Below are 121,896 nucleotides of genomic sequence, written 5' to 3' on the forward strand. Positions count from 1 at the left end.
TCTGCCGTCCCAGCCGCCGCTCTGAGGGCCCTGCTGCAGCTCCTTTTCCTCTCCCCCGCCGGCCGTGCCCGCCATCACCGCCTGAGGGAGGCGGCCACAGCGCCCCCTGCAGGCGCGGGGGAACCGGCGCAGCCCTGCCCGGCCGGGAGCCCCCAGCGCCCCCTGCCGGCCGTGCCCGGAACTGCGCCAGCGGGGAAAGGGCCGCAGCCAGAGAGGCTGGCACTGGGGTTGGGGTCTGTTCACTGCAGCTGGCAGTGCTGTTGTTTGTTTGCCTTGTTATACAGAGGTATATACTAGTAAAGAGCTGTTCTTCCCTTTCCCATATCTTTGTCTGAAAGCCCCTTAATTTCAAAATTATAATAATTCAGAGAGAAAGGGGTCATATTTTCCATTCCAAGGGAGGTTCCCACTTGCCTTGGCAAACACCTGTGTTTCCAAACAAGACAGTTGGTCATATCGACGCCATGTAAAATATTATGATCAGTAACTTAAATGACACCGCAAAAGGAGGCAACAGCAGAAGAACCAGTTCATTCACCAGAGGTGGTTGCTACTTCTAAGTGCAAGGGATCAGGAAAAAACAAAGGTCCAGAGAGCAAAAGATGAGGAGGGAAGGTCAAGGGAGAAGTGAAAGGAAAATGGAAATGGAGACAAAAGTAACCCTAGCTAAGAGGCAATTCTAATCAGCTTCAGGGGGAGAGAGTTCAACACAGCCCCAGCTGTAGAGCAGTGTGCTGTGGGGACAGGAGGAAAATTGCCACAGCAGCAGAGGCTGGATGCTGCAGCCAGTCAGGGCTTTACAGGGCATGAACCAGGTATTTATGAAATACCATGAGGCACAGGGTTTTTTACTTCTGAGAGGTTACAACATAGAAAGATACAAAAAGGAATTAATTACATGGGATTTTTTACTCAGTAATGTAAAGTCGCAGCTCAGGAAGATTAAATACGCAACCAGAAGTCACCTACATTGATGTAATGTCACTAATAACAGTAGCATTTATAGAGGGCTAAATCACACTTTCCTTGCTTAAGGCCTTTCTCTCTGACCTTTGAAGGTTTGATCTCAAGACGTGATGTAAATCATCTGGAGAGTTTTCTTCACCTCTGCCGAGTGAAGGATATTCCTACTCTGTGAAAACAGAGTTAGTCTTGCAAATAAAAGAAAGAAATACACTGGAGGTATTTATCATACAGGGCACCTGAGTTGTCTGCTTCCCAAAGTCATTCTGCAATTGCAGAGCTCTTTCCATGAGTTGAGAAGGATCCTCTAGCACTGCACAGAGACAGACTCTCAATTCCAGATGGTTTGAATTTTCTGCTCACTTATTAAAACCAACATAAAACCCTCTAAAGTCAAAATCCAGCTATTTTCACCAAAACTGAAATTTCTCAGGCTAGCAACTTGCCCATTAGTAAAAGCAAAACATTTAGGGAGATCAGTGCCTGGGCACAAGGGCACAGCATTGTGTCTACCCTAAAATTGCACTCTCTCTGGGATTCAAAGGGCACTCAGGAGAAGGAAACAAGAGCACCTCCCTCAGTTAAACTGGTGTTCAAGCCAATGAGCATTTCACAGGTGCTCTCCAGGTACTCCAACAGTCTGCAGAAACAGACAGAGCTAAATTCCCACATATTTTAGAGAAATGCCTTTTCCTGTGAATTTACCAGGATATTCAGACTGTGGTCACTTCAACACTGGGTTTATTTCAGAAGACAACACAATATTAAATCATCACACTATTGTTTGTGTCAAACACCCTTTGCCTTAATTAATAAATGTGTGCCTGGTTTGCTGTGAGATCTCAATAGAAGTTACACAGCACTTCTCAGCCAAGTGCTTTTCCTTGCATGTTGTGAAAATCACTTGTGTTATAAGGAGTGAAAAAAAAAACCCAAACAAAAAACCCCAGGCTGTGTGTTTTAAAAGAAGCTGTGGAAAACACATCAATATTTGCAATTACAGTGGCAGCTGCTGCTATGTGAGCAGTCAGGGATGAAGGTTGCTTTTCCATGGATCCCATACCCCTTCTCCCCACTCTGCCCCATCCCCACTACAGTGATACTCCCAGCTCTTCCCTTCTCTGCTCCTCACTCCTATGTTATTTCCCATCCTTTCATGCACCCTGCAATGGCCACACAGCATTCTTCACTGCTGGCCACATTCCCTAAACACCAGCTGAGCAAAAAGCACAGGAATCCACTCACTACAGGCAGGATGGTGTGGGTTAGCAGAATGCTAATCCTCCCAGTTTGGATCTGCCCTCCCTGATTTCATGTAACTTCGAGGAATTGGACATTACTAAGAGCTCATGACATCTATCAGATTTGGTTCAAGCTGACCAAGGGGTTCAAAGGCGTTAGAGCACAGAAACACAGGCTGATGGCAGAGGATGTAATTGAATGAGACTATTGCTTGAGAAAAAGAGGCTTAAAAAAATCATCAAAGGACAAAAGTCACTCTGGAACTGCAGGGAAGGCTGACAGGGCTGAGCTAAGGAGGAAGAAAATGGAGTAGCTTCCCAAGGGACTGAAAGATTTCAAATTCCTTGCTCTTCATTTCAATTATCTCAGTAAACTGATAACTATCACATCAACCCGCCAACAACCTGAGTTTAAATAAGGTTTTTGCCACCAGCACATATAAACCCCAATGTATTCCAAACAGATGGTTTATTTAAAGATCACATTATATGTACTACAATCAATATCCAGATTATGCCAGGGCTGCTGCAAGGAAAAAGATATGATTTTAGGCATGTAAAATCCCTCCGGTTTGGACAGAGGCTGGGCAAGAGTAATCAGCACTTCTTAAAGTCTTAGAAATGTAGTGAAAGAGCTGAAGTGTGTGTAATTACCAGTGAGAGGCATTGTAGCAAAGCAGATAAAGTTAATTATACAGTACAGGAGCGTTTTCAGTTGATGTGGTAGTAATCATAGTCAACAGAGAAGTGCCCAACAGAAGGATCCATATACAATAAAAGCAATCATAGGGTAAAATGTACAGCACAAATTACCTGAAAAACAAAGGCAGACACTGACACATAGCTGAAGCCACAAAATTAATGCAGATTTGTGGATTTCTACATGCAATAGGATACCTTAAACAGCAGCACACCTTACCTTGTGCATGGTACCCCCCCTAAAACTGTCACATCAGTCTGGAGGAGGTATCAATATTTGTGCTCCATGTGGGCCAGATCCAGCACCAGCCTCTGCTAATATTGATACCATTTATCATGGGAAACACTGGGTGCTATTGCTGTGTATGAAACAAATATATCAGTGGGTTGGTCTAGAGTATCTGTTTTCTGAAACTGAATCTACACTTAGGAGACAAGACACAACAAACAGACCTCACTTTCAGACTCACAGGCTACCATCTCCCATGGACCCTCCTTTCTGCATTGTAACAGGCGAGCTGGAACACAGGATCTGAAACAAAAGGCTCACACATAACACATTTGTGTGTGTGTATATTTACACACACATATATTTATGGAGATATTTACACATCTCCATAAATGTCATTTCAGTGTCTCTTGGTTTGATGATGGGACAGATACTGAGCAGGATTTCACTTCCCTGTGCCAGCAGCACTCTCCCATGCCCCATTACAGCCATTTCACCCAGGAGCTGTCACTTGCTGCATGTCTTCATGGCACCAAATCCACTGGGTTCTCACCTCTTCAGAAAGAGCTCCTCCCCCGAGATTTCCTGAGGCAATCGTGTGAAATATATCCAGCCTCAGGCAGCAGTATGCCATCACCCTTCCCTGCATCCAGGGCTGCCAGAGGTGTGGAGCAAAGGAAGAGGCTCCTCCACTGCCCCTACCTGTCAGTTTGATTTCTCATGGCCATTACACATTAATAGCTTTTCAGATCTCTAAGTAATGATGCAGGAGCCCTCTCTTCCCAGGGTAATAAACTCCCTCAACATGTCTGTTTGTTGGAACACTCTGACTCTAATGCTGCAAAAGACTTAATTTGGGCACTATGTAAAATGCTGTCCTTCAAAACAAGGATTTACTGATTTGAAAATATACAAGGGAAGAAAAGACACTAATTGCTGTGAAACAAATACTGGCTGATCAGATGCAATTAGTAACATGGAAAGAATGACAAAAGAGTACTACGGAGGTCAAGAGATGCAGAAATCCCACTCCAAGGGCATTTTCTAGCTGTTCTTACACTGGTGCCAGGGCTTGTTTAACACCAGCCAGCCCATGGAGCTGCACTAGCAGAGGGCTCAACCCTGTGCTTTTCACACCTTGCTGACACAGACTGTAGTTCCTGAGAGCCAGACTTCCTGAGACAACAGCCATACCTATGCCAACAATAATTACCTAGGAAAACAGGCAATTTCTAGGACCTTGTTCAGAAGAAATCAATGCCTAACACTTGTATGCTTATACAGTGCCACTGAGTATTGCTGTCAACACTTCCACTACTGAAGGGTGAAGAATGAAGCCAGATGTGATTCAAGTGCCATCTTTTCCCCAGTTCAGTTAAACCAGCCCTGCAAATGAAAAAAACACACCAGCCTTGAAGATGCCTGAGGATGACAGCAAGGTATGAAAGCGTAATTGGTATTGCTGAGGTGAGCCTGCAGCTCACAGTGTGGTGGCTGCACACAAAGAGCTTTTTGTTACAGTGTGGACAGGTCAAACAGCTCCCAGGGTCCTTCATGTCTTCTGCAATGGGAATTAAAGTCACTCAGCAGCACTTGGGTCCAGTCCCTGGTCCTGCGGCAGATCCCGATCTGTTGGCAGAGGATGCCCACAGTGCCAGGGAGGTCCTTGTCCCTGAAGCCCAGGAGAACCAGGTAAGGCTGCAGGACATCCTTGGAGAAGAAAGGGGAGCACTCTGTGACCTGCTGCTGGAAAGTGTCACATCCCCTGCATGATGGGAGCTTTTCCCTTTGTGGGCTGGGAGAGAGGAGCCCTTGCACTCAGCAGGGCTGGACAAGCAGAGGGATCAGTGACAGACACTGTCCCTGGCTCCCTTGATGGCACTGGCAAACAAAATACTCGGCTCCTGATGCTGCTACAATGGGTATGTTACACATCCCTGCCAGCAGCAAAGTGGTGTCTGGCTGGACACAGGGGTCTGCAAACCAGGCTGGGGAAGGGACACAGCAGGTTTCGGGTTGTCTGTGCCCCTGCAGGAGGCTGGCAGTCCCCAAAGATTTCAGTCAACATTCAGCAATAGCACGGCTTCACTTGGCACCCTGAGGAGGGAAAACAGCCCAGCAAAGCACTCAGAAGGCAGAGACACCGTGCAGTTACTGCTCTGAAACACTGGCACCTTGTGGCAGCTCAGCCGCAGCTGGACACGCTGTTCCTGGCCGCCCTGCTGGACATCGGGGTGGCCTGGGCACGGCTCCAAGAGCCAGGACACAAGCAGCAGCAACATCACACAGATGCATGGAAAGCCACCCTGCTGTGGGTAGCATTTAATAACTAACAGCTGCTACTGGGGAAGGGGGAGATTGGGAAATCTGTAGTTGCACTTCCAGCCCTGTTTGTGGCCTCCCACAGCAACAAAAATGATAATGAGGAGGGTGGCATTACTTGGGATGCCCAAGATCACTGTCTGGGGCACTGACCACAAAAGATGTGTCCAACCCAGGAAACTGCAAGGAGTAAACAAACCCCTTGTGAGCATCACCAGGGCAACACAGGGTCTGGACCCCACCTGCAGCACATCCATACTGTCACTCTTCAAGAAAGAGATACTAGGGGCCATCACAGGGCTCCTCACTGCCCTGATGCATCTTGTAAGGAAGGAAACATTCATTTGAGGCCCTTTCTGAAAAAAAAAAAATGGATCCATTTGAATGCTGTAAGAGCACATTAAATTATGGCCACCACAAGGCCTTACTTCATCATACAAATATTTAAGATATAAGTATTCTCCCTGAATCTTTTTTCACATTTAATAGTGAATGTCACAGGTGTGTACCCAGCTCCTTTTTTCCCTGTTACTGCTGAAATACACATAAATATGAAAATATGGACAAATATTTACAGGCAATAAATGCTGCGTGGGGTAATTAACTAGTATTTCATATGATTACAAACCAAAACACAACATTTCAATAATAACTAAACCCAGGAAAATTAAAACTCAGTTCCCTTACTATTCTCACACCTAGCAGCTTATTTGTTAGCCAATTAAAAAGTGGGAAATCCAGAAATGGGAGAATGAAGAAATTTTTCTCCCACAGTACATAACGAATCTGTGGCTTTTTTTGCCACAATGAGCTGAGGATACCAAACCCAGCGAGGCTGACAGGGTGTGGGTGTTTCTATGGACAGTGAGAATGGCCAGAACTATAGGGTGACAAACGATGTGAATTTTGGAAGAGGGCAGACCTCCAGATGTGGCTGCAAACCAATCTTTATTAGGGATTAGGAAAAGAGCTAAGGTGACAGCCAGGTTATCTGCTTACAAGGGAGCTGCACATACTTTCCACCTTCCACCCGTTGCTGGAGGGACTGTCTGCAATAACTGTATGTTGGAGCTGGCTCAATTTTTTTGTCTTCAATTTTTGTGAGCTAATCCCAGCTCAGCCACTTAAACAAGCAACATTCGCCCATGTGTGCAATGCCTGAGCACTTGGAACATCAGCCTTACTTAGCAGAAAAAACCCCAACCATCATTTTCTTCCCAAACAAGGCATGCAAAGAATAAACAGCATTCCTTAGCTCCAGAGCAAGCTGCCTTGGAATAGAGCTGGGGACAAGATGCAAAAAAAACCCCAAAAAAACCCCAACATGCAAGACGCCTAGAAGTGCGTGTCATAAATAAAACTAATTAATAGGCCTGTGAGCAAATGCAAAGGCCAACAGGCAAATAACATAAACACTGCTGCAAAAGATCTGCGTGCTGTTCCCCACAAAGCATCAAAGCATTCCTCCTTGCGCAATCGATACAAAAGTGATTGCAGCTCAAAAAGAGAAACAGGAGACAAAGGAAAAAATGACTGCTCCTAAAGAAACAAAGGAACAGCCCAACTTAAAACACAGTTTCTCCCTTATTTTTTTTTAAATACTATAACTACAAGCCAATAAATGAAGGGGGGGGAAAGTCAGAATCAGTGTAAAAAATACTAGCACTTATCAAAAACACAGCAGGAAACAGTTTATTCCAGTGATCTCCTAAATAATTCATGCCCAATATACAGAAGCCAATCTTGGGAATACACAGTGCCAAAACAGTCAAGGGAACTGTTTCTCCCATTGCCCAGATGCAAAACACAACTCCAAAATAGAGGCATAGGCCAAAAGTGTTGTACTTAAACCCCAGTTCCAACAAATAACACCAAAATGTGTCTGGAGGAGCTCAGCTGTACAGCAAGCATAATCCAGGAGGTTGGGTGGGATCCTGCATCCCACAGGATAGCCCAAAAGTGCCCTCTGCAGAAGCCAAGCACCCTGTGCCTGCCGAACCACCCTGCTGTGTTCCACTTCAGAAACACCAACTATGTTTTTAGGGAATACAATGGCTGATACAGATAGAGTTGTAAGGATAAAAAAAGGGGTTGATTTCAGGTATTAACTGGGGATGAACCTCTAGGACTCCACAGGGCTGTGGAGGCACAGGCGATGGCCCATCTGTAACATGTGGCACGGACAATTTGTTGGCAGCCCTGGTGAGGAGGAAGAGCGGGGCAGGACCAGGGTCAGTGGGGTGAGGTGACATGGGGACCACCCAGCCCTTCTGCCATCATCTCTACTTGACATTTCCAAGGGAGGGAACATACTCCAGCACTGGCAGTGTTTGCTGTGTGAGGTAAGCAAAGCTGAAATCAAAGACATTTCATAAATAGATGGAGAAACGTCAAGAAAAGCAAAATGAGAAGTGGATGAACACAGGCCAGAGTCACGTATGACTTCCCCACCATCCTGGATGAAATAAAACAGAAACCAGGGCCATTTAGAAATCCCTTTATTTCTTTCTACTCGTTTTGAGCCACAAACTCTGGTATAGCACATTTGAGCTCATTTCTGAAACTACAAAGGCTACAAATCCACTTTTTCCAGTGACCCCTTCTAGGTCTGTGTCCTTCCCCTGTGCTCAAACACCAGCCAGGCCCTTCCTCGGGCTGTTCAGCCTTGAGAAGAGACAGCTGAGAGGGGCCCTCATCAATGTCTGTCAATCTCTGCAGGGAGGGTGCCAAGAAGATGAACCAGGCTCTGCTCAGTGGTGCCAAGGAATAGGATGAGTGACAGCGGGCACAAAGTGATGCACAGCAAGTTCCACTTGAGGATGAGGAAAAACTTCCCTGTGCAGTGACCGTGCACAGGAACGGATTGTCCAAGAGGCTGCGGAGTATCCCTCACTAGAAATATTCCAGAACTGTCTGAACACAACCCTGTACCATGTGCGCTGGGATCACAGAATCAGAATGGTTTTGGCTGGAAGGGGATTTTGAAGATCACCCACTTCCAACCCTCCTGCCATGGGAACGAACAACTTCCACTAGATCAGGAGTGGCTTTGGACATTTCCCGGGATAAGGCAGCCACTTTCCTCGGTAACCCGTGGCTGTGCCTGCGGGATTTTCCGGCTGTTCCCGTGTCCGTTCCCCCACTTTGCCGTGTCTGAGGGCGGGCCCGCCCCGCGCCCTGCAGCGCCCCCTCGCTCCGCGCGTGCGCCGCCGCCGCTCCCCGCGCGCTCCCGCCGCCAGGGGCCGCCCCGCGCCCGCGCCGCCCGCCGGGGGCCTCCGCGCCGCCAGGGGGCGCCGCGCGGCGGAAGCGCGCGGCCGCTTCCGCCCGTCGCGGCTGAGTCACTGCGCCGCGCCGCCTCCCGCTGCCCCGAGCCGCCCGTCCTGCCCAGCCCCGGCCCCGCGGCCCCCGTCCCGCCGCCGCCATGCCGCTGGAGAACCTGGAGGAGGAGGGGCTGCCCAAGAACCCCGACCTCCGCATCGCCCAGCTCCGCTTCCTGCTCAGCCTGCGGCCCCGCGCGCCCGACCCCGCCGCGCGCGACGAGCTGATGGCGGCGGTGCGGCTGCACAGTGAGTGGGGCCTGGGGGAGGCTCTGTGTGTGTGTGGGGTCTGTCTGTCTGTTCGCCGGCCCCGGCTCCCACCGTGTGCCTGTGGAGCAGCCGTGTGACTGTCCGTGGTCGTCGATCCCCGGGCAGGGGGTTGTGTACTCGTCTCCCCGCAGTTCGGCATCGCTCTGCCGCTGGGACGCTGGGACACGGAGAGCCCGAGGGCAGCGGGGCAGGGCCAGGGTTGGACGTACCCGTGCCCTGTCCCCAACTCCGACCACCCTTACATCGTGCTGGGGCTCTAAGAGCTGTGAGTTGAGCACCACGGGCTGCTGTGCTCACGATGGGATAAAGACAATCACAGAACATCCTGAGCTGGAAAGGACCCACACGGATCATCAAAGTCCAACTTTTGGTCCTGCACAGGACACTCCTAACAATACCACTCTACCTGAGAGCACTGTCCAAGTGCTCCATGAGCTCTGCCTTGGGGAGCCTGTTCAGTGCCCCACCACCCTCTGGGGAAAGAACCTTCTTTGATATCCAGCTGAAACCTCCCCTGGCATAGCTCCATGCTGTTTACTCTGTCCTGTCACTGGTTTCCAGAGAGCGGAGATCAGCACCTGACTCTCCAGTTTGTCTTATGAGGAAGTTTTAGACAGCTTTGAGGTCTCCCCTCAGTCTCCTCATCTCTAGGCTGAACGCACCAAGTGATCTCAGCTGCTCCTTATACCTCTCCTCCCGACCCTTCATTATCTTCATGTCCCTCCTTTGGATGCCCTCTAACAGCTTAATGTTCTTCTGGTGTTGTGGCGCCCAAAACTGCCCCCAAACTCGAGGTGAGGCCACCCCAGTGCAAGGCAGGGAAAGTGCAAATGGGAGCAGTGTAAAGAGCAGTGATGAAAAAGGATCAGTGAAAGGAGGCATGAGGGGCAAGGCGTGCAGAAACAGTGGCTGTGCTGTGTCTGGATTCAGCAGGTACCTGGTCACAGAAGGGACATCTCTGGGTTGGCAATCATGTTGTCCTTTTGGGAACAAACCCACTCTCCTTGCAGCAATGAACAGCAGAACCCTTCTTGCTTCTCTTTCAGACATGGCTCCTTACTATGAGGCCCTGTGCAAATCTCTTGAGTGGCAGATGGACACAGATCTGCTGAACAAAATGAAGAAGGCCAATGAGGAGGAACTGAAACGTCTTGACAACGAATTAGAGGATGCAGAAAAGATCTTGGGAGAGAGCGAAATCCGGGATGCAATGATGGCCAAGGCTGAGTATCTGTGCAGGATTGGGGACAAGGTTGGTGACAGCAGAGGCTTTATGGACTTGTAGAAAACACTGCATGAGAACTCTGTTAGCTGGGCAGGTCCCAGTGAGCGATGGGGGACTTACAGAGCATTTTCTCCATGGCACAGCTCACACATGGCTGGCAGATAGGGGAGGGTCTTACTGAAATAGAAATTACCTAGGAAAAAAAACAGTCCTTGAAAGAAAACAACTTTTTTCTTGACAAGGGGAAAAGTTTGCAGATACCATTATTCACTTTCTTTGCACCTTTCGACTTTTCCAAGGTATTTAGAGCATGCAGCTGAATTTCAGGAGTAGATTTTCGTCATCTTTAGCTTTAAAGATACATGAGGAACAGCTTTTCTAACTTGATTTAAACTTGGATATGTTAAGATTATTTAGAATGCACAATGTGGAAGTCACAACTACCAGTGGGAGACAACACATGTTCTTACAGCAGGTATTTTGTGAATGTTCTGGGTGCTTTTAACATTCTTACAGCAGCAAATACTGTTTTGCCAGGAGGGAGCTCTGACTGCATTCCGCAAGACTTACGACAAAACCGTGGCCCTGGGACATCGCCTGGATATCGTGTTCTATCTGCTGAGGATTGGGTTGTTTTATATGGACAATGACCTCATCACACGGAACATTGAAAAGGCAAAAAGGTACTGCTTGGCTTGTCTGAGTGCACTAAAGCACTTTGGAAACAAGCTGTAACAAAAGAAATGGAAGAGAAATACTTTCTGTCCAGAAATGACTGGGAGTGGTTGTGAGAGAGAATCAGAGTGATGGGTGGGTGTTACTTTGTTTTAGAGCACTTCCTACTCCTGGATTTTTTTATGGGGGGGAAGAGAAAGGTTAAGATTTTGTGGTAGCTGTTTTCTAGCAGCTGGCTCAATTTGTATTTGTAGTCAAGCTCCCACTCCCACTTTGGGTGTGACTGGACTGTGCCTCTGCCAGCTAAGTCCAGCTGCTCCCAGTGACACCCAGCTGGCTCTGTAAAGAGCAAGAGCAGCTTGCAATGGTGTGTTTTGGTGCCACTGTCCTTCCCATGTTCCCACTGGTAGCTTCAGTGTCTCTGTGCTCCCTATTTTGAACCTTAGCAGTTCCTGTAGAAAGCTATGGTTCCAGTCTCTCTGCTGCTGCCAGAGACACCAAGGCAGAGGAGGTTCCCTTGTTCCTTGGGCAGGGATATTTTGTGTTGCCTTCTCAGCAGTTTTGTCTCATCCCTGCCGTTCTTACAGACACACCAGTTTTATGGTGACCCTTAAAAATTTGCAATTTGTGTCTGTTTTTCTGTGCTGCTGGTTGGACAGCTTTGATTTTAGCACCAAAGGCAGTGGAAATCTGTTGCCACAGTCGAGGCTGACAGTAATATTTACCTGCGGATCCACAGAGACTGTTGTCACAACTGAAGAGGCTGTAAGCTTTTCCTTTCAGCTGAAACTTGCACTGTGTAAAAACCTCTGGCCTCACCTGTCCCAAGGAAGCCATTTTCCTATGCCAACAGGTGTACAAATCCTGGGCTTTAACATAAACCAAGTTATTCTTTCTCTAATCTCATGGTATCAGTTGATTTGTGCTTATTTCATATAACTTACTACATGACACATTTACAAAAGTAAATATTTTTTGTTCTGATTTAAGTCTAATAGAAGAAGGAGGAGACTGGGACAGAAGAAACCGTCTCAAAGTGTACCAGGGCCTTTACTGTGTAGCCATTCGAGACTTTAAACAAGCAGCAGAGCTCTTCCTTGATACAGTTTCCACGTTTACATCCTATGAACTGATGGATTACAAAACCTTTGTAACATACACTGTCTATGTCAGCATGATCGCCCTGGACAGGCCTGACCTGCGGGAGAAGGTAAGGACAGCATGTGGAAACACTGGTGCAAACTGACAGAGCCTTTCCTTAGCTTGTTCATTGGAGGCTGAAAGGGGTGGTGGTTAAAGGTGTGTGTTTGCTTTCAGGTGATTAAAGGAGCAGAGATCCTGGAAGCCTTGCACAGTTTGCCAGCTGTACGGCAGTATCTCTTCTCTCTTTACGAATGTCGTTACGCAGCCTTTTTCCAGTCACTAGGTAAGGCTGTTTCAGCTGTTCCAGTTATTTGTTTCACATCATACACAACTTTCGTGGAGTAGCTGCAGTCTGGAACTAGAGCTATGTGCAGAAAAAACAAACTGTAGAGATGTTTTTAACAGTGACCTAAAATTTTCTGCTTTGATTTTGCAAATAAAGACAGACAAATTTCTCATCCAATGAGCTTTGTGAAAGGTCACATCTGAGTAGGTGAAAAAGCACTTTGAAAATAGCTGTGAAACATTATCTTACCTGAAGAGCCAGATCAGGAAAGAGTTGAAAGCTTTCTGTGTAAAAGGGTGACACCAAAGAAAAGTATTTCAGAAAACACTCATTCTTGCCAGTTTTCAGACTGCTTGTTTTTCTTCTGTGAGATTTGGAATACAAGAAAATGAGATATTTAGAAAAAGCAAGGAAGAATCCCTGATTTTGTGGAAGGATCGGCGTGATGAGGCTGAGTTAAAGGGCAGCATCTTCCTATTGCCGGCCTCATCCCAAGCTGGGAACCGATGCTGTCAGGGGGAAAAAAAAATCACTTCAGTGCCTGGAAACACTTGAAACTAATTTAAGAGCTAGTAGCAGAAAATTAGTGTTACATCCTTATACAGGTGAGGGTAACAATGTTTCTTCAACAAGTTACATACAGGTTCTGCTTGTTACCCTGCGGCGGCAGATGCAGCTCTTGACTTCAGCAAGGTGATTGCTCTAGCCCCTGAAAGAAGGATGCTGTGCTGATTACAGGCTCCATTAGCTCTGCCACAGTATTGTTTGCATGTTCTTTCTGCTTCTGGTTCCAGGACTGATACAGATTACATGAATTTACTTCTTTTTAGTGCAGAATCCCTTTCATATGCTGAGGAGTACAAGAATACAACGTAGTTATGGTCATGCCTATTACTTATTAACTGGTGCCATATGTTTTATTTACCTGATATTTGACATTTCTTAGAAATTACTGACTTTTTTTTTTATTATTTTGCTTCTTTTTTTTTTCTTTTCAGCTGTTGTAGAGCAGGAGATGAAGAAAGACTGGCTGTTTGCACCTCACTACCGGTACTACGTGCGGGAGATGCGAATCCACGCCTACAGCCAGCTGCTCGAGTCCTACCGCTCCCTGACGTTAGGCTACATGGCAGAAGCCTTTGGAGTCAGTGTAGAATTCATAGATCAGTAAGTTCTTTGGCTTTTTCACTTCCCAGAAATCTCCCTTTTGTACCTTTTAAATATTTATGATGATCCCCTTATGAGTAAAAGTCTTTGTTCTTGTATTCTAAACATGCCAAGTTATATTGGTATGGAAGAGTGTGAGAAGCTGGTATTTTAATAATTACTTTGTTCTTTATATTGCTGTATTTATTGACCTCCATGTGCTGTGAAACTTTAGATTTTAGATAACTTAGTTCACAGCTATGCAAAAACTGAGCTGTTCCAACTTTGAGGATCTGCACATTTTTTTGTACTCTGCCACTCTCCCCCTCTCATTTTGCTTGGTTTCTGTTATGTGGACAGGATCTTAACTTAAATCAAACATACCCTGCAGTCCCAATTTGAAATTCTTTTCTAGAATAAAACTAACAGATTTTGATCATGATAAGAACTAAGTGGTGAGTGAAGTGAGAAACTGACTTTTACTCCTTGTACATGAAACACATTATTTCAAATGCCTTCACAGGAGTTTTTCCTGTTTCAGAGGTTTCAGATTTTCTAACATAGGAAACTTACAGAAATATGAAACTGCTTGAAATATTAAAAAATTAATAAGTGTTTCAAGAGAAACCAAATACTATTCAATTTAAAACTTTTTTTTAAGGTCATACTAATTCTTATGGTTTCCAGTAATTTATTATGAGTTGTAACTTACCTTACTGTTGAGCATGGGAATATTTTCTTCTACTGTAGACCACCAATTGATTAAATGAAACAATAATAAAATTTTAAAAAGCATTTGAAAAATTAAATATTATTGAGATACTTTTCTAATTAATTGACTAGCATGAAGATATTTATCTCAGAATAAATTCCAAATAGCCAAATAGCTTGATTACTGCAGCCTTTGGATTTGAAGAGTAGTTGATACAAAGCTCAGTGATAAGTTTCCCTAACTCAAGTACAACACTTTGGTCTGAGAAGAAAGAATTAGGAGGTTTTGTGTTCAGGTCACTAAAATGATTATTTTTGGGTCCAAGCCTTAATAAGATGAGGATACATAAGATACCATATGAAGATCCCTAGGCTGTTGCTGCAGCGTGGTGTAACAGCAGTTTCAGTGCTCTTAGGTCTACAAGTCCCTGGTGGAAGAGGAGTTAACCAACTTTTTTTCTTTATTTAGGGAGCTTTCAAGATTTATTGCAGCTGGGCGATTGCACTGCAAAATAGACAAAGTAAATGAGATTGTAGAAACTAACAGGTATGTAACAATTCTTAAAGTTGTTTTTATCAGATCAGTTGAATTCTATATATTTTGATGACATTTGCTGCAGAAATGTTTAATGCTTTGGTATAAATTGTATTATTAGTTCTAACCCCCTGTTTTTTCCCCTGTGATTCCTAGGCCTGATAGCAAGAATTGGCAGTACCAAGAAACCATCAAGAAAGGAGATTTGCTGCTAAACAGAATTCAGAAACTTTCCCGAGTAATTAATATGTAATTTTTTTAACGCAAGGGAATGCAAAATTTAGATGTTTAAAACATTTTGGAATTAACCTATAAATATATTGCATAACTTGGTATACTGTAGGGAAAAAAATAACTAGCAAGAAAGGTAGTGTTTTTACTTTCCACTTCATTATGTACACACTGTTCTGTTCTGGTGTATGGAACCCAGTTCATTTATTAAATGTATGATACCGTTGGTGCTCTCTTGTAACAGATTTTGTTCCTTTCCTTGCCTGTGTTCCATATTGAACAGCAAAGCAGGCTCACAACCTGTGAACACAGAGAACTCATGGCTATCTTATGCTTGCTGTTTTAAGACTTTCATATTGGAATCAGATGTGAAAACAACCAGTTGCATAATAGTAAAGTGGCCAAACATTTGAGTGAAGAGTGCACACTGTCCAGACAGGACAGAGTCTTGCAATGAAGGGAGTACAGCTTAAGGGAGAAGGAGTTGGGATACAAGGGATTGAGGTGAAGCAATAAAATAACCACAGAAACTGCGGGACTAAAACTTCGGGAACAACTGTAACAGAAGCAGCCTCTCTCTTTAAACTATTTTTTTGCAAACTGTTGAAAAGGAAGTCAGCATGTGAGCAAAGCATTACATTTGTAATTATTACCTGGGTTAGATCTGCAGATGTCAGTGACGGTGGGAGCTGTGGAAGGGAGCACTGCAGTCTGACAGAGCTGATCAGGTACTGCAGGGGTTACGGCTCCTTTCTCCACAGCTGCTGAGGAGTGAGTGTCTCACTAGGCTGCTGCCATGCTGATGACACATGGCACAGCCTCCAGCAGCAGCTGCTTACCCTGCTGGCCTGCCTTGAGGGGGTTTTTCCCTCCTCCCAAAGGAGGCCTGTGAGTGAGTTCTGTGAGCTTTTGATGCCACTGCATTTGGAACATTTACAGCCTGGGTGCATTGCAGCTTCAGTGCTGGAAGGAACCCCAGCAGGGAGGTGTACCCCAAAAAAGCAATCCTAGCCTTTGGAAGCTACCTGTGCCACAGACAGGACAGCTTGGAATTCCCCTGCCCACTCCTCCCATTACAAGATCATAGAGGGTCTCCAGTCCTGGAATTGCTGCTGCCTGCCCAAGGTTGGACCCCTTGGTGCTGAGGGGCCATTACTATCCTCTGATGAACTTTTCTGAAACCCATAATACAACCTCATGATTTGGGGGTTTTTTTGCTACTTACTGGAAGCTGTTTTGGTTGTTTCCCACTCCAAGGAGCACCTATTTAGCCAGAGTTTCAAGATACACATTTCAGACAGTACTAATGAGAAAATTCTGATTTTTCTTCAGACTAGGCAGAGTAATAAACAAGAACTCTAGTTTACCATGTGGTCAGCTATGAGTCTCTGTTTTGTGTGTTCACACACATACCCTTTCCTGTAAAGTTTTAATAGATAAAACCCAATATTCAGACTTCTCAGACCTGCAATAACCTCTTGTTTTTCTACATCTGTTCCATGCCAGATAAGCAGAGCTAGCTAGGAAGGCTTTAATCAGACTGACTTTTGGGAACATTTCCACCTCCCATAGGTGCAGGTGTGAAGACTATCAGAAAACCATACTGTTTTCATGTCTTCACTGACTTGAGGAAATTCTATTTCATGCACAAATAATTTTTCCTTTCCAGCATATTTATATGTGAACTTGCCTCAATTAACTACATCAAAGCTTCCATTCAGCATATGAACTACCATGGGGTTTTTTTAATTGTAAAGAGAATAGAAACCTACTCAAGAAAAATTAGGCTAACAGGGGCTTCGTGCATTCCAGAGAAATGTGCAGCTAAGAGCAGCAGAAAAAAAAAATGGAAATTCCTACTCTGTGCAGAAAGTAAAAGCATTGCTAAAGAGTTTTAGTGCTCTAAGGTGCTTGCAGAACTATCAACCACTTTATCCTAAACATGGCTACCATCCTGTGGGAGCCAAGCATTTCAGAATCTGGTGTTCTCTGCTCATGTGGGTGAAAAATAATGTTCCAAACAGAAGTGCACAATCCTACTACAGCAAAGACCCCCCTTCCTTCCCTTCACATTTCCTGATCTCAGCCTACATCCTGCAAAAGAGGATCCAGGGAGAGCCTGGAGATCTTCTGGACAAAGATTTTTGTGCCAAGGCTTGGTAGGAAAGAGTCACAGCAATTTTAGCTGAACCTTTTAAGGCTTTGTGCAGCAGTGCAGCCTCTCAGCCATGCCAAATAGTGATGGGATAAAATTCTGGGAAAGGTGAAAGGCAGCACCTCCTGAAGCCCACAGCTGGAGGCACACAGTTCAGCCAGCACAGCTGTTCACATTGTTCTCCTGAGCAAAAAAAAGCAATCTGATACACAGGTTTTCCAAAGAGCAGGAATGCTGAGGGGTCCAGGGTGGAGGGCATAATTTTGTCTATTCTATTGTTTTTAAGTGCCTTCTTCCATCTCCATGTCAAATCAGAGGCATTAGAATTTCTACTTCCTGAAGTAATCTCAAGTTGATTTTTACTGTCCCGTGATCATGTTAGTTTTATATTCTTTTTATCTGATCTCATGATTTCCCTTTATTTAACTCTGATTGTGAGCAGCACTCCAGACCCAGGCCTTCCTGCCTGGCTTTTGACACCTTTCCATGGATTTATAGTTCACATGCCAAAGTTGTACATTCTCTCTTGTAATTTAAGCTTGGGCAGTTCCTTGAGCTAATGCCACTCTCCAATTTCGCTTTGCAAGGCTGACTTCACCCTCGCTACAAGGTAGCCAGAACCAGACAGAGCTTTCAAGCCCCAGCTTGAACTCCTCTCTGCAATTCATTCCCTGCATTAATGGTGAGAAAGGAGGTGGGAAGGACAGGAGATTGAGTGGTTTAGGATTTGTTAGTAGAGCTCTGCTACAAAGCAGATGAAATGTTCCTGTGCAAGCCTCTGTGCAGTTTCTGGCTCAACTGCAAACCCCTCTGGTGCTTCTCTTGCTGAACACTGGGCTCCAGAGCTCGAGTCCAGCCTTGCAGGCAAGGGACAAGGCAGTGGCTTTAGGAAAACGTCACCTTTCGTGGACAGGAAGGGACTCAGGTGAAGGGACCTAAACTGCAAAATGGAGGACAAAAAACTTCCAGCACTGTCAGAGACCACCAAACCCAAGCAGCAACAAAGTCCCTGCTGATGCTGAAGAAAACTTTTGTATCAATTTGGGCACAAATATCAACACCAGCTATTTCTCATAGGCTTGGACAAAGCTTTTCTACTGCATTTCTCAGGATGTTTTTCCTACTTGGCAATAAAGTTTCAATCCACATCAGTTTGAACAAGTTCTCTAAAGGTTTTCAAAGTTTGTTGGGTCAGAAAAAACCCAAGCATATGCCACTTTTCCATGACAAAGCTCTCATGCTGCTTGTTAGGAACAAATCCAGCAGCTAACACAGCTCTGAGCCAAAGCACTGAAAAAAGCATGCAGTCAAAATAAAAAGTCCCACGGTGGATCCTGCAAGCCACATGTGTTTGATTATTTGTTGCAGCAGAACGTGCTAATAATGAACCAACAGGAATTTGCATTTAAATAAAGAGGGCAAGCCCTCCTTTGGGTTGTTTTGGTAGTCGGAGTAAAGGCGCCCACGGAGCGGCGCTCCGGCCGTCAGAGAGCCCGGGGACACCCGGCCAACCCTCATCCCTCAGAGAGCCCGAGGGGGACACCCGGCCGGCCCTCATCCCTCAGAGAGCCCGAGGGGGACACCCGGCCGGCCCTCATCCCTCAGAGAGCCCGAGGGGGACACCCGGCCAGCCCTCATCCCTCAGAGAGCCCGGAGACACCCGGCCGGCTCCCACCCCTTAGCCCGGGGGCACCCGGCCGGCCCTCATCCCTCAGAGAGCCCGGGTGGGACACCCGGCCAGCCCTCATCCCTCAGAGAGCCCGGGGACACCCGGCCAGCCCTCATCCCTCAGAGAGCCCGGGGGGGACACCCGGCCAGCCCTCATCCCTCAGAGAGCCCGGGGGGGACACCCGGCCGGCTCCCACCCTCAGAGAGCCCGGGGACACGCGGCCAGCCCTCATCCCTCAGAGAGCCCGGGGGGGACACCCGGCCGGCCCCCACCCCTCAGAGAGCCCGGGGACACGCGGCCAGCCCTCATCCCTCAGAGAGCCCGGGGGGGACACCCGGCCGGCCCCCACCCCTCAGCCGGCGCTGCACAGGCACAACCAGCGGTAGATTTGCTGCCAAAGTCAGGTTTGTAGCCCTTGAGCCCAACACTGCTCCACCAGGGCAAAGCCAAACAACCTCGAGCTCCCAGGGCACATCTCCCCAGCTTTGATACTAAATGCAAAGGGCACTGACAGGATGCACAAATACACAAAGCTTGCACACGGGGAGCCTCGGAGCCTGGGGTTTCATTGCATGCATTGGCAGTCTCCTACATCACCAAGTCACTGTCCTGAATATAAACTGGAGTATTTTCCTATGAGACAGTCACTGATGGGAGGGAAACTCTTCCACACAGCCCAGGGACATCTGTGCTTACTGGGTTCCTCTTCAGCACCTGGTCAGAATAATTTTTACTCACTAACTCCTTTAGTGAACAGTCTCCAGAAGAGAAGCCAAGGAGCAGCTCTGCTGTGCCCCAGGGCCAGGGCTCCCTGGCACTGCACTGCACCAAACGCAGCAAAGGAAGGAGAGAGGGATGCTCCAATTCCACAGAGCTCCGAGAGCCCAGGGTTACACAGGGTGACTGCACCTTGTTGTCCTCTCTTAACCTTGGCAGTTTTAGAGGCCACTGAACCCTGTATTGAATGCAGTAAAATGCAGAGTTCCTCCTTCAGCGTTGAAGCCCTCAGAGTCACAAACCTGCCTGAAGACGATGCCAGGCACAGAGCTGTGCTGGGCTGCAAACAGTGACTCCCACTGCTGCGGGCTGCGGTCACTGGCACAGTCCTGCAGAACCAGCTGCAGTGCCAGCAGCTCCTGCAGGGTGGCACAGCTGCTGGAAATCGCTACTAGGAAGGAAAAGGATTTGCAATAATGCAAGGAAAAAAGTTACTCAGGCAAAAAGTAAACTTACAACTACTAGAGGTGCTTATTATAAAAAGACAAAGCAGAACTTGCCTGTTGTCTGAAGCCCGTTTGTATCTTGTAGCATTTATTCCAAATATTAGGAAAAATTTGTTATAAATGGGGAAAAAACCTAAAACAAAACAAGAGACAGAATAAAGATGTCACTCTGAGGTCCTGTCCCACTAACAGGAGTTTTACTGGTTTTACAAACTGCTCCGAAATCACCCATGACACACAAGTCCCATGCAGAGAAAAGCTCTGCAGGAGAGTTTAACCTGCTGAATTCACACCTGGATCTTCAAACTGTGAAAACAGAAGACACTTTTTCAGGAGAAAAAAAAATCCATGAAACACAATGTCTCAACCACATCTGAGGCTGTAAAGACTGCTGCTCATTATTCTGTCTAGAAAATAATACAAAGTTTGAACCTCAAGTAACAGAAGGTCCTTTGCGCAGGAAAATGTGACACAGGCACCGCTCACAACCAGGCACCAACCCCCTGTAGGATGGAAAGCTCCGAACCTACCGGGCTGACTCGCAATGCCAAGGGACAATGACAGAATTTGACCACATCCAATTCTCTGAAATTAGTTCACATAGGCACCGATACAGATAACGTTTTCCTTTAATAGCGAAGGATTTCATAATGAAGCAGAAACATATAATATATTCCATGCAACCAACCTCATTTATTGAAAAGTCCTAATTTTATTGCCTTGTTTAGTAACATGTTTGTTCAACAAACTAATATTTTTCATGAAGCAAAGCACAACTTTTTCTTATAAATAGTATAAATTATTTTATTTACAGAAACTTGTTACAAAACAAATAGACTATATATTTATTTTTCTTTTAAATATCCAAAGTAATTTTTCTATCCCATGACATTTGTTCATGTACTATACAGCAGCCAACACAGAGTTCAGCTGATCAGATGCTCTTGATTATGTATACAAATTATCAAACTATTCACACATTTTACACAGGAGATTGCTTTTAGAACCAGGCTCAACACCGAGCAAGATGCTTCCAAGGCCTACATTCACATTGACATTATGTAGTGCTCATTTCAAAATTATCTTTAAAACATAAAATATCTCGCACAAAAGGTAAAAATGATTATTTTCTGCTGAACAGTGAAACATTTAAGAATCTTTCTAAGCCCAATTCCCTCCTCCAGGACAGAATGAGTAAAAGACGAGAGATTCCTTGGCAAGAGAACTCTTACAGGAAGACAACTGCCTTAGAAATGTCATTTGGAAATCACATCTTTATTTTTTTCATGGTTTTAAGAGGTACTTACTTGGGGTTTTTTCTTTGTTTTGGAATACCAACAATTTTGAACATTTTCTAAATTATTTAATTAATGAATATTGCTCTCCCCTCACCTTCCCAAAATGAGACAGTTAAATAAACTGCTGGTTAAAACCATATTCCAAACCCTTGGCATTATACTAAATATGAGTTATCAGTGGGATTGTTCCAACATAAGGTATTCAAATTAAAAGATTTTACAAAAGCTACCAGCATAATTTGCTTTCTTTTGTCAACCCATCTCATTAATTTCAGAAATATAGATATATGCATGTGTGTATATATATATATACACACACACACACATATATTATATCTAGGTGGAAAAAGCAAGCTCCAAAATTTCAACTGAACATTCAAGTCTTTTAAGGAGAAGCTGTCTAAACAGTCCAAGCTTAAAACTAGTTATATCAGGCACTTTCAGTTTTTCCGTTAGTTTGAAACCACATGAGACCCACGCGGATGCGCACGCACACACACGCACACGGACACTAAAAAAAGAGAAGCAGAGTGTCACAGAGCTGAAGGGACCTTCTGGGAGCCAGGCAACTGATGAGCAACGCCACAGCGACCACGAGGGCTCCGGGCCGGGATCCACCCGCTCCCAGGACGGGGAAAAGGGACACGGCTTTCACAAAACGGAGGCATCCCTTACATCGCAAAGTAGGCATGTTAACTATTGGCTTGGCAGTGAACCACTTCAAATTATAAAAAGGTATTTGCTTTTTTTTTCTTTTAATTAATTAATAAATAAATACTAGATGATCTCAATTGTACCAAAACTGGATATAAGAAAAAAAGACCTGTGCAAAAATACATATTTAAATATGTACAATCAATTAACAAAATATGTCTTCTGAAATAGGGATACTTCAATATTTATAATAGAACAAGAAATTCCAAAATAAAGATACAAAAGTATGTTTTTTTTCTTGTATAATTCTTTGTTCATCATTGCAGCAATTTTTTAGGTTAAGAAAACTGCAGGAGTCATAACGAGAAGTTGGAAAGACTATAAAAACTGTATCTCTTAAATTAATACCAAAATCTGTCTAGAAACAACCCAGCCACTGCAAATTCAATTTTGCAAGGAAAATTAATTTTAAGCTTCCTTAATTATTTACAGTAAGAACTATATGACAATAAAAGCTTCAGGAACAATGTTCTGCTTATAACCAAGATCTAAAACATAATATTTAGAGCAGGTCTAGGGCAGGCAGAATTTATGCTCAGACTTTGCTCCAGTGGCTCAAGCCCACATGGCGCAGGTGGCTCTGGAGGAGCAGCCATCAGGAATTCACTTTGTACACGTCTGCATGCTACTGAAGGAGCACAATTTTGCCATTTTGCTTTCAAATCAACAGAACCTTAAAAACCAGAGGACAGTTCAATCACAAACTCGTCAGCATCCAATCTTGCTGTATTTTTGTTTCCTTTACCTTTGTTTCTACCAAGAGTCAAATTGCACTTGTGACTGATGCTATCCTGAAGTGGAAGCTCTGCCCCAGGGACTTCATCAGAGCATGGATTTCTCTCCAAACGTGCAGGATTTAATACACTTGGATTTCTTTTTGTGGCATTTCGCTTTGGTTCCTTTTGTTAAACCAATCGCAGTTCTAACAATCCTTTCAACAGGGCATCCTATTAAATACGACTCCTTTTGTTCCTGAAAAGTTGTCTACTGGTTTTTTTTTTAAAGTTTGCATAATAAGAGTCTCTAGTACATTGCTTTCTCAGTGTGATCTTTTGTATCAATTCAAAGCTAAAGTGTCTGCATAGAGGCTTCTTGTTGTTTTGCTGTATAAGAATGATTTCGTAGGAAGTTCAGGAGAAACTGAAAGCATTGTTAGGTAAACAACTAAGCAACTGCTACTCAGAGTGGCTTTGGATTCCCTGATGTACTTACTACTTGCCACCAGAATGGGGAGAAGGCTGGGCTACGTGAACAGCTGGACAGGCTCAGATTGTCTCTTCTCAGCAATAGCTGATGCCCCTTTAAGGCAGAAAATAAAAATCTTCTTCGTTAGGATTTCATCTTCCTTTGCTTTGCCCCCTAAATAAAAGTTTAGTCAGTTTTGAGCCTTTACCTGATGTTTAAAAACTTAACAAAAACATCCAGATGAGTCAAACCATAATACAATGAGCCCTTTGGCGGAATGAATTTTTGAGGTGATTTGAAGCAAGACAAAATAGTTCATAAAAATTGGCTGGATTATACAAAACTGTAAAGCCCCCCATGCTCATAAAGCCTGGGTGGGCCTGGGATTACTGTGATGCACAGACCAGTGCTTCACAGTGAACTCTGCTGTCAAATTGGCATTTATTCCAGAATTTTGACTCAAAAAAATCTTACTGAGTGGTAGAAGGCATCACACATCAACAATTTTGTTACACAAACAAGGCAGAAAGAAACTGACTTTTATGGTTGTTAGAAAATATTTAAGTATTTTAAAAACTCAGTTTTAAAAGGGCTAACTTTATCAGCTGGAAGAGGAAGACAAATCCAGCCTAATTTCATCAATACAGTTATTTTTTTTAAAAAAACAAAGGCCGGTGGTATACAGTATAGGTCAATAAATACGTTCTTTGGGCATAGAGTTTTAGAGGTTATTTGCCTTTGTCTGTTTGATATTTTTGGAATTTTTAAAGAACAAAATTAACTTTTCTTCCACAATAAAATCTCATTGAAAAGAATAGAAAATATGTTTAGTATCACACAAAAACGGCATTTTTATACTTGTTTTCTGAGCAGTGGCCTCAAACAAGTTTTTCTGGTTTTGTTGGGTTTGTTTTGTTTTAAACTCCTGATAGCTTCTTATCCCAAATTACCTGCAAAAGGCTGGGCAAAACAGACTATTTTTTTGAATTGTGCTATTTTTTATATTCCATTAAAGGAACATTGCTATAAAAACACTAAAGCCATATTCCCTTCTTGAGGGCTTCTTTCCATTGTGCCTCACACATTTTTCCCCTTGTCACGGGGTCCTCTCCATTGAGGGTGTCTGTCTGGTTAGCTATCACCTACAAAAGACACCATCAGTATAAAAATAAGTCCACAGTAATGTTTATTTCCCCCCAGAAAACATTCGTTTGCCCAGCCAAACTATGTCAAATAGTGGCAAGATGATGTACTCCTGTAAGGAAAATCTCACAGATTTGTAGCAAACAGTCCAGACCACTGTTAACACTGATAAGAGCAATTATGTGGCTGAACTTCATCCAGTGTCCATTTCTAGTATATTCACTGCTACAGACATGGCTTCAGGGAAATTCCTTGTTTAAGTGACAGTCCAGTAGATTTCCACACCTGAGGACCATGGGAAGTTGGGAAAACTCAAGGCATCTTGGAGTCCAGAAATCCAGATGGAGGTTTTGCTTGTAGTGAAAATTGTCCAGTTTGTTTCTCACCGTGGTGCCCTCAGCGATCAGGGACGCGCCTTCGGCTTGGGGCAAGAAAAGAGAGAATCACCAGTGAGCCAGGCCCTCAGAGGCTCTGAAAACAAACACATTTTGTGGCTAACAAGGGCATATCTGGGGGAAAATCTCAGGCACAAAGCAACCTTGATAACCCAAGGTTGGCCTCTCTGAGACCTGAAAATCCTCAGCTAAACCTCTTCACATTATAATGGTTTCAAGCATGCTTTCTTTCTTTCTTAGTTCTCTTCTACTTATATTGCATAGTTGAAATAGTAATTACTAGGTAAGTCCAAAAATAAATTCAGCCATCTGAAGGCTTTTTTTTGGTTAAGTAAACATACATAAAGGTGAAAATCTTCCTCTGTGGCTGAAACTGAAAATTAAGAAACCACTCTCAAAGTTCTTACTGATCTTCTGGCTCTCTAGCTACAGAGATTTCAGTTTTTAGCAGCAGAGAAAAGACAGTTTCTTGGAGTTTTAATCCTGAATGCACTACTTTTCCAGTGAGATTTATTAAAAAAAAAACCAACTAATTTTTAAAATGGGATCCTACATACTCATGAGATCTGCTTCCTTTATAGCATATCTGTTTGCCTTACCAACTAAAAACATTTTTTATCTGATTTATTGTATTTAATCTCATTATTACTAAGAAGTTAGTCAATGACACCTTGGGATAATAGGCTTATTTTATCATAGTATCACAGTTCTGTTATCAGCATCATTATGTTCCACTTTGTAGAATTTTTATTCCTGACACAGAAACAAGGAGTCAGACTGAGGAACGGCTGGTAAGATTCACTTTTAAAATTAAGGTTTAAAAATAAGAGGAATGAACTTTATCGGAAAGCAATTCACAGGCAACAGCATCTATGGAATTTGAAATATCCCATTTAAGATTTCTTTCCTAAAATGTAGCTTTTTTATTTAGAATGTTTATAAAAGTCTTGTGTAAATGTACCATAAGAACACTCAAAATGAGGAGTGGACAAAGAAAAGAACTACCATTTACTCGAGCAGGATCTGGAACTGGCTATCTATTTACTGCTTAACACATGTATTTATAAGCACGTGAGGAGGCACTTCATGCTGGCTTAGCTTAAGACAAGATTTCCTACCTGATGAAACAGAGAATTGTTCATCAGTCCTTGCGTCCCTGGGATTGCACCAGTGTGTTTTGCATGAACATTGTTCACCGATGTCAATTTGGCAACTTTGTTTGATTTGCTGCTGCTGCTGTTGATGCTGCTTGAACCAGGTGAGCACTTTCTTTTCTTTCCTATTAATTTGTCAAGGGAAGTATGTGAATGTGAAAAACTGCTGTGTGAATTTACAGTCAGCTCACTGGACTGATGAACAAACGGCCCTAAGGAGAGCGTGGAGTCGCTGCTGTTCATCATCACACTCATTCTCTTTATGGATTCTGCAGGGCTCCCGGTTGGAGGACCCCTCCCTGATTGGTCATGTTTGAGGCTAACAGAGTTAGCTTTGCTAGTCATACAGTTGAGGCCAACGCTGTGGGACGAAGCTGTCACTGAGGGATGGTAGGAGGCCCCAGAGTTTCCAGAGTTCACCACACAGTTTTTTCTAAAGGACTCTGTGGAATGAGAAGGTGCGAGCAGTGCGGAACTGTTTTTACGCTTCTTTCCTGAGCCGCCGCTGCTACTGACGCTGCCGGTGCTGTTACAGGTGCCACTGCCAGCAGAAGATTCCTTAGGTTTAAAAGATTTGCTGGATTTCATTTTCTGAGGTTTGCTGGGCATAGGTGAAGGTACAGAGGAAAGCACTGTAGGTGTTGAAGGGGAAGAAGACACTTGTCTTGATTGCATACTGCAGACAGGATCCACTGCCCCCAGAGCAGCGGGATTGGCGTTGAGTGTCGTCCCATGGGATGGTACCGATTTGCTGTTCAGAGACACGCAGGAAGGAGAGACCAGCGCTGGCGAGGACATAACCGTGGTGGGTAGGAGGAACCCTGCTGCACTGACACCGTGCTGAGAGGCAGGCATCAGGCTTGTCCGATGTGGGGCACGCACTGATGCTGTGTTACTGGATGCTGGAGGAATTTTCCTGCAGGTGAACAGAAAAACAAAGATAAAACCACACAGAGGCACCATTCTTCAGACTAATACCCAGTCTAATAATACTACCTTAAAATGATTGTATCTTGGGGTTGATTAATGCCTCTGAAAGATTTTATTTAACCGATAGTTAATTGTTGTAAAAAATGCAAAGCACAGACCACCAACCTTTAGTCTGAACACAAAATTACTGTTCTTTAACTAGAATCACAAGGTTCCACATACTTCTACAAACACCAAGAAGAAAAAGAACTTTCCCTTCTACTCACTTCCACATCTGTGAATTAAGATGCTTCTCCAACATGAAGTCAAGTGCACATCGAATATGGTTCCACCGCTTGTCAAACACGTAATAACCTCTTCCAATTTGCTGACTACCAAATGTGCAAAACTGAAAAGACATGATTTTTATTGGTGTTTTCTACTTTCAATGACCACTCCCTGAATAACAATTTGTTTAAGATAAATATGCTTTCCGATGTTTAAGTAGAGGATAAAAATATGTAAGTAACAGTTCTTATGTCTATGGCCCAACAACTATTTTAATTTTTTGCCTTGGTATATTGAGATAATTTTGTCTTCTGATACTCCCGTACTTAATAGAAGTCAAATTTGAACTCCTCTGATTAAACAGAAAAGGTTAGCAGTATGTCTGTTTATGTATAAATGTTATACACACACACACACACACACATTTAAGTAACATCTACTTCTGAGGACCAACCAGCTATCAGCTAGCAGTCTGTTAAAAAAAAAAAAAGATATAATTTGACATCCAGGCCAGGCAATAAATTTGCTTTTAGTTATACTAACTAACTTTTTGTCAAAATCTAAATATTAAAATACCTTACTGCTACCTTTAATGTGATGTTGGTAACTTAAGTAAAAAATGTGTGTGGGTGTGGAGGAGGGAGTCCAATAAGAAAACTGCACCAAAAAGACACTGTTTACATGTCCTTATTCCAAAACCACAGCCCTTTGGAGCAGTGACCAATTTCATGTTTAGTATTCTGGCATTTTGGTTTCTTTTGGATTGGGGAAGTGAGCTATGAACACATTTTTTTTAGCATGTTTATTTTGCAACTAGTTAAACCTTCACCGCCTACTAGGCCATAAAATAATTTTCTCAAAATATAGGGAGGGGGGGAAAAAAAGGGAAAAATAAAAAGAAAATTTTAAAAAATCACATACCCCACAGAAAACCACTTGTAAAACCCCAAAGTAACTTGTTTACACAATTAGAGTCAGAGAGAGACTGAGGTTAACTTTGAAAACGTACAGCGGCTGGTTGAGGATGATGACCTGAATAATGACAATCCAGTTTTTCAACAGGCTCTTCTTTTTCATCACATTCTCCCTCATCACTGGATAACCGAGATGCTGGCTCAGCTGCAGGCAAGGGAGGGTGTGGGGACTCGTGGACAGAAGGAGACTCGCTGGGGGCATTTCCACTGTGCTGGGCTGGACAGCCTGGAGGCCTGGGCAAGGCAAGCAGTAACCAGGTGTTATTGAACCAAGCCCAGTCCAAAATTCCACCCTTTAAGTGCTTACTATTACTGAGAGAACAAAAATCTACATTAACAGATCCCTGGTGTTGTGCACAGTCTTGTAAGCTGCCAAGGGGAAGGACAGAGAATGGCAGTACCCCTGGAAAAGCAGTGTTGCTCAATTGTTGCTCAACCACTTCCATCGATTGCAAGTCAGCTTTTACTGCTTCAAACACCAACCCCTCCTCGCCAGGAGTCACCCTCAGCAGGTAATTGCTAATTGCAGACAGGCACCAGGCCTGGAGCAAACACACTGACCCATCCAAACAATAAGATCCATATCACTCCCTCAAAATCCACCTCATCAAGCTGCCAGTATTCAATCATACCACTGCATCTGCAGATTTTCCTTACCTTGGAAGACTGGGGGGGTGAGGTTTGGGTTTATTAGGTAATAAAGGCTTTGATTCTGTAAGAGTAACTCCATGAGAATTTTGGTGCAGCTCCTGGGAAGTTTTAGTAGGTGAGGGATGTGGTTCCCTGAGAGGGGGCATCTGCTGATGATGATCCGAATGTCGAAGAAGTTCCTTTTCCCTGGTTTTGCTTTTGTGCTCAGCTAATAACACATCAAATCGTTTTCTTCGACCCTGTACAGCCCTCCGCTGGGTTAAGGAATGTGTCTGCAGAACCAGAAATAAATCATTAATCCCAGACTATGACATTTGTGGAAGTCAAACACTCAAAACATGTGTCTGGAGCTCCAAAACAGAGAAAATCATCACAGTCCTAGTTTAGTAAACAAATGGGAATATGACTTGGAAAACAAACTCTAAAATTGCTTGCTGGATGATTATATCCTTGTCTGATACAGAGTAACAAACCCAGCAATTCAGTAAAGGCTTCTTTCAAACTCCTTTTCAAAAACTAAATTGCTATATTTTTAAAAAGGTTAAGGCTAGAATCAAAAACCTTGTTTTACGTTGATATTTCAATTGTCAACTCCTGCAAAACTGAAAAGAGAAATATTTACTTCCACTTAAAAAAATATTCAACAAAATAATGTTTAAAATCAGACTGCCAATAGGAGACCTGAAAAATATTTATAAAAGTACTGTGCCGCCTTCTATAAACAACATATTCCTTGAAAATTAATGTAATCAATTAGATATTGAGGAATTCAAAACATCCAGCAGAATCCAGAGTTAGTCAGGACTTGAAGTTCTTTGAGTGTCCTGAACACTACAGACAATAAGATGTGTATGTGTATAAATGGCACCAATTCTAAGTAAGGTGAAGTAAATGGAAACTATTTTTCTGAATTGTTAAAGTCACACACAATAATACCTTTATAATATGGAACAAAGGGTTTGATTTGGTTCCTTTTAGCAGGCAAAAATTTTTATCACATAATTCAGACACAAATAGCAATTCCAAAAATTATTTTATGAGTAGTATATTCTAAAGAATTGCTGAGAATTGTTTTTACTCTTTCTTTTTCACTATTGATTTGCCTGTTTCTCTTGTAAAATCTTGCAGCTTTTCCCTCCTCTATTAGCAAAACAATTTCCTCCCCTCTGTAATTCCAAAAGGGCAGTGTGTTCAAGTTCAGTTCCTTTGGGTCATTAGTGCCAGCTTCATTTACCTTTGTTCTGTAGGTGGTTTATTTACCAGACCTTTCCCAAACTGAGGGTAGAGCTGCTTTTAGGAAAGCAGCAAAATATTACACAAGTCAGGGGATCTGGATTCTTGGTTCCCTGGGAGCAAGTGACAGCCCTCTGTCCCCCAGGATTTTGGAGCCAGAGGACACATTTTGTCCGACTGAAAGTTTTTATGATTGTTTAATTTAGAGTTTGACCTCTAGGCGTGCTCCATGGCTCTTTCAGGAGCTGGCTGAAGCAGTACATCCAGCAACACTGACATTTACACAAATTCCTACCAAGAACCTGCTGCAGACTCTGCTGGGGGGAGAGGAAAGGGTGTGAGAGGGGAAGAGCCTCAATTCTTTAAATCCTGCATAAGCGATATTTTCAATGCTTATGAGGAATTTTAAAATTCATGATCTGCAACTGGAAGGTTACCCCCAAAAAGAGGAACACACTGGCCCCCTGCTACCTGTGGAGTAACACAGTTTATTCCATGTCAACATCCATGTTTAAAGAGTTTATACAAAAAATACAAATCCCCAGGTTACTTTGAGAAATACTTTCTGAATAAATAATTAACTGAATTTCAAAAACTTTCTTCATGGTTCTGAGCAACACATTTTGAGAGGTACCACTTACAGTGGTAATTACCAACAGCAAAAATTTGCAGTTCTCAGTTTTCTATCATGTTCCTCAAAATTTTGAATAAAAACTTCAGATAATCTTATCCTGATTCAGATATCCTACCTTGCATGTTAAAGACCTAGTACAAGGTTTCCTGGTTTCCACATCAATGACACCACAGTATATATCAGGATCAAATTCTCTCTCTGTCAAAGACACACAGTATTGAAGAGTTAACAAAAGGCATTTTGAAATACTAACATTTAGTTTCATCATAAAAATTAATCATATTGGAAACTTTTCAAATACAATGCAGGCAAATGTACAAATAAAAACACACCATAAAATTGTACAGATTATTTTTTCTACACTCTCAACAAGCTTATGGCATGCTGAAATATAGATCTCAAGTCTACAAACACCTGTAAGTGACCTCAAAGGAGGATTTGATGCTGCCTGTTAGGAGTAGAGATCACCATTATGGATTGTGACAAACAAATGGTGGATTTTTGCCTGTTGGCTTTGGTGTCAAGAACCTTTCTACCATTCCCAACTCAAAATAATTGTGTTAAAAAGTGTACAGAGCAGATTGGGTTTCCATTTTTGAGTTTATGATGTGTTGGTTGTTGTTTTCTGTGTACATTTGGACGTTCCACACAGAAAGAAACTCTTTAGAGATAAAAGAAGAGTAAAAATTTAAAACTGTCAGAACTGACAGGCATTTGAGATCTGTACAGGTTTCTGAAAGGAAAAGCCAATTCCAAGGTGTTTGCATCCTTAAAGTGTATACCAAATTATAGATTTAAATTATAATATTTAAAAACTCTTACTACAAGTTACAGTATTATTGGAGTTCTTATTTACTTCTGGAACTTATTTCCATATATATATTTCTACTAAAAGGAATATAGTTAATAATAATTTTTAAAAAAATTACCTGACAATCTTTTATGCAAAAATTTCCTATTATTCGTATTTTCTTCAGGTTTCTTTTCCAAAAATGGAGGCACAGAGAGAAGACCTTTACCATTCAGTATCTGTCCAGGGGAAGGCAAGGGTGGCTTTGGTATTGAGGGACAATTAAGGCCAGTCTTTATTGAGGAACTCACAGTAGTAGAACAAGTTGGACCAACAGCAGCTTTCAGTTGGGCACCATCTATCTTTGGATGAATCTTTTCCACTTTGACAGATGGAGTCATACTGTTATTTATGAAAAACAAAGGGAGACAAATTGAAAAAAATGAGTAATAACATATTTTAGCTAAACAATTCTCTGATCTATTCCCAATATAAATGCAGGCCTTTCTCCTATTATTTTTTTAATTTTCACATTTTTTATGATATCCCCAATCTCTTCTGTCCTCTTTTCCCTGACACTTCAGAGTGTCCAGGGACTTCAGAAACCACTATTTGAATTCATGGACAAGAAAGTATCACTGTAAACTGTCCAAAGCAACTGCAATGGACCCATTACATCCAGTGAGAAATGCACTACTGTGTAGCTGTAAATTTTTTCAGCAGTGCTGTTATCTCACATGTGCAGGTCAAAAATCACCTGAATTAGAGCTAAAACTCCCTTATGATCAAAGTATGCAGATTACATCAAAGAATTAGGAACCTCTAGTAAAATGACCTTTACTCATGGTGATTTAAGATGCAGCTTTGCAAGAGTTCTTCAACACAGATATGAGTATTAACTATAATCTTTGACTAGGCTGTGGGAAAAGATCTGGAGGAGTTTAAAATTATTATCTCTTAAACCAAAACCACTCTGAAACAAAAGGAAACTCTCTTGACGTAGCAGTGTCTATGCAAGGAATGACATTTCATTCTCTTTCAAAGGCATACTCACATTTTGTCATGGGGAACTTTGCTGTGCTGTACCGAATGCATTAACCTGTTGTTTCCGCTGATCTGCAGCTTGTCTTTGGGTGATTTCAACAACTTGGAATTTGATGATGATGCACTAGTACCTCCACTGGATGAACGATTGCTCCCACTTCCACTGCTACCTTTGTTTTTTGAAGGGAAAGATGAAATGAGGGAAAATACTGAAGAGGAAGGAGGAGTCAAAGGCGGCTTGCTGGAGGAGCTGTGTCTTCTTTCTGAAAGAGTGAAAAGGGGTTTTAAGCTCCCATATAGAAAGAACTTGTAAATACTTCATGTCATTTATCCATTAACATTTTTTCTTTATTGGCTTGGGAGGTTCCCTGCCACATACAGAGTATAGAAGATTCGAGCCTCTCTGTAATCCATGAGGTTCGACTCAATGCTGGTCTCCAGAGGGTTTCTGGAATCTCTTTGAGTTTTGAGAGTGTGATAAATGCCATTTATCACAGAGAGCTACATATCTCAGCCACTAAAGCTTGGCTCTCCCTCTACCTCAGATAATCAGCTCTGGACCTCAGACACACAAAGCCAAGAGACCCCAGTCCTCAGGCCAGGCAAGCTTAAATATCATATTTCCTTAAAGGATAAGAATTATCTGTAAGTATGTCTCCTAATCATCAACATTATACTGAATTCAACATTTTCACTTTTACTTCATGACAAACTTCTGGTATGATCTATGAGACTTCCAGTATGGAACACCTCTGAGAACATCAGCTCAAATATTGACCTACGTTGAGTTTTTTGAGCATTGTTGGGTTTTGTTTGGTCGGGGTTTTTTCCCTCTTGTTTTTATTTAGAAGCAGCATCAAAAGCAGCAATAGATATTCTTCTACAAAAACCTGAGTATCTGAATTAAGAGGTCAGATTCTGTCACTGGATGTGTTTTTTAATTAACACCAAACCATGAAAACTTCGAGGTTGCTAGCACCATTTCAGGTAAAATACTGTCTATTGTAAAGGTAGTTCTTTAGAACCATGAATTCTCAAAACACCTGGCAGCTTCCAGCTCTGCCTACATGTTAATGGACCATGTGCTCACTGACACATGGACACCTGTGATTCCTCGAAGATCTGCGTAATCAACACCTAATTAAGAGGCACTCCTGGCAATCAATTAAATGAAAACCACAGATCTAAGAGACACAAGAAAGAGGTCTGTCATGGGAGTGCAAACACCTCTTTTGTGGCCAAGTATTGGTAGAGGTGCCCAAATCCACCACCGATCAATCTCAGGATCACGTTACAGATTTTGACTCAAGTGAACTGTGGGAGCAGCAGGCTACTCATGAAGCTACAGCCAAGAGTGACAGCCAAGTCCAGTGCAACCTGTGCAGAAACCTGTAATGCCCTGGGAATTGTAAATTAGTACATCTGTGTTCTGCTTATATGACCTATTTGGAAGAAGCACTTGAAATGTGTTCATTAGCTGAGAAAAATAAAAATCATGAATGAATATAGACCTTGGACCAAGAAAGAGTGGAACCAACTCCTCTGTGTTTCTCTGTTTAACTGCAAAAATGGGTGCAAACTACCTAACAAACCTTCTGCAAAATTTTGCAAAATACTCATCTCTTCTGAATGGGTAATTACCAAGAAGTGGAAAAGTCAAGTGTGCAATGCCCGACAAAAATACCAAACAAATTAAGTAACTTATCACCCATCTCAAGGAACAACTGCTTTAAAATTGTAGTATTTAAAACGATTAGTTATCAAAATCATCCACTTAGTTTTCTAGAGCCAGCTGCCACTGAAGAGTCTGTAAATGAAATATTTTAGCATATTTACGTTCTGGTAAATGCCTGTGCTTATAATATGACACAGTGCTTATTGCCAAATGGCTTTTTATAGCAATGGCAAGAATCCCTGAGCAGCTCTGTTAAGTTACTATTTGAGGGCCATTAGAGTTCAGTGATGCTACACTCTATGAGATAATGAGAAACATTACTCAACACTCTTCCACATTCTGTATATTTAGAAAATTCAAAATCCAAGAGCTTATCACAGTTACAAATAATATCCAATAAGCCAGTGGATGACTAATGCAATCCTTGGGAGTTTGTTATGATGACTTTTGCTTTTTGAAGGAAGTGAGAGTATTACTTTCTTGAAAAAGCCTAGCAGATGAGAAGAAGGGACAAGAATAAAACTGACAACCTCCTTGCATTCCATCATTAGGAAGAAACTAGACAAAATAGTAATCTCAGCTATTTATCTGGATGACAAGGATATTTCTCTTGTGGCAACTGTAACTGGCACTGTTCTGTACCAAACTGAGATGCTACTGCTATTTGCACAAATGTTCAACAGCACCAGGCTCAACCACGTGAGTTTAATAAAAAGCGTTTTAAATTGGCAGTAGCAAAGAAAATTACCTAAGAGAACTGAGGTTAATGCTGATCACACACACGTTTACAATCTACCTGTCAGAGAGGATTTCCATACACAGACACACACACCCAGGAAAAAACACACTAAATTAACTTTTTCTAGAATGCTGGGACAATTTCTGAAAGAGCTATTGTAACAATGCAGGGCTGTGAAACCTTCACATATCACTTCTGTGCATAACCACGACTAATGTTGTCTATCAACAAAACAAGAAGAATTTTCAGCTCATTTTTCATAACCTGCCTAGACCTATTTTTTCTGCTGACATACATAAAAATTGAGGTAGGGCTGCTACTACAATTTGCTTTTATTTAATGTTTTGATCTTTTATAGTATTCATGGTTTTAAGTGAAATCTTCTTAAGAACCGTTTTGCAAACTATGTGAAGAGTCATCTTAATAGCGAAAGCTAATATTATTTTTGAAACCAGATGTGTTAAGAATTGCATATTTGATCTAATAAATATAGTTACTGACAGGCTGACAGTTTTTACTGGAAAAAATACTAGACAAACTGTCACTGAATAATCAAGATCACCATGGTTTTTATGCTAAGCATATTACAATAATAAATTCTACTAATCTTCTGCCAATTGAACAGAGTTCCCATTTGTCATTAATTCTGTCTCAGCCCAAAAACTTTTAAAAAGATAAATATCTCCAGGTGTTCAGTTTTCAAATTGTAAAGGTTGGCACTCACATCCCTTTCCTTCACATAACTCTTGAGAGGAAAACAATATTTTGTCATGATTGCTTATACAGCATATCAAAATGATATTTCCATTTCTGCACCTGTGTATGATGATTCTAAACTACAAAATTTAGGGGAAGGAGGGGTTTTATTGTTGTTGCTTGGGGTTTTCTGTTGATTTTTTTCTGTTGGTTTGTTTTGCTTTTTAAATATCAGAAAAATGTAAGTTTTGGCTTTGGACAAAGAACCAGAAAGACTTCCTTGATGCCACAGCACTTCAAAGAATCTGATCTAAAATGAAAGTTGTGTTCAACACTGAACTTTAAGAGATAAACTCCTCCTTAAATACCTTTGCATTTGTACAACAGGTTTGTGACACTATCAAGAAGGACTGGACAGAGTTGGAAAGCTGTTAGAAAAGAAAAAGCATCCCAGAAAATGATGTCTCTGCTCCACCACCAGGAAAACTGTTAACTATCAAGTTGGAAAAACATAGCATCTCTGTGCTATAGCTGAGCAAGTATTATATGCATCAAGCCAAAGAACACAGGACTTCCTGATAAAATAGATATTGGTAATATCTCTTCCGGAGCTTAAAAAAAGCTTCACCTGGCCCTTAGCCTGGCTGCCCACTTTCTTGGGTTCAAAATCCTATTTTCCATTGTCTATTTCCTACTAAACATGCAGCAATCTCTGACAAAATGCAAAAAAGTAACCTGGAAGGGGTAGGGAAAAAAAAAAAAGAAGGAAAAGAAAAAGCTTCTCATCGTGTTTGGCTACTACTGCTTACTCTTCTATCAATGAATAAACAGTTGGACTTACTGTGATTCATAACTTACTGCTATATTAAAAGATGATACCCTTTTATAGAAAAAAAGCATTTGATTTTTCATAAAATGCTACTTTCTCTGCTGCATGCTTACAAAACAAAACAAAACAAACAAAACAAAACAAAAAAAAAAAAAAAGGAAAAAAATAATTTACAAGCCACTATACTCTTAAAAACTTTCAAGACATTCTTCCCACATCTGTACTAATTTCCCAAAAGCTAGCAAGTACTTTGTGCTGTTCATTCTCTCTGGACATCAATTAATAGCTTTGGGCAGCAAATACAAGATGTACAGATCAAGTTTCATAAACCCATTTTTTTTATACCAACTCCTTACATAAGTACTGGGCAAAAAGTCAAAGTGCCCAGTGCTGGTGCAGCTGTGGTAAAAACAAAGCACACCCAGGAGAATACACACGAGTTTGTTTCAGTTAGACATATTGGAACTTCAGTGAACATTCAAGAAGGAGAGTTAACACAGGTTAAGAGTATTGTGGAGAATAAGTGTAACAGTACTCCTCAAACTACAGGATTAGATGTATATATTGAAACAATGCATAGAAACCCCTTTATGCTCAAGCAATTGTTATTTCATGTCTGTATGTCTATAGCACAGAGTATAAGCATGATAATCGTGACACTTAAAACAAACTTGTCCTTTTCTCCATCATACTGAGCTACTGTGTTTCTTGTCATTTAAGAAATTTAGACAGGCATATTAAAACAAATATCTTTTACCTGAGGATAAAAAATTTATTTCCTGTCAGTGACAGTATTTCATTCCTAGAATAATGGAGAGCTAATTGACTTGGCCTTCGTATTTCTTCAGGAAGCTCAGATCCATGACATGCCAGCAGAGCACAGACACTGCTATGGAAGGACACCTCAACATAGCTCCAGATTTTACTCAGCAAGCAACTAAAATCCCTTTTGCAGCTCTAGTCCACCAGTGCTCTGATCTCACTACCACAAAGAGAAAAAAAATTAGGTCCATGAGGATTTTGCAGGAGAAACTGGGAGCTAAAACAATCACAGGCATAGCAGGCAAATGACTCTTCCTTTGCTGCCACCCTGGCAGGGTGCAGCTGCTTGGTCTGTGCAGGAGCACGAACTGCTGCTCACTCACTTATTGCTGCTTCATTATCCTGCTCTAATCACGGGACCTAGATACCAAGGATTCTGCCTTAATCTTCCACTGATGTCCCTTTAATCATGCCATCAATTCTGTGCACACTGTAAGTCAGGACGAGGTCACTCCATCTTCATCTGTGTGGTGTTTGATCGTGCACATCTAGCTGAACACAGAGCAGCTGAACAAAGTCATCTTCACTTCAGCAAGAAGGTTACAAAATACAGTATTTATGGAGCCCAAGCAAACAGTATGACAGACCAACAAGGCCTGATGGGCACCAGTACTGTCATGCCCTGAGATGCTGTCTTACTGTTTCATAAAAAAACATTGCTTTGCATCTGGCAGCTGATATTATTGTTTATCACTCAGTGTTAGCAAAAACACAAGAAGCCAACTGATAGCCACATCTGCTTGTGGCACCAAGAAACAGCCATATACAATATCTTTTAAACAGATAATGGCCAAGCAATACTGATGCAATCTTATGTCTTGCACTTCCTCACTTGAGAAATAGCACAGTAAGTTCATAGTTTTTCTAGATAATTAAAATCCACTCACAAGTGATCACTGTGCAAAATATGTTAGATAAAGGTGTATTAAATTATACATAAGCAGGATCAGTTTTGTTGTGGCCATTGAAGAAACAAGAGGGAGAAATGGAAAGTGATCATCCTCACTAATAAGATTCTGAATGCCAACTTCAGTACTTTGAAATATTTCAAAGAGGACATAATTATGTAACTATAATTTAGGATAAATTATGCTTTTTATGGTATAACTATAGCATAGCCAGGATGGGTTTTAATTCTCTAGTAGCACACACTACCTGGGCAGGAATGCCATCTCCTCTATGGTACCTGCTGCAAAACAGTCCCAAACCCAGCACACCTCCCCTGACATCCAAGATTGCCACCACAGGAAAGAGAGTGAGGAGCAGATTGCAAACACAGTTATCAAGAATATAACAATAAATTAATGTATTAAAATAAATAACCTTCAAGTATCTCCCTTTCCCAACTGCTGCCCTCCACAACCAGTTTTTTTTCATTTTTCCTTATTTGTTACTAATCCTTTCAAAACCCCCTTGTATTCAGCACACAAGTAGGTCTGTAATCAATTTCCACAGGATTTAAAATTCCTCCCTAAAATACATGGGTTTTCCCCCAAGAGATGTAAAATAGCCTTTGAAACATCACAGTGCCATCCCAAGCTTGCAGAGACTGGGGTTTTCTGTGTTGTGTAGTGCCAAACAGGACACTTCCTATCAGATTTGCTTGAGCTATTCAGAGCTCTCTCAGACCAGTAAAACTCTTGAGAACAGTGTGGGAAAACTGATAGAAGCAGGACACTAAATGATTCATGGATCAGAACCACAAGCAAAAATAGTGCCAGAGAGACCACCTATTGGAATGTCTCCCCTCATCACTCAGAGAAGGATGTTTACCACATCCTCGTCCTTGCTCAGGTAAACCCAAATGCAAGGGCTCTGACATCTCAAAAAGATTGCAGTGTAACACCCAGGCTCAAACTTCTGGGACAGTTCCCAATGAACTTGCCAAGAGGTGAGGTCAGGAAGTGTCCTGTGAATCTGTTAGGCACTGAAATACAAATATAGCAAAGTTATTATGGAAGGACAGTAGAGTGTTTTAGATGGTAATCGGGCCATGGAGAGATTATAACATCCACACTATGAACACTAATCTCTGTGTTGCCTGATGATGACATGACAATACCTGCAATGGCTGACTAAAAGGCAGATATTGAGTAAGTCATTCTTTCACTATTAAAAGTAAATCTTATTTGAAATAAACTTCAGAAAAGCCACAGTGATGACAAATGAGCATCAAACAGGTAAGCAGTACAGATCAGCACTGCCTCAAGATGCAGCTTTCTCAAAAATACAAGACAGTTTTCTAGCTGTTTATGTTTACCCTGAATGACAAGAAAAGCTTCAGTTTTTCAAAAAAAGTATAAAGCAACTTCAAAATAAATACCACATCCCAACATTACTGCAAAGTTTAATAAAAACTTTAGTAAAGAAAAGATAATAAAGAACGGTGTGTTGAAAGATGCAAATAAAAAAGGGAAGAACCACCACCTAATTTCTGCTTTTTTTCTTTCTCTGCCCACTCTCTACCCAGAAATTAGATTTACATCTTTAACACCATGTTCTTCCTCTTCAGCATCAACAATGTTCCTTAGAAGGCCTTATCACAGTCTAATATTGTGTCATGGCTTCGTATGAGCTCACCTATCCAAATGCTTGCCTGGCTTTCATCTTCCTAATGCTTCTATTCACGCCAGATTAGGAATTAAATGTTTTCCCCTGTAGCTATTTCTTTATACCTGGCATACTTTAAATCTTGTATGTTGACTGTCAGACTCAGTTCTGCTAGGAAAGAAAAGATGTTGACAGTGAAAACTTGCTTAAAAGCTGTTAGGTGAACCAAAATACAATACAATATTTTATGAGTTAGCTACAGCTAACTCATAAAGTTCTGAAGAAGGGTGTAAAAAAAAAGGCCTTGAAATGGAAAGCTCTCCACACAAAAGAGATCAATAAGAGGGAATTGACTTTGTTTTGAGCATGGAAATAGGAGGAAATTCTGTACACAAGGTGTACACAAAAAATAGTGATGTCAGCTAAGGAAATCACATTCTTTGATTTTGTCATTAAGAAGCCAGAGGATAAAAAGACACTGAGCACAAATATTTTTCTTATGCACTGCATGACTAACCAGTGACATGACATCCACTGCCACAATACAAGAGCTTTGTAAGATTAAAAACTAAAATATAAACACATACACGGCTACTTGAACTAGCCAACTACAAAGCCTCTCTCTGCTCACGGCAGAGTGGAGGAAGCGCTGACTGATGGAAGTGAGGAGGGAGCTCTTGGGGCTCTCTCTGACGTCACCCCCGTGTCTCACCTGTCTCTGGCTCTCTCTGATGTCACCCCCGTGTCTCACCTGTCTCTGGCTCTCTCTGACGTCACCCCCGTGTCTCACCTGTCTCTGGCTCTCTCTGATGTCACCCCCGTGTCTCACCTGTCTCTGGCTCTCTCTGATGTCACCCCCGTGTCTCACCTGTCTCTGTACCTGCACACCTACAGATGTGACAACCCACGTGCTTCCCTTTGGCAAACAGGACACTCTACACTGAGGGTAGTGCCCACCTGCTCTCCTCAAGAAATGAGAACAGCACGGGGTTCTGCCTGCACAGCCAGCACCCCTCTTTCTGCTCTGAGGTTTTAAGCGCAAAATTTTTAAGTCTTTCACAATGGAAAAGGATGAAGAAAAGCAAATCAGTGCTGTTGCAATATTTTTCAAGTTTCCAAAATTTGAAATCTCTTGAAATGTAAACATGCAATTTGCAACATCAGTGGAAGACAAATAACTTGGTTTCCTCTTTTAAGTCAGACCCTTACATTACTTTACCCCGATTTAACATTTTTAGGCATTAGTAAGTTTTAAATAATAAAAAAGGATCATTGATGCTTATTTCATTATCAATCACAATTCGCATAAAACAACTATTTCCATGTTTAAAAACATAGAGCACGTTAATTTTACACTAATTAAAAATTTACTGCAGCAAAATCCGAGGGAAATCACTAATACAGTCAAATGAGGGCACAGACCTACTGTGCCTGCACAATAGTGTCTTTCAAATTAAATATTACCAGCCTTTCACACTTCCTTTTGAAAGAATGGAGCAATGCTGTAATTAGGATGTGCTAACTAAAATGTTTGTGCAGTTTAACCTTTTAAATGAAAAACATGACTGCACTTGACACATGTAGGCTGTGCCTGTGTTTCCATTTCCTCCAGAGCCGAGATGGAACAGCACAGACCCTCCTGCCCACAGCCAGCCATCCGCAGAGCTGTAACAGCAGCGCGTTTGCCCTCTGATTTATGAACTACACGGGCGAGCACGCTCAGAAAAGCCAGCTAAAATGAACACACACTTACTAGTTTCTTTAATTAACATTTTGATTAACAGCTGCCAATTTATCTAAGGGCCTGACAGGATTGCAATCGGCTAACGTTTGATTGCTATTTTTCTCTCTTGCCAGTCTCCCCATCTGAGCTGTGGCTTTTGGGGATTTTCAAGTTTCCACAGGGAATGAACTCAAAGCAGCGTCTGGCCCTGTACTGCCTCTGCCCGGCCTGCAGCTCTGGAGGATCAGCGCTCCTGGGTTTGTCCCTGCCCGTGGCCAGCTTTTGGAGCCGTGCCAGACGGCTCCGGTGACATTTCACAAGGGCTCACGGGGCCGCCTGCAGCGCTTAATCCCCGGCTGTGGGATTTTCCACGCCGTGCCCAGAGCTGGCCGAGGCCCACGGCCCCGCAGGCAGCGCCGCCGGCCGCATCCGCCCCGGGCACTGCAGCCCGGCCTCGGGCACTGCAGCCCGGCCTCGGGCACCCCGCACTGCCCCGGGCACTGCAGCCCGGCCTCGGGCACTGCAGCCCGGCCTCGGGCACCCCGCACTGCCCCGGGCACCCTGCAGCTGCCCCGGGCACTGCAGCCCGGCCTCGGGCGCCCCGCAGCTGCCCCGGGCACTGCCCGGGCTCGGCTTCACCCGCACCCTGCTGCCAGCCACGGGCCCTGCGGGTGGCACCGGCCACACGCGGCCACGGTGCCAGGCCCTGCGGATGCTCTTGTGATTCCCACGGAGCTGCCAGGCCTTGCCAGCGGCTCCAGGATGATTTCTCCAGCAAATGTGCCTGTCACCAGGCAGCCCAGCTTGGGCTGACATCGCCCAGCCTGGGGGCACCCACCACCCCCCAAGAGCTGCAGCTCCCTGCGTCATCGGTGGTCTGAGGGACACAATCCCTCAATCCCACAAAATTTCACTCCACTATTTACTGACCTGAACTTCCAGATGGGTCTCCACATCCTAAGTCTCCATGCTCTGTCTGTCAAGGTCTGATTTCCACCCAAAGCCAGCACATGGACAGTAAAATCTAATTTTTACCAAATGACTAATTTCTGGACCATTTCCTAAGTAATCACTTATATTTAAGTGATTTATTACACTTAATTACAGCATATCTGCTGACAAAAGGAATAGGAAAAACCAGTTTGTGGCTTGTGCTCTTATTTTAAGTTACCATAATCAAAGCTGAAATTTTTGGTCTTCCCTCACTTAAATTACATACAAGTTCATTTTTAAAACTAAGCAAATTACTTTTTCACTAAAATAAGTTTGCTGAGAAGAGAGGCAGCTGGTTTGTACAAACACCTTTGTGTATTAGCATCGGTGTGTTAGCATACTACTTTTCTTCATTAAGAAGGTTTAAACAGAAGAAGGGAGTACCATTTCAGCAGACTGGGCTTTGTTAGGGTTGGAGGTTTTTTATTTGTTTAAAGAAACTTGCAGAAACCTGGAGGTTACTGCTCCCATTACCACGCTTAGAAATTAACACTAAATCCTAAACCACAGATCCTAAATACTAACATCCCCATATCTGTAAACTCAGAATACAAGACAACAACCAGCTCCTCTGTGGCTCCAAATTTCAAGAAGTTGACAGCTCATGTCACCCACTCATTAATTGTTAAGGACAACTCAGGAATACAAAGACATTTCCTTGGATTATGCTGTTTTTAAAACACTACTCCTTCCACCACTAAAATTAGTATGAGGCATGCATGTTTTTGGAGGATTTGTTTCTACTCTATGCTCTTCTACTTCACACCCATAATTAAAACTGGGTAAGTCTCCAACAGATTTTAGTGGTTCACAAAATTCTTGACTTCAAAATACTATGTGGGGAACCAGCACTGATGTATTTGTTACAAACTAGAATTCTTAGTCTTTGATTTGGCCCATTCTTATTTTAGGGACAAGAGGGCAAATAAGTTTTATTTTGTTGCTTGTTCCACAAATAAACTGACCAAAATCAGGCAATGTAATTCCCACATGGAACAATGCAGAAAGCTGTTTTTCTTCTGGGTAAGAGGACAAAGAATTCAACTGCTAAGAAACCCCAGCAGCTGGGCATCAAGGCAGGAGCTGGAATGGAAGGGAGAGGCATGACGGGACACTCACACAGGGAGAGAACAGCCCTGGCCCATGGGAAGGCACACAATGGCACAGAGAATACAATAGGATTTTTTGCCTGCTTATGTTATAGCAGGCATATATGCCAACTGCCTCGATCCATGCATTTTTACCTACTATTTTCCAGTGTCTAAAAGCTTCTGAGTAACACTGTGCAGTAAATATTCACAAGGTTTCACCTTGAAATGGATTGTGCGTGTGGCATAGTGAAATCACATGCTGCCAGTGTACTGTGACAAATGCAAAAGTAATTTTATTTAACGTAGTAAAATCAACCCATTATGTAAGTCAATGAAATTAGTAAGTTCTTTTCCTGGTACTAAATATTGCAAGAGGTTTTCTTTCCTATCAACAGTAATTGAAGCCATTGAAAAAAAATCCCCAAAACATCAACAACATTAGATTCAATATAAACACTCATACCATCAGTTAATACCTGAGTTCAGAAGCCTAAAATTAGCCATGCAAGCTGTGATAATGCACTGCGCAGATCCATGCACAAAGAACACCCACCTGCACATGCTGCTGCCTCCCAGGGAATGAGGCTGCAGAGAGGAGACTCCTGCTCTGACATCAGGACAGTGCACAAGGGAGAGAAGCAGTATGATATGAATCACTGCAGAGAATCTAATTTCCAGGTCTTTGGTGTTACACAATCACCCAAGGAGGACAACTTGAACTGTGCTAAAATCAATGCAATGGAAGAAAGTTTGCTTCCTATCACTCCAGATAAAAAACAGCATCAACTCCCCTCTTTTTTTTTTTTATTTTCTCACTGAACACATGTAGCACAAAAAGGTATTTTTATAATTTGTGATGCTATCACTACACACACACAGAGTAGCTCCCTTGCATGAATGAGTACTGCAGAATGTCAAGAAACTGAAAACAAACAAGAATAAAATTGGGGGAGTGGAGAGAATCCAGAAGTTGATATATCCTGCACATTTTGCATTGCCAGGAAAATTGATTTTAAGAATAAAAATTCTCTAGCCAATCTTTAACTTGCAATTTTTTTGGTCTGGTTTTGTAAAGTGAGATAAATGCAGCTCTATCACATCTCCTTCCACTTGTCTACATTATAGTATTCTGTATTTCAAAATTAGGCTGATTTTAGTAGAACTGGAGAGCTGGATTTGAGATGGTGCCCTCCCACACCCTGCTGGGAGATGTCCTGAAGATAATGGTGTTTATCATTAACAATAAAAGCAGCATTCAGACAGCAAAGGTAGGACTTCTTGGTGCTCTTACAGAAGGAAGGCAGGAAGATCTTTGCTGGCTGGACACCATGAGCACATTCCAGCCCAGCTGTGCACATGTCCTGTTAAATTGACCAGCAAAAGAAAAAAAGAAAAGGAAAAAAAAATAAAAGCAAAACACAACAACATGACATGAAGCCCTGTGCACAGAGCAGGAGGTGCTGCAATGGGAGAGTGATGGCAAAACACACAGGACAAAGCCACAGACAAACAGGCTTCGCTGTCTTCACCGCATATTAAGACTCACTTATCCTTTCTCAAAATTCAACAAACTGAGGCACCAATTTCACAACCACTTTAAACTGGCTGGTGCAAGCTAATACTGCCACAGGCAGAAAGCATTCCTGCCCTCTCCCCCAATCCTGACCACTCAGTCTGAGCCTCTGCACCATCTGCTCTGTCCACAACAAAGAGCAGAACCATTCACTCAAAGGCCTCACAGTGTCACAAACCAAACGCCTGCTTGTGCCAAAGCTGGCAGAGAACTGAGCGAGGACTAGCAAGAATTAAATTGTGACTTGATCCCGAGGAGAGGGCTGCAGGCATAACAAATGGGCACAAAAATTAATGGGGTTGTGAGCTGCCATAATGATAAGTTTGCCAGTTCCTAGAAGCTTTGAGGGGTACATAGAAAAAAAATCAGACTTCCAAGGAATTTCATCTGATTGATATCAACAGTGCATAAGCTGGGCTTGCTTACACTGCAACCTGCTTATGTTTACATTTAGTACTGTCTAAGATGATTTTGTTGTAAATATTTTGCTTTAAAGAGATTGTTTGGTTACTGGCTACTATTATTATTCTTCCTGGAAGGAAGAGAATAATGGGCCTTGAGCCAACATCAAACATCTTAAATGATCAATTGAGGACTCCAGCATGGTTACTGAGAAAATCACTCTGCTGCTATGGGGGGTGCAAGGAAAGAACCCCCGATTTGCTACACGACAACACAAAGCCAGCCTTGGTAAAGGAGCAGAAAAAAAAAAAAAAAAAAAAAAAAGTAGTGCTACTGCCTTGTATTTGGAAATGAGTGCTCTGAAGTACCAGCATGAATCAAATTCCCAGAACCTCCAGAATCACAAGGCAATGGATTTTGAAATATGTAGGGTTTTTTTTCTCTAGCAGCTGCCACTTTGGAGAGTGTTTTACATGCTGCAGAACAAAACAAATATATTGGGCAAGATTACTGGTTTTGATGTTTTCTTTTCCAAGTGGGCAAGCTTAGAAGTTCCTCAGGTTTCAGAAAACTGGAGCGAGTCCAAAATAAAATAGATGACTGAGTACAGAGGAACAACTTGACAGGCTTGTTGGTGCACAATCAAGTGACAGCATTTTATGCCTTAGTATCAACTCCACTGAAAGAACATGCTTGTTTACACCAGAAATACAAAATATAACTGCTACTCATGCAGCACGTGTGTACACATAGAATGAAGGTTTCTGTACAGAATTATGTCATTTCCAGGGACTAAAACCAGGAAGGGACATTGAATCCATTAGATTTCAAGTGTACAGCCACAGCTATTGTGAATCTCTGCCACCTGGACAACTGGGACAGAGCAGAGGAAACAGCAAACAGCCCAGGAGCTCTGCAAGGCTTTCAGCACATCCTCTCTGCCAACTCCAGCCTCCCTAGATATGTCCTAGTAATCACAGAAAAAGGGGATAATTATGTCCCTAAAGGTCAGTGCCCATCTTCAATCTGAATCGAGACCAATTCTGCAGAGAGGCACTGAGCAGTTCCTAGGTGTCACTAAGTGTCATTCTCAGTCTGCAGCAGGCAAGATGTGAGCATCAAGCCTTGCAGTACCACACACATATATAAGTTTGTATAATTTCTGTAGCTATTAAAGCAGTCCAAGGTATTTTTAGAAGCTAGCTGGTGGACTACTTTGTGACCCACAAGATGACCTTTGGTCAAATAGTACATGTCACTGTGATGGGGAGGGGACTGAACTGTGGTAGTTTAAAAACCTCTCCTCTGACCTTAGAGGCCAAGAGAGGGTCAGTGTGGCATCTTTCCAGGCATATACATGGTTACATGTGGCTTGTCAGAGGCTGCAAGCCAAAATGAAACTGAAGAAAATGAGTGCTGTCTAGTCCCATGCCAATGATAAGCAGGGCCAGAGCTTTAACAGAGTACTATATGCTTCTCATTATGATCTCGAAAAGTGAAAGAAGTAAAAACAATTACTTCACAAAGCCCACCCTAATACAGCAGAAAACCAAAATACTGAAGAACTCAGGTGAGAACTTCAGCCATGCAGTAACAAAAGAAACAGCCAATTTTCCTCTTAGCAAGGAGAAGAGCCACAAATTCCATGGGAATACCACATGTACCATCACACAGTGATGAACAGCTCTTAAAACTCTCAGTGTACATCACATAAAACTGACAGCTCCAACCTAGCTCTACAGATAATCCACAAATATCAGAAAGTTTTAGGCTCAGAGGTGGAAGGGTGCCCTGGAAGGGGCACGCCTTCTACCTGATGCACAGAATTCACCACAATGCTCCACAGAAACCAGGGCTTTTCCAAGAGCCAGACATGACAAACAGGTTCTCTGCAACCAGCAGGGTCACACAGGACACAGCACAAAACCACCCCTGGGCTGGAAGAGGGAGAAAATAAAGTGGGGTAAAAACGTAAGAAAGTGACCTGGCTAAAAGAAAAGGCTTCCTTTCGGAAAGCTACTTTGTATAGAATTGTGAATGAAAGGTTTTCTGACAGTCTTGCCAAACAACAAGGAAAAACTCAGTTATGTACTAACTGCTTCAACCCTGCAGGAGCCTGGTCTAATTGCATCCTTTACAAAGCAGTGCACAGGGAGTGTGTCATACCAACCTGAGAAACTTGTTATCTGGGGAAGAGAGAACAGAAAATAGCACTAGAATCTCTTGACAGTGGTCCTTCTTTCTCTAATACAACTTGGTGAAACCAAACAGCATTGCTGTCTTTGTGGCCAGCAGCACTCTGACATGGCAGAACTTGCCTAAGCCACCAGAATAGGCAAAGTTTATCAGAATTTTACATATAAGACACACTGATGGTGTTTTTCTCTACATTTTTTTGATATTGTTGAGAAGATTAACCTGCTTCCCAGCTGCACAACAACTGCAGGAACATCTACACAAATTACAGAGTAAAAATAATTATTTTCTATACAAACACTATGTTATGTTTCATCAATAGGAGATAATAGGGTTTGGAAGTATTTTGGCTGTTACTGCCTGAGATAGCTAATGATGGCCTATTAGTCAATAATATCACAAATTTACATAAAATTACATATAATATTCATCTACTTCTGTTTATTTTCTACATTTTTAAAAGACAGTTGTAATTGTTCCACACTGTTATGGAGCTCTCACAAAGCTGGATAATGCAAGAGCTAATCAAAGACTGCTACTGAACAGCTTGATATCAAAGTTTGAATCTTTGGTACAGGTAGACACAACAAACCACTTAGAAATCTGAATTGTCTTCAAGGCCATTTACATTACTTGGATATCATTTAGTATTAAACTGAATTAAGCCTAATAAGAGCCTTAAAAAGTTGGCATTAACTGTATTATTTTGAAAGTGAATTTAACCCTACAGTTATTTTTTAACTTAAAAAAAGGTCACGTGGCTATTTATTGCTATTCATCAATAAACTTACAGGTTTCATTACACTCCCTCTTCTGGTTATATCTTAAAAACACAGTTTCTTAAAGTGTATCATAAGTTAGATTTTAAGTGTATCATATTGCTTGGAAGAAAACCCCTCAAGGCAGTATCACGTTTCTTTTTAAAAAGCCAGCAAACTGGTGATCAAAACCAAATAAATAACAGGTGAGAACTACTTGACATAATGTCCAACTAAAGTAAGCTACTTTTTAGCTGTGCCTAAAACAAAAATGTTATAGATTTCTTTTAATTTAGTATGAAAAATATTGTCCTAAGTTTTTCTGAAAGCATGACTCGTGCGTAATGCCTGGTTACCATCCTGTGCACCATTGGTGCAGGTGAGAATATAGATTTTTAAATGCTGCCTGCTTTTCCTGAGGTGGCAGATGAAGTTTCTACAAAATATTGTTTTTATGTTGGTCCAGCATGGATAACTTCTTTCAACCTAGTACACTACACCTCATCTTCTCTGGGAGGAATTCTCCTAATAGCAAAAGCTGCTGAAGGCTACACACACATCCTACTGTCTAAAAACTATTATTCACAGTATAGAAAATGAGAATTGTGCAATAATATTAAGAAGTCCAAACAGAAACAGTAAAGGCAATACATAAGAAACCAAAAGATGAAGTATTAATAAGTGCACTCACATGCATATATCCATTTCTTCCCCTGCTGCTCAGTGCCTGATAAAGCCAGGAGATGTGTCTCAAGTAGGACACATTCTTGTTGCCCTCACCTCCCAATAAAATGTGCAAAATCCAAGAACACCACAGCATTACACAAACCACATTAATAGTATTGCTGCCAAAACATTGAGAGAGGAAAAACTTGTGAAAAAGCTTTTATTTGTTTTGCCCTGTTTAGACTCTCCTCCTTTCTACCACTTTTACCCCTGGTTACAGAGTAACAAAACCAGCACTGTACCTACTTCATTCTCCCTCCTCCAAGGTAATTTTGTCCTACCTTCCTTATTTAGCTTCCTCCTTATTCTCTTAATCTATTTCTTTTTACATGTATTTTACAAGTTCTTTGTTTTACACTTCCCTTTTTAGCTATTCCCTGGTGTCCTCTCTTTCCCCTCCTCAGACACACACACACAGACTGCAAACCACTTAATTCCAGCTGTCTTGAGGCAGCCCTGCCAAAGCTGGGCACCACTGCCCCAGCCAGGTACTCCACAGCCAGCTGTACTGGGTGCACTGGTATCTTCACAAAAAGTCATGTAAATGATGGTTACTGATGGGATTTCCTGTCTGACATATGAATTTGTGCTTGAAGAGAAAAAGAGACCATCCCAAACACAGCAGTTGTTCAAGAGTCAGATGCTGGGATGAGAGGGTAGTCTGTGCAACTGGAAACTATGTACTTCCATGGGGGGAAAAGAAAAAGACAAAAAAATGACGAAAAATTATTTTCTTCATGACAGTTCAATACTCAAAACAATTTTACAAGCTTCCCAGAATACTCCTCCCTGGAATCACAAAGTGCTGTGGTATTCATCTGAGGTTTGCAGTTCTTGGAATAATCCACACAGTTCATGAGAACACACACTTCTCCCCAAAAAACAAATGAGAAAGTCCTTATAAATAATTCATCTGCATGTGGTTAGTTTTTGAAATTAAACTACTACTAACTCCACCCTCCAACACCAAGTTCATATCTCCATGGCTCTGACACATTCCCATCTCTCCAGAACAGCAGAAATTGGTCTCTTTTTCACTTCAACTCAGGCTTCTTCCACCTCCCCAGCTCTTAAACAGGTTGCAGCTTCGTTCTCCTGCACTCAGCTTAGGGCAGTGTGCCAGAGCCTGCGTGCCCATGGCCTGCCCTCAGTGTGTGCCACCTCCCCTGGCTGTGCTCCAGCCCAGAGGAGTGGCTTAGGCGGTAGAAAGAACCCTTTTAGCTGGGAAGGAAACCTTCCAAGGATGTGGATCACGTAAGCTGATGCAGACTGGCCTTCCCTGACCCTGCAGAAAATCAGGGATGATGGTTGGGAGAGCTGTGACCTGTTCCATGCGCCGTTTCCTCTCACAAAATGAGTTGTGAGTGATTAAACTCAACCTCAACTTCTAGATTGGTTAAGTCCTCTCATTGTCAGTCATTTTTAATTGCAGACCTGATTTAACTATCCCACCTCACTTCTTTCAAAGTCAGGTTGTAGTCAAATACACTCAATAGCAACTTTTTATAGGAATTACTTGTTCTCTTTAGATCTTACTCCAATCTACTGATCAACACACTTTCTCCCTCTTGCTGAACAACTGTTTCTGTGGTAGTGAACATGGCACTGCTTCTTCTTTTCCCACAAAGACAAATATTTGTTTTTCTTTCTTCCTTTCCACTTATTCTTCCCCATTAACATTTATTTCGAAAAGCAAGCAGTCAGTCCCAGTGTCCAAGAAAACACCCAGCAAGGAGATCACCATAAAGGAGCAGAGTTCTGCATAATTTTATATGTTAGACTTGTTTTAAATATTTTAACACTTCACTAAGAACAGAATTAAGAAAATATATTCTCTCTTTAGCCAGTATTAAACCAAAAGGATTTTTCCATCTTGGTCTTCTGCTATGGCAGAATGGCATAAAATTCATTTCACATTAACCAAAGGTCAGAGCAGCCTAAAGCACATCAAGCACTTGAAGTTTGTAGCATTTAGCACACACAGTGCTGTAGAGAGAATAACATGAGTTACACGGTAAGAACTAAACTGAATAATCAGTAGCTCTTAAATCTGAAGTTGAACATCACCTTTTTTCTTAGCTGATATTTAAAAATTGCTTTATGGCTTCAACCAGAGCTTGACAAACTCATGTACCTACAAAAAAAGAGGAAGTTTTACTAGAAAACTGCCATGAACTTCTCAAACAGACTCCCTGTGCTTTCATGTAATAAACAAAGACCACAGCTATTCTGTGTACAAAAATAATCTTCTGCATGTGAACAGTTTGTGATGATACAAGTAACCACAGCACCGAACTCCACTGCTCTGTAAAATCTGAATGGCACATTTGGTATTCAGCTAATAGCTTGGGGGTGCACATTTCAAAGCTCAAAATATGTTTACAGAGTTTCTTTCCACATTATAATAATTTCTTATATAATGATGCATTATTTAAAAATGACTAAATAGTCAGCCGAAACTTTTCCTTCTGAAACGAATCCTGTGCTGACCTCTGACTCTGCTATATGCCAAGATGATTCTTGCAAAGCTACAGAATTTCACAAATCCTACCAAGGAATTAAACTAGTTGTTGCTGGACCCACAGATTAAGATCCAGCTGCTGGAACTTGGGATTGTGTGAACTACTGTGAGAGGACTGTGCATTTAAACAGAAGCTCCTGAACAGAAGCTGCCAATGGTAATCTGTTAAAACATATACATTAACAGGAGCTATAATATGCCAAATGCCACCTGTGCATGTTTGGCAATAGGCTTGGCAGATTGCTCCAGCACATCTGTGACACACCACAGAATATTCACGTTTTATTTTGGTTGTTTGACTTCTACAGAAGATCACTGATACCCAAGAAAATGCTTACTATTTATAAAAAAGCTTTTCACACTGCTTTAAAAAGACTTTAGTGAACAGTGGACATTAATTACTGAAACAAATTGCTTGCTGCCAAAAGTATGCAGGCCATAATGAAGGCTTGTCCCTCCAAAATGAGGATGAGCTCAAGCCATCTCCCACGAGAAAAAAAAAACACAGAAAAGAAACCAACCCAAAACCCAAGCAACAAACAACCCAGGCCTCAGGTCCAATGGCTTTGGAACAAGATTCAGTACATTCCTTTCTTTTCTTATCAGTTTCAAAAGCTGCCTTGTACAGACACTTTATCTTTGACTTTGTAATCCATGAATCCATGCTAAACACACTCTCTTATTCTACTCTAAATAAGCAATACATACACAACAACTTTAAAACATTAAATATTGACAGATTTTTCAGAACAATTAGCTGCTGCCAAATTTAACAAAAATACAGTAGGACCAATTTATATTCAATTCACAGTGTGAGAAGAATTCAAACATGTAACACTGCAGGCACTGTAATACTTCAGTTAAGTATGATACACATCCAAACTACATCAGCACACGACAGAGATAGTTAACAGATCATTTTTCTCAATTAAAATCACGTGTTCTCTCTGAATCCAGGCACTTAACACCAACACAAAAAACCCCTTTAGGACTCTCAAAGGGCAGACCTGCAAATGAAAGGTGGGTGTGAGCCCTGGCTGAGGGAGGAAGGACCTCGGTTATACAATTAGATGAAGGAGAATCACAAAAGGCCTTGAACAGACTCGGAGGATGGACCCGAGTAACCAGCAAACATCCCTTTCCCTAGTGCCAGGATCTGCCCTCTGAGTATAAGGTTGTGTGATGCTCTATTCCAATGCCACAACCTCCTAGAAACCACAATAGATGATGGGCATATCTGCACAGTAGCCCCGCTTCTGATTCCTGTACTTCAGGTTTAAACCTGCACTGAGTGGAAACCAAAATGTTTGAGCAATTCTCCATCAGCTCTCAGGCCAGCAGCAGGCAAAGCTCACGGTTGTTGCTCACCTTTGCCACTGTGCCAAACCCATGGAAGTTAATCAAAACACTTGACATAGCTTTTTAATGACTCAACAGCCCAACATATTATCATCATGTCTTTCCTACACGTACTGTATTCATGGTTTTCACAATCACTACATGAGTCACAGGCACTCTCAGTGTAAGTTTTACAGGTAGCCTCCATTATTATTGCTGAGAATTTAACCCCACTTTGTATTCATGGAAACTAAGGCACAGAGGGAAAAAAAACCCCTCTGAAAAAAAAAAATACAAGGAAAGTTAGGAGGAAGAAACCCCACACATCTCTATGTTGATGCTACTTTCACACTGCTGAGCTCTCTGAGCCATGGAGCAGCCCAGGCAGGGCAGAGAAGCAGCTCTCATCAGCCAGGAGGCTGATAACCACAGGGAGATGAGATAAACCTGTGGAACAGCTGAAATGCCAACAAAAGGTCACACAGCCTGAAAACCACAGCACTTCAGGGCTTCCACGAACAACCTGAAATAACTGTCACGATGGCTCCCTCAAAGAGCAACCTTTGGGTGCAGCACAGGAACTGTATCTAACATGTCCCCAGGGAGGAAAGAATGAAAATCAAAGGGAGACAGGCACATCCCGCTGTCCTCACGAGCCTGACAGCTGGCACATGATCGTCCAGAGTGTAGAGAAATACTCCTGGAGAAAAACACTTTCTGGGAATAGGTCATCGTGATAAGTGATCCCAGGTGCTTCACCCACAAGGCTCAATGCCTGGACATTATATCTTTTTTCCATCTTTCACCTCTGAACTGATCTCGACTCATCCAAGGAAGATGCTGATACCACGAAAGCGTAGCCATTCACAAAGCAACAGCAGGAACAGGAGCAATAAAGGGCTGCAATCTCTTGTCTGGCCCCCCAAATGAAAACAGCCGTGATCTGACAGAACAGAGGATTTATCCTGAGACAGCTTTTCCTTGCTGGCTGGTGTGCTCCTGCCCCACCATGTCCCAGCCGAGCTTCACCCTAAGCCAAAGGGCTGGACTGCACTGCCAGGCAGCCACTACACACAGGCTGGAAGGAATGGCACAAGATATCTGACTTCAGATACCTCATTATATTAGATTACTCTTAAAAACAAACCTGAACGTGCTGTTATGCATGCCAACTTTACAAGTCAAGCATAGTACATATACCAACACCACTGAATAAATTATTAAAATGGAAATTCATAGCCTGAACACATGCTTGTATTGCCTAAAACAGTAGAATTTAATTTTAAATTCCTATCTTTTCTAGTCAAAATGCATGAAATAGAAAAGAACTGGTTACATATACATCTGTCATTTCTATCAATAAAGTATTTTACTAAAAAGGTGACATATTCTAATTAATAAGGTTACATTTAAATTATTTCTGACTACTTATGGTCCAGAGAAAAATGCCAGCATATGTCCTGCAAAGCACTTTCAGCCTACCTAGTTAAGTAGTTTATCACAAATATGCTTTGGAAGAAATTAATTAGCTCATTAGGTTTAATTAGTTTGTTTAGCTTTCCTTCAACAAAAGTGACATTTTAACAGAGCATATTCTACTACTTTAGAAAACAAAATTTCACTTGACAAATTTCAAAGAACACCAAGTACAGTAACACACAACACCAGGAGCTGTAGAATATTTTAGATTAATAGTTCTCTGGCAACAATTAAAAATAAAAGACCCTACAAATATAACGAAAAGATACATTGATGGACTGCAGATTTTCAGAATTTTTCAATCCCTGAAATACACCATCAATAAAAAACTTAATTCAGGGTAAACTGGCTGTGGTGGATCCAAAGGGTGCTTTACTTTCTTGTTATCATGATAACACACTTTTTGCTTTAAAATAATCATATGTTTTGAGGACTTCAGCAATTTCCTTCTCCTGAGCTATATAGTGTTTAAAAAATAGATCACTGTCTGGTAATCAATCACCTGCCATATTTATCAGCTTTCATATTTAATTTTCTAAATTAAGGGACAACTGTGTAAGGATTTCAAAAACAGGAAGGCTGATATAAGGCTTTAAGAACTAGTGCTACACAAAATCACCAAGTCAGCCTTCTTACCTTTCTGAGGCTATTACATTGGCAAACTTAGGTCCTTTAATGATGCTCACCCCACCCAAGCCTGTTTTTCTCATCAGAATGACCCCGCCTGTTTCCTCTGCACGCCACGGCCGGTGACGAGACTCCTCATTGTTCAGAACAAGCTTAAGAAATACTAAGAATAACCTCATCATTTCTATCTGCTCCTTCTACACTTCTTTTAAAGTATGAATCTGCCACTGATGTAAGGCTTGTATTACAGAAATTTTCACATTTAGAGATCACACTTGTATAAAGTGGTACTGAATGGAAACATTATGTTAGTATTTATTACGACTTTAAAAAATACTTTCCATGCTTTCATTCTGCAGCTCCCTGTTCACTCTGTGCCTTTTAAACTGCAAGCAGTGCTTACAGAAGAGCTGGAATTAACTTCACAGAACAAGTCTAACAGCAGTACAACATGCCATGTTTTCCTGGCCATGCTCAAGACACAATGCTGCACCTATTCAGCTCCTGAGCTGCTTCATCACGATGCTGCTTCCTACCAGACACCTGTTTGTCAGACAGTGTTTGGAGATCACCTGCTCTTTTCATAAAGACAACCTTAAGTGTCTGCAGCTCTCCATCACTGCAATATTCCTGACCTCAAGATGGAATATTCAATATGCCATCACTCAATATCATCCAGTCCTCCCCCGTAAATTTATTTTTAGCTGTCAGAATTAGTTTAATATGATATTTTAGAAGGAGTTATTGGACGTCTTAAGTTGATATTCAGTGACACGTGAGGAATGTCACTGGCAAAGGGGTAAATTTGCTCTTGGCTACTAAAGGCTTACAGCTACTAGAGCAAGAAAAGCAGGATGGGCTTCTCTTCTTCTGGTTCCCAATATCTCTGGAGACTTATATCCACAAAACTGTGGGTTAAAAAAATATTGATTTGTACGGCCACCCACAGAATAACAAGCAAACTATTAAGAATTATGACACAAAACCTATTCAGGTTCTTCTCTGAGTCACACTGTGTGACAAGTGCAGGATCCAGCAGCAAGGGTAGGGCAAGAATCCATAAGCAATATAACACAAAGCCAGGTGAGAGAGAGAAAGGATAAGAAGTTCACCCTCTGCACAGGCCAGAAAGGCCCTTCTCCAGTCTCGAAGAAGCAGCGAATTTATCTTTTCTTGCCAATGCTTTGATTTAAAATGCAGGATAGGTTATCCCTTTTTCTCAACACTAGAGGAGGTTCCCTGCCCATACCCAGCTCATATCCTTATAAACACCAACCCAAGCAGTAGGTGCACTGACCTAGAGAAAAGAGACCGTGTACAAATACATGTACACACAGGGAGGAAGGAGTAGTTCAGAAGATGCTTTGTCCATTACATTTATTAGGAATTGGTCAGAAAACATTTCATTAATTTCTCAAGAAACAAAAAGCTGAATTCCAAAAAACCTCCTTTCCAAATAGTGGCATTAAATTGTTTGAGGTTAATTTCTAGTCTTTAGAGGAGCATGGAAAAGCAGAACTGCCAACCACCACCAGTCAGGCTTGGAGGAAGTAACCAAGCACTTGAACTGGTGTGGCATTTCACATTTTCTCGGTCCTCTCTAAATACTGGCCAACCAACACAACAAGAACTCCTTATATAGTTTATATACAAAGCCACTGGACCAGTAAAACAAATACAAATTGATAATCCTGAAAATAAATAAATAAGCTTACTGGCTACTGGAAGCTTACTAGATTTTACAAATTTTACTGTCAGTTTAACTTTCAATTCAAGTTCACAGTTCACACCATACCAGAACCCATGTAAAAATAATCTGTATAAATACACAAAGAGAAATGACACACAGAGACACAAACACACTATATATATTGGCTGTGAAATACATTAGATATGTCATTTTGAAACTCAACTGTAGCTATGCAGCATTTCAAGAAGGCATTAAAAAACTAAAAAGAACAAGATCTTTATATAACTGTATTACAATGTATATAAAATGATTAAATACAGGTTATGTTCTTTGACATTTTTTATAATTTAATGATCTATTTACCGACAATTAAAAAAAAATTGCCAGGCTTAATCCTGATTTAACCTCACCCTTAATTATTAAAAATAGTTAAGCACTTACCATAATGTGATTGAAATGCCTGTGGTTTTACGACCTGATTACAGTGGTTACACATCACCAAATAGAAATCATCATGAGCCGGGCAAAGACCAAATATTGGCATATCTAAAAACAAAAAGACAAAATGGCATCTCTCAGCTGCTGACAATTATAGAAAAACAGTTTAATTACAGAGCGATGACACTAGTCTTGAATCAAAATTTTAGAGACATTTGTATCAAATTTGAAAATGAGGAAAAAAGAGCATATAATGCAATAGATAATTTTGTGCTGGAGAATTACAAAAGTAAAAATCTTACTACAAAGATAAATATAAAATGAGCAATTACTTGTGGAAAACATCTATTAGAAAACTGATTTAGGACTGATTATTTTATACCAGATGCAAGAATGCAATAAAAAAAGACTGACTTCAATTGAGACAAACATAACATAAGAGGGGATGTTTTATGTATTCTGAAAAGGGCTTTGGATTTTATTCCAATGTCATTAAATGAATTCAAAAGTGAGCTTCATTTGCTATTTAATTTTTTAAACCATTTTAAACACACAGTCATTCACTGGGCAGAATTACATGCCTAATGGTTTTATTTGTTTAACAGTGCATTATAGTCCAGCCATCTGCTGCCAGAGATCCATGGAACAGCTACACAGGGGAGAGAACCAGAGATAACAGTATGTCAGAGCATGTGTGGATTGCAGAGATAACACACATACTTGGAGACTTTTACAAATAAAATTAGTGTCTACAACTTTGTTTTTAAGAATACAGTTTGTTAAGAATATATATAACTGCATTCAGAGACTACTGGAGCAATAAATTCAGCATTCACTACACAATTTAAAGGTATATTACATTTATATAACTAAAATGTTATTCAATCATTAAGACAAAAAACCAGAAACTGTAAACATAGTATGTGGCTAAGGATCTGTAACACTATTTAAAGGTTAAAATTTTACATAAGCAAACTTATTTTCTGATACAAACCCTCAAGTAATAGATTTATCTAAACAGAAACTTAGAAAATAAGTGAAACTTATTTACTCTTGTGCTCGACTGACCCCAGAGTTTTGTTTTACAGGTGCTAATTTGCCTATGTGTACTTTTAGCAATATCCACTGCTTTGTTCATTAATACAACAGCAATTATGAAATAAATTGATTGTGTTGCACACTGAGTGTGCCATAATTCAAGGCCACTGCTCACAGAAAGACTCCATGAGCCCTGTCACTTTGTTTCTCACAGACAGAGAAAATATCCACACCAAAGCTACTTCCAGAACTAGTATGTATCTCATCATAAAAAAATAAATACTTTTATTTAGAAGACATAAGGTCAATCCCACATGTTCTACACATCTTACTAGTGCCACATCAAAATTAAGCATGACACCTGCAATAACAGCCCCAACCGGATTTTGCAGTTGAATGCAAATGCAATGACCAAAGACATCTAACTTGGCTGAGAGAGATCACAGCTACCCTCACCTAAGTCACAGACAGCGTTTCACAACTGAGCTTACATCAAATAAACAAATAATCTGGTTTGCACTGCTTCAAGTAGCACCTCTTGCTTATTTATTTATATGATATTTATTGAAAAAAGCATAAAAACCCATGGCACACGCAACTGCTACAAGCCAGGCAAAATTAGTAAACATATGCTGAGGGGGAAAAAATCAGCTAGGAATAATAAACTTCTGGTTTTCAAAACCTACTTTCTGTGATGTAACATTAAGCTACATAAGAAAACAAGTATTAGCTTAAACGTCATTGCTAGTATTTCATGCAGGAGCATTCCCTTTGGGTATGCCCATGTACCAAAGTTTATGCACAAGAACAAATATTCCAGGATCACTTTCACACTGGGGTGACTGGGGTGAATGGGACAGTAACAGTGTGCACCGCCTGATATTTACATTGTTAATAGCCCACAGAAAGGCTGCTCCTGAGTGATGCTGAGGCAGCTGCAAATCCACACCTGTAAATCCCAGAGCTGCACCTTTCAGGCTGTGCTGGATTCTCAGACTTTACACCAGCTTGTACTGAATGCAGGCAGGAATCGTTAACAGGAGAAAAGGATTGCAAGATAAAGCACTCCTTCACATCAGTCAGAGACATCACATCCAGGTGCCATCACTCTAAGAAACCTTCTTGGAATATTTGCTGGCAATACAGAACTGCAATTTTAAATGGCAACTGAGACAAATTGACAGAAGTTGATGTAAACGGAAGTGTTTTCCTATTTCAGCTTAAGGGTCCCAAGAAATCTGAATATTTACAAAGGTCCTTTTACACTGTGAAACACCTTCAGTTTTAAAATCTTAGCTCTAAGTGACAGAAAGCAATGACAGAATGCCAGTAAATACACAAACTCACAAAGGTCCATTCTAACAGCAAAACCACTTAAAGAGAAAAGGATTTACTGAATACACAGAATCACAGCATGATTTCAAAGGAAGTCATGCACAAGATTCCAGCCAGATCCCACAAATCAGTGTAAAAGATCTTTACCCCACAGTGGTCTCCTACAGCACTGATATCAGAGCAACACCTCAACATAACCAGTGGGGGAGTGGCAAAGGTTAGAGGTCTAAATGCAACTTAACAATGGCTTTGAAAACTGTAAGGACTGTGACCCAGCCAAGTCAGAGAAGAGACCCGAGTCCACACTTCCCAGTCCAGGAGCCTCATTCTTAGGCAGGTAAGCTCTCACATCTTTAATGTGCCTCACTGTCATTAGCTGAGCACGGCAAGAGCAGGCTTCAGGGAAATCTTACTTCTCTTTCTGTGTTCCAACAGGACAAACACCTATGTGGCACTGTTAGGGAGTGACAAATTAGACCATGAAAATTTTAGAGAACAACATTCAGAACAGTTTAACAACACTTACATAGTAAGTCTGCACCAAGAGTAGGTGATGGATGCCTAATTTTTCTGTCCCCCATCAGCCATTTATGAAAGTTTACATATATCATCCAGTTGGTATTCTAACATGTAATACTTTATACCTGATCCACTTCATAACATGCACATTCTCTATTCAAAAGTCTAATGAAGTTTCCAGTATTTCACCAGTGTCATCTCAATGCGCTGTTACTCTGGGTTTGAAGATTACTTTCCGAAATACTTCACTGTGTAAAGCCTGTGCCTCTCAAGGAAGAGCCTGACAATCATGATTCATACGTCCCTCTTTCAAAGCTGGGCTCATTTAACTCTCTCCATCTGGGAATATTTTTCAAGGCCAAACTAAAAATTTAAATCAATATCTCAAGCTTTCCATGTATTTTCCATAAATACAGAATTTATTGTATCAGCATACAGATACTATTATAAGAGCTATCAGTTACATTAATTCTATTAACACCAGAAAGAAAAACAACTTCATTTCCCTCCACAATAGGAAGCCTCTGGACACTGATCTCCAGAATTCACTTCTCCTTTCAAATGTAACTGAGGTTTTTTTTAAAAAAAACTTTAAATGATGCATTACAGCACTCTTTACTAAGACCAGAACAAGCCCATGCCATACACAATTCTGAATAACTGTATCAGTTGTTCTTACTTGGAAAAGGTCAATGTAGCATCATTTTCTAAAAAAACCCAAAAAAAACCAAACCAACCAAACAAAAAAACCAAACAAAGAAAAAAACAAACAAAAAACAAAACAACAAAAAAAAAGGCAATAATGGATAATTTTGCATATTGTACATCAAGTAAAATGAAGCTCATCATGCCTCATCTGCAAAGTTTTCTTACACTGATCTGCTGTCTCCTCTGAAATACATTGTGGAAACACACAAATGTTTGAATAATTTCTTAGTATTTCCAGCATTCTCTTTCAGGACAGCTACACTAAAGAAACTTGTGCTCATTAAAACTATCTGTGCCTGTGTATTCTCAATCCTATTACTTAATATCACACATAACAGAACACATAACACAGGCTAAAACTACCTCAGTTAGAGAACAGGCCAGCAGCTTGCATTTATTTAGCCACTAGATTTCAGTGACTACAACAGCTATGTATTTTAATTGGATTTTTCTTTTTTAACTACCCAAATTTATCAAATTTCCTACAGATCTTGTTGTCTCTTTTCAGACTGGGACCACTGCACAGTCCATCTATCCTAGTATCTAATAAGACAACATCCTTTCTAGAAATTAAATTAAGTATCAACAAAAAAGGTGAGGTTAAGATTTTCTCCAGGACAGCAAATGCTGGAGGAAAAGAGTAAAGGCAGGCTGTGTGCAGAGACCAGAACACCAGTTTCCTATTTGCCAGAAGTCTGGTAATTGCAATTCAAAGTAGGAGGAGACTGAAAACTGAATCAGAGGAAGAGAAAGCAAAACTACCAAGGGGTGAAAGGGCAAAGAACAAACTGTCAAGGTTATGACAAAAGAATAGAAACCTTGATCAACAAAAGCAAAAGGAGTATGTAAAAGCTCTGCAGAAATATTTTTAAGCCAGAACATTGCTAATGCTCGTTCTCCCCTCTCCATTCTCAGCATAAACATGTGCTTATTAAGATTAGTTTTTAAAGTCCAAGCCTTATTTATAACGAAGATGTACATACTACTCACCACTAAGTATAATTTGACAACGGACATTGTAAGGCTGATACTTGATGTGAACAGTAAAGGTTTTGGCTACAAAGACTCCAGACAACAGCATAACATGCCTTCAGCACTACACTAACCTGGTTAGACTTCCAGAATAATTTTAATCACTATAGTTAATATTGGAGGCATTAAAATCACAGTGCCCTACACTATTAAAGTTATACTGACTGTCCAGATATAAACCCCTATTATCTTTAAGACCTCCCAAACACAGAATTCTCTTTTTTCTTAGTGGAGTCTGATCCAAATCCACCTTAAGTAAATGTACCAACTTTTATCAATTTACTAGGTTTTCCATTAAGACATCAGGGAACTGTTTCAGAAGTACTATATAAGGGAATTGTAAATAGATCCCATTATTTTGAAATGTTGCCAAAAGCTGGATTGTTTGAACTATTTACTTCACGGACCAAGTAAGTTTAAATTATGTCAACCAACAGCTATCTTGAATACATTTGCTCTGTACTAGCTGGGTTTTGTCTTCTCATTAGAAGGTAATTAGTCTTGATCATACTAAGGTATAAAATATGAGAGTACATGTTGTTTTCACTTAACTGGGAGGTCTCTTTCTCTACATGCCCACTTTCAGTAGAACTTTTATTTAAGATAACACAATTCTCCACTAACGCCTGAAAAAATTTTGAAAAGGGGAAAAAATACCACAGTTGTAGTAACAAAGTACCTGACATCTTGCAGGAAAAGAAATTTTGTGATAACTCCCACAATTTGCTTGTAACATGTGTCTCAGGTACTGTCAGATCCTGATAAAGTAAAAAAATATTTCTATTGCTTTACCCTTCACGGCTGTGGTGAATGTCATTTTGTATCTGAAAGCAGAAAAAATCTCCCAAATTATTATTTTTGAGAGCTTGTGATCTGAGGGAGAGGCATGAGGAGGGAGAAGGAAGGCAACTAACCAGCACTGAGGACCACATGAAACAAACTGTACCAAAACCAGGCAAATTCCAGCTGTTAGCACCAGACTTGCAGTCAGCCCAGAAAACTTCTGCCAAGAAATCTGCACAGCAGGTAAGTCCTGCTGAATCTATTGCTGACATTAATTGTCAATACCAAGTAATCTCCAGGCAGAAGGAGAATCTTGGCTGCAAACTGAGGCAGCTACAAACAGCAAACAGCTGCAATGTATCTTAACTAACCTGGTTATCTTAAGTAAAGTTCCCATATATTTAAAGTAATATAGGCCCTTATTTTAACTGGTATGAATGTTTTATCTAAAAAATTGAGTGATCCAAGTTAAGTCCCCTTATAAGTCCCCTTTATCTGTGTATAAAATTTACCTTTTATACACAGATATTTCACTTTCTGCAACTAAACCATTATTTTCTAAACAATATCTTCCAAACTATTTTGGAGAAACACTCAAGTGCTTATCATTCACAAACAGATGTGGTTTTGTATACTTATCAATGCTGACGTAAAATTAAACTACTCCACTTTTTTTACTGTGTACCATACAAGATGATAACAAAAGAAGAATATTTCTAAACAGATATTGTGAACAAAATATCTAAACCCATACAGAAATTAGAGCACTCTGGTCTACACAAGTTTTGAAGCAAAGTAAGAGATTCTAGTAAAACATACATACTTGAGGGTTTTCTGCAAAATTTCAAGTAATGAACACTTAGGTATTAATAGAACACAAGTATTTTATGAACCATATGTGCAGCCTAACAAATTTGTGCCTGCAAAGAACATACATATAGTCATACAAACAAAACATAAAAGTATCAAATCCACACACACAAACACTGTTTTTAAAAAAATCTCTCCCATAAGGTTTATGCTCATGTTGCCTCAGATACAAAACAGCCTTTTAATACAAAATAAAACAAACCAAACACACATTCCCATATCTGAGCTGTTTCATTTAGGTTCAGAGGGAAGCATTGCTGAAGTATTTTCTTCAAGGTAACCCATTCTTAAAATTCCTTGCCAACTCTGCTCTGTACATTAAATAACTTACATTTCCTGCACATACAGCTTTGGAAGTCCGGCTACTTGAGGGGCCATCTAAATGGCAGAGCTCCTTGGATTCTGAGCACAAGTGCATGAACTTTGTTTCACTGAGCAGTTGCTGATTGATCAGCTGAAGGAAGGAACAGCTGAAGACTTGATTAACTGTTTTGCCTGTGTTTTCCACTTCAGCAAATACAGCAATTACCCAGCATTTTATTGAATACTCAAACCTCAAAGTTTCGGCTCAGAGAAATGACTTTCAGTTCAAGATCTAGAAACCCCACAATCTGGTTTAACCAGGTACAGGAGCTGCATTACCAGATTTGATCACTGTCATAAAACTCTACTAGTGTTAGAATACTTGGTGCATCTCTAAAAGGGGAATCCTCCCTGTTGAGTCTCCTTTCAAAGTTCATGACAGGCTGTCTTTCCAAAGCTACAGCTCTGTAGATTTTACTTGTCTTTTCCTAAATTCAAGTCAGATTGCCCTGGTGAAGGGGCAAAGGATGACCTACCTCTTTTCCATAGGTTCAGCTGTGTTGCATTCCCAAAACCCCATTCCTTGGACCAGTCCCCTGAGCTTCACCCCAGCAAAAAGGTTTGCTGCAGGCAGCAGCTCCCCTCTGTGCACACACAGGTGGCAAATCCAAACAGCCATCCCTGTGCAGGGCTGCAGCAATTCCCCCAGAGCCCTCCTCCCCTCTCTCTGCCACGATGCAGAATGAAACACTAAATTTTAGTTCTCTAAAATGTAACAGTTCTGGGAAATGTCTCTATGGTAGCCAAGGATAAAAACTGAGCAGCAGATACCACAGAGAAGTGTGTCATGCACACGTGCACCTGCAGCCTAGGGCACAGCTGGGAGTTCTAATTTTAGACTCCCAAGATTTCAATGTTCCTGTAATTATATATAAAGCATATTAAAGCAGACATATAAGTGTTTAGTTAAATTATTTGTATATGAATTCATCTACAATTTGATTTGAAAATCTAACACAAAACGCATGTCAAATTCTTCATTCAAACTATTAAACAGGTTTTCTAAGTTTATTATACAGAATAATAAATAATTTCATTGAAGAAGCTTACAGATTGTCTGAGAAAGACTGATGAGTAAATTTCTCAATGAAACAAGTAGCATATTTTAATCTGCTGAAAAGCTTTATAAGTCTCCCTACTCATATCGTATCTTGTTACATCAATTTTTCATCAGCAATTTGAATGAAGTCAGTCATCTGCAAAAACCATTCCCATTTACTTTTTAATGAATTTTCAGACCTAAAGATATTTTTAATTTCTCCAACCAATTTGTATATTACACAAATGTTGAACACATAATTTGTCATGTAAGATATCTTCATTCAAAGTCATGCATTATTTTTAGTTGGCATGATCTCATCGTGCCATGGATGTATTTTGGGAAAACCAACTATTATTTATGTGTTTCTGTAAAAAAAAAACAAACCCAAACCAATTCTAAAATAGCTTAAGGAACCCTCAAAAATGACTTGAGTTTTGCAATTATGACACAAAAATGAAACTGAATTCAGGGAATAAAAACCTTATAATTTGGACAGTAAAATTAAAATCTGGACTAAGCTAATATGAAAGTGTACACAGAAACACTTCAATTATTATGTAAAAAACCTACCATGAGGGGGGAGAAAAGTTCTGGATAAGCCACTAGTCAAACAAAGCTTCAATTAAACTGAAATAAACCACCCATAGAATATTATAAAATGTATCTTAAGTCACACAGCCTGAAGCACGCCACAATTATGAATTGTTCTAACATCAACAGGTTTGGTATTTTTCTCCTGTTTCACACACAGCACTCCGTGTACCCTGCAGCAGCTGTACTTTTGGAGTAGGAAAAAGGAAGTTTGTTTTATTTAAACCTAAACTCACAGTTTACATAAAGCTGCTCGTCACAGCAGAAGTATTTTGATATGACGTGACTGCAAACGGTGAACATGTTCCAGGCTTCTCAGCCTCTCCCATCTCCCACCTAGACTTGCATTTAAGGGAAAATAAACCTGGCATATGTGTGGCGTTTTTGCCACTTTCCTGTGTGACTGTCCATATCCAGCCATGTGACTGAGTGCTGGCTCTAACTCAGTAACTGATGGAGCAGAGCAGTAGCAGCCACTTTGATTTACACATTTCCTTACCAATGGGCACTGCAGGAACACAATGTGCCCATGCCTGCACCTTTTGTGATAGGAGAACATCCCAAAATTTAGTAATAATAAAGGGCACCTTGATCCCTGCTACCTGGGACATGCACAGTGCTCATCTTTCCACCTCCTCTCTCTTTCCTGCTGGCCACAGCCCCAACTCCCGTGTGACAGCAGCAAGGTTTTAATTCTTTAACTGTGCAAAGACAACACATCTTTTTGCAAAGAACACTCTGGCCACTTTTCACATCATGCACCTGCTTACCTGAGGGAGCAAATCAGCATATTCAAAAAAATAATAATAAAAACAAGTAAGGAAAACAATACACAGGACCTGCCAACTGAATTGTATATCAATATTTTCTTTTATTAGGCAAGCCAACTACCTAAAACCACCCCACCCCTGCCACTCCCATTCTCCATGCACTGGAACATCCAGCTTAAAAATAAGACTGTTTCAATCATGCCTCATAGAGCCATAAGGAAACTGATGCCTGTTGATTTTCACATACCAGCTCACACTTCCTCACTCCTCTCAATTTGGCAGGCACTATTAGTTTTTCCATTAAAATTTACTTCCTCTGCTTTGCAGATTTACTGGGACTTGATTTGATACAATTAAAAAAAAATAATATAAGTTGCACAGCAACAGGCATATAAATGTACTATAGCAAAAAACCCCAACAGCACTGTGATAGTTAATAAGATCAAAAGATAAAGTGAAAAATAAAACAGTGTTTTTGTTATTATAGTGCAGTAAAAGGGCTAACCTACTTGTTATGTATTTGAACACACATGTAGTTACACAAAGTATTTTGAACTTGGCTATTGCATACCTCTAGACAAAGAAATATGACCATTTCAATTATCTAGCCAAGGAACTGGTAAACACTGAGTCTTTACTTCTTACACTTGACATATTCCAGCACGTTCAGAGCCACTGTCATCAGAGCTTTCCTTCCAAGACAGGACCCACCTGTTCAGACAGGTTAAGGCTTTAAACCTGTGCTAGCTGTCCTCTGACACACAGTTATATGAATTAAATAGGCAAGCAGGGAAGAAAAATAAGGCTACCCATCCACAGAATCAAGTCAGTAATTTCACTGCTGGTTATTTGTGTGATACAACACAAACACAGTTCAGCCTAAAAAATCTTTGCAGGAGTGAATTTTTTTTATTGTTATGGAATTTTGAATTCTTCTAAAGAGGAAATTTAGGTTTTGCTTTTGCATGTCACCTCCTGTTTAGAATAAACCCATCACTATCCTTATTCCAAGATGTATTTCTTCACTGTTAGGAGAGATTTGCCTTATTTTTGGAGCCTGCCCTGACAAAATCTTCCAAAATTCCATCTCCAAACATTACACATAGCACACATGATACGTGTGTTACAGAGAAAAAGAACCAAAAACTACTTTGAAAATATTGGGTGAACAAATCTGCATCAGGTATTATTCTGCCATATCTGGCACTAGCTCTAGTGAAATCATCCATATCATTCTTCAACAGAAACAGGCTGGGAAAGACTGCAACTTCTAATATTTTTGAAATTAAGTTGTATTAAAAAATTAAGATCATTTAGATCATATTATACATGCAGAAGATCTGAATGGAGTGAACTGTTTTAAAGCAGTTTTTATACTCTTTCATGGTCTGGGCCTCTTTAACATAACCATAACTCCAGCCCACTTGTGATGTACACAGAAAGTAAAGAAGAATTTGCTCAGACTGCCTAAAGTTTTGATTTGGTAGTTTTGGTCCAACTCACATTTTTGACAGATACTTCTAAGACTACTTTCCTCCTCTGGTCTCTCTGCAGATAACAGCACTCATCACACTTGGGAAGAAGGTATTGGATACGTAGGAATGGACCTAAACACACAGTGGGAGGTGCAAAAGAGAAATATTCTCCCTCTCTTAGGCCAGCGAGGGAGCAAAATGCTCTACTCTTGGGAAAAAATACTGAAATAGGCAGCAGCTTTAATTTTTAGACATCATGTCAAAAAGGAAATAAAACCAATAAACCTGATTATATAAGCAGCATGACAAAGTCATCCTTGTGCAGATACAAGATTAGACATAGAGCACAACTGTGCAATGAGACACAGGCAAGTGATGTCCTGCTCCCCCAGGAAACCCCCAGACCTCAAGTGGTGGTCCTGATGCATTGTGTTACAAGATGAAGCCTATTTGCAAAGGGGAAATCACAGAAGACATATGGGGTCAGTATTCAGGAACAGGCACAACAAAGAACTCAGAGTTGGTATTTCAAAAACACACAGAAAAGGACACTTCAGAACAGCCCCTGGATGACTCAGGATGAAAACAGTAAGATTAAATAGACAACATAAAACTGAAAGGTAAACAGGATCCTTTGATATTTTAACAAATTTGAAGAGTTTACCACCCTCCAGTACACTGAAAACAAATAGAACATCCACCTTCCTAAAGCAGATAAAAGATAACTACTGCAAACATATCCAGGATAACAAAACTACGGTTACAACAGAAGCAGATCCTCTGCCAGGCACAGCAGTTGCACACACGACTTTCAGGACCTAGGCTGGGATCTTCAGCTCAAACTCACTGGGAGACTGAGGCAATCTCCACTGGTGCCTATCCAGGGTAGGCAGGAAGCCAAAGCTGCTGCTGCCAAACTTGTTGATCCAGTCCTCCCAGCACTGGCCCACAATGCACTGCTTTGTGTTTGGAAATTGCTCAAAAGCTTTTGCTTCCAGCAACAGTGTGGAACACTTGGGGAAAAATGCCAAAGGAGTCCAGGAAAGGGTATTGCCAGGCCACCATGACGGCACGGACACCCCAAATGCTCCCGTGAGTCAGTGACATCACCCCGAGGCACTGCCATGACGAACAACGCCACGCTTCCTGCAAGACCTCGGTCATAACACTTCTCACACGAGTGCAGGAAAACTCTTGGAGGGATTAAATTATAAATAAAACTGCTGATGCTGCACCTTACCATCATGTCTTCCTATTTCACAATGAAGAGCACCATCTACCCAGGCTGTGATTTTTGCCTTTTCCAGAGACAGCAGCCTTTCTTCACACTGTTGTGGTTATCCATGAGAATTTTGGATGGCGTCAGCAGGAGGACAGAGAATTGCACTGTTGCACAGAGAATCCCTTTTGCATCCCAAGCAGTTGTAAACAAGCCTCAGATGAGACATGTTGACAGCATACTGAAGATTTTACTCCTGTGCTCTACTCTGAGGATAAAAATAGTATTCTTATCTCCAAGGCAAAAACAAGAAAAGAAGCTGACAAGTTTTACTCCAGCAAATGACACAGTGGTCTGTGCCCCTACATTTCAGGGCACAAAGGTGGGAGTCAGGCAGAACCAAAAGGAAACTTCCCAGACAAGGACTGATGCATTCAGGACTTCTCTGAACACTCCACGGAAATAGTGGTGCTGAAACAGCCAGGCACAGTTGGCTGGCTGTTAAAGCAGGTTCTACAGAAGAAATATCAGACAAGGAGAGGGCTCTGTCCAGCCTAGATATAAACCATAACCACATCATATCAGGTACAGCTCAGACATTGGTATTTCCCCTAAAATCTCACAACAAACTGGTAGTGAAAGTCTTCCCTCAATCACTTGGTCACAAAAAGCCCCAACCCTGTATTTAGGAGAAAAATGATAAGCACATATTACACTACCTTTGGTAGGTAACACAGATATATTGAATTTGGCTCAGAACTTCTTCTCTATAATTTACAAACTACAACGTGGAACAGAAGCTCCTTAACAAGCAGGATTTCTAGACAGTTGATTTCAGTAACAGAGCTTCACAGAAATGAAAAACAAAATTGCTTTTGGGAATTCAACTTTAAGTACTTTTATGAAGTAAATGCTGTCTATCAGGAAATTAATTTAGGCCTTTCCTCTCAAATACTTTCATTTAGTACCAGTGAGAGCAGGACTGCCATCTCTCTTAGCCGAGCAGAACCGACACATTAAAACATAGATTCTATGTTTTAAAAAATAAATTATCTGAACATCTGTGTTGGTTTTGCACAGCCTGGTTTTTGGTAGCAGGGGGGCCACAGAGGTGGCTTCTGTGAGAAGCTGCTGGAAGCTCCCACCATGTCCAGCAGAGCCAGTCCCTGATGGCTCTGAGCATGGACACGCTGCTGGCCAAGGCTGGGCCAATGACAGAGGCTGATAACGCCCCTGTGATAGCAGATTGAAGAAGATCAAAACAAAGAGCACACATATATCTTTCTTCCAGTCAGAGAAGAGGAGGAGATGGGAACATGTGAGGGAAACAACATGGAGACACCAAGGTCAGTGGAGAAGGAAGGGAAGGAGGTGATCCAGGAGCCGAGGTTCCCCTGCAGGCCATGGTGAGACCATGGTGAAGCAGCTGTGCCCCTGCAGCCCCTGGGGGTCCACAGGGATGCAGAGATCCACCCACAGCCCCTGGGGATCCATGGACGATGCAGAGATCCACCCACAGCCCCTGGGGATCCACAGGGATGCAGAGATCCACCCACAGCCCCTGGGGATCCACAGGGATGCAGAGATCCACCCACAGCCCCTGGGGATCCACAGGGATGCAGAGATCCACCCGCAGTCCCTGGGGGTCCACAGGGATGCAGAGATCCACCCACAGCCCCTGGGGATCCATGGCGGATGCAGAGATCCATCCACAGCCCCTGGGGACCCACAGGGATGCAGAGATCCACCCACAGCCCCTGGGGGTCCACAGGGATGCAGAGATCCACCCACAGCCCCTGGGGAGGTGCCCAGGCTGGAGCAGGTGGGTGCAGGAGGAGGCTGTGACCCAGTGGGAGACCCAGGGGAGGGAGGGGGCCTTGCTGCCAGGCTGGAGCAGCCTGTCCTTGGAGGGCGGCATCCCATGGAAGGGTGACCCAGGGCACAGCAGTTTTGGGAGGACTGTGTGCCCCTGGCAGGGACTCACGTTTGCAGCAGTTTTGGGAGGACTGCTGCTCGTGAGATTGGAACCCCAGGGCCTCACAGGGGAAGGACTCCTCTCCCTGAGCAGTGGAAGAAAACCTTGGGGATGAACTGACCCAAACCCCCTGCCCTGTCTCCCTGGGCTGTCAGTGAGAAGTTGAGAAGGGTTGGGGGAAAAAAGGTGTTTTAAGGGCTTCTTTTACTTCTCATTATCCTCCTCTGACTTTGTCAGTAGCAAATTCACTTTGTACCTCTAAGCTGAGCCTGTTTTGCCCTTGGAGTGTTTTCTCCTGGTCCTTAACTCACGAAGCCTTCATTAATTTCTTCTCTCCTCTGCCCAGCTGTGGCAGGGGAAGGTGAGTGAGTGACTGTCATGGGTGCCTGGCATTTGGCCAGTGTCAAACCACGACAATATCCTAAATCCCAAAATTATATTCCTTATAAACCAAAGCCTAGCAAAGCCTCCTAGTTGTCAGAGGCAAGTTGAACTCCTTTAACATATTTCTGGAGTCATTCTAATTGAACAGGAATGCAATAGATTTTAACATTTCCTGGGAAAAGTGGAGAAATTCTTTGGAAAATGTATTATTTTGAAAAGTGCTTTCCAAACTATTGGAAATAATGGCTGTCTCAATAATCCAACACCCACACTGTCTGACTACTGGGAACATTTTCTATTCCTTTGACATATCCATCAAAAATACTGCCAGTTAACTCACATCTTTGCAGCGTTTGAGGCTTCTGGATATTCCACACAACTATAGATTTGTTCTGAAGGGATAAAAAGAGTATTTGGTATGGAACACATTTATGTATACTGTATAAATGATGCTTCTTTCTCCTTTTGGCATCATTTGCAACAACCGTCCAATAAGAGATAAACAATGCTGTAAGTCTTGTTCAGCAGAGTAATATAAATTCAAATGGTATTTTCTCCAGTTCACAAAGTTACTGGGAACCACCTCAGGAATGTTAGAAAAACTTCCAATTTCTACTACCTGGGCTCCTGACATAATTATGAAAAAGGAATTATAAAAAAATACTAACTAATAATAATAATAACAACTAGTTCTTACTTGTTTAGTTTTCACAATGAGCCACTTACAAGTGGTCCTGATTTACACTGCGGTTATTCACTGACATGACATCTTTAACACTCAAAGGTAACCAAGATGCAAGATCTATTATGCTATACAGTCTTATAGGCAGTCACACAAAAATCAGATCAGATTCACTCTGAAAAGACACATAACCAAGCACAGTCCAATGGTTTCTAGATATCCAGACCAAACACATGACGGAAAATTAAGGTTCTCCTTTAAGCAGCCATCACCTTGTTTTGGAAACAACTTTACAGTTAGAATACAACTATTATTTCACAAGTGTTTCACTCAGCAGACAGAGGAGCTGCTTAATCCAGCATTACTAGGAGGGGAAAAAAAAAAAGATTGTAGAACCACATCCTAGGTGTAAACTGATACAGATTTTCCTCTGTAGTTTCACCTGAAACAATAGCCAGAGGGTGTAATTTAGGGCATATACACCTTGACAAAGCCATGGCTATAATATCTAGGGACTGACAATGAAATGTTTGCATAGTGAAGTACCTTTGGTGTCTGATGGTGAGGTTGCAGTGAACATGGCTGTGTCCTCTCTCACCCACTGAGCCCAACCTGGTCCTACATACTCCTTCCAGTCACAAGAACGACCCTGCTGACTTCAGTGGCTCACAACAAGACCCCACACCCTCAGGTAACACTTAATAAACCATCAGAACTCCCAGTTTCCTACTCACAGCATCTACTACGCCATGCAGTCAATGAACAAAACCATAGACTGAAAGTTAAATTTATGAAGGGTAAAATACAACAGAATTTGATGTCCATGGAAAGCAAACATCCTGTTTACTGTGTATTCATCATAGGACTTGATTTTCAAATTTAACTCATTAAAGCCTCCACATTTCATTTTAACGCAAGCTGCTACAGGACTTCCAGGCAACTGTATCAGTGAGAAAGCATCCAACCAACTTGGTTGCAAAGAAAACAATGGGAGCTTTAGATTTCAGAACCAAAGCAATATGGACTTAAGATCAAAATTTCTCTCTACAGGATTTTAGTCCTTCGGCTCTTTTGTGCATATTTTTCCAGTGCCAGTTGGGAAAGCTGCATTTTCTGTTGCACTACAGACAGTCGATGAAGATTCAAGTCCTGCTTAGCAACAGAAGGAAGAGCAGATCAAGAACACTACATGTTTTCTGCTTATTATAATCCCCCCAGCAGAAAAACAAGGAATAACCAATTATCCCTTTTCCCTTGTATTATCAATGGATTTTATTCATGGGCTATGCCAAATCTATCAGAAGTGGAGATCGGGGTCACAGTGAGCTTGTAAATAAACAATCTTTCTCATTTGGAACATGTTACCAAAAACCAGCTTGTTCCACCGGGCTGATGGGCATGTGCACACACAAGTAACTGAGCATTTGAGTATTTCTAATCTACCTGAGCCAATAACCCAGAATATTTGCCATTTCCCAACCCAGCAATCGTGGCTCCAGGCAATGCGGGAGCAGCTGCGTGCGCAGTTTACTCTGATGAAGTCACATCCTGTCATACCCTGTAGTATTGGGGGTTACCACGAGTGTCTGACTTGCCACAGGAATGAGTGTGAGAGCCACCAGCACCAGTCCTGGCTCACAGCTGCACACAGCCTGAGCGAGCAGGGACAGCTTTTGATTGTGCAAAGCCTTCTAGCAGTGGGAACACAGACTACAATAAGTTTATTGCCTTCTATGACAACTGCTTTTATAATCATGCTGCTCTGCTACATTAGACTTTGAATTCCCTTTGTCAGATTTTAACACTTCCTGCTAAAAAACTTGAAGTGTAAGTACAAAGCTCTATTCATCTCTGCTGTCACCTACATTGTAAGAATGCCTAGGAAATAACATGGAATATCATACATATGGGCAACTTCCACAGCAGCGGATTATTTTATTCACTATACAGGAAGAGAAACAAGTTTCAAGCATCCTAAGGGTTATTTAGAATAGTTAATTACAGGTCAAATATTACAATGGTTTGTGAAATATGAAATCTTTTCTGTCTTGTAGGAGACAAGAGATGACACCTATCCCCAGACAACCTTCAGCAGTTCCAGCCACAGGCTGTGCCGAATCAGGAAAGCTGTAAGAACTGGACACATAAATCTATAAAAGTTCACTTTTATAGATTTGCTGCAATGGAAGAAGCAACTTTTAAAATAGTTACTTTACAGAGAGTAATCTGCACCTTCTTAACCCAATTTATTTAAAAGTATCCTTCACTAAGCCTTTTTGTCTTTCCTGCTCTACTTAGATGACAAAGTTACCATCTTGTATGAAAGTCACATTTCTACATATTTATTGCATTGTTCTTCTCTCACTGAGTTTTCGTTGTTAAATACAGCACAAAAATAATACAAAACCAAATCTTTAACCAAGTATTATCAAGACATCATCTCTTCTGCACAGGGATAACCTAGCTAATCATACATACTACTTAAGAAGCATTAGATAACAGTGAATTCCTGACTGTTATGTATGTGTGCAGACAATTATTTCAAAAGGTTCTTATAAAAAAGAAAATATCCTGCTCCTCACATTTTATGGACCGATCAAGACAGTCTTGTGGCTACAGTTCCAGCCAAAGTCCCCAAGGCCTTGCAATACCACGCTAACACTATGGTAATACCTAAAACCTGCAAAGTATCTTTAAAGCATATGAGATGACACAGTTCTAACTTGCAGTCTAACATCACAATATTCTATTTATAACACCTGACTCATCTCACCAGAAATAATTAAATATTGTAAACAGAGCTTAGATTTAAAGGAAAAAGAATAACAAGAAAAAATTAGGGCCAATAACTGCAGAGAACTTCAGAAGTAACATCCTTTCAAATTGCAGGTTTTTCAAGCAATCTCATAAAACCTCCACAATTTTCCTAAACAATTCAATGCAATTTTAAAGTCTCCCTGTAATTGTTTTACGATAACCAGTCCACAAAAGCTTGAAACAATTTGTGTAAACAGTCAATTAAAATGCAATGAAATGAAGAAGAGATTTATCTCATTACAGACTGTGAAGAGCTATGCAGAATGACAAAAAAGAAGCATGGCACTTTGTACTGCTACCTTAAAATATTTATTTCCATCTATTAAAAATTCTCACAAGTGTATTTGCAGGTAGTAAAGGACTATAGAGCCCTCTAAGCATCTCTGTGATATGATTTGACACAACAAAAAATCAACTCCACGACACACCTCCCAAGGCTGAATAAAAACAAATTTAAATTTGAAATAAGATGCTGTCTCTTACTTGTATTTACAACTTAATATTGGAACAGATGCTTTAATTATTTATGGAACCTGCTGCTGGGAAAATTCTAGACCTTGGGTCTATGTGATAAAGATGCTTCTGAGCCTCTCAGGCACGGATTTCACTGCTCAACTCAGCCTAGAAAGAGCTCAAGAAGAACCAGGGTTCATTGCATGGCTCTTAGTACTGTCACAGCTCTGGTAACTTCCATTAATAGCAGTTAATATAATCAAACCTCAAAGCTTCTACTGAATGCCCTAGAGGTTCACAGAGCCTTCTTTTTATCCCCAAGACATATTAGCTGTCAAAGACCAGAAGTTCAGCTGTTACCAGGTGACACGATGCTGAACAAGAATTTGCTCCCACCTGCTCTCCTGACTGATTCCTGCTGTCACTAAACCCTCCAGTGTCTTCTGAAGGTGCCTACCAAAAACTGACAATCTGCATTCCCACAGACAATTCCAAGCTTGCTTTTAGACAGTATAGTCTAAAAGCTGCAAGACAGGCAACACCAACTCTGACCTGTGACCTGAGTTACAGATGTTCTGTCCTCCTCTTCCACTTTGTTGCCAGTTAACTCTAAGCTATGGTGACAGCATGAGTGAAGTGCTTGAAATACACACTGCCAAGGGATTCACCTCTCAAAGGATGTAACACACACAAAAATAACCCAAAGAAACTAAAAAAGGGGCTGTATGTGTAACTGAAAGAATGAGATGCTTAAGCTCTACTAGACACCGTAGTTTCAGCATCCACCGAATGCACTATTAAAAAGAAACATTCCATTTTAAATTGTCTAACCAAATCTCTTTTCTGTTCCCCATGCTTTTATTTTCCCATCTGAGATGTTAGCTTCCTTTTTTATAATTTTTATAACTTTAAGGATTTCAAAATTATTTTGTGAGTCAGTATAAGAATAGAACAGACTTTTATCCACTTCAAAAGGGTTGCACAAATTAATAAGTAATGGTGTATGTAATGATGATGTGCATGGGTTGTCCCTTTCTAACTCTCCAATTATAGAATTTGGAGGTGGGGATGGCTTGGTTTGGGGTTTCTTATTTTGGATTTTTTTCCCGTGTTTTTGTTTTATTTCAAGGAACATACACGACAACCTTTAGCAATGGAAATTTTACTGTGGGGAGAGTCAAGAGTTCTTTGGGTGGTGGGAGAGGCTTAAGCCCCCAGCCCCAAAAAACAACTTTGGTCCTCACTGTTTCTATCCACAGAGCAAAATGAGCCAACCTGTTGTTAAATTTTGCAAGAAGCAACAGTTGCCTCTGTTGAAGCCTGTCAAAGTTACCACGCATGAACTCTACACTCACAGTTCTATTTAGAGATCCTCTTCACAACAATGGGCTAGAAAATTTCCTAAAAGGAAACTAAATTCAGCACAAGTGAGCAAGGATCTCCTGAAAAACTGTTTCAAGCACTGATTATGAGGTTTATATGAAGAAACATTTTTTTTCAAATCAAATCAGTGTCAGGTACTACAGACACATCAATCTCCTTTTAAGATCTACTGCACCTCCAAGGTGAATTGAATGTCTGAAAACATTTTGGCTACATCTACTGACCCTCACTCCCACTATCACACATGTTTGGAAGATACACTTCAGCAAAATTTCATTTCAAAATACAGGGAAAAATGCATGAAGAGGATGAGATTTTCTGGCTTACTGTTTTGGAATTCATATTATAATGCAACATACTATTCTTGCTTCATCACAGCACAAGTGAGTGGCAGGGGATTCACACCTTTAGCTGGTTCACAAAGTAATAAGTAATTAAGTGACTGCATGAGCCAAAAGATTCTGTCACATCAATTACACATGAAAATAACTAATCAGCACAATTCCATTCTAACATTCCTTCTTACCTTAGGATTGCTCAGCAGAAGAAGGTTTCAGTGCACAAAGTCAAAGTAAAGTTTAAGGCTTATTTTAAAGCAAGATCTTCCCATCCCATTGGGTATCCCTCTCTCACTTCCATCTCCTGGGGATTTTCTACACCAAGAGTAAGACAAGTCCATTGGGCCCTTACTTTATTTCTTGCAGCTCTGATTTCTACATCAAAGCTCAGTGTGGATTGTAACTGTCTCTAAAAGCAACATGTAGGAAAGTATACAGCAAGTTTCTCACTTTGATGAAGGTCAGTGAGGACCCCAGCAATGAATGATTTAATATTATGTATTAACAGAACAGAAAGCATATAAGAGCAGTGAAAAAGAAACAGGGAAGTATGAGACACAAACACTGGGAGTTTGGGAAGCCCAAATTCAAATTCTTCTTCTTACTTCAATATGAGCTTGGTTATGACGAGGAGGGTTAGACACAGAAAAAAAAATGTTTGAGACACGTTTCCTGATCCCTACATGGAGTTAGCATCATTGCAGGTATTAAGGACTCATCAGGCTTCACAGCCTTCTAAAATATTGAGAGAAGAGCTGCCTGATCAGCAAATAGAAAGCAGCACTGACAAAGGTACGCCTGAAATCCTGCCTCTCTCCACTGCTTGCAAATATTGCCCCAGAACTGCACAGTTATATCTTCCTTTATTCCTTTGCAAGAAATAACACGCATCATTCTTTGCCTTTAAGGCTTAACAAAAGGTGAAGCTGGCAGTGTTAAGCCCCTTTTCTAATACAGTGTTACAACAAGAGGAACACTCACTCTTCATTCAGGAGGCTCAGCCTCAACTGCCTTGGAGGCTGAAATCCACCTCTTGCCACCAGGCACGCTGGGGATGAGGCCATTCCCACCAGGAGATGAAGAAACAGCACGTGGGAAAAGAAACAACTACCACTCATACCCCAGTGGGGACACAGGCCAGTGGGAGCCTGAAAATTGTTAAATAAAGAAAATGGTTCTTGGTTTTGAACCCAATTTTAATATGTGGGCTGTAAAGTCATGTTCCTTCTTTTGCTCCCTCTCCAGGCCATGAATATTTAATTCTTTCATGCAAACTGGAAGAGTTGCAATGCAAGGTTAAATTAGCCTAAATAACCTTGAAATCCTTTTGTCAAGTTGGGCCTCAGAGTCGACTCCCAATCTGTAGAGAAATAACTTTCTTACACAAGGAGTTCTGTTGTTACTTGTATTTAAAATACTGTGGGGTACCACGACAAAAGTCTTGAGGTTAAAGTGGATTTAACAAAACTTACACTTTGGGTTCACCTTTCTCTGTTAAGAACCAAAGTTTAGAAAGTCCAATTACTTAATAAATGTTTGTTCCTCAATTTTGAATGCAATATTCTTCCTGGGAAAAGGAATCATTTACAGTATTTTCAAATTTTTATTTGATAACACATATGTACGCTGGCATGTTTGCTGCTCCTCTAGTTCCTTAAGTTAATCTAAACTTAATTAATACTAGTTTAGCTCCATTTTGCAGCAGGCCAAGCTCCCTACAGACCAGCTACAGGTATATGCCAAGTCAGTGTCTCATTCATAGGTCATAAAGCAAACAAAATAAATAGATTTCTGGAAGCCTGACAGGGCTACTAAGTTTCACTTTTAATTCTTCAAGTATTTTATGAACTTCCTTCAACTCATAACCCTACAAATCATTCCCATGGTTGGAGTCAGTGCAGAAAAGCTGTGTCTCAGTGATCAGCCTGTGCAAAAACAGTTTCCTGATCTCTCTCCAGTGGGAAAAAATAGGGTAGATTATTCTTTACCCCGCCAGCTAATCTTTAGAATCTGGAAACCTTAGATGCTTGCATTTTAAGAGGTAGAAATAAGAGCAAATGTTTGAAAATCCTTATTGGTGAAATCTTTACTAGGATAATGTGTATGTTTATTGTTGAAAATGCTTTTTAGAATTTGAATGACTTGCCTATTCAGAAAAATGAATTACATATCCAGCACAATGATTAGATTGGAACTTGGCAATGAAGCAATAAAGTGATTTTTCAAGTACCTGAAAACTCACAGATACACTTAAGAAGATGGCAAAACAACACAAGTGAATCTGAATGCTGCAGCACAGCTGCCTACTGCATCTTTCTTTGTGCCACTGACCACCCACTCTGATCCTAGAAACTGTATTTTTCAAATTTTAGCAACATTAGGAGTTCTAAACAAAATAGCCATTTTGATTCAGACTCAATATGGATCACTGCCTCCCAGTCCAGCCTGTGCCACCTTGCTTGAGGTTTCATTTGCTGCTTGCAGCTCACAAGTCAGTAAGTGCTGAATCAGATCATCTCCTAAGGTCGCAAGATCTGCTTCCCGTGATTGTAAACCATGTCTACAAACTCAGTCTTCCATTTCTAACAACATCAAATAAATGACTTGGGTCTAACTGCTCCAGTATTTAAAACAGCTGGGCCTATTCTCTGGCACATCTCAGGCAGTCGGAGGAAAGCAAGAACCAAGCATATTAAGAAAGGTTCTAAAACTTTCTCTGTTCTATAACAATCATTAAACTAGAAACACAAACAAACAAAATATAACATAATAAATCAGACTCATCACTTTCTTTTTTCCACTGCCTGTTAGAAAGTAAATAATAATTTATCGCTTTCATTCATCATCTGCTTACAACTCCAAGCAGCATTGTTACACTTGCAAGAAACTAGGCCGTAATGGGCTTTTGCTAATCACAGGTGAAAGGTCACTCTCATTTAGCAGAGTACCAAGCAATAAACATAACGCATTGACATGACAGAGAATGGGATTGGTATTGAAATACTGACATGGATTATACCAAGAACAAAAAATATTGTAGCTCAAGAGAAGATTTTATCAGTGTTGGTCACAGAGCTTCCTTAGGACTATTTATAGTCTAAAGAAAAAAAAAACAACATATAGAAACGCAGTAAAGACAGTCTCGCAGCTTTCAAAATACGTATTAATTTAATAATAATGCTAATAACATCAGTCACTGACAGTCCACCAGTCCTAAATCCAAACCAGTAGGTAACTCTGATCCTCTTTCTTTCCCATGCCTGACCCTCTGCTAAGTACTTATGAGGAAGGAAACTTCGGTGCACTTTTCTCCAAGAACGAATCGCACTCACCTTCTCGGCAAAGTCGCATTGCTTCTCGGTTTCTTCCGTATTCCTTGAAACTTTCTTCTAATGCTGTTCCTAAAACCAAAAAGCCACAAGATCTCAATCCGCGGAGAAGCCAGAGGGCTGACCCCCCGCTCGTGACCTGCAGCCCATTCCCGGTGGGCACACGCAGGGACACGACAGCAAACACGGGAGCAGAGGGACTCCGGGCCCCGGAGCGGGGAGCCGCTGTCAGCGGCGGGGATGCCTCACCTGCGGCGGGAGCTGCCCGCCCCACGCCGAGGCTGAATCGAGGGCAGGAGGTGCCGGGCTCCGGGGACCGGCTCCGACCTCCTCGCACCGTGTCCCGGATTACAGGAACTGGGGCAGGCGCTGCCCGCTGCGCGCCGCTCCCGAGCCCGGCCGGGGGGCGCGCACCGGACAACGAATTCGGCCGCGGCTGCTGGGGCTGGGAACGGACCCAACCTCCCCGCCGGGCCCGGCACCCCGCGTACCGTCCCGGGGCACCCGCGGGGTGCGCCGGGCAGGAGCGGGGGGAGGGGGGGTGGGGGTGGCGGTGCTCGGCGGCCACTCACCGTCGTTCCCGTGAAGTTTAGCAGCATCGACCCAGTGGCTCCAGGGCTGCCCCAACATCGCCTCGGGGCTGGGCAGGGACCTGCGCTCCCCGACGGCCGCCATTGCCGCTGCGGTGGCGGCGGGGCCGGCGCCGCTCCCGCCTCCTCCGCCTCCTCCCTCGCCGTGGCGGGGCCGCCGCTGCCGCTGCCTGGCGGCCGCGCCGCGCTGCTCCCTCCTGACGTCACCCGCGGCCCGCGCCGACATTCTTTCCGCTGCTACAATGTAACGAGAAAAGTCAGCGGCCGCTTAAGGTGGCGCCCCGCTCTTAAGGCAGCGCCGCGGCGCTGTCAGCCCGCCCGCTCGCTCTGCTTCCTCCCCGCGGGGAACCTGCGGCCCTGCGGCGGCGCCGACTCACCTCTGCGGCGGCCCGGGGGGCAGCGCCCGGGTGCCCATTATTGTGCGGGGAGCGCTGCCTTCCTCTCCACCGTGTAGGTGAGGCGCGCTTGTGTTCGCGCTAACAAAGCGGCGGAAGGGAGCGGGGGCGGGCAGGGCTACGCCGCCTGCCAGGCGTACCCCAGCTCCATGGGCCGCCTCGCTATGCCGGCCCCGCGACCCTACAAAAACAACGGCCGCATCACAACCCCGCCTGGCACCGCTGCCCCGGCGAGGGGGGCGGACCGGAGAGCGACGCTGCGGGCGGAGCCGGGCGGGCGCGCCCCGCCCTCATCGCCGGTCCACCTTAAACCCGGCGCCTCCTTAAAGGCAGCGGCGAGCAGGAAACTCGCTCCGGGCGGGCGCGTCCCCGTCCCCCCCCCGCTCCTTCCCTGCCGTCCCTCCCTCCGCTCCTCGCCCGCGGCGACCGCCCGGCCCCGGGCACCGGGGGACACCGACAGAGCTTCCTGCCCTCGTTATACCCGTAACTTGTCTCCCAAGGAAAGGGCCTTCTCATTGTTATTCCACACTTCTTTTTTAAACAGCTTTTTTTTTTTTTTTTTTTTCCCCTTGCCTAAACTTTGCGGTGACGTAGTGCCGTGTCAAAAGCGAGGATTAAAGGATGCTGTCGTACCTGCTAACTCCAAGTTACAAAGTCTAAGCTTTGTAAAATCAAGTTCTTTGATAAAAAAAAAAACAAAAAAACAAAACAAAACAAAACAAAACAAAAAAACAAAAACAAAACAACAAAAAAAAAAAACAACCCTGGGTTTAGAATCCATTTACTACAGAGTTTTCTCCACTAAAGTGTTCAAGTACCAATGTCAAACTATCGGGCCACGATCTGCAGCGATTTCTGGCCATGCTTGACGCCACTGTCAGTAACAACATCCTCGAAGAGCAGCTAAAAATATGTAAATCTGATGTGCTGCCTCCTCTCTAGGTACTCGAGAGCACAGGAGTGGCTCTGTCCGTGGAACTGCTCACAGATCCCATACATGTATTTGCAAAACCACACAGTAGAAATCAGAACTCTAAATAAAATTTATTTAACCTGCAGAGGTGCATATAGATGCAGGCTTAGCCAATTTTCATTTTCTGTTTCTCATTTGAAGTGTGTGACCGTACAAGCTAGAGATGTTCCTTTCCAAATTTATGCATATAAAAGATCTATAAATTCAAACTCATCACACCACAGTCATATGGGATAGCATAGGGTGTAATTAAAAGCACAGTTTCAGTCTTCCACCCAACTGATAATTTATGTCACACTCAGAACGTATCTCATAAAACTGCAGATCTAATACAACGCAGCTAGTGTGATTTTTCTCTCCCCTTGATCAACTTGAAGTCTAACTTAGCTCCTTCTATAAAAGGCCAACACCATAAAATTTAGGTAAAGAGAGCAACACTGATTTCTCCTGCAGACATTTGCAGCAGGATTAATTATCAAAGGCCATCAGCCTCTTGAGCTGGGCCCTGATGTTTCAGTTACATTGACTCTTCGCTGCCCTGTCTGTATCTTCACAAAACTCATCTTAGTCTGAGCATGAATAAAGGTGTTCATGGAACCAGAGTCTTAAGATGAATGGAGTGTATTATTGCTTGATTAATTATCAAATAGCATACTTTATAATATAGAAAACTACTTATAATTAAAGCTAAGAACATCACTGGAAGAAAAATGTCTGCCAGGTGCTGAACAGTTTCTGAACAGAACCTCAGCTTTTTTTGTGGTGTAGAAGTCAGATAGGAAAAAACCTACATCTGATTTCTTTCAAGCTTAGTTCTTCAACAGTGCTTCACAAATAGAGTCTAAGATAGCACCCATAGCTAAATGCAGACTCCAGTCATAGGATAAAACAAGTTACAGACAGATCTATATTCTCTGTGTCAAATGTTCTCATTTATGTTATAAACTTCCTTCATGCAGCTTTCCTTTGTCCTGGAGTAAGCTGTCAGAAAGTTGCCTCAGCTGCAGTTTGAAAAAGAACCTTTGATATGTCCAAGTGTCAATAAACTCATAAAGAGTTTTTCTATTATTTCTTTTACATAAATCATAAAGTAAATATAGTGATGACTGACCAAACAGAGTCATAGAACACCATCACCTACCCTTTAACAGAGACAGAGTTGACTATGGCAGATCAATTTCATGTTCACACATCACTTGATTCTTTTCTTTAAACATTACCAATGTATTTATGTCAAATTATATCAAATTGGCAAAATTACATCACTTAACTAACTACATTAACGAGCCAATAGATTATCAGCTTCTTAGTTTCTGAAGTTGACACTCATCAAGTTACTCAGAAGTGCCCCTTGCTTCAGAAGTGCCAGCCACACAGGTAAAAGCACACGCCACTGTTATTTCATACAGCTTTGATTATCCCCTTCATGGCTTTTCTCTGCTCTTTCAATCTGCTTGTTGCATTTTTAGCCTCCCTCTTTCACAGCTTTTCTTCTTTCCCTATATATTCCCACTCAAGATCTAATTCTGCAGTCTGGGCCTCAGGCTGTCCTTTAGTAAACCTTCCGCTACTGAAATATTTTCTCACTGTGCCGTGAGTACATCAGTATTCCAGCAGAGGGAGGGAAGTGGCAGCAGAAGGATCAGTTCATCAGTTCACTGCACAAGACTGATTAGTCAGACAGCAGGAATAGGGGCAGATGAAAAACTGATTTTACAAGGACTGGAAGTGGCGAGAACTTTCCCCACAAAGTCATGAGGCTGAATACGTTGTTTGGGCTCTGTAAAGCACAATTTTCTTATGTTGTTTCCATAATGCTATACATGGATGCATTGATTACTTTAGGCAAAAGTAGGAAAACCCCAGAAAATCCATCATGTTAGAGGGAGATTAGAATTGAAAACACATGTACAAGCAGTAGACTTTAACAGAGGTGACTGTTACAAATCTGAAACATCAGTTAGAAGAGCAGTCATCCAGAGCTCCCTTGGTGGTCAGCAGAGAGGAAGGGATACTTCTGGGATCAGTTTGGTCCCTCCTGGTGCAAACCACTATTTAAAGAAGCCCTTCTCTTTCCACTGACCACAGAAATAGCCATGGATAACCACACACATAAGTTAGGCACCTGCATTAGACATCCAGGATTAAATGGGCTGAACCTGGCCAGGAGTGGGGAGAACATCCGAGTGTGTAAAACTGCCTAGAAGCCAATATTTCTCTGTAACAGAACCAAAAGGAGCTCAGAAATGCCACTGGTTCTAAGGACTTATCTGAGGAAGCAAAACAGCCCAAGCAGTAGCATTGGGACTGAAACAATGTGTAAAAAACCATGAACTGCTCATACCTGTGAATGGGAACAAGTATTTGGAGAACAGAGAGAAAACACAAGGAGGAGTTAAGTTAAGCTCAAAGAGAAAGTAGAGAAGGAATAATGTGAGGCAGGAAAACAGCAGAAAACAGTGGATGAAGTAGAGAAAACAGTCAAATAATGGTGTGAAGAAAGCATAGACAAACAAAACATATAACACAGCCTGCAAAAGCAAAGAAAGGAGACAAAGATAGGAAACAAAACATATAGAAAAGGAAAACGCACCATTTTAAAGCTCACTAAGTAGATTTAACAATATATTAAACATGGCTGGCAACACTATGATTGAATGTATGCCTACAAGCAGCATGCAACTGCTGAAAACTGCAGCGGATGGGTATTTCATGGCATGACACTGCAGGCATTTTTTCACCTGTACCAGCAGGTCTCATTCTTTTGCCAGGTGGTCCGGGAAAGCCGTTCAAACAGGGAACACCTACTTCAGCTGTTCACTTAGAATCTGTATGACAGCCTCTGTATAGGACCTGAGATATGACAACTCTTAACTGGAATGAAAAGGGAAGGATGAATCTGCAGCCGAACTCTTTTAAGAGCAGAAGTACAATGATACGATTCACCGATGATTTTCCACAATGGAAGTGAAAGGATGTGAGAGTTGAAGTGCATAGGGAGAGACAGGGAGAATCCACGGGGGTGTCACTTTATCAGTACTCAGAAGCAAGGAAAATAGTGAATTCACAAAAAGTCTGCCAAGGAGAAGCTCTGAGGGGCATTATGGCAATAAATGAAATCAAGTTAATTCTAGCCAGAGGTACGAAATGACCAAGAAGGGCATAAAAACTAAGAACAAATGTCATTATTTTCAGGATGAAATGACAAATCAAGCTGCTGATATGCTGAAGTCCTGACCCTCTCATCAGCTCCTGCTGAAAATGCTGGAATGTGAAGCACATTCTATGTGTTTTAAAATGTATCTCCAGTATGGGAAATGTAAGACTATAGTTGGGCAAGTATGGAAGCAAGAGATAAAAAGTTCACATAAATCAAAACATCGAGATGAAAACAGAACTACCCAGCTGTAACAAACACACCATTTAATCTAAGGCCCATTATGGAAAAATATTAATACACTAAGAAAAACACATTATGGAAATCTGTGGTTCACTTTGACATCCAGGAAATCAGCAACTTCTCCTTTATAACTATACACAGGATTGTGATCCTGGAAAATGATACTAATCATAGGCAGGACACAATAAAAATTATATAAGAAATCATGCTAGTCTATTATCCATTTTCCCACGGATCCTGGGAACAGGTTGATGTGTATAATTTTATTTATGAGTATCATTTCAAAGGTGAAACTGGAGATGCTCAGAAGCATTGGAATACAGCTACTTAAAATGCTGGAATATAAATTATTGTGCATACCTACTACAAACCACCTGTACCAGGGGAAAGAACAATATTTTTAAGATTAGAATACTAACTTAAGGTATTCTTTTCTGAGAAGGAAGAATTGGGGAATGAAGCTAATAAGTAAATGTGCAAAGAATTCTGCATTAGGGTGAGAATGCAACAGATGCTGTTGTATGTTTATCCAAACATCACAATAACACTTTCACACCCATATTATAAGATAATGTTATTATCATGCATCAAGAACTTAGCAAAGGACTAAACCCATTTCCTTTAGTTAACTTTCAAATATCTCTGCAAGAATTCACGACAGAGGGATCTAAAGTAGAATCATGAATAGAGGAGCACAGATCTTTGCCCTGCTTAATGACACCACATACTGTCAATTCTTGAAGGGAAATTTACAGAGAAAACACTCTGTAGTGATACAAAGTTTCCAAGTGTTAAAGGTAAATAGGCAAGACTACACAAAATACACCCAGTTAATGATCTGAAATCAAACTAATGTTTACTAATTTCACATAAGGTATTGCAATTACCTTTTGAATTTGGAAATGTTGAAACAATTTCAGCAACCTAACTGTGCAGATGAATCATTTTAATCAGAGGAATCATGAACAGGTATGACCTTTTAGATTCTCATTTATACACAGAGAATATGATATTACAACTTAGAATTATTCAAGTACACAGCTGTTCAAGCCAACTGTAATGAAACATTAGTGCTGGATTTCCATTTATTGAAACCAAAGCACTTGAGGACAATTTGGTACTACTGATCTGCTGGAAGCTAACTACCATGCAAGGTTTCATAACCCTGCCTGGTTTCTTGCCAGTTTAAGACTCTGGGTCCAAGTACAGCTCACAGGACTCAAGTTCCTTGAGGCCACAGCCACACCATCTATGAAGGGAAGCTGCTGAGGGCCCTGATGTGCTTTTAACATCAAACCAGGGATCCTAAGAACCCTGGTGCAAGGAAATTTAAATTTAAACTTTCTTCTCATGTTTGACTGCTGCCTGCTGATGCTTTGCTGATGCTACCTGCTCTGACCACACACTTAGCAAGTTAACAACAAAGTATTACACAGATTGGACATGGGATCTGTGGGATTTGGCAGGATGCACGCAAGGGTGCTAAGAGAGTTAGTTTGAAAGGTGACAGATGGGGACCGTGAGATTGCGCGCAAACTGGCTAAACTGCTGTGCTCAAAGGGTGGGAATGGCTCAAAATCAAAAGGCAATCACTCACAGACAGAGTTCCTTGGGAATCAATACTGGGCTCAATCCTATGCTGTATCTTTTAGAATTATCTGGATGATTGGAATAAATACATCGTCAAGTTTGCAGGTGACACAAAACTTGGAAAACAAATACATCCACCCAAAGTGTCCCTACGTACAGAGACTGTGACAGGCTGGAAGGCTGAGCCACCTCAAGAGACACATTAAAAAACTGGACAGGGTCCTGCAGAGAGCACATAAAGTGATTAGAAGGTTGGAAAACTTTGTGAAAAAATTAAAAGGAATTGGGTTTGTTCAGCCTAAAGAAGAGAAGATTCAGGTGAGATGTAATCACAGTCTTCCAAGAAGTAAAAGATAATTATAGAGAAGATGGAGGTAATTCTCTTCACAAGGAACAGGGTGACAGGGCAAGAGGCAACAGGCACAAGTTAGTTCAGAAGTTCTGTCTAGATGCTACAACAAAATATTCACTGTGAGGACAATTACATATTGGAACAGCTGCCCAGAAAAATTGTGAACTTTCTCTTGCCAAAAATATTTAACCCTTAGCTTAGGCCTCAGATAACCCGCCTTAAACAGAAGGTTGGACCAGATGATGTGCAGAAGATTGTTCCAATCTAGACTTTCCTAGGATTAGATGAAAGCTTGATAGATGTTGTGGCCCTGTTCAGTGATGTGGAGAAGGAAGTAGGAAGAACAAAGCCGGAGTTTGCAACCCAGACACTCTGGGTTCACTAAGACAGCCACCTCTCAGGTTGCTGGAAAATCCAGGCATTTTATAGCATTTTGCCATAAAAAACTTCAGGTATTACAGCTTCAAATGTTACATATTGCAAGATCCAGACAGTAACACACATTCCTCACAATTCTTGAGCCCAGGTTAACTCTACCACTTAAATAAGCTTTGCAGGCCAGATCCACGCTAACCATAATGGCCTTTTCTGCTGCAATCTATTTTAAAATATATTAAAAGATGGTTTGTCCAGCAAATACTGGCCAGGCTATAATAGTCTGGATTCTTCATATCTGTGCATAAGAGTGAAGTATTTTTTTTTTCATGGAGTTAAGCAAAAATATACAAAATGGTGAAATGCACATGATGATAAAGAGTAAAGATAAATGTAAGGGAAACAGAGAAAGAAACAGATAATCTTTCAATGAATTAGCAGCACCTGATAAAATAATCTGCACTAGCAGCCCTTCAGACAAAATTTCAATTTATTATCATAATTTTGTCTTTTTTTCTAACATTCTGCAATGAACATTAGTCACGCAGAATAAACCCACCGTGTTAGGCAACTGCACAGTCTTATCTCAGATTACAATTCCACTTTCTGAACTTGTAAAATAATAGGACTGGTGCAGCGGGGTAGGCTATGGCATATGCCAGAGCCTAACAACTTTCAAATGCTTTAACATATGGAAACATGGAAATAGAAAAAATAGTTATTCAGAAAATGAAGATTACTTCTTCTAAAATATATTAAAAAAATAAAATATTTATTTTACTATATTTCCCATCTGCCACAGTTTATTTTTCCAAATCACTTCACCTAATTGATTGAAAGATACAATCCAGCTTAGTTTTATCTCTAAGTTTGGCAGTTGCACACCAAGTTGAACTCCTTTTAGGTTGACTGTAATGTCACTTTATTTCCCACTGAAACATACATTAAACATCTGCATTTAAAAAAAGTCTCCCCATTGCATCTGGTAACACTTCAGACTTGCTTTGCAACCCTGCTAATATCCTGTTCTCTACGCCTCTCATATCTAAAGAATGAGAATCTTATGCTTAAGGAAAGTATTTGGTTAAGCATGTCACAGTACCTTGAAAGTATGGTGAATCGCTGGGTTGATTTATCAATTGATCTTCATCTGTTCAGATTTTGGAAGCTTTTCCTAACTTGTACCTGATTAATTCTGAAAGAAAAGAAAAAGAGTACAGCACTAAGACATTTGAATCCTTACCTCCGTTTCCTAACAATAAGTGTGTCTATTTAAAAACTAATATGAAACATTTTATCAGTTTTACAAACACAGTTTGTGCAAATTGATTGGATTTCAAATTGAAAGGTAAGCAGGGAGCTGTTATGGTGTGTTCTGTCCAGAGCAGCTCTCTAAATGGCAGCCTGACATTACCAGAAAGGCATGCATTGGATGAAACCTCAATCTTCAGCCCAGTTACGGCACTTGCACCAACTCTTACTGACCAGGTTCCCAAGCACTTGGCTGTGTCTGTATCACATGCTGGAAACACGACAGGGCTGCATTTTCTGCACAGGATTTTTCTAAAACACAGCACGACTCCAAGCACGGGCTCTCAGGATGCAGCCATTGACAGCCTTACCACCGTGCCACAGAACGTGGAGAGGTAAAAATGATCCTTCACATAATCAACATCAGGCATTATCACTGTACAACTGATGAAGAATTTAGAGAAATGCACAGATTGAGGCCTTCCCACAAATGGCACCTTTATCATCTCAAGCTCAGGTTTTAAAGATCCTTTCATTCAATGCTTATAAACTTGTTTATATAAACTAAGCTTAATCCCAGTTTGCTTTGGTTTAGCATAAATTAATGCTGAACTGATTAAAGCTGAACCAAAGCCCTGTTAAAACTTAGAAAAAAGTTCAACTATTTTTGTATACAGGTTATATTTAAGATCAATTAATTGATTTTTACAAGTGCTTTGAAATTAAACTGGTGATTTTTTTTTCATTACTCAAAAGCCATGAAGATACATATAAATAAGCCAATTTAGCACTGGGACTGGATGACACTTCAGAGAAAACTATTTTTCCCCTCAAAGGACTAAAGTCCAGACAAGAGGAATGCAGTCCAAGAGGGCATCCAAGCTGTCCCCCAGTCTGTAGGGCTCTGCTCCAGTGGAAGGTGTAAAATGAAGTTTTTCCCGGCTTCTGGCTGCTCCTCTGGGAAGATCTCTGCCAACTAAGTTTATATCTTTAACACCTTTTTATGCACTGAGGATAAACCCTTTTTTCATCTTTGCCTTTAAACTGCAGCTTAGCAGCTAACATTATGTTGGCTGAGATCCTCTAGAGATATATTTACTATTTCTAAGATTGACTCTGTTCAGTGACATAGCTGATCCTAAGAAGAACATCCTCACTTAATTATATTCTAGTTACTGCACAAAATCCAAAATTTTATTGTTTTCAATGGACAAGACTTGACAGTAAGTCCAATATTATTTTTTTCTCCCTTGTGCAGGCACTGTTTTGCTTTATGCTTAATAGAAGTGATCCTCAGCAAATTTCTACACTAGTAGAAGTCTCAGATAACGCTGTATTTCCTTGTTACACATACAAATCTCACTGAATACTACACTATAAAACTTTCCCTTAAACTCCTGCTGCTGCTAACTAGGAAAATGCAATGCAGTGTTTAACAAAAATCTTTTTTGTCCTTTATTAGTTTAGGATAGGAGACTGAACTGATATGGATCATCCCCTTCCCAGAGATCATTCAAAGTTTAGCCTCAAACTCCCAAGGCCTGTGAGCACATCACCTACCTGCTATGGAAGTAATTCCCTCCTGCATCTCTACCCCAGTTTTTTTAGGGGATATGAGAGCTCTGCATGCAAAACCCTCTTTCTTTTATCCTGACATAAATGTTACTTTTTCATAAAAGGTGAGTTCTATTGCTTCATGCAAAAAAGAAAACAAAAACTATAAAGCAGAAGATGTCTCCAAAGACTTGCAGATCTAGAAATAGGGTAGTAAAGAAATGAACAACACAAGGGTGAAGGAAGGATCAGCAAAAATTTTATTCCTGTATCTGAAAGATCAGAGCATACTATGCCACCACCTGTGAATTTTGCTGTAGGGATTACACCTGCAGTTGAGTTTGAACGAAGTTATAAGAGTAAGTCTCAAAAGAATAAATTGACAGCTTAATGACCCTTTAAAGGAACTCTTTCTCTGGATAATGGGTGGCAGAGAACAGGAATGATTCTTGTTGAGAATTTACAGCAGGTCAATTACAACCACAACTGTCAGCAGGGAGTACTGCAAGGAAGTCATGGGATGATTGAGAACAAGGCAGGTGGAGCTCTCTCCTCGGTACCCTGGAAAAGGGAGAGCTAGTTGAATGGTGGAAAAATGGCAAAAAAAGCCAAAGCAGCAATCCAGGAGAACAGAAAAAGGCCTGCATTTCCAAAGCAGTGAAGCATTATGTCACTCTCATTGCCTGACTATCAAAGAAACTTGGACAAAATTGCTGTTTAATACTTTGAGGAGTTACTGATATGCAAGACAGGAAACACATCCTGGCAGAGTAAGAGCCATACCTCAGTCAAAACTGTATCTACACAGATTACATAAAGTATAGGCAGAGCTACAATTACTAATGTGTATTATCAATTTAAGGGGAAACACATTTACATGAAAATTGTAATTGCAAATCAACTCATTAAAATAAAGAAAATGGAAATATGATAGGTATGTGATAGAGCATCCCTAAATTTGAAAGCATCAAAATGAATGCCTCAGCTAGCCAAGGTCCTTTAACTCCTGTTTCTTTTCAGGTGCCAGAAATATGCACCAAAGAACGTCCCTAAATTTTGGAACACTCTTTCCCCTATGTTACCTACTAAATATTCAAATTGAAGATAAAATGCAAAGGCTATATTTATGCAAACAAAGCTGTGGACACGCAGGGTATAATCACACCCAGTACTGGGCTTCACTGTGGCATTTTGTAAGTCTGGGATAACCTCACGAGGGGTCCTTGTGCCCCTGCAGAGGCAGGAGCAGGAACGGGGCAGCAGCAGGCAGGGGCTGCTGTTGTGGCCAGCTGGCAACTCAAGGGCAAACCCCAGCGGTTCCCAGGCTGATCCTGGTTCTGCTGGAGACTGACCCTGGACCCACCAACTACAGAATCTCAGGGGGCAAAGATGGATTCAGAACCACCAATTGCATAATTGGCCCTGCTAGTCTCTAGAATTGCTAGTCACAATTCTTCACGTCTTCATAGACTGAAAAATAACTACCAGCTCCATTCAGAGATTAAATACCAAACTTCTGCAAACACCAATTACAAAATTACAGTTTCTTAAGATTTCCTGTATTTCCTATGTATACCAATAGCAAGTGTTTCTCAGAATTACCTAAATATTTACTATTATTTGTGCAAGCACCAATGCAACAGAATATTTGGTGTACAATATAATACAAGTTCTTCTGAAACTTATTTCAAACATGCATAGGTATCTTAATTACTAACGAGAAGGATCAAATTTAATAACTAATATTTGAGTTACTACATAACTAATACCTTAATCAATTGTGAAGCAGTAACACCTTTTGGATAATTGATAAAAATTGCATAATAATTATGCACAGCAGAGTACACTTGATGGGTCTTAACTTTGACTACTATAATTTTCCTTTGTCTAATGATAACAGGCAAAGACCAGCTTTCATTATTCTTCCTCAACAAATCATGTCATCACTGATTTTATCTTCCAACAATTTCTCTTTTAACTTAGAAGTCTTCTTCAGCAGTAAGATTAACAAAGTCATAAGAACACTTTGCATATTCCACTTCAACAATTTAAGTAAAACCACACAAAGCATTGAACAGAAAGGTAAAATCATATCTCACTTCAGAAAGAATGCAAGATTTTCTATAAACAAGTATTTTGTCTTATATTTCAAAACACCCACATCTTGCAGTATGATTTATGCCACTATTTATCTGAAAGTTCAATCCCTAAAACACATTATCTTACTGCAGCAAACTAAGATAAATATGGACAGATGAAATTATATTTATATTTTTTTTTTAAAAATGGTATTTATATATGTCTGTAGAGAAGAAAAAGGTATGTTCTGCATTTTAAGCCACAGGAATATTTCATACCAATTACAACTTGTATTACATCAGAAACACAAACAATGAAAGCCTGGTAGCTAGCAGTAAGACACTGGACAGCAAAATTTTCCATTTTTAAAATTTAAAAAAAAATCCTGATTGGATCATTTAAAAGGGTGCATGAAGTAAAACAGCAATAAAGTAAAAAACTCAGAAAAATATACAAACATAATAAAAACATACTTTTCAAGACAGAAAGGCACAGCTAATCAAGGCAATTGAGAGTACATGATTAATATGATTTGCAAAATTTATTACTGAGCTTCTCAGTTAAAGGTAACATTATTCAAACGACACCGTCACAGTTATTGCAGATTAAGGATTTCAAATTAGCTCCTTGTGTATATCATTATTTTGAGTAGCTGCATTTTATCTGTCTAATTTTAAATTACTGCAGGCAGATGAAAGTCATCCTAAAATCTGACTCATAATTCAGGTACCACACCACTAACCTTAACAGAGATGCTGGTTCCTACACAGGTACAACACTATTCCCAATGTAAACAAAGGACACTGGCATGCACCCCAGGCTAAGGATGTCAGCATTTTTCAAACACCTTTCTGACTGTTCCATTTTATGGTGATGCAATATGACCTACATTTTCAACGGCCAAAGAGAGACAGAGAGATAGAAAGGGAGGAGATAGAGAAAATAAAGACAGACAGACCTTTGCTGTCCTTATCCTCTACCAACTGCAGCTTTAACTGTCCCTCATGGGGGTAGTGATGGGCAAGAATAAAAGCAGAATAACCTTATCATAAATTCTGAATGAGAAGCTGAAAGATAGGCAAGCGTAAGAAACAGCAAATTTTTTTCTTACAATCCTGTGAACAAGTACATAGTGACACCCTCAATAAGGAAAGAACAGTAGAATCAATAATTTTATAATCAATTGCCAGAACAAAGCTGTCTGCAATACAGATGCTTATTTTACTACCTTGTATTTCTTCTCATGTTCCTACCACTTCATTTCCACGTATTCCCTTAAGATCTCAAAACAAAACACAAAATAATCCACATCATTATCATCATTTTTACAGACAGAGGAGTTGAGGAAGGGGTGATTTGCCTACAGTTATGTACCAGGCCCAAGGCAGGCTTGGGAACACAAAGCATCACTCTTCATTATCTCTGTCCTTTGCAATCTATTAGGACTGTGATACCTGCCACCTTAATATATAATCTTGACATAATACAAGAATTATCTCTATTTTGTATTTCTTGCACATGAACTTCACACAGAAATCTGTACTAAATTACTCCTAACTCTCAGAAAGCTTTCCCTCACAAGTGATGGTCCACATTTCTCAAACTGGCTCTGGAAATTCACTTGACTGAGCTGTAAAACTCATCTCTGGAAATGTTAATGGTCTTTTTCATTATAAACATGTGAAAATACAGAACGAATTAAATCTTTGGGTGGTTGTTTTGGTAGTTTGGGGTTTTTTTTTATTCTTCTGCAGATAAAGTACCTTTCTTTTCAAAAATCTGTAGTTTTCCATAGTTGAAACTATTATGTTAATAAATTAAAAGCTTGTTGCAAGGCTTGTATTAAGCAAAAATCAAAATTTCTTGGTTTTGGTTACTCTTCTTTAGTGCAAAAATATCCTGCAGAATATCTGCAAAGCACTTAGAGGATCAGAGTCTCTTTACTAGAGCTGGTAGTTAATACAATATGCAAAGTAACAGTAAGTAATTTCTTTATCTTTAAAACTGAAAGCCAAAACATGATCTTAAGTGTATCTCTCTACATCCAGAATTACTTCAGCTCTTTCCAAAGAGTTTCTTAGGATTTGCACATAGGTAAACAAGACTGTAATTTGGCATGGTATTTGAAACCAGAGATCAATAAAATGTATAGACTAATCCTAGGTTTGAACTGTGATTTTATGATAACAGCAACTTTGTTATCAAGCAGCATTCATCTCATGAAGTGCAATCAGCCCTACTCAGCAAGGGGTGAGGAACTGTTGCTCATTTGCTTGGGTGCTGCTGCTTTTTCCAACAGCAACTCTCTATTAGACTGTTTAGCAGTGAGGATTTGGGGAGGCAAACAGCATCTATACCAAGAGAGAGAAAGAAAAACCTTACAGCCCATCCTACTTTACAGAGAAGAGACACAGTGGAGAATCAAGAGACAGACAGGTAACAAATATGAAGGAAAGGAATTACCTGTATAATTATAATTATTATAATTGTAATGATGGGAAGGAGCTTGGAAACTGAGAAAGGATGGACACTGCAAAGGGAGGTTGGGGATGCAGGCGGTAAGGTGGAAAACACAAGGTCTTAAGCAAAAAGGAGAACTATTTCTCCTTCAACACTTGCCCATAAGACTGGGGGAATCCTCACTCAATTAAATGAAATCACAGTCACACATTTCTCCACTCCTGTTATCCCTGCACTTCAGCCAATCTGTTCTACTCTTTGAAACCGAATTTAGTGAAAACCTGGTATTTCTTCCATTATAAACAAATTTACGTCTGTTAATGTAGAACAGGAGTGTGCTGATAGAAATCTTTTCTGTATTGTCAGCATTACTAAAGCTCTCTTTTGTGAATATTTCACTGCAACATTTTCTGCCCTTTTTTCTCCCCTTTCTTCATTATGCCTCTGTCACAGTTGAGAAGGGAAAGAAGCAGAAGTGACACTTTTATTGCTGTCCAACACAATAAAAATTTCAGCTGGAGAAGCCAATCAGTGCAGGCACCAAGCCCAGCATCCATCCCAGACTCTTCCCTTTGCCTACCAGTGACTGCCACCTAGAGCCTGAGTGCACAGCCTCACACAAGCAGGACAGAAATGTTACAGCAACAACAGAAATGTCAACTCCAGCCAAAAGAAAAAAACAACCCAACAACTCACACTCTAGAAAGTTACAGCCAACTTAAAACATTAAATTCGTTAGGTTTCTCTTCTTAACAGGCCCTCAGAATAATAAGCATTTGGCCTATGTCTCCCTGTTTTTCTCTGCAAACTGCTATTTTGTTATACATATTTAAGTCGCATATGTAGGAAAATATATTTAAAATTGCACTATACTGCTTTTCAAGTAAATCCTGTGTTTCTGTTTGTTTGCTACAAAATATGCTGGGTCACACTAAGAAACTGAACTACAAACTACAGAATCTCATTGTTAGCTGACCATGCAACAGTGGAATTTCAAAGACTACCTGTGTTAAAATGCTGATAAGGCTTTAACATTTATGACATTAATGATATTAGTAAGACAAGAAATGTCTTTTTAGTGGCATGAAACTTAATTTAAAAACCCTAATATTTTCATTTTAAAAAATACACTCATACTGACACAAATACACCAGTAGCTTAAATGTCTACAAAAGCCCACCCAAGCAAATAGCACTTCTGACACACTGTAAGCTTAACACATATTTATAAATGGTATTAATTCATAGCTGCTTATTATACTGTATAAAATCATATCTTTTTCTAACTACTACTTATGTAACTATTAATAAGGTGCCTAATTCTCAAGCATTAGTCAAACAACCACTAGATACTCTTTAACAGAATAAAAGGAGGGATTTTTTTGTTGTCATTTACCTGGAGAATATAATAATTTGCATTTTAAAATACTCCCAGTAGCAGTTCCCTTCTCTGTGAACTATACGTGGATGCAAAGCCAAAGCTGTGTGAGTGTTAGCATATTCCTTAGCTATTAAAATAATTTATTAGCAATGACTAATAATGCCTTGTGAAGAAATGAGTTCTCCAGTTTCCTCACTCTGCTGCGCATGGACAGGCAGACTGGTAATGGAGCATTAGAAAAACAGAGGATTTCTTCTCACATTTATCATTCCATTAGATACACAACCTCCAGGTTCCACAGTATCCCTCCTTTTACTGCTAGTCCCACTAAGAAATTAATTTTTCCCAAGGGGATACATGTTCACAGATAAAATTAAATTAAATGGAATCACAAATCTCACTGTTGAACATGGTTACCTACGTATGAACTAAATGTCAAGCTGTAGCTACTGAAATCAACAGTTTGAGTGCAGCCAGCTGGAAAAATTGCTCATTCTGATCCACACTCAGGACATGCTTTCTCCCACAAGGCACTCCATGAATCCCCATCATTTTTCCAAGCAGAATAACAATTCTGCAACTGGCCTAGATGCAACACTACAGCAGAGAAGAATATTTAAACAGAAGGATGACAGGGACTCACTTTAGAATTGTCCTGGAGGATTACATGAAAGAAGCACTGCCCAAAACCCCAAACCCATTGAAAAATAGAACCTTGACAACTACCACAGCTTTTCTAACAGATACAACAAATTCCACTTGAAACTGATGAACAGGTTACAGAGCTGGAGAATAGGTTTCAGCATGATCCTGTTAAAATGTGTCCAACGTGTAGTTAGAGATCTGTTAACCAAAGGAGAGATAGAAGGAACCTTCAAAGGTCAGCCAGTCATCCCTAGCCCCAAGGCATGATAACTAAGCTATCTGGTGGGAACAATACAAGCAATCAAACCTGTTCTTAAAGACCTGGGGCAATGGACAAGCCATTGTCCCACGGGTGATTATTCCAGCCTTTCAATACTTCCACTAGAGAATTGTGTTTGGCCATGATCAATCTTCATTGCTTGAATATGACCTATTTATTTCTCCACCTGTCACATGCCCCCTGCTTTGCAATGCCCTTCAACAGATCTGTGTTCCCACCCTCTGAGTCCCCTCTTTTTTACTGTAAGGAATTGCATTCTTGTGGCAGGCACACAGTGTTTATGCATCATGGTTTTTTAGATCTTCAAGCAACTGCACTGGCATCTCCACAACTCCTCTTCCCTAATTTCATTCAATATAGACCTGATGTCCTCCATGTGTGCAATAAATGAACACTATTTCAAAACTAAAGCAGATCAAGCAAGCTTATTTCCACAAACTCAGGATTCTTAACATTATATAGATTTACTTTGTTTTTGTGTGTAAGGAAGTATAGTAAGCTCAGCTAGAACACAGCATGCATCCCTACTCTATGCAGTAATTTTACATTTAAATAAAACAAATAAAACCATAGAAGCTATTCCTATCATTTTAAAATTCAAGTCCTGTTCATGAGTGAATAAAATGTCACTATTATGGTGTGAGCACAAACATAAAAAGGAGGTTGACCCCATCGCCCTGCAACAAACCTATGCAGTTCCCCATTGATAGCAGAGATGGTGCTCAAAGCAGAGCTGTGAAAAACCAGAAACACAGACAAATACTCGTCAAATGGCAAGAAAAATAAAGTGTCAAAAATTGATCGGAAAGCTTCAAAGTAAATCTTAAAAAAATGACCACATGAAAGTGAGGTTTTTACTTTATATATCCTTCAGTACTATATGTGCATAAAGTCTCAATAGTTATGTTTTCTCTTTTTGAAGTATTTCTTTTTCTAAGGCAAATATCACTCTTACGCTTTAAATTCTCTGATAACAACAGACAACCACATCTCCTATCAACATTGCTCTCGATGAGACATTTGTCTGGGAAGATCTTTGACTGGACACCAGAGATCATGGAATTTCCAATTCCTTTCTCAGCCAAAAGGATAACAGAGCGTAGCCAAGTCTGGGCCCTGCTGACAACTGGATTAGCACAGACCATTCCTTTAATTGCACTGACACATAGTTAAGGTAATATTTTCCTATTTCTCTAGCTTTGTAAAAAAACCATAAAAAAAAAAACATTTTGTTGTGAATTGCTGTACCTTTCTCAACCACAACACACGGTGCTGTACCCTACCCACAGATCCCAGAGGGTGCCTGTGCCAGGGCTGCCTGTTACTTATTTTTCTCCAAGCCATGACAGTGCAGCTGCTTTAAAGACACCACCTGCACAGGAGCCAGCAGAGAACAACTGCTTATTCAAAGACAACTTAACTTTTAGAGGCCTTTGCAAAGAAGCAACACATTCTCACAGCATCCATCTGAAAAGAAGATGCAGAACAGCAATTTCACTAACTGCTATTAGCAGAAAGAGAAGAAAATGTAGGTTGCAAAATGTCTGTCTTAAGAGTTGAAATTCTCTGTGCCCAATTTAGTATGACAGTCCTAGAAAGACTGGGAGGCAATTACAAATCAAGATTCAATAAGAATAATCCAGGCATTGGGAAATTTGTTACCTGTATTATCATCATAAGTCTACGCCAACATTTAAGAAGATGAGTAAGGTTCAAAATCCCTTCAAGGGCTTGCAAGATCAGGACAGACTTCTTTAAACATTTGAAAACAACAGCTCTTGAGCTATTTCCTTCCATTTGTTTGATGACATGAACTACAGTTACAGTCACTCCTGCTTGTGCAAGCCTTTCACATAGCAACAGGATAGAAAAGCTCCACCAGAAAATCTGACAATAAATATCCTCCTATTCCAATCCAGACAAAGTAGCTGCAGCTCAAGTGCAATTTGGGTACTTCTAAAATTAAATTTCAAACTAATGACATTAAAAAACCAAAAAGTTTCATTTTAATATACATGTGCACAATTTTATTTCAGGATATGTTATTGTTCAACACCATCCTAACTTTATATATACACACACACACACCAAAAACCACGAGCAGTTCTCAAAAATGAAAAAAAAAAACAACCACCAACTCTTAACTGCCAAAGTGACACTGGAATGAAACTGAAGTGAAAATATTTACCATGAACCACAAAAATCACAGGTGCATACTTATTAATAGCATGGCTTTGGTTTACTCTGATCTCCTACAAGCCAATCTTTATTAATCTAAGTTATAAAATACAACTTATCTTCTTTGCCTCTTTTATTAGTTCAATTCTATGTATTATGAAAATTTAAAATTTTATTAAAATGAAAGCAAAATGCAGAGGACCAAAAAGAACTCACAGTTTTCCAACATTCTGCACTAATGTTTTGCAAAAAAAACCCCAAAAAACAACAACACCCAACAAGGGACTCTGAACTCTTGTTTATAAGGTGTCTACTAAACATTAGTATACAAAAAAGTTACCTTGTAACCTACTTGAAAAACCACTTTGATAGTAGATAAAGTTGTTACTTACTTTCTACTAAGAGAAATAACACTTTGGGCTTAATGTTTTGGGCACACACATAGCCACTGCCATATCTCAAGTAAAAAATGTAAATGTATGTATACATACATATGGATATACATGTATTTTACAGATAATGTATTTTGTGTCCAATTCCTCTTTTTCCTGATGTTTGACATTAGCTTGTCTATTTACCTTTTGTAACTCACCAAAACATTTTATGAAGCAGATTATTTTATTCCACGATTTGTTAAGTTTTTTTCCTGTTCCTTGTACTTTTCAGGCTCAAATTCTATCCCTGCTTGAAAATAAAGTACAAAAATCACCAGGGAGGCACTTGTACGTCTTTGAACAGAATCTGACCTGCAATGAAAAAATTATCTTGATTGTTCTTTCCTTGCACTTCTGAAATTACCAGTTTGCTTTTATGAATTACTCCCTTAAATACCTTAGTCCTCAGTCACTGAATATCTTTTGTGTTGGGTTTCACTGCTGTGTTCAGTCTATCATTCTGACAGCAACACCACACTAGTCAACAGTCTGGTGATTACAAAATTCACTCTGATGGAAAGAATTACGGGCATTAATCCCCTCAGGAAGGAGGAGAGCTGGGTTGAAGTCTCCCACACATGTGGTGAGCAGTCCAGCAGATAACAGCTCTGCTAATGATGAAAAGGGAACCAGAACCACCACCACCTCCTGGGTTTTGAAAGCAAAGATTGACCTTTGCTCCCTTTTTGAAAGAAAGGGCTTATGATCCTAATTTCAAGAGAGCATGAATCCAAAATGCTCCCTGGAGAAAGGTGCTTAGCCCTGGAAAGAGGCAGGATTTAAGCACTTTCTACTTCAGCTACTGCGTAGAAAATGTGCAGATTCATCATCTCCTTCAAGCCTTTCTGGTTGGTATAATTTTAACAAAACACCAACAAATACTAAAGAATTTGGCTCCCCCACCTTAATGGAAACATGACCCAACTGGCCTCAGCCACACCAGCCTTCCCTTTTGCTACAACCAGTTTGAGCCACAACCTGGATCTGACAGTCTCTGCTGGAAATGCCCAGTTATCCTCTCATCACATTGCTCTTGAAATATTTGTTTAAACCATCTGCTTAGACAGCAACTGAACCAATAGTTCAGAAGCTGCACTGACACACCAGAAAAAGAAAGTGAAGAGAATATGCCATCTTCTTAAGGCCACAGCTTCACTTTGGGGTTTTAAGCTGTTTCCAGTCCTTATTGGTAGGCTCTCAGTGGTCAGAAACAAAGTTCAGTGTTTTCACAGGATCACGGAATCACAGAACCACACAATATTATGAGCTGGAAGAAACCCACCAGGATCATTGAACCCCAACTCCTGGCCCTGTTCAGAACATCCCAACAATCTCCCCTGTGCCTGAGAGCATTGCCCAAACACTCCTTGAGCTCTGGCAGATTTGGGGCTGTGACCATTCCCTGGAGAGCCTGTTCCAATGCCCAACCAGTGCCACCTCTGTTACATTCAGCATTTTACAAACAAAAAACTGAGCAGGCATCACTCAAGCATGTACTCATGCTGCCAATTACTCCTCTGCTCAGGCTTGTACCTCAGAAATTAGGAATGAGAACATGTGTCAGTGTATTATGTTTAATGGGAACTGCAAATTGTAGTTGTGCTCAAACATTACCCACTGGCAGAGTCGCTCTATTACAAGAAAATAAACCATAAAATAATCCAAAGCAAAATATAAACCAAATTTAAAACAAGGAACAGATGTTTATCAATAGACCTGATACTCTGTCTCCTGAGACAGAAGCCTTTCTTTCAGCATCTTTCCATGATGTGGCCAAGCTCAAAGCCTTGTAAAATTCCTATGTCTTCTTTTAGAGTTTGGGACTGCTTTTAAAAAACAAAGAAAACAAATTTAACCAATCAAATTTTTTTTAAACTTCAAAAAGCTGACTCAGAAGCTGCGCAATAGCTCTGATTCAGCTTTCTTAGCTGAGGCAAAGCATCTGGGGCCACGTGATTCAGAAAACACCGCTCTGAAGTCGGGCAAGAGCTGCTTTCCAAAGGAGGAAATGCCTGTTCTCCCTTGTAATCATTGTGCAAAAATTTCCTTGGTAGCACTAACAGTTATTTATTTAAACTTGATATAAGCAAAGATGATATTCACAGCTCTCTTATTGTTCATCCAATGTTTCAGACCACAGTTAAATAAAAACATTTACCATTTGGCCCAATGCCAGCAAAGACGAATTCTTCTAAGCCAGTGGTAAAACCTCATTAAACATCCACCTCTTCCTCTGAAAACTCTGGCACCACACTGATCACTACCACAGCCACGAACTGAAAGACTGAGGAAGGAAAAACCAAAAATATGCTCTTTTTCCTTAGTAAAATAAAATAAAATCACCCTGAAAACATCCTGCCAACAAATTAAGAGAATGCTATATAACTGACTATTCGTGTCAAAAAACTTCCAAAATAATATCTGCTTTCTTACAAAACAAATGAAACAGAATCATGGATCAGCATGAAATGCCACCGTAAAATTACCTGAGTCACTTTAAATCACAGAATGCAGACATCATGTGGGATCTCCGAGCCATTGCACAGGCAGCTGAAGTCTACAGTGTGAATGATTTTTACATTAAAAGGAAATTCTAACCAGCTAATCTGTCTCGCAGTAGCTTCATGACACAGAGTTTCTCAGGACACTTGTTAAAACACCTTGACTTTTTTGCAAAGGGGGAATCTACCAAGTCTCTGGGAATAGGTATCATGACCTATGGTGTCACTCCAGTTAATTCCACTCCTCAAACAGAGCCCCTTCTGGCACACACACAGGGCACACTTCCTTTGCATCCCTGCACCTGAAGGCTCTGGCTTCTGCACTCCCAGCATCATGAAATTTCAAGCTGAGTTTGACAAGCTTTAATAAATTAGTCACAGATCATCCTAAAATGTACAATAATTGATCCTCAAGCTTCATAAATATTCAGTAGGATCCGGATATGAAATTTGGAAAGCTGTTACATAATTCCTGTGAAGACAGCTGAAATAGGACAATATCAGAGTGCCACCTGTGTAACTGAGATTAACTAAGACACAGAACCCTTACTTAGGAAAAAAATATTTCAAAGAACCATGCAGCACTATTTCTTTTATGACTAAGATAAGCTTTTCTTCCCTCAGGAGAAAAGTAGTAGTGATAAAATGTCTTTCTAATGAACAAAATATTTTCAGGACTAATATTTTGCAAAGTGCTTCTGTCCAAACTTCTGGAATTTTAGGCTTCTTTCGGTTACAAAATAAAAAATTTAAAATAAAACCAATATAGTAGACCACAACTTGTGGTTACACTATTATCTGATAGGAGCCTGGTTTTTAAAGTACGGGATTAACAGTACATTTAATCAATATTGGTAACACAGGCAGTAGACAGCAAAATTGATTACTGTTCAGATAATAAAATGTTGCATTTTTAAATTATTGGTATTAGCACTACAGTCCCAACAAGTATTTTCACCCTCCCTTCTCTCATTCTGCTTTAATTCTATGAAAATGGGCTGGCTCTGCAGAAACACAAGGGTCCATGTCAGGAAAGCATTTTACAAGGCTAAGAACCACTCACTACTTTTTATACCTCAATCACTGGGTTGAAAAATTTCAGGTTTATCTGCCAAGACTGACTATTTTAATATCTGCAGAATTAGACAGTGTCTTAGAATTTTTACAGAACGAGATGACAAGCTCTTGGAACACTGATGCTAATTTTCAGTAAAGACTGAGGGTACAGAAGATTGCAAAGAAAATAAAACACTGACATAATTTAAAATGAGGAAAACAGCCTGATAGGTTCGCTTGGTATCAGACTTGCACAAAATCCTGGTATATAATCAACAGAAAACTAAAGGATGATGGTAAAAAGTAATGCTAAACATAGGCTTACAGAAAATAGGTCTTGCTAAATAAATTTGGTATGGCTTTCTGACAAGAATATAGGTTGGACTGGATAAAAATACCCTGCAGTTTCTGACCTACTATACTTAGATCTCTGTAAGATTTAGTGTTACACAGAAGTCTGATTTAGAAGTTAGTCAACATGAAGAAAACCTGGAATCTAAAACCACCTTATAAATTATTAGGGAGCCTAAAGAAAAATATTTTAAATCCACCTTGTCAATAGTTACAGCTGTTTTCTTAGCTTTTAAAAATCATAGCTCATTATAGCGTAGAATACTTAAAAAAGCTTCTTCCCCTTTAACTTTCTGTGCGGTTGGGAAAAATATCATATAAACACACAATTAAAGAAAAAGGGAGGAGGTATTATAAAGTCACCTGAAACTTTTACTCTCATAGATTGTTTTTCAGGAAAGAAAATTTCAGCACCAGCAGATTTCCTCAATTAAAAAAGAAAGATCAGTCCACTTAAAAGCCGTATTTTCAGGAACAACAAAAAAGTATACTTATGAAAAAATCAAAGCAGTTCCACACATGTGTGACATCTTGCAGTACTAAACTTACCTTGGTTATATTTCTTACAGCCAGAGTCACCTGGAAACATTACAGAGGATTATTTAACACTTTTGACAAGGACAGATGTGCAGCATATTATTATGTATAAGCTGCTCCAGGGTCTTACCATATGGCACACATAAAAGAATTCAAGGAAAGAGGGAAAACTGCTTGACATTTTAGCTTGGTTGAAAGCACATACAGGTACTTATTCCAAAACAGCTGGCACACAGTCAGATGCTATCCCCTGTGCAAGACATTTTTTTCTATTGTGTGAATCTCCACTACTGATGCTTTAGGGAAGGTCCAGTGCTAGTCAGTGTTCCTGCTGGACAGTTGAAGGATTATATAAAAGACTGCAGCTGATAGAATCTGCACAGGATACTCCAAGTGGTGAAAGACAAATAAATAGAGTAAGTCAATCCTGTTCCAGAGATCTACATCACACATCACACTGAATTAATGGCAAAGACATGGCTGTAGACAGCCCAGTGCAACACCCTCCACAGATGAGAAACAAGGGTTGTTTCACACTTACAAGACGAGGAATTCCACTTGGAAATAGAGCAAAGCAAAACAAAAACTCTTAAGACACAGTGAATTCTCAAACACATCTAGAAACCCAGCAAACAGGAACTGGCTACCCAAGCAAAAACATCTCATGGATATTTATTATGTCAAAATAGAGCAAGAGAGAGAACAGGCATTTGCATCAATACCTAGCCTTAGTGAGATTCTTGATCATATATTTACCAAGTTCTACTTCCATTCTAAAGGAGAAAAGTTAATGAACATCGATGATGCCTGAAAGCCCTGTCTTAAAAAGAAAAATAATGGCATTGTTCTCAAAACTGCTCTTATGAGCCTAAGATCCAGAACAAAAAATTTCATAGAAGCTCGTAATTAGTAACACATAAGAAGGCACAAAAGTCATTAAATATTATTAACTAGTCATATGTACTTCTGTATTTTAAATTAAATACTCAAGGACTATCTATTAGTCATTGTGGAGAGTTTAATAAGACTATCTGACCAAGAGCGGAATGATGAACAAAAAGTGAGAAAAGATTGTATTGGATTAAATGAAAGAAAATCACACTGAAGTTCTGAGATGATTAAATAAATAATTGTGAATTTTTACCTACAACAGTCTTCAGTTCTGACCAAGTTCTGTCTGTGAGAAAAACCAAAAGGGCTCAGAAAATGGAAAGAGCTCAGAGAGGTGTAAGAAAAATATTAAGTCTTGATTAAACTGGATGTTTCAAGATCCTTAAGACTTTCAAAAGGAAATAAGTGGATAAAGAGAGAGAAGCAGTAACAGTACAAAATCTGCATAGAGAAGTGCAGCTAGGTCTTCTTCTCATCCTTTGGCAAAATACTAGGCTGTACCATAGTGACCAAAGCCTTAAGTAAAATAAAGGTTTTAGTCAAGACAACTGAATGGCAACATAATCAGAGTTCATAAAAGTCAGCACTTTCAGTAGCATTTACATGGTTCATAAATGCATAGCCCATTCTCTGGCCCAAACCTGGGTAACTGGCTAGGTCGTTAGGTTTTCATATAAAATTATATCACTCACCAATCACACAAGAGTACACAAAAACTTCAAGAACAGAAGTCACTTATTCAAGTCTCCTATGTTGGAAACTCTTGATTCTTAAAAGTTCTGGGGAGTTTTAAGGACAACTCCCAATAATGCTCCCCTAATAGCACCTTCCAAAGGGCCTGATCAATTGCCTATTGAAGGCAAAGTACTGACTTAAAACAATCTACAAATCCGTAAAGAGCTGTTAAATGCCTTTATCCAGGACAAAAAAAAGCGCCCCTTAATCACTCACAGGTCTAAAACCAGGAACTAACAGATTACAGCACGTATTTACTTCGTTCTTTTCTCACCCCGATTTTCCCCATCACCCTAAAACAATGAATAGTGCTAAGCAGAACAAGACCACAAGGCACTAAAGAGTCCAAACCAAAATGAAGAGGGAATAGAAAAGTGTCAGGCTCTGGCAACGCCTCAGGTACTGTGATAACCACTCCAGTAACATTACCAGCACTGTCCAAGCATCCAAGCCTATGGACCAAAAGCCTAAAACTCAACACATGGTGACACCTTAAAATCTCTTTTCTCCAGACACCTCTAGCCACTGTTCCAGCACCAGCTTAGCTTGCCGGGACAGGAAGAAACAACTATTGTTCCTATCTGCTGATCATAGTCAACCTTGCCAGGAAACATCAGAATAATGATTTTTTTGCACGTCCCAGGCCCTGCTGCTTGTCCTCCTAGCATGGAGTGGGGATGGGGCCAAGGGCGGCCAGGGCAGGCCAGCCCAGCTCCCTGACACCTGTGCCATGGGCACATCCTCCACACCCTCACCGGGGAAAAGGCACCGAGGAGCCAGAGCTCCCGCTCCCTTCCAGCCACAGGGGCTGGACAGCCACCGCAGGGGACCCCACCACCCTCACAGTGCCACGTCCCCGACACCGAACACCGTGACCCGACCATCCACCTGCTCCCCGGGCCATCGCCACCACGGCGGGACCGTCCACCTGCCCCCTCGAGCCATCACCACCGCCACTGCAGGTGGGACGGCACCGCCGAGGCCGTGCTGGAGCGCTGTGCGGGGAGTCGGGACCACCGAGGGCGAGGGCGACTGACGGCAGCCCGGGGAGGACGCCCCGGGGCAGGGCCGTGGCGGGAGGGCACTGGAGGCGGCCCCGCTGCCGGCGGCCTCGATGGCGCCGGACCATGTGCCGGGGGCATGGCGGGGCGGCCGGGCGGGGGGCGGCGGGGCCGGTGCGGGTGGCGGGGGCGGGGAGGTGGAGCCTGGCTGCGGGACCGCCGCTTCCCTCCCCCGTCGGGCGCTCACCTGGCGGGGCCGCCCCTCGCCAGGGGGCCGGTTCCACGCGGGGCGCGGGGCTCGCCCGCCCGCCCTCCCCGGGCCGCGCGTCCGCCGCCCGCCGGCTCAGGCCCCAGCAGCCGCCGCCTCCCCCTCCATGGCCGCCGCTCTCGCCGGCTGCATTGTGGGAAGCTGACCTCACTCGCTGCTGCCGCCGCCCCGCCGGCTCCGGCACTCGCCGCCATGGGGGCCGTGACCGACGGTGAGACCTCCCTCCCTCCCTCTCGCCATCCTCCCCTCCTTCCTCCCGCCCCGCGCCGCGACCCCCGCCGGGGCTCCCCGCGGCGCCGCGCCCCCCGCCCGCCCTCCGGGGAGCGGCTGCCCGCGGCCCCCGCGCCCGCCCCGGGACCGCTCACCCCGCGGCCGGGCCTCCATGGCGGCCCGGGCCCGCGGCCCTCCGTGCGCCCCGCGGCCCCCGCGGCTCAGCAGATCCGCCCGCGCTGGCTCCGGGAATCGCTCCCTGGAGCGCCGGGAGAGACCCGCGCGCGGCGGCGGGAGGCGGCTGCCATGGCGTGAGGCTTGAACCGGAGTTTCTCCTCAGATGAAGTTATCCGCAAGCGGCTGCTGATCGATGGCGATGGAGCTGGTGATGACAGGAGGATCAATTTGCTGGTGAAGAGTTTCATTAAGTGGTGCAATTCCGGATCTCAGGAGGAAGGGTATCTGTTGTTTCGCTTTGGTTTTTTAAGTCTTGGAACTGCTTCAGCTTGCGTTTCAGTGGAAAGCAGGGCTCGATCCATTTGGAAGGGATCCGTGTTAGGATGTGCACAGCTGCTTCTTTGGCTCTGTGGTGTTTGCAGGGGACTGTGCTGGGAGAGGAGGGCTGCGGACGGGTCAGAAATCGCTGAAGGCTGCGGGCTGTATCGTGAAATCTGCCGGCACCGCTCGAATGCCCTCAGGATTGCTGTGCCTGCTGCGTGATCCAGCCGGGAGCCCCGCTCTTATAACAGGATCATGACTCGGATATTTTAGTTGGCACTTCTGCGTTTGTTCTGTTAGGGAAGGGAAATACTGCTGGTATTTCTGCTGCTGTCGTTCTCTCTCTCTCTCTTTTAAGTCTAAGTTAGTAAGGTACAAGTGACAGCCTTCTGTGGGGTCTCATTCAGTAAAGTTCTATGTTCCCAGAGGACACAATATTATGAGTGTGTATACAGAGAAGCACTGCAGTATTAAAATATTGCTTTGGTGGTCACCGCCAACCCTAGCTGGAAAATTTATAAGCCCTGCTCTCTGCTTTAGTACCCACGTTACACTGATAAGGACATGATAGTGGAATTAATGTGTACAGTGTTTCTAACTGTTCTTCCAAAAAAAAAATACACTGGATCTTTGAAGTGTTTTCTTTATTGAATAATTGTTATTCAGCTGTCCCTTATGGTACATGAAGTTTTGTTTTCTTGCTCTGTAAAGTTAGGAACTGCTTTTATACTGCTTGGGAGTAAATGTCTTGTCTGTTTTCAGATACAGCCAGTACCAACGAATGCTGAGTACTTTATCACAGTGTGAATTTTCAATGGGAAAAACTCTTCTGGTGTATGACATGAACCTGAGAGAGATGGAAAATTATGAAAAAATCTATAAGGATATAGGTAAACATGAGAAAATGTTACTGGTTTCTGATCGACAGTTTTTCTTATGAACAAGCTCAAGCCAGTTCTGGTGAACATAATATACACATCTGATGAGTGGTTTGGAGGGGTTTTTTGGGTTTGGTTTTTCCCTTACTAGATAGCACTCATAAATGTGCTATAAGCCTCTTGTAATTATACAAGAATATATACGAACAAGAGCTTTTTTAACCTATTGAAGTATATATAGTTTTTAAACTGGTGGAGCTAACAAGCCACAATGTCACAAACAGCTCTTTTATAGTTAAGCAGAATAGCTTATTTACATGTATTCTTTGAATTCAATATAACTCTATATCCTTCTTTCTTTTTTAAGAAAATAGTATTGCTGCAGCCCATGAGAAGATATCTGAATGCAAAAAACAAATCCTGCAAGCAAAAAGGATTCGAAAAAATCGCCAGGGTAAGGCGCCATATCTGTATTTACAGTGGTGGGCCTCATTGTTTTGTTCTCTTTTAGAATACACTGTACTGGAAAATAGATTCTAAATTTTTGAAAGTGCAAGGCATCATGATTACTATATTCAGCCTTGTGGGTCCCACGCACCACTGAAAGTTTTGTGTGGATGACACAGGCAAGATTGAACCAGATCTCAATGACATGCAGCATCAGGAAAACCCAAAACAGTGTCCTTTCTGAACACCTGCTGTAAGAGGTTTATTTTTTCCCTGCATTTAAAATTATATACTCATAATTAATTGAGACCTAAAACAGTCTAAAAGATGAGCAGTTGAGAAGAAGCAAAAAATTAATTTTTCATGATAAACAAAATGCCAAAAAGAAATTTTAGAAATATAACACAAAAGGTTTTAAATACAACTGTTTGATCAATGCTGTGGATAACTTTGATCTCGACTGGAAATTAAAATAACCTTAACCGGTAGGAATGTGGGGTTCTTACATCTTCACAAATATAGGTCTGAAGTGTTTGCTTTTTGATATGTTCTATCCAGTCTGCAGCACAGATTTTTCCAGGTGAATGAGTAGTTGGCATAAGTATGGTCTTACATTCAGGAAATGGCTGATAGTTGCCTGTATAACCATAATATTGTTCTTAATGTGTAATAGTTTTTTTTAAAGTCCTAAAAATTGCAAAAATCCATACATCATTTTATACTTTTTTTTCTACAAGTCTTTAATGTTCATGTGTAACATTAACACCATTTTCTGTACATATACATTTGATTGTATCTATACTCATGTTTATGAATCAGACACAAAAGATTAAGTGTGCAGCAATGCAGAACTATCTTAGGGTGCTTTGAGAAACATTAAAACAGTTTTTCAAGGAAAAAGAATCTGCCATTCTGTGGTACCTGAGTTTGGGTTCTTGAATCCATATTTTCAGAAGTATTGAGGTTAACTACTTAAATGTCTTTCAGAATATGATGCATTGGCCAAAGTCATACAGCATCACCCAGACAGACATGAAACACTGAAGTAAGTATAAAATTACATTAAATGATAATAGAGCAGTAAACTAGAAGTCACCAGACTTGACATTTCCTTGATTTCAGTTTGACTTTCCCTCACATTTATATAATTTCTTCAACAACAAAAACTTGTGTTTCTGTGCCCTTATGAGCTTTCCTTAATCTCCCATCTGTATGGGTCAGAAGCATTGCTAATCGTTCTGTAGTTGAAATTTTTCCACTGTTAAGGTGAATAAATGAACTGAGATGTCAGTGCTCATCTGATGTCAGTTTACCTGTGAGCTGCTCAGAAAAGGGAGATGGTGGGAAGCCCTTCACCTTGCACCAGCCAGATGCAGTAGTCACTCGAAATGCAGAACACACAAGCCAGTAAGGTGGAATGAGAGAAAGCAGGAGAAAGCTCCTGGGGTTCTTTTTTAATGTTTTCCTCCTGGTTGCTGTTCCTGCATGCCTGGTTATGAGTGGCTGTGCTGTGCAGCACACATAACGTGCCCTGGCATGCAGGTCAGACCTGCCTGCTGTCCAACTCATCTTGCGTGTACCTCACAGTGCTGCTGGTCACATTCTGGGTTTGCATCACTATCTGTGCTTTTGGGGCAGATTAACTCTATTGAGCCATAGAAACATTCCAGGACTTATTGCATCTGTGAGTTTGTTGTTCTTAAACTGATTAAAGATGCAATGTGGGATTACTGTTCCCGTTTAAGTGCAGCTGTGCACTTATCCTGTTCCCACTTTCAGGGAAATTGCCAAGGGATGCAGTCTTTCCATATTCCGTAGCCTTTCCTAGCAAATGTTTTGGTTATATTATTACCCTAATAATAGCATTTTAATAGCTATTAGTGATAATGTTTCACACATTTCTTTCTTGTATGTTGTTTTTCTATGCCTTGATTTCATTACCCCAACTCTGATTATTACAGGCAATGCTCATGAGGCTTGACTATTTCTTACTTCATTAGTCAGCATGTGGTATTTATCAAGTGAGGCTTTAATAAAGAACTACCAAAAATGCAGTTTTTTAGATAAGTCTATTAAGAGTAGAAACAACTGAATGAGAGAAGTTGTGACTGCCCCATCCCTGAAAGTGTTCAAGGCCAGTTTGGATGGGGCTCTGAGCAATCTGGTCTAGTGAAAGATGTCCCTCCCCATGGCAGGGAGTTAGAACTAGATGATCTTTATGGTCCCTTCCAATCCAAACTGTTCTATAATTCCATGATAGATGATACTTTTTTATCTTAGAGGATGTTGGGGTGTTTGAGTTTGGAAGGATTCTTCTAATTTTGCTTAACACATCCAAGCCTAAGTTGCTTAAGCAAGGCTAGAAAGAGTGGTAAGTTAGAGCTGTCAAGAATACAGTCTGTAAGAAAGTATTCAGGAAATGATACAATGAACCAAAGGCCACCTTTAATTCAGAATAGAAGAAGCCTCACTAGTAATGTCACACTTTTCATGGAGCCCTTAACCAGTAAAAACACTTGAGAAAACTTATTGTGAGATGAAACAGGAGAGTTTATTGCAAGAGTTACTTGTATAGCTTTTGCAGATTATGTGGCACAATAGGACAGAGTTTAGAAAAATACTTTCTTTATGCTTTGAAGAGTCTGTTTCTTGGAACAACGAGTCATACACCACAAAAGAAGCTGTTAACAGCTTAGTCACAAGTAGTGCACAGGAGCCAATTAAGGAAGTGATAGGAGCTGAAGTACTAAACAACAGTGCCCACAGTGTAATTAGATGCAGTATCAGAAGAGCTGTTCAGAGGACCAAGAAATGATTCTTAGAAAAGGAGATATGAAAGTAAGAAGGCTAAGCAAAGGTTCTCTGGAATGTAAAGTGAAAGGAGTAAAATTCCAGATGTAGCCTGGATGTTACTAGAAAAAAAATCTGTCCTCTCTCAGTCTGCTTACACCTGATAGCACAGTGGAAACAGCAAGATTTGGCCAAATGGAAGTTTTTCAGAAGTTAGAAACCAAATGGTTCCAAAATCAGTGTATGAGTGTATAAGCTGTTAGCCTGCTTCCATCAAAGAAAGGAATAATGTCACACACAAGTCTCTCAGGTATACCCCTTGAGGTACCAAGTATTCTGGCTCAAAAAAAGACACCCTCAGGTAGTACTAGAATAGACCTTTTGCCATCCAGAGTGAGGTACCTAGGGCTGGAGGGCTTTTTGTGGTTCCCTACCCAGACCAGTTGCAGCAGCTGTCAATGGCTTCAGGAAAAAAAGGTTGATTTCCTTGCTGACCCCTCTGTGACTCTGCCTGCTAATTAATCAGGGATGATCAGCCTCAATCCACTTCACCTTTAAAGGAGCAGTTTGCTCTCATTGCATGGTGCATAAATTACGATAGGCATTAGAAGCAGAAGGACCAAACTGGACATTTGGCTGTAAGGGTTGGTGCTCCATCCCCATTTGAAAGGTTTATTATGGTACCTGCTATTCATAGCTCAAAAATTATTCTGGAGGTCCATGGTGAGCTCAAGTGAGAGCAGAAAGTTCTTCTTCCAGAAGATGGTCAGGCACTGAACAGACTCCCCAGGGAAGTGGTCACAGCACCAATCCTGACAGAGTTCAAGGAGCATTTGGACAATGCTCTTAGGCACAGGATGTGACTCTTGGGGTATCCTGTGCAGGGCCAGGAATTGGAGTTGATGTTCCTTCTGGGTCTGTCCAGGCTCAGGATACTCTAAGACTGTATGAATCTGCTTCTTTAACTTGTATTGTAGGGTCAAGTAAATAGCATGTTGTGTCAGGACTGAATTGTTACAAATGCCCAGGGTACAACTGTAGTCCTGCTTGGAGGCCTAATTTTTTGTAAAAGTCCTGAAATTACAAGTCTAGAACATAATAGTGTAACAATTACATGAAGTGACCCTACCTCTAAATCATTTCACTTGTTTTGTTTACATAAACAGTTTATTTTTATAGTTCTTTCTCCTCTACTTAGAGCAAATCTGTTTTGCAAGAGTTTTACAGAATTTTTTAAGAATCCTCTGACAATCTCTTTTCAGGCAGCTAGAAGCTTTGGGAAAAGAACTGCAAAACCTTTCTCACATTAAAGAAAATGTTGAAGATAAGGTAGGTTTTTCATAGAAATGGTTATATAATAATTAGTTAGGAATACAATTAACATAGAGTCTGTCTGCTAGGTGTTGTTTGGCTGTATGTGCTCTCTGATTCCTACAACACGTATTATGTCATTCCAGTTGGAGCTGAGAAGGAAGCAGTTCCATGTTCTCCTGAGCACCATCCATGAACTTCAGCAAACCCTGGAGAGTAAGTGCTGTTTTTTGGTAATAGGTATAACTGGGTTAGGTTTTAGCAAATCAGAAGGAATCACAACTTCCAGCAGGGGGATAGTTCTGTGCAGTTGAGGTTGGTGACCTCTTGCATTGGCAGATTTTTTTTCCTCAATAATAGTCCAAAACCTGAGAACGTTGTGATTTGTTTTTTTCTTCTACAAGCTACCCACTGTGCCATTTCCTCACTGGCTTCAGGTTAATTTGTAGGCAGCAGAATTCTTTCAAATGTGAGGATGGAGAATAGCAATTTGAGGTTTGTTGCGTTTTGTTTTTTTTTTTTTTTTTAACAGACAGTATTTCTTAGAGAAAATTATTCTTGTGCTTATTTCCGAATTTAATTTTATAATTCCTATTTCAGTACTTTTGAACATGTCACTGTTATCATGGTATCATTTGAGGCTTTACTAAAAAGAAATTGAAATACAAGGAAGGTAAATGACAACCTACTCAGACTATGAATCTGTGATAGAGCAGGGACACAAAAGCTAAAATTCAAGAATTAGTCGTATTCAACTTTTGTCATAAAAATACTTAATATTTTCAAATCAGCACTAACTTTACATATTTTAATATGGGTAATATTGTTTTAATTATTATTTGCTGTATATTTGCATGTCTTTCAAAGACAGAACAATTGGTACAGGCTCTGAGCATGACCTGATTAAATGCAGAGATGGCTGTAAGGGCAGACTTTCATTCTCTAAGGCCATCTAGATCTTCTTAAGCAGAATGAACTGTTAATCCTGGGTGCACTTTAGCAGAAGGTTATTGTTATTATGTGTTACTAACACTTGCTTAAGTATTAGTCTTGAAAATTCATTTTCATGTGAACATATAGATTACCTTTCAGGATTTTGTGAAGGAAGTAGCAGTTTAGTGCAAAGCACACCTTCAGTATAAAATAAATAAACCATTAGTAGGCAAAGGGGTTAGAAGCAATCTGGTACCATTTACTTCAATTGATACTGTAGAATTTACACCATATTTCCAGCTGTTAGAGATAACATTCTTTAAAACTTAGAAGGATTTTTTTGTTTGTTTAAACATGGCATTTTATAGAATGAGATACTCAACCACACATTTGAGGCAAAGTATTTAAGAGGGACAAAATTCTGCAATATAGTCTGTATATATGACCAAGCCTGTTTGACCAACAGTAATATTGAATTTTAGATGATGAAAAACTTTCTGAAGCTGAGGAATCCCAAGAAACTCAGATGGAAGCAGAGGCCAAGCAGTAGATGGCATATGAAGACTGACAATACAACTTAAGAAAGTCCAAGTATCTTCACTTTCTGTTGAAATCAACAGTAAGAGAGATGGAGCTGGAAAGAGTTTTCTACTGCTTCTGTGAATTTTTATACAAAAATATGTGTTTTGCATATGCTTCAGGGGAAAACAATTGCAGATGTTTGCAGACAGGCAGTCGGTGTTAATCCACAAACTTTGTAATTTGTGACAATATACTTTGTTTCACAAAGGGTGAAGCTTTTACACTGTACTTGTGAACTAAGGTGTTTGCAAAATTTTGCCAATTAAAGGTGTTTTCACAGATTTTCCTATTTTTAGTAGGGATTGAGCTGTATAATAAGGGCTCCTTTTCTTACATGACATCAGACTGAGGGCAGTGCATCTTTTCATGAGTTCCAGCTTCCATACCCTGTTCTAGATGGGACCTAAATCTGGACTAAGTAGGCTCTTAGTTTTTCAAAGTTGCTGCCATTTTAGAACTTACTGTAACTAGACTAGAATTTGATAGTTTAATATAAAATAAATTACTTCTATAGAATTAATGCTTGTTAAGGGTTATAAAAAACCAAAAATGATACTGTACTAGCTTTAATTTTTTCTTCAAAGTGATGCAAAGAACTGCAGTGATCCAAGCCCTGCTTTGTTCTTGAAAAACCAGCAATCCAATCCAAATATCATTTATAATCTGCTTCTGGATTTTATCTGTCAATTGACTATTATCAAAATACATCATAATTTCTGAAACAGATGGTGAAACCCTTCTTTTCTCATGATGAAAAACTGAAGCAGTAGAGCAATAATCATGATGGTAAAGAATCAGAGATACTTCAGTTATTAGTAAGCAGAGCAGAATCTGTCCATCCACTTGGATCATCCTGATGTCTGAGCAATCTGTTGGGAGCTAGGAAAAATTTCAACCTTCCCCAAAAGGGAAGAGAATGGAACATGCTGTGTGCTTTTGTAAGGCAGGGAGGAAGGAACAAGGGGCAGCAGTAGGTCATGTTCTAAAAACACTCAGTATTGAAACCTTCCAGTGGTTTGGGTATAGGAAAACATTTTGGATCTCACTCAGACTATGCCATAAGCATATGTGATTCAAGTGAAATAATGTTACACAGAATAGAGCTACTGTCTCACCAGCTGAGGGGGATTTCCATGGTTGAGACTTCAGACCTTTATAACCTAGATGCTTTATAATTCCCACTCTCAGTGGCTGTGGAGCTGTGTGGATTGGGCTGAACAGACGTACCTGAGCTTGTTTTGCTCACATTCCAAGTTTGCTAAAGGCAAGCCAGCTGAATAAGAAGTCACACAGCTTCAGTAGCACAGTGCAGCCCTGTACTAATAAGCTGTCAAAAGTCTTCTAGTTCACAGCTGGTCAGCTCAGAACACAGGGGAAGCTCAGGTTTGCCTGATGGAGCCTGTACAGACATGCAGTGCTTCTCATGCACTATGAATTTGGCAGGTTGAGGGGTGGCTGAACAAACAACAGGCATTTCGTAGGAGAAGTACACCATCACAAAGTATTAGGTGTATGGGGTTTTTCACCTCCTAGCAAGAGGGAATGGTAAAATACTTTGTAAAGCAGCAACACAAAATTATTGCCAAATAGGGAGGAGTCACTGTCATGAATGTATGAATTGTGAAGATAATAAGTGACAATGACTCAAGGACAATTTTAAAGCATATTAAATTTTTTTTGTGGTCAAGATGGCCTCCATGTCGCTATCTGGACTGTATTTTGGTGCAGAGGAGGATGATACTCACCAGTTAAAAACAGTCTCTGTAATAGTGAAAATCTCTAAATTTTCCAGTCATTGTTTTACACAATTCTTTGGAAATTACTTGGATCCATCAATTATCTCAGAACTTGCACTGCTCTGTACAGAACCTGACCAGAAACGTGCCAACACCTAAGCCCATTCCTCTGGTGAGGAATATTTACAGAGAAATAAGTTGTACCCAAGAGAAGCAATACAAATGCATGGCAAAGGAATATATTCTAGTTCAAATTGCAGTGATGCAATCTTGAAAAGAAATTACTGCCCTAGAAAATCAAGTTGCCCTAGTGCAATGAGGCAGCAAGAAAGTGATGTCACCAGGCCAATCAAAGAAAAAAAGTAACATCAATTCATTGCAAACACAGCCTCAGTGGGACACTCAAAATATTTGCTCCTGTTTTTTTCAGTATACCTCTAACCTCTTTCACATTAGATTGGTACCAAAAAAGAAACAAAACCAAGTGGAATTCATATACCAACCTGTATTTAACTTGCTTTATTACCAAGACTCAGGCTCCAGCTTTGAATCTGCCCTGCACATGCTGGAAATGTGTATGTGCATGTCCTTTAATCTTCTGTTCCAGAAGTTTTGTGTGTGTCATGTTTGCAAGGCACACATGATGGTTGCTGTTACATCCCTGCCTAGAAAGCTCTCCTCTGCCCTGCTGCTTATCTGCATTGACTCTAAATATACATGTATAAAAACCTAGGTACATAAATTCAGAATCTCAACAACCACACTGTTTTAGAAAGCTGTTTCCTGGATTTATGATTTGCCTTGACCCTATCTAAACTGAAAGATTGTTATGTGCCTAAATGGTCCATCTCAGTGCCCTTGTCATGTGGATGCAAAAATACAAGCAGAAAGAGAGTTGCTGAAGTGATAAACTGACATTTTCAATGCCAGAACTTGTTTTTCTGTCCTGTCCAAATGAGAGCAGCAGAGGGAGAGTAGAACATTGGACAGAATTGGTAACTTGGGCAGGATTTGTTAAGACAGATTTAGCAGGCTTCATGAAGGGATGGAAGAAGGAGAAAGAATGTCACCGTGGCACACTGTCAAATGATGGGATATCTCTGAAACCATGTTAATTTGAAGAAAGCTGCTGCCAGCAAAAAAAATTGAAAAAAAAAAATCCCGAAGATTTATGAACTAGAAATTATGAGTTGAGATACTTCTAATGTTATTTGAAGTACTCGTAAAGTTTTTCAGATGTCACAGCTGGCTTGTACCAATGCTTTCCTTCCTTTACTCAAGACTCAGGTGGGTTTCCTTTTTATATGAGTTTTTAAAACTAAGAAAAAAAATCAGAAATGCAGGCAAGTACTGTTAGTTTTGCTCTGGGAACCTGTGTGTTTTTTTCTTTCTAGACTAGCTGCATTAGGGACACATCTGATGTATGAACCATTTTATAGGTCTATATGCAACAGACCCTGGGGAAAGCAAGTTATCAACAGAAGTGCTCCACCCTGATAGTCAAACATGTTCTTGGGTTACCTCAGCCTTTGTTTCCCAAGTCTATTTTAATAATGGTTGTTAGCACTGTTGCAGAATTCCCTCCACTTGTAGCCCAGGGCTGCACAGCCCAGGGCTGTGTGCTGCTGGGCACTGCCAAGGCAGAGCAGAAAGGCTGTTCCTGTGTGCTGGGCAGTGCCAGGAGCCAGGAGGCAAAGCAAGGTTTGGCTTTGCCTTGTGTCCACCCTGGCCTGGTGTGATTCACCTGCCTGCTGGCAGCAGGAGAGTATCCAGCAGGAGCTGGCATGGCATGGCTGTGTGAGGCTGTTCAGTGATCCGCCAAAGGCACTCAGGGAATGGGACACCAGGACATCACAGCCAAGGAAACTCAGCATCCTTGTACCGAGGGGTTTCCCGAATTTTCAAGAGTAATCCTAAAGCCACGGATGCAGTGTGATGGTGACTTTGCCTGGGCTAGCAGAGTCCTGAAGGGAAGGATGAAGGGCCTTACACCTCTATGCTAGATGAAACGATGGAGGGCTTGTTTCACGGAAAAAGCACCTCTGGACCTGTCCTGGCCAGAGGCAGCGCTGGTTGTGTTGGGCAACCATTGCTGCCTGAGTGGTGGGAGCTGCTCTTAACCGAGGAACCCACGAGGAAGGAACTCGGGAACAGACTCGTTTTTCCACACTTGTTACATTTATGTCTGTGCAGCTTTTGCGAGGGCGCACACGTTCGGAGGACACAAACCCCGGCAGCTCGAGGGAGCCGCTGGCAGCGGTGCCGCGGGAGCGTGCCCGGCCCCCGCGCTCGGGCCCCGCGGCGGGAGCGGGCGGCGCCGGCAGGGGGCAGCAGAGGCCGGGTTGGGCCGGCACAGCGCTCGGGGATCGGCTCATCCATCCCTGGATTCATCCCTGCATCCATCCGCACATCCATCCCTGGATTCATCCCTGCATCCATCCGCGCATCCATCCCCGGATTCATCCCTGCATCCATCCGCGCATCCATCCCCGGATTCATCCCTGCATCCATCTGCGCATCCATCCCCGGATTCATCCCTGCATCCATCCGCGCATCCATCCCCGGATTCATCCCTGCATCCATCCGCACATCCATCCCTGGATTCATCCCTGGATTCATCCCTGCATCCATCCCCGGATTCATCCCTGCATCCATCCGCGCATCCATCCCCGGATTCATCCCTGCATCCACCTGCGCATCCATCCCTGGATTCATCCCTGCATCCATCCGCACATCCATCCCTGCATCCATCCCTGGATTCATCCCTGCATCCATCCGCACATCCATCCCTGGATTCATCCCTGCATCCATCCGCACATCCATCCCTGGATTCATCCCTGCATCCATCCGCACATCCATCCCTGGATTCATCCCTGCATCCATCCGCACATCCATCCCTGGATTCATCCCTGGATTCATCCCCAGATTCATCCCTGCATCCATCCCCAGATTCATCCCTGCATCCATCTGTGCATCCATCCCTGGATTCATCCCTGCATCCATCCCTGGATTCATCCCTGGATTCATCCCTGCATCCATCCCGGATTCATCCCTGCATCCATCTGCGCATCCATCTGCACATCCATCCTCACATCCATCCCTGCATCTATCCCTGGATTCATCCCTGCACCCACCCTCATCCATCCTCACAGCCATCCTTGCGTCCCACCGGGCTGATGCCGGGTTTCAAGCATTCCAGCGCCCCGTTCCCAGCACTTCCCAACCTTGTGAGCCCTTTTCAGACCATTTTTTGTTTTGTTTTGCTACTGTTTCCCATGCACAGCCAGTCCTACCAGTGTCTGGAGGGGTTAAACCCCTAGAGAATCACAGAACATCCTGGGTTGGAGGGACTCACAGTGTTCATGGAGCTGTCCTTGGCCTGCACAGCACAGCCCCTGCTCACCCCCACACTTCATTTTCATTGTCTTGCCTGGACCACTCTGATTCTCAAAGCCTCTCTCTAAAATGCCCCAAAACACATAAAGCATTGCCAAGGAGCAGAAGGTGCAGTCCCAAAACCTCTGCTCTTTGGGATACTACATGGTGTGACACAAGTGTATCCAATACTTCCTTTTCCTACTGATGATGACAGATCCCAAACCCTCCATGCTGCCTGTCCCGTGCAAGGGCTAGAAGAGCAGTCTGACAGTATTTGCAGCAGAAACAAAGCACCCTCTGGAACGCAAGATTCTGCTGCCTCCAACACATCCAGCCCCATCATCCTGAAACCAGGGCAAGAGTTGTTCCAGGATCATTACAGTCTGGGTTGCTCTGAATTTGCATCATCACAGTGAGAAACTTGGCAAAAATTTGCTAAAAGTATCATAGTACATGAGAGTTCCTGAAATATTGAACAGCAAAGACATGTGATTTAAATTGCTTTCACAATAAAGAGAAAATAAAAAGCAAACTACCTATACAACTTTTTTATATTTTGCCAGTTTGCTAACAATGAAAAGTCACCATCAACAGAATTTAAAATGATGGTTTCCTCGAAGGAGGAAAGGATTTGGCTCTTCTCAACACTAAAGTTTCACCAGAAGCATATGCTGGAAATAACAGTGTGTGCTCCCCACTAGGAGCCCATTTGGAATAGAAACAAAATATATAATTTATGATCTGGCGGGGCAAGCTGACTGCAGACACCTTTCCAAAGACTTACATAAAATATTACTACACTTAAATCCTACATGAGTCTAAATGAAATTCACATTTACATTTGCTGCACCAAAATCCCATGCATGAGCTCCTATTTCAAACCATGTATCTTCTCCAAAGTGCTGTATTGTTGCTAAAAATTCCCAAACAACACTAAGCTTCAAAGCTGAAAACAGAAGCTTCTGATAGATTACCAAGTATAAGACACAAATTTAGACACAACGCATGGAAACAACCCCCACTGGCCAATGCAGCTTCTCCCAGTTACATTAAGGAACCTTTTACAACTTTGTGGAAATTCAGAGGTGAAGATGTTTTAACTTATATGAGAGAAAACATGGGGGAAAAAAGTCTTGGTTTTTTTCTTGGTGCCTAATAATGTCAGCATCTTCTGACTCACTCTGCATGAATTCACAGAAAGCTTTCAGATCAATTCTCTTTTGCTCTGTTATTGTGGCTGCAAGAGATGGGAAGGGTCGTGGAGCACTGGGACCACCACACCATGTTATTAGTGTCCCCTGTGCCCAGCAAGGTGCAAAACCACAGTGGGGAGCATCCACTACCTGCCCCCACACCCACGAATGCCCTGGTGTCAGGAGAGTGGTTATACTGGAGCTTTTCCCTTGCTGCCTGACACGTGCTGGTTGTTTTTC

At 41.2% G+C, this 121,896-nt stretch overlaps 3 protein-coding genes across 4 annotated transcripts; 2 read left to right on the forward strand and 1 right to left on the reverse strand.

Annotated features, from left to right (window-relative positions):
- The first annotated feature begins 8,773 nt into the window (after positions 1 to 8,773).
- Positions 8,774 to 15,219, forward strand: PSMD6 (proteasome 26S subunit, non-ATPase 6). The gene is made up of 8 exons (XM_063411758.1): positions 8,774 to 9,020; positions 10,088 to 10,293; positions 10,804 to 10,949; positions 11,932 to 12,151; positions 12,259 to 12,367; positions 13,369 to 13,537; positions 14,697 to 14,774; positions 14,919 to 15,219. The coding sequence occupies exons 1-8, from the start codon at positions 8,876 to 8,878 to the stop codon at positions 15,013 to 15,015; spliced, it is 1,170 nt and encodes a 389-aa protein (XP_063267828.1). The 5' UTR covers positions 8,774 to 8,875; the 3' UTR covers positions 15,016 to 15,219.
- Positions 15,220 to 20,633: 5,414 nt separating this feature from the next.
- Positions 20,634 to 107,814, reverse strand: ATXN7 (ataxin 7). 2 transcript variants are annotated; one of them, XM_063412081.1, is made up of 13 exons: positions 107,680 to 107,814; positions 89,202 to 89,294; positions 80,997 to 81,251; positions 80,428 to 80,496; positions 57,322 to 57,426; positions 32,463 to 32,715; positions 31,548 to 31,810; positions 30,734 to 30,816; positions 28,758 to 29,023; positions 28,136 to 28,334; positions 27,126 to 27,247; positions 25,894 to 26,845; positions 20,634 to 24,801 (listed from the first exon to the last, which is right to left on the reverse strand). In XM_063412081.1, the coding sequence occupies exons 3-13, from the start codon at positions 81,238 to 81,240 to the stop codon at positions 24,784 to 24,786; spliced, it is 2,574 nt and encodes an 857-aa protein (XP_063268151.1). In that variant the 5' UTR covers positions 81,241 to 81,251; positions 89,202 to 89,294; positions 107,680 to 107,814; the 3' UTR covers positions 20,634 to 24,783. The 2 variants fall into 2 exon arrangements, with proteins under 2 accessions (XP_063268151.1, XP_063268150.1); XM_063412080.1 differs by lacking the exons at positions 89,202 to 89,294; positions 107,680 to 107,814 and adding an exon at positions 81,392 to 82,096.
- Positions 107,778 to 115,638, forward strand: THOC7 (THO complex subunit 7). Its single transcript, XM_063412082.1, has 8 exons — positions 107,778 to 107,911; positions 108,251 to 108,368; positions 109,171 to 109,298; positions 109,654 to 109,740; positions 110,721 to 110,778; positions 113,786 to 113,852; positions 113,981 to 114,050; positions 115,250 to 115,638. The coding sequence occupies exons 1-8, from the start codon at positions 107,893 to 107,895 to the stop codon at positions 115,315 to 115,317; spliced, it is 615 nt and encodes a 204-aa protein (XP_063268152.1). The 5' UTR covers positions 107,778 to 107,892; the 3' UTR covers positions 115,318 to 115,638.
- Positions 115,639 to 121,896: the final 6,258 nt, after the last annotated feature.

This window comes from Prinia subflava, chromosome 14 (assembly GCF_021018805.1).
Source record: "Prinia subflava isolate CZ2003 ecotype Zambia chromosome 14, Cam_Psub_1.2, whole genome shotgun sequence".
NCBI lineage: Eukaryota > Metazoa > Chordata > Aves > Passeriformes > Cisticolidae > Prinia > Prinia subflava.

Bases quoted from the DNA above. Each gene is read 5' to 3' on its own strand.
- PSMD6 (XM_063411758.1), top strand. From the start codon at position 8,876: ATGCCGCTGGAGAACCTGGAGGAGGAGGGGCTGCCCAAGAACCCCGAC. The intron at 12,368-13,368 runs GTAAGGCTGTTT...TTTTCTTTTCAG, and splicing joins AGCCTTTTTCCAGTCACTAG to CTGTTGTAGAGCAGGAGATG. The intron at 13,538-14,696 runs GTAAGTTCTTTG...TTCTTTATTTAG, and splicing joins AGTGTAGAATTCATAGATCA to GGAGCTTTCAAGATTTATTG.
- ATXN7 (XM_063412081.1), bottom strand. From the start codon at position 81,240: ATGTCGGCGCGGGCCGCGGGTGACGTCAGGAGGGAGCAGCGCGGCGCG. The intron at 32,716-57,321 runs GTAAGTGCTTAA...TCACTCTTTCAG, and splicing joins GGCATTTCAATCACATTATG to AAAGAAGACACAGCTCCTCC. The intron at 28,335-28,757 runs GTAAGGAAAATC...TGCCTTGCCCAG, and splicing joins CACCCCCCCAGTCTTCCAAG to GCCTCCAGGCTGTCCAGCCC.
- THOC7 (XM_063412082.1), top strand. The intron at 109,299-109,653 runs GTAAACATGAGA...TTCTTTTTTAAG, and splicing joins AAAAATCTATAAGGATATAG to AAAATAGTATTGCTGCAGCC. The intron at 113,853-113,980 runs GTAGGTTTTTCA...ATGTCATTCCAG, and splicing joins AAGAAAATGTTGAAGATAAG to TTGGAGCTGAGAAGGAAGCA.